At 46.4% G+C, this 104,144-nt stretch overlaps 1 protein-coding gene across 1 annotated transcript; it reads right to left on the bottom strand.

The window, feature by feature from the left end:
- Positions 1 to 3,656: 3,656 nt before the first annotated feature.
- Positions 3,657 to 51,559, bottom strand: PARP14 (poly(ADP-ribose) polymerase family member 14). Its single transcript, XM_062208865.1, has 17 exons — positions 51,325 to 51,559; positions 46,993 to 47,126; positions 44,600 to 44,633; positions 39,862 to 40,095; positions 37,340 to 37,576; positions 32,695 to 34,922; positions 27,966 to 28,202; positions 26,881 to 27,102; positions 24,500 to 24,578; positions 21,733 to 21,882; positions 21,345 to 21,407; positions 20,883 to 21,050; positions 16,027 to 16,233; positions 15,337 to 15,936; positions 14,025 to 14,158; positions 5,024 to 5,198; positions 3,657 to 4,711 (listed from the first exon to the last, which is right to left on the bottom strand). The coding sequence occupies exons 1-17, from the start codon at positions 51,509 to 51,511 to the stop codon at positions 4,425 to 4,427; spliced, it is 5,376 nt and encodes a 1,791-aa protein (XP_062064849.1). The 5' UTR covers positions 51,512 to 51,559; the 3' UTR covers positions 3,657 to 4,424.
- Positions 51,560 to 104,144: the final 52,585 nt, after the last annotated feature.

Below are 104,144 nucleotides of genomic sequence, written 5' to 3'. Positions count from 1 at the left end.
AAGAGTTATCAGAACACAGCGAGGCCATCTGTCTATGGTGGCTTTGGGATTACAGTGACAGAGTTGAGTGGTGACACTGCCTGGCCCAGAAAGCCGAAAATATTCACTCTCTGTCCCTGTACAAAAAAATTTGCCAACTCCTGGTTTATTAATCCATTGGTTGGACCAGGGATGGTCTCCCTTCTGGCAGAATTGTCACTGCCCAGAGCAATATGCTAATCAGGAGAAAAGTGTGGGGGTTTAATACAAGGCCTCCTTTTGGAAGGAGCTGGGACAACTCAGAACACCAGTCCTGGGAGTGAAGACTCCATGGCACTGACTCCTGAAACAGTGATTAAAAGCTTGATTTAGTGAAACTGGTCCCACTCTCAGTACATTTGCAAGATTGGAGAGTAACTATTATTATTACTGCGCAAGAATTTGGAAATTAGAAAAGCTCATTGACCTTTGAGTAACCATACATTAAAATGGATACACAACAGGGCCGGCGCCATGGCTCAACAGGCTAATCCTCCGCCTTGCGGCTCCGGCACACTGGGTTCTAGTCCTGGTTGGGGCGCCGGATTCTATCCCGGTTGCCCCTCTTCCAGGCCAGCTCTCTGCTATGGCCCGGGAAGGCAGTGGAGGATGGCCTAAGTGCTTGGGCCCTGCACCCGAATGGGAGACCAGGAGAAGCACCTGGCTTCTGGCTTCGGATCAGCGAGATGCACCGGCCACGGTGGCCATTGGAGGGTGAACCAATGGCAAAAAGGAAGACCTTTCTCTCTGTCTCTCTCTCTCACTATCCACTCTGCCTGTAAAAAAAAAAAAAAAAAAAAAAAAAAAAAAAAAAAATGGATACACAACAGGAAAGATACACAAGGTCTCTTTTTGAGATGAACTGACTGATGATGATTCCTGAGAACTGGGTCAGGCCAGGGCCGCCCAGACAGCCATCCTGCACTGATCACTACATATTTAACCTATTTATTTGGCTAATGTCTGTCTCTCCCAACCAGAGTGTAGCTCCCTGGGAGTAAGCACTTATTACTATGGTATTCACAGAGCCTTGATCATTGCTCAGCACATGATAGAGTTCATTAAATAGTAGCTAAGCAGGTGATTTAAAAAAAAAAAAAAAGAGAGAGAGACCTTGTTGGCAGTACTCCTTTAAGTACATTGAGGCAGAGGATGTCTGCTGCTCTTACTAGATTTACCTATTCCTGTGGAAGAAATAGACATATCTTTCCTCCAGGTATTTTATTTTTATGTTTGACATGCTAGGACCCGTTAATCATAAAATCATTTCAGTGGGAGAGATCAGTATGGGAAAGAATGGAATATGATACTTTCAAAGTAAATATCAAAATTATATATGGAAAATTTCAGTGAATTCCAGGTACAGGGATTATTTTGTGAAACTTTTCAGGAAAATATTTCAAAGTAAGTATACTTCACGAAACCTTCCTGTTGTATCTGTGTATACTGAGCCTGGTATAAAACTTACTTCTCTTCTTTGTTCTTGGAGTCAGAAATTTGAAAGCCATCCTGAGAGAAAGCATTTCATTCAATTAAAGGTAATAGTCTTTGACATGCAGAGACCTGGAAGACAGTTGACGTGGCATAAATGGATTTCTAAGTGTAATCGGTGATGGGAGATAATTTCCTGAGGTTACATAGAAAGAGATTTTGATATAGGAAGAGACTCTGGCTATTTGCAAAGGGGGACTGAGAGAGAACTGAGAATAAAAGGGAGAGGCTGTGAGCACCAGGGTAGCCAGGGCCCACGCCATCCTGTGCTTTACAGGTGAGCACGCCAGAGTACGTGCAGCCAACTGTTAAAGAGCTCTGTTGAGCTTCCAGAGACCAAAGGAGTTAGAGGATACAAGCTCAGCCTTGTGTACATCCATCTCTCAAAATCGGAGAAAAACAATTATAATCCACCTTTGATTGCTTTCATGTTTAAGTCAGCACAGTTGCAAAGTAATTTTTAATATCATTTATGTAGTATGAGGCCCACAAAGGCAAAGTGCCTGGGAGCCACAGAAGTCCCGTGGCTATGGCTGCCAGGGCTGTCAGGATCTTTTGAAATGCCAGCTGGAAGTGGAATTCCTGGGCGCCACACAGCGCTACACCATCCGACTCCTTCGGGGTGGGACCAAAACTTCAGTTTCAGCAAACACCCCTAGATGATGCAAATACAAAATGAGTTTAAGACCTGCCCAGGCTCAAAATGGGGTTGTTTGGGGACCAACACTGTCGCATAGCAGGTAAAGCTGCTGCCTGTGACACTGGCATCCCAGATGGACACCAGTTTGAGTCCCAGCTACTCTATTTCCTATCCATCTCTCTGCTATGGCCTGGGAAAGCAGAGGATGGCCCAAGTGCTTGGACCCCTGGGAGAAGCTCCTTATTCCTGCTTCAGCCTTGCACAGCCCGGATCATTGTGGCCATTTTGGGAGTGAACCAGCAGATGGGAGATCTCTCCATCTCTCTCTCTCTGTAAATCTACCTTCCAAATAAATAAAATAAATCTTTAAAAGGGTGGAGGGCCATATTTTAGTCAGGACTACTTCCTGGGGTCAGTTTGCCCTTCAGATTTGCTAAAGTATCCTTAGGCTGCACCCATCTGTAATTTTCAAACACCAGGAGTCTAAGAATCCCTTGATGCTATCGCACTTTGTTGTGCGTTGTTAGACTTTTTTTGTTTGCTGCTTTTCCAGCAGAGGCATGTGTTTATCATGAAGCTCCCTTGTTTTGCCCTTTAGGATAAAAATATTTACTACCAAGTGACATAGTTCAAGTATTTTATTTGAGAAACGGGAACTGAACATTTGACATGGTTCTTTAGATTATAACATATATGGACTTCATTGACATTATTCTTCAGTGCAACACACCATGTTCAGCCTTGCCCTGAGTTAAGTAAACCATTGGAGAACAAAAAATGAAGGAGAGGTGCCTTTGTTATTCATTTCTTACACTCACTGTCCGTGATACCAGCGGCTAGGAAACCACTCCTGAGCAATAAAGAGTGGTTGCCCACCCACTTGAAGAACAGTAGCAGCAAAAGGAACTTGGAGACCCCTGTGTCGTTGAAGCAGCAGCAGATACTAGCAGCTGCGACCCCTAGCATCGGAATGAGCCACCTGGGCTGGCTCTGCGTCAGTTTTCTTGGCCCAAAGCGCCTCAACTGAAGAAACTACAGTGCAAACCAAAGCCAGAAGGAAAAAAAAACTCTGGCAATATGGGGGCATCCACAGGCTGTCTGAATCCAGAGGCCACCTGCAGTAGTGTTCCCCACCTCACAGGGATCAAGATTCAGTGCCCACTGTGAGGATTCCTGCCAGGGTGACCTCAGGCAAGGAAGCTTCTGGCACCCTGAGCATGACCCCCCAACACTTTTAAGTGCAGATGGAATTCTTAGCCACAGGACAGCAGGGTGGGGATGGGGTGGGGGGGTTGTTTTGAACACTGTAGGTAGATGCACCTGTTATACTACTTGGTACAATCTAGGAGCTCAATAATGGTGTTTGCATCTGAAACTTACAAAACAATTGTCCTTTACCATCCAGGGGTGGGTTTAGCCAATGAGCAATATGACTGTTTAATTCTTTTGGTTTATTTATACTGGCAACTTTAGAATCATCAAAAAGCTAGACTGCCAAAATACACTATTTAATAACCTTAGAGTCCGTTTAATCTTAGCACAATCGGAGGTTTCACATTGAAGGTGTAATAGGCACTATTCTGTTGTCAGTGGGGCAAGCAGAGCAGTGAGTAGACACGTTCTAGAAGGCACTGAGAACCTGCACAACTCCATGGGGCAACACCAGCTAAATCCCAGCCCCTGCAGTCCCAGAGCCCTGGCCACAGAGCTCCCACACACATGTCATGGGCTAGCTGGTGAGGGAAGCTCTTCGATTTGAGCCAAGGTGACAATAAATCAAGGATATCAAAGAGATGATTCACACTTTGAATAGGAGTCTGGGCTGCTTCATTCTTATTTAAGCAAACATTTATGGAGCATCTGTTGTACATCAGAGACCTCAGCCCAAGGACCAAATGTCAACAAGGCATCCTGCATGCCCCAGCGATGCCCTGTGCTGCCCACAGCCCTGTGGTATCCTGATGCGATGCCAGCCCTCTCCTTCAGCACCTGGAATTGCATGGTTGCAGCCTTTGTAATTCTCTCCTTCCCCAAAACAGACACCTGTTCTTTTCCCACACATTTGATGTCCTCAGTTGATGGCCCAGACTTCTAACTAGATTATCCGATCTAAATTCTCGAAAAGAGAAGCTGAAGAAAGTCCGATCTCAGTGGCAAAGAATGAAGGGGGGCTCCTTTAGTCTTTGAAAACACTGTGAAGGGGGGGGGGGGGGGTGGAGCTAAAACTCGTTTTGTAACTGAGCGAATAATGGCCTTGAGGGTGAGTTCCAAGATGTCATCTAAACGTAATGAGGTACTCCGGATACGCCTGGTAGTCATAGAAGACCACAAACAGACTTGGGTTGTTTACGTTGTCTGTGACCGAATCGTACAGATCTGCCACATCATGAGGGTTCTTCGGAGGAGGCACAATGTAGGAGGAGTGCCCACGGGTGTAGATGCCGGTAAGTACTCGTACGTAATACATGTGCTTTCTCCCATTTCTGTCTGGTTTGGAGTATGTATCATTGGCAGAGTAACTGGCATCGACAGCAAAGTAAGTTCCCTTTCCATATGCTGCAGCTGTGAAGAGAAAAAAATTTTTTAAGAATTCTAGTAGAGTGTATAATCGGGCACACGGGTCCAACAGGTCAATATTTTAAAAATTCTGCGTATAAAATTTTTCTGTTTTTCATCTTTTAAAAAAAATCAGTGTTTCCATTCACAGGGCCACTCAGTCCCCTGTGGAGATGAAGTAGAGTGAGCCTGGCCCTGAACCTCGGGCTGCAGCAGGCCACCAACCACAGAGGATAACAGGGAGTGCACATTGTCTCACTAGCTCGGGGTCTCCCGGCTGACGCCTCCTGGGAACAGCCACACTCCTCACTTCCTTACCGTTCTTCCCAGCGTAACTGCGGTTAAAGCCATTCCCATTGACATGTGGCAAGGAGTCAGCATCTGTCCCATGGAAGAGGAGCTTCTCATTGTTTGTCTGGCCATTCTTGGAATCCATGGTTTTTTTCTTTACCTGGTAACTATTCCAGAGATGCGGATTCTGTATCCTCTCAATCTGCAAATTAATAAAAGTATTCTGCTAGTGCCAAGAGCACTTGCCAAAAATACAGCAAATGAAAGACAATCGCTATCTTTTCATAAATAGACATTACAGTAAACAGCAAATTAAGTGTCAGATGGCAGCTTTCTGCATTCAGAAATATTTTAGGTCCAATGTTTCAAAAAAGTAGACATGGGGATAAATGTTGGTTTAATTTTTAACATCTATCATGTTAAATTTTAAGTTATGAGAGGGGAGAAGCCATTGTGACCCATGGGCTGTACTTTGGAAATTTATATTCATTAAATAAAAGTTTAATGAAAAAAAATTTAACATCTATCATGTACCATATGAAAATAGGCAAAAGATCTTAAGTGTTCATTATATGAACTCTGCCAACCCAGCCTTATAACTCCTGTTTTTTGTGTGCTCTCTAATAACTGCTTCTGTTGGTGTCTTTGTCCCACTTGGTCCATTGCCTCTTGCCGTCTCAGTCCTTCTGGGACAGTGGTTGACCTAGCCATATTCTAACAGTGGGAGATTATTTAATGGAAAAGTAATGTCTGATCCAGTCGGAAGAGTGGGACCTGCATCCTGATGGAAAGCTGTCTCCATGCTTTGATCACATTCTTTGGGCTCTGGCCTCTGGGGCTGTGATGAAAAATGCTTGGATCCTGAATGGCAAATAAACTTGGAAACTCCCTTAATCAATGAGAGTGGCAGTTTCATAAGGCTGTCCTCAGAGGGAGGGTGAGTAAAAGTGGTGAGGGTCCCTCATAGAAAGACAAGTCTTTTAGGTGCCCTATTAGTTAACACAGGTCAGGGAGAACAGAGAATCTGTAGAAGTAAAATTGATACTTTGAGAAGCAACGACTTTGAACAGCCCTTGTCTTGACTGTTGAGGAACAGCTTTTTAATTTTTTCATGCTACTTGTTAAACTCTTTACTTAATATAGAGTTAATTATATGTGTATAAAGTTAATTGAAAATAGATCTTAGTAAAAATAAGAGGGAGAAGGAAGGGGGTAGGAGTGGGGAAAGAGGGTGGGCACGGTACGAAGAATCACCATGTTCCTAAAGTTGTAATTATGAAGTGTATGAAGTTTGTAACTGTAAAGCTGTATAGTTCTGCATACATTCTTATGGACTTACTTCTAAAGGTGCAGTTTAAAAACTTGCTATGGGATGCCAAATCCCCATAAGTGGGTGGTTATAAAAAAAAAAAAAAGCATTTTAAGTGTTAAAGTGATCATATAGATAGAATTAAGTGTTAATGCGATCATACAAATAGGATTAAGTGTTTGGTAATAATAATAGAATTAAAGATGAGTGAATGCTCATACATGGGCAGACTCAATAGAATGACAATTGCTTAAAGTAGCACTCTGACCTCAGAATCAGCTCTTAAGGCATTCTGTCTGGTTTAAAAGCCTGTGAGAGCATTTCAGTCATGGAAAGCCAAGACACTGTGGCAAAAAGTGTCCTTCATGAAGGACCTCAGTGGGTGAGATCCCAGTGGAAAGAACTGGTCATCAAAGAAGGAGGTACTTTTCTCTGAAGGGAGGAGAGAAATTCCACTTTGCTTATGGCCTGGTCTAAATACTGATGGAGTTTGTGGACTCAAAAGGCTTCCATAGCCATGGCATCTCATGTCAAGAGCCTTGGGTGATCACTGACATCATACATAAGAGTGTTAATTGTTAAATTAACAACAGGAGTCACTGTGCACTAACTTCCCATGCAGGACCTCTGTCCTCAATAAGTTGTATTATGAGAATTAATTGTAAAACTTGTTCTCAAAGGTACATTTCATTTTAGTGTATTAAGTGGAGGATATTCTTATGTCTCATAAGTTCTAGATAAGCCTAAGTGCCCAACTCCATTGCTTGTTTCCTTAGGTGATTCTTAATGATAAAACTTATTCTCAAAGAAAAAATATATTATTGCAAAAATTAAAAGAAAAATAAGAAAGGAAGTAAGAGGAAAGGTGAGAGGGAGGGAGGGAGGGAGGGAGGGAGGATGGGGTGGGAAGTGTCATCATGTTCTTACAACTGTATGTATGATGGCCGGCACCGCGGCTCAATAGGCTAATCCTCCGCCTTGCGGCGCTGGCACACCGGGTTCTAGTCCCGGTTGGGGTGCCAGATTCTGTCCCGGTTGCCCCTCTTCCAGGCCAGCTCTCTGCTGTGGCCCGGGAGTGCAGTGGAGGATGGCCCAAGTCCTTGGGCCCTGCACCCCACGGGAGACCAGGAGAAGCACCTGGCTCCTGCCTTCGGATCAGCGCGGTGCGCTGGCCGCTGTGCGCCGGCCGCGGTGGCCATTGGAGGGTGAACCAACGGCAAAGGAAGACCTTTCTCTCTGTCTCTCTCTCACTGTCCACTCTGCCTGTCAAAAAAAAAAAAAAAACTGTATGTATGAGATACATGAAATTTGTTCCATGTATATAAATAAAAAAGACATCTCCATATTGTCATCTATTTTATTGATCTAGTCATGATTTTAAAATTATTTTCCATCTTTATTCTTTACCTACAGCAAAGTTCCTAGTAGTCAGCCTGCCTATATTAATTTCATTTTCATGTACTTGAAATTTTGGAGTTTTTTTTTTACTCATCTTTAAAAGACTTTAACATTTTTTCTTAGAGTTCTGAAATTCTTTCAACTTTTTAGCCTTTCCATTAAATTTTGAAAGGTTGCTTCTTACCCTTTTATAATTTAATACACAAAGGAAAGAATTATTTCAAGTAATTTTTGATTACAGTAATTTGATTTTATATTCCTCATGGGATAAATTATGAATGAGTTTTTCAATTTTATATATATTCAATATTTATTTTATTTTCAAGTATAAAAGTAAAAAAACACTAAAATAAGTTTTAAAAATAAACTTTTAAATTCATTTTAAAACACTTCAACTCCAGGTATTCATTAGAAGACCCAGATGGAAAACAATCCCAGATGGAGAAATGGAAATACAAAGATTGCAAGAACAGTGAGAGAGAAGGGTAAATATAAATAAGGGCTGTATAAATAAAATATTTAATAGGGCTTTAAATATACATAGAATTAAAATATATTTTAAAAGCACAAAAAGCAGGAGAGAGAAAGCAGGGTTTAAAGTATTCAAAGGTCATTGCATTTCCTGGGATATGATAAATACACCAATTTACATTAGAGTTTAACAAGTTTGATGCACTGTATTATAATCTCCCATGTAACCAATAGAAGAGTTGTAATAAATGCATACCCAACAATCTAACAGGGTGCAAATGGAGTAACAGAAAAAGAAAAATAAATGGAAAACAAAGATTAATATGGTATATTTACACCTAAACAAGTACAGTAAACAGATCAAGTTCCCCATAAAAGGTAAAAGAAAAACAAAACTTGAGTGTCTGCTGCTATTGAGAGACACATCTTAAGTACATAATTATAAAAAGGTTAAAAGAAAAAGAATGAAAAATATGCAATGTGCTAACAATAAGCAAAGGTGGCATAGCTATTTTAATATGCCTAATAATTTTGTATCATAATTTTTTAAACAACTTTATGATAATATAAATAAGTTAAGGTACACTTATTGGGGACTTAAATTTCTGTTGTACAGGAAAAAAGACAAAATATTAAGTAAAATCTATAATATTAAATTTTAACTGAAAACGTGAAAATGAGCTCATGATTTTCCTGGTTCTCACCAGGAAAGAGTCAGGCGGCAACAGTGCTTTACTGGCAGTGAGCACGCTCAGTGCACAATTCTTGATTACTCACTATCATTTCCTTCTAAAAGAAATCAGGGCAGGAGCGGGTGTTTAGCCTAATGGTTATGACACCTGCAGCCCATATTGGGGTTCAATCCTCAGCTCTGGCTCCTGACTCCAGCTTCATGCTGATGTAAACTCTGGGAGGCAAGGGTCATGACTCAAGCAGTGGGTTCCTGCCAATCACGTAGAAGAGCCAGATTGAGTTCCTGGCTTCCACCTTTGGTTTGGGCCTAATCCCAGGTTGCAGGCATTTGGAAAGTGAACCAGCAGAGGGGAGCATTCTGTCTCTCTCTCTCTCTTTTTTTTTTTTTTTTTTTTTTTCATGCAGAGTGGACAGTGAGAGAGAGACAGAGAGAAAGGTCTTCCTTTTTGCCGTTGGTTCACCCTCCAATGGCCGCCGCGGTAGGCGCGCTGCAGCCGGCGCACCGCGCTGATCCGATGGCAGGAGCCAGGTGCTTCTCCTGGTCTCCCATGGGGTGCAGGGCCCAAGGACTTGGGCCATCCTCCACTGCACTCCCTGGCCACAGCAGAGAGCTGGCCTGGAAGAGGGGCAACCAGGACAGAATCCAGCGCCCCGACCGGGACTAGAACCCAGTGTGCCAGCGCTGCAAGGCGGAGGATTAGCCTAGTGAGCTGCGGCGCCGGCCTCTTTATCTCTTAAATAAATAAATAAATAAATAAATAAATAAATAAAAATCATGGGGAAAAAAAGGGATCAGGGCTTCTCAGAGAAATGTCTGACTCCAGACGTGGGCCATGGGAAGTACAAGGTAAACATAGAGATCTTTTCCAGAAAGTGAAGAAATGCTCAAAGATTAATAGTGTCATCAAAAGACATGGAAGCCAACTTCCCACCAGGCAACTGTGGGAAAAGTTGTGCACCTAGGAGAAGAATCACTGTAATTAATTATATCATGCTGACTCTTTTTATACAGGAGGAAAGAAAAATTATTCTTTTCAGATGATATAGAAGGATTGGAGGAATGACAGCACTAGTAGATCATCATTTTGCAACTAGCTGTGAAATAATGGAGTTGGGCAAAGGTCACATTGGATGATAAAGTCAATGGGTGGAAGATAATTGGGGAACAGGATCCTCACACAGTGACAAAGCATCATCCTAGATTACCTACTGATCTCAATCCAGAGCTGTGATGGTCACCACATTAACTAATGACCAAGCAGCATCATCAACAGTGGGACAGCGTTACCATATGGCATTCCTAATGTGTGATACATTACTCATGAAGTTTCTTGCAAGAAATATTTATGTGAACTTACCCAAATCTTTCAACTTAACTCCCCATTCACCAGAAATAGAGAGCACAGAGGTATAAATTAAACGGCACTATGAAGAATCAGGCAAATCAAGAATCTGTAAGAAAACAGGCTTGGAGTCCTTCAAAAGACATGAGAGACTCAGAAAATGGGACATTGGGCAAAATAACTGCCTTAAATTCTTTATCAACTTCAGTGTCGTGAAAATAATTGTTGAAATGCAGGAGTCCATTCTACAGTGGAAGAGCTGATGGATGGATAATGATCAAATACAGTATGAGGACTCACAGCACATGGGAGGGGTGGCTTTAAGAAAGACTTTTTTGGAGCAATTGGGAAAAGTTGAATACGGAATCTATATTGTGTATTATTGAATTAATGCTACTTTTTAAAAAATGAGATAGTATTGTAATTTAGGAGAATGTCTTTACTGTACAGCAGTATGTGTTAAAATATTGAGGAGTCAGTTTCAAATGCTTCAGCAAAGAAGAGGAAGAGAATTTAAGTATAGCAAAATTGCTGAATTTAAACAGAAGACTTCCGGTCACTAAAAATCTTAATCATAAGACATAGAAGTCATGGAGGATGACACACAACTTGTTTTCTCTTGTGTTTTCACATGATTAGGGACGTCCACAAAAGTCCCATAAAAGCTACTTACTTCTGCTTTTGTCTGGTTCATACCCTGGACGTCACAGAAGATTTTATTTGGAAAAAGGTCTCCACTGCAACACAGTGTTGAAATCATTTCCTTGGCCAAGGTCTGGAAACACATAGCAGGTCCCTCCGGGCCCCAAGCAAACACTACAGACCAGCTGGGACAGTCACTCCTGCCCAACCTGAACTTAGTGTCCCACCACACAACTGGGGGACCACTAGTAGGGGACTGTAATTGACAGTTGGAAGGAAACTTCCCATTGAGGAGCCGCACACTTGGATCATTGTCTCAGTGCCTGAGAATTCTTTTCAATCAATCCAGTACCGGTTTGGTTCAACCAGTGTACATTAGAGAGTTTTAAAAATTTTACGGGGACAGGTGTCGTGGCTCAATGCATTAAGTTACCACTTGCAATGCCGACATCCCCCATGGAAGTGCTGATTCGAGTCCCAGGATTTAGCTTCTGATCCAGCTCCTTACTAATGCACTTGGGAATCAGTGTGTCATGGCTTAAATACTTGAATTCCTGCCACCCACATAGGAGACCCAGATGGAGTTCCTGGCTCCTAGCTTTGGCCTGGCTCAAGACTGGTGTTGCAGCCACCAGGGAGTGAACCAGCAGATAGATCTCTTTCTGTCTCTCTCTCACTGTCACCCTACCTTGCAAATAAATGAATCAACCTTTAAAAAATATTTATCTAAGTAATTTGAACAGCAGAGAGAGACAGAGAGAGATCTCCCATCCATGGGTTCACTCCCCAAATACCTACCACAACCAGGTGTTTGTTACAAATATTAAAAAATCTTTATCACAAGACATAGAAGTCATGGAAGATGACACACAACTTTTCTTGTTGTGTTTTCACATGATTATGGACTTCCACAAAGGACCCATAAAAGCTACCTACTTCTAGGTACTTAGTACTTAAGCCATCACCTGCTGCATCTCAGATTGTCCATCAGCAGGAAGCTGGAATCAGGAGCAGAACCAAGATCAGGGAATATGGGGATCCCAGGAAGAGTCAACTGCTGTGCCAAATGCCCACCCCAGGGATAGTTTTTAAATGGTGTAAAATTTGATACTGAATTTATTATGAGGATGGTGATAAGGATATTCTCTAGTACTTGATTCACAAGAAAAATATCTCAGGAGTCAGTCTCAGTCCCTTCAAAAATTGCTTCTGATTTATGGACATTGTGAGCATTGTGGCCAGGTGTTCGCCCCTTGCTTTGGCAGCTAGGAAGCGCAGGGACAAATTTGTAGCTATATGGGACCTCGTGTTGTAGTGAACCAGCAACATGTCTACCATTATCCCTACCTTCCTTTTCTCTTTATTTTTCTTCAACATGTTCTCTTTATCTAGTTTTACCTAAAGATGTGTGTGTGTGTGCATGTGACACTTTAAACCTTTTTTGAAATATTACGTGCTTAGCCACACGAATACACAGAATGATAGCAACTCAAACAGAGAATAAGAGAAAATGTGCAAAGAAAGACAGCACAGGCCTTCCTGGCAGGCTCACTGCAGATGAAGGCCAGGTGCTCAGTCTGGCTTTCCTCAGGAAGTGCTGGAACCCAAACCAGAAATGGGGCAGGGGGGGAAAGAGAATCAGAGATGCTGAGTGAGGTGTCTGAGAGGTCGACTTAGCAGACGGACACTGAGACGGAGAATCTTCTAGGCCCCTGGAGCACGCTCTGGAACTGGAGTCAAAAACCCAGGTTGGTAATGTGGAAGCTATCAACACTGAAATAACAGCTGAAGCCAAGGAGAGCAAAACATCCCTGGTGAGACAGAGCCCTCGGTGTAAGTCTTGTGGGTAAAGCCAGAATCAGGGAGGAGCAGATACTAGCAATAAGGAAATCAGCTAAAGAAGGAGGGAAAACAATCTAAATATTACCTTCATTGCCAAGGAAGAAGAGCAATATTAATCATGGTTAAAAGTGGAAGAAAATATTCACAATTTTTATGTATCAAATTAAAAAAAAAAAGAAATACACCAAAGTCGCTGGGATGAATAAAGAAAGGGCCCGATGGCTGTATCAATGAAGTGAGCACTGTGGACCCACTGCACGCAGCAGGACAAAGAACAGAGCCCTGAGCCCAGGAGCTTCCACCTGTGGCTCTTTGTGGTGTTCCCTAGTTGACACTTAGCTCAAGGAGGTGAGCGGCATTGTGGCATAGTAGGCTAAGCCTCCGCCTGCAGTGCGGCATCCCATATAGGCGCCAGTTCGTATCCCGGCTGCTCCTCTTCTGATCCAGCTCCCTGCTAAAGTGCCTGGGAAAGCAGCAGAAGATGGTCCAAGTGCTTGGGCCCCTGCATGTGAAGAAGCTCTGACTCCCGGCTTTAGATCGGCCCAGCTCTGGCTGTTGTGGCCATTTGGAGAGTGAAAAAGAGGATGGAAGACCTTCCTGTCTGTTCCTCTCTGTGTGTAACTCTGCCACTCTACCTCTCAAATAAATAAATAAAATCTTCAGAAAGAAATAAAGAGAAAGAAAGAGAAAGAAAGAATAAACTCAACTGGGAAGCCTTCTCTGAATATTCATTAGCTTCCTAAAGTAAACTACGGTATGTCTTTAGTATTCTAACATCATGGTGCAATCTAACACTCAAGTGTAATAACTGACATAAGAGTTTTAATGTCTCAGTAATTATGGTGACGTGAATAGAATTCTGGAATCTAAAATCTAATTATCTTATAAACTAAAAATGTTTGTTTTTTATTTATTTGAAGGAGAGAAATAGAGAGAGATCTTCCATCCATTGGTTCACTCCTCAAATAGCCTCCACAACCGGGACTGGGCCAGGCCAAAGCCAGGAGCCAGGAACTGCATTCAGGTCTCCCACATGGGTGCAGGGGCCCAAGGACTTGGGGCCACCCTCTGCTGCCTTAGCAGGTGCATGAGCAGGGAGCTGAATCAGAAGAGGAGCAGCCGGGACTCAAGCCGGCGCTCTAATATGGGATGCTGGCATTGCAGGCAGCAACTTAGCTTGCTGCGCCACAACACTGGCCCTTAATTACCATGTAAGGTCTATTTCTGGATAGAAAGGAAAGTGATAGGAAATAATGAAAACGTCTCACTAGAGGACCACGGAGCCACTGACCGCCAGCATTCAGGGGCCGCGCTCCCGCAGCATGCTCACCTTCTCTATGGTGAAGTTGGGGCAGGTCTGACGGAAGCTACTTGCCACCGAGCTGTACTCCCGCTGATCGCGGCGCAGCTCCACCACAAGTAGGCTCTGGCTGTTCATGGGGCTCCAGTTCGCAGGGAGTTCCACTGCAAGGGAAACACGTGAGGATCCCCCAGACACCCCGGGGCTGCACAACCCTAAAGGTCACCTGTGTTCCTGTCTTACAGTCTCCTCACTCCAAGTGGCCAAGAAGTGCCTTGTCTTCCTAGAAGGGTGTGGCTCCCAGACTCCTGCCTCAGAACCCCCTGGAAAGCTTGTTTAAAGAAAATAAAACGTCACAGACCCATGGACCAGAATCTCCAAGGGGCGGAGCCTGTGTGTCCCTATCCTGAAGTTTTGGTCTTGCTAAAATCTAAGAAGTGCTGGTGTGGTGTCTCACCTGTCACAATGAAACACTAAACTGTTGCCCTCCGATGTTTGAAATAGCCATGGATTTCTGCCAGAACACCTCACGGCCACCATCACAAAGGCTGCCAGATCTCTCTTTTCATTACTCCTCCCAGCAGTGGGTGGGTGGGAGGTTTGCTATGGGGTGGGCAGTGGTGGTGGCTCTGTCTGCAGCCCTGCTAGGCAGAATCCCACAGGCACTTCAACACGTCCATGGGAGAATGGAATGAAAAGTCCACGTGCATTCTCCATGCTCTCCGCAGACCCCTCCCACAAGGGGTCTGCCAGCCTCACACGGATCTCACCCTGGAGACTAACGTGCACTGGAAGCCACCTGCGGCTTTGCAATGGGGGACTCATGGGGTGCACAGGTGCACAGGCTGGAGGGGCTCTCTCTGCCCGAGACAGGCATCCCCCTCCTTCCTGGTGGGCAGCCCCTGTCAGTGGACACCAAGGCAGCTTCTGCATGGTGCAGAGGGGACAAGTTCCTCCAGGCTCCCAGTCTGGTTCACTGGTCACACACAGCCAGGCCCACACTTGGACCAGGATGCCCCCTCTGTTTCTTCCCCTTGGCCCATTTGTTCTAGAAAACCTTGATCCACTTTTCTTTCAAGCATGTGGCTTTCCCTTCCCTGAGTGATGGAGCCATTACCTCCTCAGCAGCCCTGGCTTCCCTCCGGGAGGCCCCATGAACACAGGCAGGGTTGGGCATCAGGCTTGGGCACACCCGCCCCATGTTTCCCCAGTCCCACTGCGGGCTCCTCAGACTCGGAGACCATGTTTTCTAGTCTATTCCCTTTGGATTACTTGAATTCTATCTACCTGCAATGTTGATGAACTAGGGTTAAGCCCAAACCAGCGTGAGAGCTTAACTCACCTTCCACCTTGCTGACGCGCTGAATAGTTACTGTGTGTCCATTCTCACTCACAGCAGTGAGTGTGTCCAAGTCCACTGTGTAGTCCTGCTTATTAATTTTCACAACAACGTTTCTTTCCTGTTTTTTCTGTGCATCCTCCAGTTGCAGACTGGTTATTTTGTCGAAACAACAAAAAGTGTTTCGGTGACTATACTGCCATACTATGAATCTACTCAGGTAATCTGCCCGGTCACTCTGTTCTTTGGTGGATCTGACTCTCTTGAACATTTCCTCAATTTCATCTCTAGCCTGCATCACATCTCTGCTTATCCCCAACACCTTGATCACAGGTTTCTTACAGTCCAGGGAAATAGTAATATTTAACTTCTTCTGCAGCTCATTCAGTTCTTCATATTCCTTTTCATCAAAGTTTCGGATGCACTCGTCTTCACTGGTATAAGGGCACTGTTCCTTTTCAATCAAATCCTGTATCCAGGAAATAGCGCTTTTCACATTTTTAAAATTTTCACCACACACCTGAAAATTGGCTGATTCTATTTTCCTTTCCAAAACCAAATGTTTCTGGGGCTTGGAAGGTTGCTTTGAAAAGCCAAAGAGTCCTAAAAGGAGGAGGAAGAGTAGATGTTTACCCTGCACTAGTCCCATCGGAAATAGGAGGAGTAGGCATTGCATAAAAACGAACAACTCACCCGCAAGCCTAGACATCATAGTTGGTTGGGCAGCAGCCTGGGACCCTTCCCTCTTTCTCATGTTGTCGTAAAACACGTTCAGTATTGGGGGCAGAAGGATAACAACTTTCACTTTCTGCACGGACTGGGCAAGTCCTTTCTGAACAAAGCCTTCAATAGCACCGATGATGTCTTCAGCAACTTGATTTGGGTCTTGTTGGGCATTTCCTGGACAAGCAAATAATAAAAATGACTCGAGAGGGAAAAACGGACCCAACTGGAAAAGCTAAGTCATAAATTAAGGATGCAAATTCTCACAGAAGGAACGTCCTCTCTAGCCTCACCCCAGCTGTTTTATCCCCGTGAACCCTGCTTCCGGCAGCTGCTGTGCACCCTGAAGAACAGCGGGTGATGGCTGAAGGAGTTGGATCCCTGCCATGCAGGTGGGAGACCTTACTTGAGTTCCAGCTCCTGGCCCTGACTGCTGTGAGCATTTGGGAGAGTGAATCGGTGGATGGGGGTGGGGGGGTGGGGGAGGTTATCTCTGTCTCTGCCTTTCAAATATAATAAAATAAATTTAAAAAAAATAAAATACTTTTCCAACACTGTATCAGCAAGCACTTTTGAAGCCCTCGATGGCGCGGGGAGTTTTTGTTTTAGGCTGTCAGAAAGCCAACAGCCCAGCGATCAGCGAAGGACCCAGAAACCTAACTTCTGGCACCTGACAATGATGTTTGCTCCATTCATCTGATCTCCGTTCACCATGTTTCTGTAACACAGGCAGCTCCCCTCCTGAAGCACAGGTAACTTTGCTTCTTGGCTCACTGGCACCCTCAACAGATCTCAAAAGAGTAAAAGGTACTACCTGTTACAGATTGGATGTGGTTTGTCCTCCAAAGGTTTGTGTGCTGGAGGCTTAGTCCTTAATGTAACACTGCTGAAAGGTGGTAGAACCTTTAAGAGGTGGAGCCCAATATAAGGTAATTAAGTGATGGGGGCACCACTCTTAGGGGAGATTAATGCCTGCCTCGTGGGGTGAGTTGGGTCTTTAGGGTCTGGATTCCTTATGCTAGAGCAGGTAGTTACATAGCAAGGCTGTGCAAGCCCGCTTCCCCCTCTCCTTCTCTTTGCCTCCATTTTCCCCCCATTTTAGAGGCAGAGACACAGAGATAAAGACAGATAAAACAGAGGGAGACCCATCCACTGATGCCTCCAACGGCCAGCCTTAGGCCGACACTGCAGCAGGAACCAGGAACGCAATCCAGGTCTCCCACATAGGTGGCAGAAACCCAATCATTTGAGCCATAACCGTGCCTACCAGGGTCTGCTCTAGCAAGAAGAGGGAGCCAGGAGTTGGAGCCGGGTATCAAACCCAGGCACTCGTCTTTGGGATACAGGCATCTTCACCAGCATCTTAGCTGCTAGGCCAAATGCCCACTCTGTCTGCCACGAGATGACTCTGCCAGGGAGCCCAGGCCAGGTACCAGCACGATGCTCTTGGACCTCCAGACTGTGAGCTAAATAAACCTATTTTCTTTAAACATTACCCAGCAGCAAGTATTCATCAAGAGCAACACAAAATAGACTAAGACGCTAATACACATTCAAACAACATGCGCCTTCAACAGAACAACATTTTTCTTCTGGCTCCATCATCTCTTGATTTTACTCATGCATCCTTACACTCCCAGACATTTTTGGGGACCTGATGGAAACTAAGCCAAATCTATAAGACACCCAGCGCTACGTGTTGTCTCGACAATTCTTCACACACGGCTATTTGTGCGCCTCCAGGAAGTCCTTCCTCCCACATTCCATGAGATTTCAGCTGTCCAGCAAGGCTCAAGGGAGCCACTGAGCAGATCCTTTCCTGTCTACAGCATGCTCTGTCTCCTGTTTCTCAAGCCATGAAAGCCACTGCCTAGGTAAGATCACGAAAAGTCCCTTTGCAGCCATGGAAGGAGCCCATATGAATGGCAGCGGGCACAATGACACAGCAAGCAGTGTAAAAGTCCCTGACCAAGCTCACACGACAGACCGTGAGCCTGCCTGGACTGTCGCCGTTGATGGTGTCCACTATTACAGGGAATGACTCAGCCGGTAGACAACTGTGGGGTGCAGACAAACCCCATGTGAAATTAGCCATGAGGGTTTGTTCAGGTTTTAAAATTAGATCATCAAGGGAAGTGGGACATTCTCATTGGCAAAGCTGTGATTTTCCCATAGTATTTGGAAGAGCTTAAACAGAAACACTCAGGTATGTTCACTTACTCTTAATAAACATCTACCGTGTCCCTTCACTGTCTAGGTAGTCGGCGAGGCATTTACAGGACACACACACATGTGATCATGTGGAGACGAAAACGTGTTCAATAAGTGAACTACAGGGAACTGAGGGAATGGCTATGCCAGATAGAACTGTTCAGCCTGGAGGGTACAGGGAAACAGACCCCTAGCGTGGGGAGGGGTCTAGTTATGAGGCTATAATAACAAGTTATGGAAAAGACAAGAGATTAACTTGGGAGGAGAGGAGGCCAGAATGAAGAGTGGAGTGTGGAGACTGATTAGATATTTAGGAAGTAAAGCCAGGAGGACCTAGTAACCAGTTGGCTTAGCCTTGCTCCTGCCAGTCCCCTCTATGGCCACCTCCACACCTTCGCCATATCATGGGTCATGTTGTATTGTTCATTTATGTGCTTCTCTCTCCTGTTAGGTTAGGTGCTCATTGTGAACAGGATCCTCTTCTTTTCTTTGAAGATTTGTTTTATGTATTTGAAAAGCAGAGTCGCACAGAGAAGGCACAAGACAAAGGGGCAGAGAAAAAGAAAGCTTCAATCCACTGATTCACTCCCCCAAATGCCTGCAATGGCCCCAGGCTCGGCCAAGTTGAAACCAGGACCCTGGAACTCCACCTTGGTCTCCCATGTGGGTGCAGAGATCCTAGTACTCAAGCCATCACCCTCTGCATTTCCAGGTGCATTAGCAGGGAGCTGGATCAGAAATTAATAGCCAGGACTTGAACTGACACTCATATGAGATGCTAGCATCACAGGCAGTAACCCAACGCACCACAGTGCTGGCCCCTAGACCCTTTTCTTAGTCATTGTTCAATCTCCTACGACTAAGCCAAGTGCCTGTCACATGCAGTTACTCATTGGACATTTAATCAAACTAAATAATAAGCCAATGAACAGAGGAGTGGTAGAGTAGTGACAGGGTAGAGTCCAGGATTCCAATTGGAGAGTGGTGCTTCTCACTTGGTTGGGGATGTCAGAGGAAGGGCCAGTTTGGAGAACAAGGAGGACAATGAATGGGAGTTTGGAGTTTGCACTGAACTTGACTATGATTGGCCTGATGCTACATGATGACACTCACAATTCAACTCATAAATACTGCTAAGGAAGGAAGTTCCCCCATCTGCTAGTCTAACCACCAGCTCAGGTGGTGCTAAAGATGGGTAAAGAGGGCAAGCAACGAGAGCCTGCTAATCATGACTTAGCTGTGCACACAGCAATGCAACCAGCTCTGTGGAAGAAATAGCAGGTTTGCAGTAATTCACAAATATTCAAACATAAGTACATATCTACAAAACTAAAACTCTTTTCTGTTTCTTCTTTTGACTCCATCCAGGAACTCCCTTGGGAAGGTCTGTGCCACCCCTGGGTGTCTGCTTTCTTGGCCCAAATTAAGTTCAGGTGGGCCATAAAACAAGAGCTCAGAGGAAGAAATAAATGGAGACATAGACCGGGGAGTCATTGGTGGGTGTCCATAAAAGATTAGATAGATAGACAATAGATGATAGGTAGATATAGACAGATGACATGCTGCCTAATCAGCTAGAAATGCCTGATAACATAAGAAGGATGAAAATACACTGGGATCATAACTTACACTTGTTGAGAGAGAAAATAAGTAAAGTTGACGTAGAATTACACCTAGGCACACTATAAGGAACAGCAGAGAACTACAGACAGATATGGGTCAGAATATGAGACAAAGCCTAGAAAGTGACAGGAATGGTCAAGCTTATTAAGGTTAAGCTTTTGGGAAGCCTAGAATGCCCATCGAAGACTCTCAGACTTAGATTCCTGAGCAATCAAATCACGGACCCAGTGCTGAGTGTTCTCTCATTGGGACCGGTCAGCTCCATCCCACTTGCAGCCTGAGAGGGGATGCTTCCCCTGAGCAGCTTTCTAACGGGGGATGGGCAGAAATTCTCCATTCCCATGACTCTGATTCCCGGGGAAAGAACTCAAACAGCATCGCCTAACTAATGACAAATCCTAAGCAGCCTCTTAGAAATGAAGGGTCACATGACCAGTACGAAGTCTGAAGACAATCAGAAATGTTTTGAAGAGCTGAGTTTCTGACCCACTGGGTAAAGCGGTTTCCACATCGAGATGCCCTAAGGCCAATGGCCACAGCCGCCTGTTACTGTTGACTTGAAGCTGGAAATGCTCACCTGGGCATCAGCAAGGAGAAGGCGGAAGTTGATGCGCTGATGCTCCCCACGAGGAGGAGACAGAGTAGAAAGGTTAGGGACTGTATAATAGAGGGCACGCAGCAAAGTAAAAAGAGAGGAACTGACGAAAGAAAGGGAGGCATGGCTTTCCCTCCATCCCTTCTTTTCTCTGCTCCTACCCTACTCTCCCTTCTTCCACCCCTCTAATACCCAAATACCCGCTTCCATTTCCTTCATTTTCTCTCTAGTTTACTTAAATCATCCACAGGGCTTGCTCATTCCCTCAGGGGCTGCTTGGGATGAGGAAGCTGTCCATGCCTAGGTGAACTGCCGCAGCCCTTAGTAGCACTCAGCACCGCATCTAAGGCACAGTAGATGCCCTGGGTTTTAGCCTGGGCCGCCAGAAGCTACAAACCTGTCCCAATGGCTGGGAGGCAAATGGACGAATAATTCCTTTTTTCACATTCTTGCAAAACGCAGAAAACGGATTGCTTGACATTTTTTCCACCAATGACATGAATAATAATCTTGCACCTCAGGAGCCCACCTTGAGTAACTATATAATCACTCTGTGTTTGTTGAGCTGGAAAATGCAGACAAAAAAAATGCAAAGTTAGATGTCGAACCCACTCTTTGTTTAGACACAAAGTGAAAAAGAAACACTATTCTTTGATGGAATTTTATGGCTTAACTTCTCTTTTCCACTGTGAGATTACGTTTCACTTCTAATTCTCTGTAATTGGAATTCTTTAGCAAAATCTATGATGTTAAGACGAATGAGCTGTCTCCCCAGCCCAGCCTTCCTCAGTCTCAACACAGCCTTTCACACTTAGTTTTTTGCTTACAATTTAGAACCAAAAGGTAGCGTCGTGATTACCTTGGAGAGAACATTCCATTTCCACATTTTTCCCTGCACAGTTTAAAATTGCTTTGGAGACCCCTACAGGAGAAAATCAAGATGGTGAATGAAAATGAATAAAAATCAGCAAGATGCATTTGGATCAGAAAGTTCATCTCATTATCTCAATGTGTTTCCTATCATGAAAGAAATCCTATAACTTGGGTACTGCTGATAACAAAGAAGAAAATTTCATAAAATAACTGTTTGCCGGTTATAAGAAACTCTATCAAGATAATAATTTTAAATGATTAATCAATATTAAACAAGCCAAAGTTATTAAAAAAAAATTAGGCCATAGAAACTCTCCTTCACAGGCTGTACCGTGTTAATTATTGAACTAGTCAGAATTAGCCAAGTGGAGTACCTGCTTTGAGATTAAATGTATTTGATGTTGAATTTACAATCACATCTGCTGCTTCTTTGGTGATATCCCCAGAGGCCACTTGGAAAATAATGGGGCCAATCTTCATCTCATATACTCCTAAATCAGGGCTAGACACAGTCCCATACGCACCTGCAAAGAAAAGTCCATCATCAAGCCAGCAGCAGCAAGAACGCCTCGGGTGTCATGCTGCTCACGTATGCGCCTTGCCAATTTCTTTCCTCTCTCTCTGTCACCTCTAACCTTCAACCTGGCCCTGACCCCGAGCTCCACTGAGAAAAAGGATTAGACAATTTACTACATATCTAACATAGCCTCTGTGCTGGCCAAAGTGGAATTAGCCCACTAGAGCCCATTTCTCCATGATTATAACTAAACACTTGGAATGGAGCCGGCGCTGTGATACAGCTGGTTAAGCTGCCACCTGCAGTGCCAGCACCCCATGTGGGCACTGGTTTCTGACCTGGTTGCTCACTTCTGATCCAGCTCGTTGCTAGTGTGCCTGGGAAAGCAGTGCAAGATGGCCCAAGCTCTTGGGCCCTTGCTAGCCACATGGGAGACTCAGAAGAAGCTACTGACTCCTGTCTTCAGCCTGGCCCAGGCCCAGCTGTTGTGCCCATTTGGGGAGTGAATCAGTGAATGGAAGAGTCAGTCTCTCCCTCTCTCTCTCTCTCTCTCTCTCTCTCTCTCTCTGCCTTTCAATTAAATGAGTCTTAAAAAATAAAAATATGGGACAAACTCAAGAAGCCATGACCTGAGAACTGAAAAGTAAGCAACTAGAGAAGGAAATGAAAATTGAAGAAGCAACCTGTATGGAGGCAATTCCCCACTCTGCTGGATGAGGGGCGGCGCAGCCAGGACCTGAACCCGCATTCTCACACGGGATGCTGGTGTCACAAGCAGCAGCCTAATGCACTGTGCCACAATGCTCGCTCCTCCTCATGTTTTTTCAAGCCATGCCATTGCCCCAAGTGACCCCCCTCCCTTACAGAAGCCACATTGACACCACAGATGAACTAAACCTCTAAGAGATGCTCTGTGTTTCTTTTCTTTTGACAGGCAGAGTGGACAGTGAGAGAGAGAGAGAGAAAGAGAAAGGTCTTCCTTTTCCTGTTGGTTCAACCCCCAAATGGCCACCACGGCCAGCACGCTGCCCAAGCACTTGGGCCATCCTCCACTGCCCTCCCGGGCCACAGCAGAGAGCTGGCCTGGAAGAGGAGCAATCAGGACAGAATCCGACGCCCTGACTGGGACTAGAACCTGGGGTGCTGGCGCTGCAGGCGGAGGATTAGCCAAGTGAGCCGCAGCGCCAGCCAAGAGTTGGTCTGTGTTTCTGACCAGACGAATCAGGCCCGTGTAGACAGAAAGGTCCGTGTGTGCTTGCAGGGACCATGCCTGTTATTTGGCCTTCCTGGTGATGTGAAACTTTCAGGCACCACAACAGACAACCTGAACTCTGGGAGAACACTTTCTGGCCAGAGGACCTGGAAAATGGGCTCTGGAAGCCATAGGTGGGAGGAGGACAGTCCTAGGGAGACGACAGCTGGAGAGGGGCACTCCTAATTCTGTGCATGAGCTGCAACAGGCCCTGAGCTCATGGGGGGCAGCCCCAAGGCAGCAGCATAGCAAAGACTGAGAACTGAACGGATGTTGGAACCACTGCCCACACAGGGGAGACAGAACTTAGCAAAGAACTTTGCCAACTGGCTGCCTGCTACAAGCAAAGAAAACAAGCACCATTTTCCACAGGATTTTAACAGGACCCTGGGCTCACAGCGCATTTTTCAAAATGTCCAGCCATATTCCAAATTTGCTTGTCATTAAAAAAAAAAAAACACACAGAGAAATGTGACCATCTCAAAGATAGAAACGATCCAGATGTTGGGCACTTGCCAAAAAGCTTGGAAGTACCTATCATAACTATGCTCCATGAGGTACAAGTAAACACAGTTGAATGAATGGGAAGATGTGGAATGAATGGGAAAATAGAAACTCTCTGCATAGCAGTAAGAATGACCAAAAAAAAAAAAAAAAAAAGGATGTTCTAGAATTTGGAAATGCAATGTCTAAAATACAAAATTCTCTGGGCGGATGGGCTCAGTAGCATAATGGACACAGGAAAGAATCACTGAACGTGAAGACAGAGCATTGAAATGATCCTATCTCAGAACAGAGAGGACAAAGCTTGAGGATGGAGGGAGAGCAGCTGCCGGGGGAGCTGTGGGACACCATCCAGAGCTCACTCACGGTAGTGAGCTACGAGAAGCAGCCAAGAAAGAGACCAGGGCAAAAAAGGAAAAAAATAAAGGGAAGAAAAAGAATTGAAAAATCTCACATTTGGTAGAAGCATACATTTTGAAATTCCAGAAGCCCCAGTGAACCCCAAACAGGATAAACTCCCATACAGCAGCAACAGATTTGACATAGGAGAAGCATCTGGTTGGCAGTGTCTCTCTAAGCATATCTATTTTGGAAAGTACAAGTCTATCATCCTTAGAAATATCAGTCATGTCACTACTTTAACAACCTATTGTATGCCTTATATAACTTGGCCTGCCTTCTATTCTGCTCCAGATCATATACCCATGGCCAGACTTTTGTATGCACAGGTGTAGGCCACACAATTGAGAATCTTACTCCTCTTTTTTTTTTTTTTTAAAGGAAAAACCGTCACTACCATCTTTAACCCGTCACTGAATGGTTACTTAGCAACTAAAAATCATTTCTCGACTTAAAAGTCTTACAGAACCTTGTTTATCTTCAGACTTGGGAAAACTGTCACTGATGGGATTTCCATTAGCTCTTCGGCTAAATTCATCTGAAAATGCCTAGAAAGAGGAACACGGTTTTAATCATTACACTCCTCAGCAAATAGATGACTTTGGATCATCAAGCTTTTTTATTCTACATACATACACACATTTAGGAGAAAACAGGTCTCAAGCAGTATTCTTCAATAGATTTTAAAATTATAAAAACAATACATGTAATTTTGTGTCTATAAATATGTCCTATTAAGATTAGCAAGACAAAGATAGAAACACAAGCATATTTATTACAGTGCTATTCATAACAGAGAAAGAAAAATCAAACAGGTTTTAAAAATCCAAGAGACTGGTGTATGGATCTGAGTGTTAGTGAGCCTCTGAATTTCATTTTTCTGCTGGGTAGTCTCACTCTAAAATCATCACTTTCTTCCTCCTTGTAAGCAAGCAACAGAGAAGTTTGCTGGGAAAAATCATCCTGGCTAAAGACTGATACAACGATAGACAAGGGGCGGGGGGCAGTCTCAGACGCAACAAGCCGCCAGGAGCCAGGCAGGCAAGGTGGGCTGAGAAAGAGAGCACCTGCCACTCAGCCACCGCCAACAGTTTCAAGTAGGAAGCAACATCCAATGAGCCAGGACTTGAGTTTTCAGGTCACAGTGGACATCTGGAGTTTGATGTGAAATTTCTAATGTTCTAATGTTAGTAGTTAATTTGGATTTTTTTTCCAAATAAAGCACACCTAAAGTCACAGTGTTTTTGCAACCTTTGTTACAGGCTCTACCTACAAATATCTCATGAAGTTTTGCTGATCGTTGTGAACAAGTATCAAGGTTTGAATGCCTTTAAAAGTCTTAAGAGAGAAACATGACAGCCATGTCTGGAGAATCAACAGTATTTCAAATGGCATGGTGCCTGCAAAGACTAATCCTTTTTTGCAGAATACCTGTAGAGTACGCTGTCTTTAGGAAAGAGAATGAAGGCTGGGGTGGCACAGAAGTAGTGAGATGGAAGGTTCAGGTCTCCGTCACAAGTCTCATGCCCCTTATCCATTCAGCCATTCATTCAAAAGATGCTGCAAATTACATGCCTCTAGCTATGTTTACTCTTTGTGTACAGATCTTAGCTCCCAAAGTAATTATGAAAGTGTGTGCTACATACCCCGCTCCATGATCCACATCACCTCGCATGGTGCAAGTCGTAGGGAAATAAGGAAAACATCTTTCACTGAGTAGAAGTAACAGTACCATACAGGCCAAGTAAATGCATATACTTTACTCAGGTGGCTTGACTGATTAAAACTTAGATTAGATTTGCTTGCTCCCAAAGAACTAATTTGTCCAGATCCAGAAAAAGACAAATTGTAACCTAAAAATTCAGATGGCCCAATGAGCTGTGGACATCTCTTAGGTGCCCAGCCCAGATCTGTTAAATTCTTGCAATATCATTGAATTTTTCAAATATTTATTGTCATAAACTCTACAAGATTGTAAAGACTCGGAGGGCAGGATAATGGTTTATAACCCTCTGGTTGTCCCACAATGCCAAGTGCAGGGGCTCACCCACGGCTGACATTCCAGTCAACAGGAGCTGGTTGATGGCTCTATGACAGAAGATGGGGCTGTTATTTCTGGACCCAACTCTCCTACATGCACGGAGAAGTGCTGAGTCATTCTTACCACCTTTCACTTGTATGCCACCCTGACATTTTCCTACAGATAGGGCCACACTGTGCCTGTTTATTATGATAAAATTTCTAGCTCCATATGGAAAGGAATCCTATAGTTTGAAAGAAGCTTAAGGGACATGTCATCTGCTTTGTATGTGATTCCAATACAATGCTGTAAAAACATGTATGAAATAATTGGGAATATGAACATTGACACAATAACTGACAAAACAAAGAACTATTGTTAACTTATTTTAGGTGTGATAGAGTATTCTGGCTATGTTAATTTTTTAAAAGAATCCTCATTGTTTTAAAATAAATACTGAATTGTTTATGGAAAAAATGATATGTCTGGGACTTGCTTCAAAGCAATAGGAGAGGAAGGGAAATGAATGCAGGTGAGGACTAAATCACTGGCCTTAGATGGAGAACTGTTGAAGCCGAGCGAGGCACCCAGGGTGTTCATTATGCGATTGTGTCTACTTCTGTGCCCTTATGTTTGAAATGTTCCTACAGAAGCTATCTGTCTTCTTCTGTCTATAACATTTCTTGAAATTTGTCAGCTGTCCTAATCTACACTATTCCCTGCTTTCCTGCCTGGGAAACACAGGAAAGACACGTTCTTGCAGATGGACAAGACATTCGAGAGCACTGGTTCTCAGTTCTCAGAGTAGGCAGAAATGAATGAGGCTGCACCTGGATATTTTCATGATCCTTTGGGTGCAGCAGGAAGTGAACCTCTTGTAAAGTCTTCAGTTGATTGTTGGCACTAAATTTGAGCACTTCTGAGATGATTAATTCGGCAAATACCATTTTAGGGAACCCCAAGGTTCCTGTTCCTATTGCAGGAAATGCAATTGTTTTGAGTGACAAGCCCTCAGTGATCGTCAAACAGTTTCTGATTATGTTTTCCATGATCTGAAAAGCACAAAAGCACATTCTTAAGCATCTTGCCCAGAAATGGGAATCAGAACAGAAAGAACAAGCATTTAGCAACTTTGGTCTAACCTCTGCCCCTCCGTTTTGCTTTCTTTTTAAAAAAAATATTTATTTACTTATTCAAAAGTCAAAGTTACAGAGAGAGAAGGGCAGGGAGAGACAGAAAGACAGTGAGAGAGAGAAAGAGAGATCTTCTATTCACAGGTTCACTCCCCAGATGGCTGTAAAAGCCAGGCCTGGGCCAGGTGGAAGCCAGGAACTTTTTCCAGGTCTCCCATGTGGGCACAGGGACCCAAGCACGTGGGCCATCTTCCACGGCTTTCCTAAGCTGGATTGGAAAAGTGGAGCAGCCAAGACATGAACTGGTGCCCACATGGTATGCCAGTGTCACAAGAGGCAGCTTAATCTGCTGTGTTACCACACCGGCCCCTCTTTTTGCTTTCAGCAGACATTAAGGACCATCAGAGGAAGACAGAAGAATACGAGAGTGTGGTAGAATGAGAAGGCCGTGCAACACGGAAGAAGACAAGCACTGGTCTCGTCCTCCATTCTCTTCCACTCACCACACCCTTGCCTCGCTCTCCTCACTAAGGAGAAAGCCTCACAATCCCCAGCCCTTCCCTGGCCTCCCCGAAATTACTGGGCTCTACCATCAATTTGTGTTGTTAATCAGTCCTCAGGTGAAGTCAGCTACAGGTGAAAGAAATGGCCAGAGTGATGGAGCCTGGCAAAAATGTGACATCGTTACAGAATAGAAACAGGCAGGGCCCGACCTACATTATCCCAAAAGGAGAGTCCAAAGGGCTCCCCAGTTTCCTGGAGAATTTCCCAACAGCCCCTACCTGGCGTGAAGATGTGTCACCATCTCTCCAGTTGGGAGCTACCACGTGCAGCACATGGGAGCAGTGCAGATTGTAACCCCTGGTTTGAAGAACTGTGCCCACACTGGCAGCTAACCCTTGTCCAGTCGTGTCCAGTTCCAGCTGGAGCTGTGGCCCTGCCTTTTCCAAGAGGGCCCGAGAAAGGGGCCCTCTATTAAGGGAAAGATCCGAGGGAATGGAGTTGACGACAACGTCGGTCTGAAAGACAAAGCCAAAGACGCATTTCACATTCTAACAAACAAAAAAACCACTCATGAACCATTACTACATTTGAAGCCACTGGGTTTGGCACAAGAGGGGACAAGGAAGATTAAGTTGTTAGAAACTGAACTACCACCCAAGACACGCTGCTGTCAGACACCAAGTTAAGTAACAGGCCAGGGCAAATGAAAGCTGCCACAAAGACACACGAATGCCGTGCGATCAAAGAAGGCATCCAGAGGTCAGCCCTGCGGGGGCGGTGAGGACACCATGGACCGTGTACGTCTGAGAACTGGGAACAGGTGCAGCAGGCGGAGGAATCGGGACGCAGGACACACGCAGGCGCATGACGAGCTGTGAGTAGGTCCGTGTGGCCCGGCCAAGAGGGTCTACAGTACAATGACGCAAGCCAGCTAAGACGTGGGGCACAGGGGACAGGCTGTTGGGGTCTGGCCTCCAGTGCCAAACCACCTGGACTTCCTCCCAAACAGCGGGAGCCGGGCAGTCTTTCACCGGAGCGAATGTGAGCAGATTAACCAGGTTAGATGGGAGAGGACAAGAGAGGAGAGGAGAGGGGATGCTCTAAAGGGACATTTCTCACAAGTGCCCTGCAGGCAGTGCTGAGGTGAGGAGAGCCGCGCGGCAGCTCCCGTGGTGGCGAAAGGCACAGGAGGAGTGTCTCCACACTGAGCGGCAAAGTGGCAAGAGCGACAGACCTTGTGTGCTGATTCCTGACTCTGGGTCACAAGAGGATTGGGTTTATTAATGTGGGAAACAAAATTATGCGCGATGTTCTGAACTAGTGCAGCGGTTAAGAGCCCAGACAAGTTCTAAGACTGGCTCATCCACTGCTCGGCAAATGACCTGACCCCTCCAAAGCCTGTTCTGTCAGCTGAGGTGAGAAGAAGAATCCTAGAATCGATTCGTGGCACTGAATGAGAAGATGCACATCATAACATGCAATCAACATTAACTATGATTCTTGTAATTATTACTTAAGCGTACTGGAAGTAGACATCTGTTTTGAATCTTCCAAGTATTTTAATTTAAAACAAAAAAGTATTTTAATCAAAGTAACACCTTAAACAAAAAAGGAAGATATCCCACAGAATAGAAGAAAATATTTGCAAATCACATTTCTGATAAGGGATCTGTATGCAAAATATATAAGGAACATCTAAAACTCAATAATAAAAAAGACACATAATTCAAATTAACAGTAGGCAAAGTGTGTGTGCCACTTTTGCTACAAATACAGTGTTTTGTCGAACTTTGTTTTAAATCTTTGTCAAACAAATTGTTAAGAATGATGTACCACTATTGGGGCTGGTGTTGTGGCATAGCAGGTAAAGCCACCCCCTACAACACTGGCATCCTATATGGGTGCTGGTTTGTGTCCCGGCTGTTCCACTTCCAATCCAGCTCCCAGCTAACGGCCTGGGAAAGCAGTGGATGATGGCCCAAGTGCTCGGGCCCCTGCCACAAATGCGGGAGACCCAGAAGAAACCCCTGGCACCTGGCTTCCACCTGGCCAGCCCTGGCCATTGCAGACACTTGGAGAGTGAACCAACAGATGGAAGGTCTCTCTCTTTCTCTCACTGTAACTTTCAAATAAATAAATAAATCTTTTTAAAAATGATATACTACTATAGTTTTAATGATCTGTGACTATTTTAAAAATTTACTATATATGAGTGAAATTGACATCTCTTCATTTGATTATTGTTTTTAGCCCTTGCCTATATTCCTGCTGAACTATGGTCTTTTTACTGTTTGTTGAATTCTTTAGCAGAGGATTAAGCCTTGACTATCACGTAAAATTAAAAATGTGCAAAAGTTCTAAAGGGACATTTCTCCAAAGAAGACATACAAATGGCCAAAAGCACATGAAAAGATGCTCAATATCATTAGTCACCAGAGATTCAACTCAAAAATCCCAGGGAGGTACCACTTCACACTCATTAGGGTGGCTGTTATCAAAAAGATAGTAGCAGGGTCGTGGCTCAACAGGCTAATCCTCCGCCTTGCGGCACTGGCACACCGGGTTCTAGTCCTGGTCGGGGTGCCGGATTCTGTCCCGGTTGCCCCTCTTCCAGGCCAGCTCTCTGCTATGGTCCGGGAGTGCAGTGGAGGATGGCCCAAGTGCTTGGGCCCTGCACCCCATGGGAGACCAGGAGAAGCACCTGGCTCCTGGCTTTGGATCAGCGTGGTGTGCCGGCCGCAGTGGCCATTGGAGGCTGAACCAACGGCAAAGGAAGACCTTTCTCTCTGTCTCTCTCTCTCTCACTATCCACTCTGCCTGTCAAAAATAAAAAACAAATAAATAAACAAAAAAATTTTAAAAAGATAGTAGCAAATACTGGCAAGGATGTGGAGAAACTGGACCTCTCAATGTTGCTGGACAGGAACATAAAACAGTACAGCCGTTTTGGGAACCAGTCTAGCATTTCCTCAAACGGCCAAACACAGAGTTACCTTTGGGACTCAGCCATTCCACTGCTAGAGAACTGAAAACATATGTTCATACAGAAAGTTCTTTACAAATGCTCGTAGCAGCAAAATTCCTCTATGGTCAGAGTGAAAGCACACCCACCAAACGTTCATCCACAGAGAAATGGATGAACAGAATGTGGTAAACCCGTACGACGGATTATTGCTCAGCCATGCAAAGGATTGAAGTTCTGATACATGCTACAGCCTGGATGAACCTAGAGAACAGCCTGAGACGTGCAGGAAGCCAGTCAGAAGGCTGTAAATTGTACGAGCCTGCTTACATGACATTTCCAGTGCAGGTGGAATCTGCAGAAACGGAAAGTAGATTAGTGACTAGGGCGTGGGGTGACTGCTAGTGGGCCCTGGGCTTCTTTTTGGAGTAACAAAAATGTTCCAGAAGTAGATGGTGGTGCTGGCTGCACACCTCTGTGAATTGGACATTATAGTGGGTGTGGCATATGAATCCATCTCAATTAAGCTGCTTAGGGCCGGTGCTGTGGCTCAGTTGGTTAATCCTCCGCCTGCGGTGCCGGCATCCCATATGGGCGCCGGGTTCTAGTCCCGGCTGCTCCTCTTCCAGTCCAGCTCTCTGCTGTGGCCCGGGAGGGCAGAGGAGGATGGCTCAAGTGCTTGGGCCCCTGCACCTGCATAGGAGACGAGGAGGAAGCACATGGTTCCTGGCTACGGATCAGCGCAGCGCCGGCCGTAGCAGCCATTTGGGGAGTGAACCAACGGAAGGAAGACCTTTCTCTCTGTCTCTCTCTCTCACTGTCTGTAACTCTACCTGTCAAAATAAATAAATAAATAAAGCTGCTTAAACATAACGGAGAATGATCATGACTATTAAACAATTTTCACCTTTCTCACGATAGTTGTGCTGTAGGAATTGCTAAAACAGGGAATAAATTCAAGTTAAAACAGTCTCAGCTGCGTCACCTTTTACCATATGTCCTTGCACACTGGAGCGATCCTCAGGGATACTTTTCCCTGGGAAACCATTCAAAGCAAAACATTCGGCAGCTTTACAAAATCTAATTCCTCTCATTTAATACAATGTAAATCACATCCAACTGTGCTTTCTTTGAAGAGAATGAGGACAAGTGACACCCTGAGCTGGGGATTTAGGACTTTGGCCTTTCGAACAAAGCATTCAGGCTGGATGCAAATGTTGGTGGAATCGTGATGCTCCTCCTTCAGGTATACTGCACTAATAAGTCTTTCTTTTAAAACTGCGCAGTGAAAAAGAACCCAGCAGCGGTGAGGTGAGAGGGGCGGGGAGGGCGTCACCCCACTCTGTGCCCCAGGCTCCTTCCCCTCCAAGGCCCGCAGCAGAAGGCTGGGGCGAACACTCACCGGAACACACAACTGTTGTCATGTCAGTTGCAATTCAGAAACATGGGGTCTTCTTGTTGATTGGTAAGTACGCACGGTTGCTGCCTTGCCCCTCCCACAACGCTCCCAGCACTTACCACCTCCCTCAACCTCTGCCCCAGGACTCCCAAGGAGGCATCCAGACCCCGCTACAGATGGCTGATGTTCTGATTAGTTTGAGCCTTACTGGAAAGGGTGTGAACTCTCTTTTAGAAATGCATTCACCGCCACCGCCCCTGCTGCCCCGCCCCCACCTGTGAGATCCACTTCTCCTCTCCAACACCCACATTTCCTTACTGGGGTTGGGTGCTGCTGGTCCCTCAGCCTCTGGCCCCCAAGGTCTCCAACCTCGGATCTGCCAAAATTTGCCAGGTGTAAGGGCACTAAGAAAGGACGGAGAGCAGGCTACAAGATGCTGTCAGGAGGGGCATTGTGGACACCTGCAGTTCTTACAGTCAGTCCCTGCCTAGGAGGAAACGACTTGGTAAGTAGCCCAGTCATCGAAGGAAACCTGTTGGAAGGCAGGGAGGGAGGCCGTGGGCTTCCCCCCTTGGCCCTTGTCTTCCTTTGGCTGTCAGTGTGGTGTCCCAGCACCCCGTGGTGCTCTGGAAGCAGGGACACTCACCGTGGCACTCTGCACATCTCCTCTCACCATCAGGAGCCTCAGGCCCCCCGGGCCCACCAGCGCGGCCTGTTTCTTTGATGTTTTCTCAGGCTGGACTAGGGAAGGTAGACTGGGCAGGGAAGCCCGGCCCGGGTGCGGATCTGTCAGCAGAGCTCTGACAGCTGCCGCAAAGGCCTGCGCGGTCTTCTCAGAGACATCCACCAGGTAAATCTCCTTCAAGGTGCCTCCGGCCCATTTCGATTGGAAGTCGTCCTTGATGGCGGAAACGATGGTCTCTGTGCACTGTTTTATGGGAAAGCCAAAGACTCCGGAGCTAATAGCTGGGAGAGCTATGGATTGGTACTTATGTCTTTCGGCTAAGAGCAGACTTTCTTTCACGGCTCTCTTTAACAAGTGCACACACCTCGAGTCCTCTCCTGCCTCCCACCGGGGCCCAACTGCATGGATGACGTGGTGGTAGGGCAGCTTCCCTGCCTTGGAGATGGTGGCGCTGCCAGGTGACAATTTGCCCAGTTTCTTTACTATCTGGTCACAGTCTGCTTGGAGCTCAGGGCCAGCTGCTTTAGAGAGAGCGGCAGCAAAGCCACCAAAATGCTGGAGGTCCTCGTTTGCTGCGTTCACCACCACGTCCACAGGAAACCGCGACAGGTCGCCCTGCTGCACGATCAGGGTGATTCCAGAGGCCAGGTCTGTCCGGCAGTAGCACTTGCTGCCTCCGTCCTTGGCTTCATCCTCTTGCAATTCAATGAAACAACTAAACAAGCGTCTGATCTCACTTTTGTAATACCGTGACTTGTCCTGGAAGAACTGTCTGGCCCCTGGCTTATCGATACGGATGCTTTCAACACAGATGGCATCCCGGACCTGCTGACAAGCGGTCACCCCCTCCAGCACTTCGCCTTTCGGGCCAACTAGCAAAATGCCATTTTTCTTGTCCTGGGGTTTGAAAATGACTTGTGTGTTTGCCTTCTTAAATTTGGCCCATAATTGCTTCTTTTCTGCCTTTATATAGTCAATAACCAAGGAATGCTTTATTTCGACCAGTCTCTCTATTTTCATGTGTTTTTCCAGGAAGTCCGAAAGCAAGCTGTAGACGTCATTTACTTCTTTCACACAGCCTGTAATGATGACCCTGGCTGGGGTTTCCATCATGAACTCCTTGATGATGACGGTTTTGGAGGAGGAGTTATGTTTCTTGTGCAACTTGCTAGTGAGCCCTTGCCACTGTTTGTCTTTGAGGACTTCCTGGTTCTCAACGTCAAGGCGCTTGTAAGTCAAGGCGCTGAGCATTTGCTTCTCAGCTTCCAACTGGGCTTCAGAAGAATAGCTGGTTAAGAGAACAGTTGTCCCCTCGAGCTTATAAATGGTAAGAATGTTCTGGGCTACAAAGAAAGACTCAGAGAATTCTTTAGAGTCCACCTGTTGCAAAAACCACAAGATCTCAGAAGGAACTTGAATGTTTCTATGAACCATGGAGTAAACTTTTTCCTGGATTTCACACTTGGCTTTATACACGTCTTCGCGGAGTCCTGTAAAGCTCAAGCGCTGGTTGACAAGGCTGTAATGCGTGCTTAGCTCTGAGCAGCCCGACTGGACACGCTCCAGCTCACCGTTCTGACACAGGAGAAAATAATCTCCTGGAGAAACGGCCAGCGTCTCCTCCACGCTTTGTTCTTCCCTTTTAATTTTCTGAATGGTAGTTTCTATTAATCCCTTGATTTGTGGCTCAATGTTTTGGACATCCTCCGATTTCCCTGCTAAAGTAACAGTCTGTGTCACTGGATCAAACTCAATCAAAATCTTACCATCTTCCAAGTCACTGCTGATGGCGTCCCACACTCGCGGCTCCACATTAAACGCGGTAACTTTGTATTTCATCCTGATGGCAGAGAGTTCTACGGAAGCGTCTCTCTGCCAGTTCTTGATCCTCCATCTCCCTTGCTGGACCAAGGTGGCCGCAGGCCGGATGACGACTTTACCATCGAGTTGGGACCATGTGAGCTCACAGTGGCAATGTCTCATCTTGTCATTGATCTCCTCCATCAGGTGTATGTTTTTCTGAAAGAACTTCCATAAGGGAAGGTCCAGTGACTCTCCGAACGACGCCGGAATCTTGATCAGAGGCTTCTCCTTTCCGTATAGGGCTGTGCCCAGAGAGGGATAGTATGGGAACACAGACAGTGGCATTTTGTTGAAGGCAAGTTGCTTGGTCATGATGGTATCTAACACTGAAAAGAGAAAAATAAAGATAAAAATAAAGTAGTACCAATAGGATATGTTTCAAATGAAAACAAAACGTTTCTATTCTAGAGAAAAAAAAATCCTCATCTTTGTAGAACTTTGGAATCATGATATATTATTAATAAACAGCACAACTTTCAAAACGCACAACATAAATTGATATATACGAAGGTATTTTTAAAAGTTCATGGCGGGGGACGGGCGCTGTGGGGTAGTGGGTAAAGCCGCCACCTGAAGCTCTTGCATCCCCATGGTTCGAGTCCTGGCTGCTCCACTTCCGATCCGGCTCTCTGCTATGGCCTGGGAAACCAGTGGAAGATGGCCCAACTGTTTGGGCCCCTGCCACCCGCATGGGAGACTCAGAAGAAGTTCCTGGCTTCCAGGCTATTGAGGCCATGAACCAGTGGATGAAATATTCTCTCCTGTCTCTCTTTCTGTCTCTCTCTCTCTATGTAACTGTGTCTTTCAAATAAATAAATAAATTTTATTTTACAAAAAGTTCATGGACGGGGCTGGCGTTATGGCGCAGTGGGTTAATGACCTGGCCTGAAGTGCCGGCATCCCATATGGGCGCTGGTTCAAGACCTGGCTGCTCCACTTCCAATCCAGCTCTCTGCTATGGCCTGGGAAAGCAGTAGAGGATGGCCTCAGTCCTTGGTCCTCTGCACCCACGTGGGAGACCGGGAGGAAGCTCCTGGTCACCAGCATAAGAAGAAATAGATAGGAATTTGGTCATAATCATGGGAACCATGTTTGCTCCAGTGCAAACAATATTTTGTTGTTTTAAATCTTTGTCAGACACATTGTTACAAATGATATACTACTCTAGCTTTAATGATCTGTGATTACTTTGAAACTTACTGTAGATGAGTGAAGTTGACATCTCTCCATTTGATTACTGTTCATAGGGCTTCCCCATATTCCTGCTGAGCTGTGTTCACTCTTTATTTAGTGAACTTTTGATTTAGTGGGACATCAAGCCCTTGATTACATTGTAAACTTTTTTTTTTTTTTGACAGGCAGAGTGGACAGTGAGAGAGAGACAGAGAGAAAGGTCTTCCTTTTGCCGTTGGTTCACCCCTCAATGGCCACCGCAGCCGGCGCACCGCGCTGTTCCGATGGCAGGAGCCAGGTGCTTCTCCTGGTCTCCCATGGGGTGCAGAGCCCAAGCACTTGGGCCATCCTCCACTGCACTCCCTGGCCACAGCAGAGAGCTGGGGCTGGAAGAGGGGCAACCGGGACAGGATCGGTGCCCCGACTGGGACTAGAACCCGGTGTGCCGGCGCCGCAAGGCGGAGGATTAGCCTAGTGAGCCGCGGCGCCGGCCTACATTGTAAACTTTTTAAAAAAAATGGAAAAAAATAAATATTTTGTGCTTAGAGTGAAGTTCATCCAAGCATCGTGATATCTGCTCCTTCTTGTACAGTTCTGCAATTTCAGGTTCTACAAGTAGCTTAGAGTCCATCAATACCTCTAAGAGGAGAAACGTAAGAATAGCATCTATAGTTTGTGTCGATGCTGTTGCAAGTGCTTTAGATATATTTAATTCATTCATTAATTTAATTCATTCATTATTTTAATTTAATTCATATATTTAATTCATTAATTCATGTAGTTATGTGTCAGATGCTATTCTAAGTGCTTCACATACATTTAACTCAATCAATTGCCGCAACAACCCCTTAAGGTAAAGATACTGGTATCATCCTTATTTACAAATGACAGAATGGAAGCTAGAAAAGGTTAGATAACCTGAACTGGATTCTACAGTACATCCCGGATGTTCCTTCTTTGGCTAAGTCTGGCCCCTCTAATTCCTACTGCTCAGCCTTGACTTCTGAACAGGACAGAACCTCCAGGCTGCCTTTGCACACGTCTCGTAGAACCAGCCGTCCATGTCTACAAATCCCTCACAAGTGTTTCCCTATGTTAGCCAAACCCAGAACCAGAGGGCATCCATGACCACATGAGTCCAAACCCTTTACTTTCTGAATGATAGCACTGATGGTGGGAGGGGAAGGAGTGACGCTTTACAGGGGCTGTACGTGTTTCTGAGTGTTTCTTTACCCACCCTTGCTGAAATTGATGTGAGAAGGTCTACCAAGTGTGCGGTTAAAACACAGAGCATCTCTGTCTTAACACAGTGTTTAAAAGATCCCAGGAAAGATGTATCTTTCAGTCTGTTTGAGGTAGAGGCTTATGAGAGAATCTTACATCTTTCAAATCCTCGACATTGCTTTTCCAAAGTTTGAACTGCTGGCCTCATTAAGCATAATATCTCAGGATTATTAATTCGATTTCCAACAAATATATGAATAAAAAATGGAATGCATTGGAACTTGGCCGATAACTTAAGATCTGCTAAAATGGCCTCTCTGATGCCAGAGATGGTGGTAGATATTACCTTTTCTGTCAAAAAATTTAATCAGAGCTGAACTCTCTTCAGGAAAGCATTCGACACTGGCCACTCTCCCTCCTCCATTCGAAGGGCTCTCAAAGAAAAGTCTTAAATTGTGTTCATCGGCACCAGGTGGCAGGTTTTCAACTCTGATTGTTGTTGTCACTTCCAGAAGTCTCGGAGAAAGCTGAAGTTGTTTATCTGAAAGGTACCTGCAGCAATTGTCAACAAACTCCCTGGTATCTAAACACAGACAAAACAAAAGCAAACAAAAAACGGAATGTTATGATGATCCTGTGCAATCGAAGAAGCCGTCTGGTAACGGAGACGCAGGGGAAAGCTGAGCGCTCCGTTCTGTAGACATCGACACGAACAACTCTGAACAGCGACGGGCGCAGGAAGGCCTGACCTGGATTTCCGCCACGAGGGGCACCTGGCTCCGGTCCCTGCCCCGGCCGACCCTGCCGGGGTCGACCCTCCTCTGCAATACACACCTCCTCATTTCCCCCCTTCTCGGGCCTTTCAGTGGCTCCCAGTAACTACAGGCATGAATTCCCTCTCCTTACCCAGGCTTACAATGATTTGACTCCAAACTAACTTCCAAGCATCATTTTTGACTATTCCTTGCCATTCATTTTCTTTTCCATATTAAAATACAAAACCACCTAGTCTTTCAAAAACGTCTTTCCCTTTGCCTTTGTACATACAATGTCCCAAGCTGGGAACACCCTGCTCCAACTGTAAATCTGGGTCTTAGTCATCCTTCAGGACTCAGCCAGCTCTTGCAAACTAGCCCATCATGTCCATGGTGGACCTATGGTGTACCAGGCACTGTGCCGGGGTCTGGGGACCCAATAAATACAAGTCCTTGCCAGGTCATCCACAGAAGGCGGACATCTTGAAAGAAAATAGGTTGCCTCTGTGAGGTCACACAGGGTTGGAAGAATACTGGGAATCCCACGAGGCTTCCCAGAATAAGAGGTCTCTGATCTGGTTCTGCAGGATGAAGAGGAGTTCATCAGATGGCTAAGGGCAAGAGCCATACCAGGCAGAGGAACCGCAGTGGCATGAGACAGCAGAGTGTATCTCGGACATGGCCCACTGGTACTGTAGGAGTGCAGGCTTCACAGAAGCAAAGCTAAAACACCTTGTCTGGGTCTCTTTCCTCTCAGTGCCCGCGGCCTGCTCACAGCTAAGACAGGCAGCTTCTCCTCCTGCGCCTGCATCATTCACTTGCATGTGGACTTCCTCCCTGCCCCAGACTGTGAGTCCCTCGGGAGCAGGACCCGTGATTTATTGCTCTTTGTACCCAAAGCACCTGAACCAATGCCTGGCACATAGCAGGTGCTCAAGACTTTAGATCAGTAAGCAAACGCAAGTCCATGTGGTGTCTCCTACGTACGAAATACGAGAAGTGCTGTCTTTATTGACTTCTTATTATTGTCTCAGGTACTATGTTAAGAGCTTTTCAAATATAACCTCCCTTAATATTTATAGAAATTGTGTTAGGTAGGTATTATCATCACCCACTTTATTGATGAGGGAAGTGAGGCACAGACAGGAGAGTAACTCGGCCAACATTGGATCACTGGTTGAATGGTAGAGCTTGAAATCTGACTTCACCCAAGACCTGGCTCTGAATGAACCACTCCACAGCCATGGCCAAGGGACAGGGAGGGTCTGAAATGGCAGAACTGCCTTGCTGTACACAGAAATGGCTCTCCCAGGTCTCAGAGGTTGGCCACAGGCTGCTGGTAATGCCCTTGGAGAAGACTCATTTTCTGTGTCACAGGCACTTACTCATCCCTGCCTGTGTGAATGACCATGAAAGTACTAAGGAAATGTATAGCACAGTGGTTAAATGACTAGGCTTTACAGCTAAACTGCCTAAATTCACACCCTGCTCTTCTCTTATTAACACCATTGTGTCTCTGTCTTGCCACCTGTAACATGGGGGTTAAAGTAAGGGTGGTAAAGGAACAAATCAATTAGGTCATGTAAAGAGCTTAGCATACTACTTGACCCCTAGTGGGTACTATGTAAGTGGTGGTTAGTATTTACTTTCCAAGGTGAGTGTGATAATACAGATTAACATTTACTTTTCCCAGGGAGATGCATATGCAAAAATGCTGAGTTCAGATTGCTAATTTGGGTGTTTTTCTCCCTCTTCTTCCCTTCCCTTCTTCTCCTTCTCCTTCTCCTTCTCCTCCTCCTCCTCCTCCTCCTCCTCCTCCTCCTCCTCCTCCTCCTCCTCCTCCTTCTTCTTCTTCTCTCTCTCTCTCTCACACACACACACACAGAATTTATGCAATCAAATCGAATCGATATTAAGCATACTAGAAATTGGTTTCAACAGAAAATTGCTTCTCTTTCAAAATAACAAAGAATCTATGTATTGATCTGGAGTCCCTTCTTACTAGCTACTAGAAAGAGTCAAACTTTCAGAGCTGTTCCATTAAGTGGGCATCCAAAAAATCTCAAGCTGTTGTGCAAAGAAGACTGGCAAATTAAGTGTCACTCAATCTTACCTATGTGTTTGAGAAAGGTAACTACGGCGACATCAAAATCTCGTATTATTTCCATCTGGAAGTCATTACTGGACAGGCCACTTACATTCTCCACTAATAAGGTTAACATCACCTCAGAAACATTTGCCTGGAGATTTTCAAATGCCACCGAAGAGGAAACATTTTCACATTCTTTGGGGACTTTTTCTGATCTTTCATCAGGAGAGAGTTTTGCATCCAGCCCTTTTGAAACACCTGATTTTAGGGAGACAAAAAGATACACAGGTTGTTTTATTTATCTACCATGGTCTTGGCAAAATAAGCTATTATGAAACATGCCGTATTTCTCTCCCAATCTCCTGACTAACTTAAATAAAAACAAATATTTAATAGCCTTTTTGCTTTGTCTAACGAAACATAAAATGGAGCACTTAACTGACTTTGATTACTATTACTATAAGTTCAATTTTATTACCTCTTTCTCTGCCTTGTCTCAGGAATCTGCCTTACCCTTCATAGGACTTGACAAACACAAGGGTACTTCAAAAAGCATGTGGGAAAACTGAATGAAGAGGTAAGGTGTTTTTAATGGAAAGAAACTTGAAATGAATGCATAGTTTTTTTCATAATGCACATTTTTCACAAAGCCTTTGAAGACCTCTTGTATTTCTGTCCAAGCACTGTATCCTAATTCTCAAAAGCCAAGCGTTTGTTAGCTCACCCTTGTATTGCTGGCAGGTGGTATAGGGTTGAGGCTCAGTAATTGTTTGCCGAGTTGGAGGGTCACTGGAGGAGAGTAAGACGTGATGACACCCAAACGCAGGCGACATCTAACCTGTCATGTCCCCAGAGTATACCGAAGGGGAGAAAGGCCACTTGCAGTGCTTGCTTACGGAATACACAGGAAGGCAAATGGCCCAGAGAGCTGCATGAGCAACTTCAGGTGTTCAAACAAAAATGGAATTGAAAGGTGAGTTTGTTTTGGTGCAATAAAACTTGAAATCCATGAAGAGTTTTTTCATTACATGCATTTTCATGATGTTTTTGAAGGCCCCGCATATGCATGAATTTCCAAATGTTCTACACCAAAAGAATCTTTAAATTCCATTCTCTAGGAGCTTTCTGAATCATCCTCATGTATCTGCATCAAGCTCCTGAACGGCAATCACCCGAGCCGGTCTATTGTTGACGGATGTGATCACCTGCGTGCGCACGGTCAGCCTCACTCCGAGCTTAGTCACTGAAGCATGCTTTGTGTGACATAATTTTTAGAAATTCTGTGAACAGTTATTCAGTGGGAGCCCTTACTGTATTCAATACACTGGATGCTTGGAGATGCGTGCAAACAAAAACATTGGATAAGAAACTTAAATATTTTCTTAAAAAAAAAAACAGCAAAACACCACTTATTTATTTGAGGGGCAGAAGTTTGGGGGGAGAGAGAAAGGTGGGGGGGAGGGGTCCTGTGCACCTATTCACGCCCCTCATGCTCACAATGACCAGATTGGGCCTGGCTAAAGATGGGAGCCAGGGACTCAGTCCAGGTGTCCCACATGAGTGAACAGAACCCGGTAACTTCATCCATCACTGCTGCCTGCCAGGGTCTGCATTAACAGGTGGCTGGGTGGCGGCGTTAGAGCTGGGTATTAGATCCAGGCGCTGTGATGTGGGACACAAGCATCTTAACCACTAGGCTAAATGCCTGCCTAGGAGAGGCATGCAAGAAAACTGAGAAAGAGAAGTGACATTTGTAAATGTTACTGTGGCAGAGGAACATGCTTTGTGCTCACCAAATCTATTTTATTTTCTTCCTAGACAGAATTTCCCCAAAATTCCTACATCTTAATTCATATAGTAGAATTCATGTGGCTTATGAAATATGGGTAAAAGGAATGAATTCCACATCCAGGATTGGCCAATATAAATTTTCCACTTGAAAGTTATCATTTGATTGTGTTTGCTTCCAAGCTGGGGTTGGCGGGGGTTTGTTTGACATAGCAGTTAGATTACCCTGTTTCGTGCTGGATAGAGCACCATGCACACTCACTCAGGACAAATACAAATTATTTTCAGGGCATATATATTGACATCAATTAGAATTAAATAAGATAAGTATGATCAATCTAAATGAGCACTGGGCTAAGGGTGAGGCTGTATGTGTTCAACCTTTGACAGCTTCCACTTAGCCATGTGGCCTCGGGCATGTCTCTTAATTATAAAAATGGCATACTGGGGGTAGGGGTTTAGCCTACTGATGAGATGTCCACACCCTGCATCAGTGCTGTGTTCAATTCCAGACTCTAGCTTCCAGTCCCACCTTCCCACCAAAGCAGACCCTAGAAGGCAGCAGTGATGGCTCAAGTAATTGGGTTCCTGCCACCCACATGTGACATTTGGATTGAGTTCCTGGCTCCTGGCCCCAGACTCTGGCCTCAGCCATGTCCTGACTGTTGGGATATTTAGGGAATGAACTAGAGGGTGGAATAGCTCTCTGTCTCTGTCTCTGTCTCTCACTCTTTTTCAATACCTCTCCAACAACAGCTACAACAACAAAGGGTATTAGACTAAGAGAACTGAAAGATGATATTCTTCCTAGAAATGCAAAGGTTTTATTTACTTATTTGAGAGGTAGAGCTACAGACAAAGAGAGGGAGAGACAGAGAGAAAGTCTTCTATCTGCTGGTTCACTCCCCAAATGGCCGCAATGACCATGGCTGGGCCAATCTGATGCCAGGAGCCAGGAGCTTCTTCTGGGTCTCTCATATGGGTGCAGGGGCCATCTTCTACTGCTTTCCCTTTCCCAAGCCACAGCACAGAGCTCCATCAGAAGAGGAGCTGCCAGATGCCCATAAGGGATGCCAGCACTGCAGGTGGAGGCTCAGCCTACTACACCACAGCACCAATCCCAGCAATGTAGTTTTATATCCACATGTCTACGAGCAGCTTCAACACAATGAACTATTGTTTGGTTAATTGACAGTAAAAAGCATCCACACTGAAACTAGGAGTCTGAGACAGAGAGAAAGGGGCCCGGCTGACAAGGAAAGGCTCCAGGAAGAGGAGGAAGCTGACCAGGAGCTGAAGGGTGCTCACGGTCAGGCGGGGGGAAAGGGAGGCCCCCGGAGAGCTGTGTGGAAATGGAGATGTGGTGGGTGTGGCCCAAAGACAGTACATTTGCACTGAAACCTAAGAACCAAGGTCAGAAAAGTAGACTAGATCCAGACTGGTTTGAACTTCAGCTTGCAGTTGATGCTAGGGTGAAGGATAGATGAGGAAGACTACAGCATTGGCAGGTCTCTGAGACCAATAGTTGTGAACGCTTAAAGAGGAGAGATAGGGCCAGCGCCACGGCTCACTTGGCCAATCTCCTGCCTGTGGCGCCGGCACCCCAGATTCTAGTCCTGGTTGGGGTGCCGGATTCTGTCCCGGTTGCTCCTCTTCCAGTCCAACTCTCTACTGTGGCCCGGGAGGGCAGTGGCAGATGGCCCAAGTCATTGGGCCCTGCACCCCCATGGGAGACCAGGAGGAAGCACCTGGCTCCTGGCTTCAGATCGGCGCAGCGCCGGCCGTAGTGGCCATTTGGGGAGTGAACCAATGGAAGGAAGACCTTTCTCTCTGTCTCTCTCTCTCACTGTCTAACTCTGCCTGTCAAAAAAAGATGAAACCATCTCTGGTCTAAAATGAAGCTTGAGAGTACAGTACTTAAAGCATTTTCCCAGAAAAAGATAAGGGTTTAGGGGATCACAATATCAAACATGGAGAGTGGGATGAGCCAATTCCAGACCTGAGGAATGGAATGTAGGCATCACTCTAAGAGGACAAAAACATCCTAATCTCATATGAATCTTGAGCCTCTTAAGAAAACCATGCTCATTGGATGCTATAGTTTAGTGCATCCATGTCAGGTAAAAAAATCCACATGTCCCTATCAAGGAAGCTCTCACTCATGTGCCAATCTCTTTGTGCCAAAGAAAGTTTCAGAAAGCCACGTGTTCTTAAGACAATTTCAGTGTTACCCGTTTGGGAATTCCTTTTCCCAAAGATTTGGGTCTATGTGTCACTTTATGTCTCTCCGGGCTCACCCAGCACAGTTCATCATTCCCTTCCCTTTCTACCATGCTAAACTATGAAAACAAGGGGCTTTGTTATGCCGAGTGGCCCAGCCAGCCCATACCAGGGACCTAGATAAGCAGCAGAGTGTGCAACAGCTGCTTGGTTACTGACCATTTCCTGCGGCAGTTGGGATCAGAAGATCCACCCCCTTCTGGGGTACCGCATCCATATCCTCCAGCAGCGCTCAAAGCTTTTGTTTCCATTTGCCTGTTGCGGCTCTGGTGGACAGCGCTCTGCACACCAGTGCTCACACAGCGGTGCTAACCAGCTCAGGTGCACCTGACACCCATGGGCATGTCATGCTCTTGCTTCTCAATGGCCAGTTGGGCACCAGTGGGATCTGACGGTCAGTCATCACCACTTCCCAGGCACTTGTGTACCACCCCCTCAATAGCAAGGTGTCTCCCAGTCCCCAGGTAAAGCTGTTACCATCCTGACTTGAGTTTTAAGTCCTCAGGGGTTTCCCCAAGTGTCCACTCTTTGCACAGCTAACTCAGAGGCTGCAGATGGTGGAGCATATGGAAGCTCTAAGCTGAGCAGACCCTAGGCAGTACAAGTCAGGCAGATAGCAATGACTGTCGAATGCCTTCTCTAATAAAGCAAAATGACCCGATGAATGTCAAGGTCATCTCAACTGTCACTTTACCTGGTTCTTTGGCAGCATCTTTGGGATTGGATACCTGAAACCCAAACAATAAAGTAGCATTAATATATTACAAGTAGTTTCTTTACATTAAGAAAATATCCCTGGGACAAGCTTTGAGACGTAGAGTAAATAGGAACCATCATGGCACAGCTCCAGCAACAGTACTCTTAAATACACCTGGGACACATGCAGCGGTATATCCACCTGCTAGTCACGAAAATCACCAGTGAACATGAGGTGAAATAAGAGACCCCAACTCACCAAATGTTTAGGTGAGGGAGACAGACCCAAATTAGATCAACAACTTAGCTCATTCCTTTGTCCTCACTTGACATTTATTCCATGTTTGCTACAAAACCAGCACTGTGCCACGTGCTTTACAGAGGTCGTTTCATTTAATTCTCACAATACTGTGACAACCCAACAAGGTAAATACTATCACTATCCCATTTTACCATTGAGGATACACTCAGTAATTGTGGTACAGATTGCTGTCCCCTCAAACTGATGTAAAAAATACAACAAATATACAAAGTTCCAGCTTATGAAAAAGCCAGGACAAGCAGATCCAAAATGTTATACTATAAACCACCAGCATTGGAACCTCCTAACCTCGACTGTTGCAAAAGTGTTTAAAATAAAACAAAATGTGGCTTCTCCTTCGTTATTCCACATAACCCTATCACTGCCCTTGCTCCCCCCACATAAGCAAGCTGCTTTTATCACTCCAGTTTGATCTATACTTCTTGTCTCATCCCACTAACTTCAAAAAGCTCATGGAAAATGGAATTAAAAGATAAAAATAAAATATAAACTTCATTTCTCCTCTGAAGCTCCATCAAGTTTGTGATACTTTTGTGAGTGATGAAACCAGCCATTCAGTCCATCCTTAAAGAACTGAGATCCTGGAAAATTAACATCCCAGTGCTGTCTTTACATTTTTAACTACAGAAAAATGCGTGCCCTTTAAAGAGTTTTTAAGATTAAGAAACAAACAAACAAAAAGTCCAGACTAGCCAAATCAGGACTATAAGGCGAGTGCCTAAGGATTCTCATTGGAACTCTCCCACAGTTGCCCAGGTTTGATGAGAGGAATGGGTAGGAGCATTGCTGTGGTGCAGGACTCTCTGGTGAAGCTTTCCAGGAGTTTTCAGCTAAAGTTTTGCTTCACTTTCTCTCTCCTAATAAGCCGGTGTTGGGGCCGGCGCTGTGGCGCAACGGGTTAACGCCCTGGTCTGAAGCGCCAGCATCCCATATGGGCACCAGCTCAAGACCTGGCTGCTCCTCTTCCGATCCAGCTCTCTGCTATGGCCTGGGAGAGCAGTAAGATGCCCAAGTCCTTGGGCCCCTGCACTCGCATGGGAGACCCAGAAGAAGCTCCTGGCTCCTGGCTTCAGATCGGCGTAGCTCCAGCCATTGCGGCCATCTGGGGAGTGAACCAGCAGATGGAAGACCTCTTTCTCTGCCTCTCCTTCTCTGTGTAACTCTGACTTTCAAATAAGTAAATATATCTTTAAAAAAGTAAGCCGGTGTTACTGTGTTTTCGATCCCCAGAAAGCCAACTAGCAAAGCACTGTTGCCATGTCCGTTGCCTCTTCCCTGGTACACGTCCGCGATGGCTGGACCACGTCTGCCTCCCGGCAGCCATTGCTCTGATTGTGCTTTATCTGCAGGATCACGTTGGCAATGCTGATGCTATGCTTCATCTCCTGGTGTGAGTTTGGAAGAAATGCTTCAGGATCGTGATCCCACTTGTCGAAGGCTTCCGCTGGGAGCTCTGCTGCTGACCTGGGCGCAGCAGGGTTGGCACCACCATGCAGAAAGTTTGCTCCACTTTAATTTTCCAGCCAGAATTAGGAAAACTGAACCAGTTGGGCTATCTGTGGTGTGGGCTTTGTTTCTGCTGTGACTGATGGCTCCTGTGCAGTTAGGCATAAACAAGGTTAATTTTTTTTTCCTTGCAGGTTGATGTGGATGGTCTGTCTCTGTGGCTTCATCTTCAACATCATCTAGTCCCTTCTTAAAATGAGTTATTCATTTGTAAACTGCTGATTTCTTCAGGGTGGTGTCCCCCTAAGCTTTTCACTATTCTTCCACTCAAGCTGCACCATAAATTTGTTTATTTTAGCAGAATTCATTCATAGGGACTCTTCCAAATTGACGTCTTCCTGCTATTAGTGCCTCAAACTAGACCCTACTCAGACATGTTATAACACGTTTGTACAAGTGTATTTTGGTGCAAAAAATACTGAAACCCATGCATGATTTCATGGACACAATGTCCATGACCTTTCTGAAGGCCTCTTTATCCTTCCTGGGGCAAAGAGGTCAGGGTGTGCTTCTCACAGGGAGAACACCCTGTGCCCATTTTATCACTCCTCCAGTGTTCTTACCTTTGTCGGGGTATTCTGTTTGAACACACCATGGGCTTTATCCGAGGCCTCAGGCAAGCAGACAGTTAATTTGAATGGTTGTTGTCCTGCCCATCCCAACTCATGATTCTGTCTCTCCAGAACCCTCTGCCGAACTGAAATGTCAAAAAAAAAAAAAAAGTCAAATTATAAGCAATCCTCACTTAAAAAATTAGCCCGTGGTTACTTATATGTTTTATCATCATCAGTCAATGGCTTGGTCAGTTCCTCAAGACAGGATATGTGTAGGGAAAAGAAGAAAAGTTCAGCAAGCAGGCACAGTTCTGGATGCCATTTTTAAGTGAATTATTTTAATATTGAGTATGAACCTTACTCATAAAGCCACAGTCTTCTTGTCTATTAATGAGGCTAATGCAGATTATCTCAAATGAGTTTCACACATGTTAAACTGAACGAATGTTACAAAAAAAAAAAAACTTATTATGGTACCTGACACTAGGTAGGCTCTCAAGAAAGTTGGCAAGAGTTTTGAAAAAGTTCACTTTATTTGAAAGACAGAGAGACAGACAGATATCTTCCGTCTACTGGTTCACTTCCCAAATGCTCATACCATCTGAGGCTCTGCCAGACTGAAACTAGGAGCCTGGGATTCCATCTGGGTCTCCCTGATAGGTGGCAGGGGCCTAAGCACTTGAGGCATCACCTGTGGCTTCCCAGCGTGTACATTGGCAAGAAGCTGGGTCGGTAACAAAGGAGCAGGGAGCCAGGCACCGGATAGGAGATGCACCTGCACCCCAAGTGGTATCTTAAGTGCTGTGCCACATGCACAGCTGCCCAAAGCTGAACAGAGCGAATGGAAGCATCCCTTGTGGAGAGCCAGTGCGGACTGTGTGCCAGGGCATGGTGAAAGCCATGGTATAGGAAGGTGACTCAGGTGACCAGAAGCAGAATGTCCAGGAGCCCAGTTAGAAAGCTGTTTCAGTCAATCATCCTGTGGTGACAAGGGCCTCACATCTGAGAGTAAAGGGGGTAGAAAAGATAAGAGAGATTTTACCAAAAACAGAGAGAGAGAGAGGAAAGGAGGGAAAGAGGGAGGGAGGGAGGGAGGGAGGGAGGGAGGGAGGGAGAGAGGGAGGGAGGAAGAACAAGCAAACTATTACATCTGGCAGCTGGGCTGTAGTAAAAAAAAAAAAAAATGAGCAATGGGCCTAAGAATTCAAAGACTTGGATTCAAATTCCATCCCCACCATAAACTGGTTCACTATGAGGACATACTTTAAAAAAAATATATTTATTTATTTATTTATTTGAAAGGCAGAGTTACAGGGAGAGAGGGAAAGAGAGAGAGGGAGAGCGATCTTCCATTGATTCACTCCCCAGTTGGCCACAATGGCCAGAGCTGGGCCAGGCTGAAGCCAGGAGCTAGGAGCTTCATCTGGATCTCCCACAGGGGTAATAGGAACCCAAACTCTTGGACCATCTTCGGTTGCTTTCCCTAGGCACACTAGCAGGGAGCTGAATCAGATGTAGAGCAGCCGGGACTTGAACTGGCTCCCATATGGGGTGCCAGCACTGCAGGCAATGGCTTTTCCTGCTACACTACAACAATGACCCAAAGGACATACTTTTCTTGAGCCTCACTTTGCTCACTTAAAGTGGGGTCCTGGAATGCACTTTGTGACACTCCCAAAGAAGTATGCAAATGTAAGTTAATGCCGATAAGCAGGTGCAGGAAGAGAGGGCAAAGGATGCAGAGCAGGGAACGAGTTTAAAGGAGGAGGCATGGTTGCGTGGGCAGTTGGTGCAAGGAAATCAGGGAGAAAGGAACCTTGGAGAGCGCCTGCTGTTCACGGGCGTGGCTCTGCTCCGATGCTGGGTTGCCATTCTGGCTTCTGATCTGGTTGCCCAGAGGAAGTCAAGGACCCAGGTCAGAACCTTGAGAAGAGGGGCACGACAGCTTCCCCATCTCCCTCACCCAGGAAGAAGACAGGGGAAGGGGGGCCTCCGGGGATGCCCACTCAGGGGCAGCCTTCGAAGGGAGAGCAGACCCGGCTTTCCTCTCCAGGAAGCAGGCAGACGCTGGGCACGGGCTCCTGAGAAGCTGCAGTGAGCTAGAGTGAGATGGGAGACTGCGTGCGGTGTTGATGCCAACAGCGAGCTGTTTTACAAGGCCAGCCGTGTAGTCGCAGGTTTCCCTGCTGTGTGCCTTTTAGTACTCCCCCGCGTTCAGACAGCCTCACAGGTCAGGTGTAGCGTGCACGGGCCCACAATCTCAGGACCGCGGGAGGAGGTGACATCAGAGTGTGACCCCCAGCCAAGCCCAAGGTGAATCTGGGAGGAAACAGCACTCTGATGTGCACCCCCCCCCGCCCCACCCACAGCAACCTCAACCCCACCTAGGTTGAATGCGTTTCAGGACAAGAGGACTGTCCTTCCTCCAAGGCGGCTGCCAGTGAGCGGGAGCCGGGAGTCGAGGTGCGACCTGTTTGGAAAATGCACACAGTTGAAACAGAGTTTCAACTGTTTTGAGATCCAGAGAACTATGTAAAAGTGAGATGCTGCTTCCCGTTAGCCCCAGCACTAATTCCGCAGAGAAGTGCTAGGGGGCTGGCGATTAGCGGAGTATAAAGATAATCTCTTGCGTCACAACAGCTGTCAGCACCTGTCCGGACCTCTTCCCGGCGTGGGCAGTGCGGGTGTCAGCTGGAGAAGGAGCGCGGAAGGCCCAGGCCTGCCAGCGAGGGTCACTGTGAGTGGACGGGTTTCCGAAACCCTGCCACTGAGCAGGCGCTGCCCTCAAGCAGGAAATCGAAACTGCCGCTCGGGGTTTTCCACCCGCTCCGAACTTTGACAACAGCATGTTGCCGGCGTTGAGCGTCTGCACGGGTGGCTGAGACGTCCTCCTCCTCGCTGGGGCCGCCCTGGGGCTGGAGGAGGAGGAGGGGGCAGCCCCGCGGGCTGGGAGTTGTGCAGGAGGAAGGCGCAGCCGCCCCTGGAAATCCTGCCTGCTTGGGCGGAACGGGACCACTTCAGCATCACCAACTGCGTGTTGTGCTATTGGTGTTCTGGGGCTATTGCTGTTTTCTGGAATCAGCTCCCTTTCTGTTCACTCGGGGTAGTCAACAGAGAGACAGACTCTCAGTAGCGCACCGATGGCCCCCACCCCACAATCACGCGGCCCGAATCCCTGGAGCGGAGCCCTGAAGGGGTCCCGGTGAACCGGCGCCGGGGGGACTGCGGTGGGAGCTGTCCGTGCCCCTGATGGGAGAGCAGCTCCTGAGAGCAACGAGGGTTCCCAGGGTTCCTGAGGGCCAAGTCCACGGAGATACCGACAGTAGGGATCAAAGTGGGAAAACTCCTAGGGCAAAAGCGAAACCCAGAGGAGGAACGCCTGACCCTCCCCAGCACTTGGCAATGGTGAAATTGACCCTTGGAGCCCGCAGAGCGCCGAGGGCTCGCAGTCCAGCAGGTGCCCTGCTGCGCCCTTCCTCCCTCGCCTCGATGCCTTCAACCTTATCCGGACGCCCTACTCTTGCTTCCTTTCCCCCTCTGGGTGGGTCTCGGCTCTGATGGCGTAGCCTCCTGGGGCGCCTGCGTCCCCTCTGGCACAAATGCTTCCCCGAAGCCGGCCACACGGCTGACCCACCACCGCCGTCCCTAAGCTCGTCCCGGGGAAGACGAAGCGCTCCCCGCAGCAGCTGGTCACCAGCTCCCCATTACAAACCTAGCGGGTGCCCGGAGCAAGCAGGTAATTAATTGGTGGGCCCTTGGCCTCGGTTCCCAATAGGGACAGTGGTGGGATGGAGCCACTGCACCGGCCCGTGACAAGGGCGCTTTCCCCCAGAGCTCCAAACTCCCCACCCACGGTCACCCTGCGGCCACTCGGAGGGCCGCCTTGGGACCGAGGGCAGGGGCGTCCCGTGTGACAGGCGACGCTGTAACAGGGGAGTCCTTGCTGTTTCAAGGCCACACAGTGTGACTTCAGCTAGCGCCTCTGCCCCTCGCCCAGGCGAGCTCAGGATTCTCCACGACCCAGGAGGAACCCCCGAGACTCCTCGCGTTTCTTAACGCCTTCCCTTCCCCCACCCCAAGAGAGAACAACAGGAAAAGCCAGACAAATCCCAGGGGGACGGCGGCTCCCGTGGCGCGGCTTCGCCCCCACCTCCACGCTGCGCTGGGAAGCGCCTGGAAGCGCAGCGCGCGGAGGAACAGCAGAGCCCCCAATGCGCCTCCCCATCCCCCTGCCACGACCTCCCCCTACGGCTGCGGCCGGAGCCAGGCGGATCCTTTCCACGGTCCCCTGGAGGAAGAACCGGAGCGCGCCTCACGCCCGGGGGTCCCAGGCGCCCTCACCATCGTCCGGGAAGAAGAGTACCCGGAATCGCAGCGGGCTCCCTGGCTCCTGGTAGACCTCGCACTCGCCGCCGCCCGATCTCTTCGGGCTCTGGAAGTACATCTGCAGCTTGATGCTCAAGTTCTTCGGGGGGTCCGGGCCCCAAGACCCCTCGACCAGCAGCGGGAAGCCGCGGGGCGCAGCCATCCTCGGCCCCGCTTGTGCGCCCGATTGCCGCGCCCGCCGCGAATCCAGGACCTTAACTTGGTCTGTTTCGCTTTCGTTTCCTAGAAAGGCCCTCCCGGCGTTCAGTTTCGGCCTCCAGCTACCAACAGCTGCCCCAGGATTGGACCAGTTACACCCTGATTCCTCACGGAGAAAAGGCGGATCAGTCACTCGCGGCTGGCTGTCGCCCCTCGGGCCTCCGGACCCTGCCACCTGCGCGCAGCCGGTCCCCACCCACCCAAGCTGAGCTGAAATCAGTAGATTTGGGTCGCCAGACCTTGGGCATGCATCAGATGGTTTCATTGGGACCAAAGCCGTCCTTGTCCAGGACAATGAAACGGCCCAGGGCCCTGTTAGAACCTTTGCTGGCCTTTCAGGTTGTCTCTGGCCCTTGACTATCAGATTTTTCTCTTGCTGTCCCTCTTTCGCATTCTGTCCCGCGATCTGTTAATACTACGGTGGCTAAACAGCACACTGGCAGTTTAATGTGGAATATTTACTAGACACTGGGCCCCAGGCAGCCCTGGGTATTGCACAGAAGAGGAAGTGATGGGAAGGTATACACAGGTACTCCTGGAAGGAGTGAGGTGGGGCTCCTAGCCCAGCAGAGAGTTTATGGGGAGCCAACATGCAAACAGGTTAAGAGGCCTGAGTGGATGCCCTCGGTGGGCCCAGAGGGGCTGGGGGATGTCCCGTGATGAGCTTCCTGGGAGCTCGAGGGAAGGCAGAGAGGCCTGCCATGTGGCTGTTGCAATTCTCCAGGTAAGAAATGGGATGTTGAGGCTAGGGTCTGGACAGGAAGGTGGGCTTCTGAATTGGAAGCAGGACTTGCTGAGGAAGAAGGAGCCGCCCAAGGTGATCGGTGGCTGTCCCTGGATGGCCCATGCACATGGCAGAGGGAGGCTGGCATCTACAGCGTGGGAGGACCAAGGGGCAGCTGACAGCTGGGAGAGGCCAATAGTGAGCGCATCTGTGACCCATAATGAAAGAGTGTTTCAAATCTGAGGGAGGCATGATCAGGTCACAGAAGTGTCTATTGGACTGCTGGGGACTTGCAAGCCCTGTGCTCTGAGGTCTAGGGACGGGTCATGGCGGTGGCCTGAGAACTGAAAGGAAGACAAGGAAGTGGAGGCATCAAGCATAGACAGCTGGAGGCACCCAGCAGCTTATGGGGCAACAGCATCGGGGAGTTGTGGTTCTTGTTTCCTGGCTTTTAAAATACTGTTAAGGTGGAGAAGTCTTGGGCGTATTTAAATGGTGGTGGAAACAAGGGAAGGTTGACGATACTGGTTGTGGGAGAAGATGGGAAGGCTTCCTGAGGGCATTAGCCTTAGGAGCGGGACACGTTCCCCCATGAAGCAGGGAGGCTGAGAGTGTGCTCAGGAGCAGGTGCTCCTGAATGGTCTCACCTGGTGCGTTCTCTTTTTCTAAAGAGGTGGTGAGGTTTCTAGATCATACCAAAGTTAGGGCTGCTTTCCCCTGCGGGGATGGACCTGGCATAGTGTCTCTCAATCACCTGCAGTGGAGTTTCAGGACAAGAGGTTTCTGGGTTTTTATTCTCAACTATTATAATGCTAAGTGGTATTCCGAGAGTTTCTTGTGCATGCCGCGCTCTACCTGTAGATGGCGCTCATCCTCTGATCACAACCTCCCCGGAGGCCCGCAGAGGAAAGCGGCAGCGCACAGCAGGGCTGGTCCTAGACCGGGATCGACCAGTAGTGAACAGCAGTGACTAGGGGGTTCTCCGTGTCACCCCACACCACAACGAAAGCCAGTACCTCCTCTTCCCTCCTGGGCAAACAGTTGTTCTTTTTCTTCGCATCATCAATGTATAAGGAAATTAAAGCGGAAACCCTGTATTTACGGTAGAAGTGTTAGGGGACCGTTTCTGGATTCCTTTCACGGACTTACTGATCAGTGATGTGCCTTGCCCGTCAAAGTCTCCTTATTATCCCTTGGTGGACTTGGAAGGAGCTATCAGGAGATCAGGATGGCAGGACTTGAAAGCCAAAGAAAGAACATTCTAGAAGGAACAAATTGTGGAACCCCATTAGCCGTGGTAGTACTTTATCTTCTCTCCGAAGTTGTGCGCACCCTGTCCACTTGAACCCTGCCCCTCCCACGGCTCCCTTCCCCTCACTAACTTTCCTCCCTGCTCTGGGTGTCTGCCTCCGGAAACTCACTTGCCCAGAAGCAAATATCCTGGATTCCTGTCCGAGCTGCTTGGTTCCTGCTCCACCCCCCAGGCACCGTCAATTTCTGTGTAACAACCCAAGTCTGCGTTGGGGCTGCCTTCCCTTTCCTCACTTCCTCTTCTTGTCAGTCTCCCCTTTCAGCTTCCCTACAAACCAGCCCAGGCTAGCTCTTCTCCCACTGAAGCATGCATTGGGGAAGGGGCTGCTTTGCTGTCTGGCCTGAATCAGGGGGTCGTGAGCTCCTCCTGCACACCCCTCTGCCTCACTTTGTTGCTGAGTGTCCTGGTCCCCCCAAAATTGGGTGTAAGCACAGGCCAAGGAAGAAGCAAGTTCAGTCCTCAGAGCGCATCCCCAGTGGGCACGACCCGGCCTGCAGCCTTCCTCCGCATGCCTGGGGTCCCGTCAGAAGCGCCCTCTTCTTCAGACCTCTGCAGAGTGGGCCTCTAATACCTGCTCAGTCTGCCAGGATGTAGTTCAAAATGGCGCGTTTTCTCCCAGTTGGGGTTATTTAGGGTCACGGGCACAATCGTTGGGTGGGAGGTGGGGGGCGGCTTCTACAGGGGAGTCCTGAGTGGACTTGATCTTTCCAAGTGTGCGTAAGGTGAAGGGGAGAGCAGAAAAAGATGCGTCCTGGCCGTCCAGTTAGACCATCATTGCATCAGACACATACGCTCACGGCTCAAGACAGGCAATCACTCTCAGAGAGTACAATCTCGACCATGGTCACAAAAAGAAAAACATACAGTGTTTGATCTCCTAGAGACATGCACCTAAATATTGAACAACCAGCACTCTTGGAATAAAATACACAGCCCACCACCTGGTTCCCCTAGTTCTGTAAATAAAGTTTCAGTGGAGGTGGTGTAGTAGGTAAAGCAGCAGCCTGCAGTACCGGAATTGCATGTTGGTGCCAGTTCAAGTCCCGGCTGCTCCACTTCCTATCCAGCTTTCTGCTGTGGCCCCGGAAAGCAGTGGAAGATGGCCCAAGTCCTGGGCCCCTGCACCTATGTGGGAGACCCGGAAGAAGCTCCTGGCTTTGGATCAGCGCAGCTCCGGCTGTTGTGGTCAACTAGGGAGGGAACCAGAGGGTGGAAAACCTCTCTCTCTCTCTCTGCCTCTCCCCTCTCTTTTGTGTAACTCTGACTTGCAAATAAATAAATCTTAAAAAAAAAAAAAAAGGCACTCTGATATGGGACATGGGCATCTCAAGCAGTATCTTAACCTCACTGCCAAATACCCTCACCTGGATGCAGATTCTGACTCAATATATCTGGGATAGGGCTTGAAATTCTGCCTTTCTTACTAGCACTCAACTGAGGTCCATTGGCGATACTTCTGAGCTGTAAAAAATAAAAATTAAAAATTAAAAAAAAGGTTTCAGTGGAACACAGCCACACACATTCATTCACATACCCACCTTGGTTGCTTGCACACTACAATGGCAGGGGTGAGTGGTTACACAGAGACTGGATGGCCCCTGAAGCCTAAAATATGTATTATTCAGCTCCTTTTTTGTAAGATTTATTTATTTATTTTGAAAGTCAGAGTTAAACAGAGAGAGAAGAAGAGGCAAAGAGAGAGGTCTTCCATCCATTGGTTCATTCTCCAAGTGCCCACAATGGCTGGCGTTGTGCTGATCCGAAGCCATGAGCCAGTAACCTCTTCCAGGTCTCCCACATGGGTCAGTGACCCAAGGACTTGGGCCATCTTCTACTGCTTTCCCAGGCCATAGCAGAGAGCTGGATTGGAAGTGGAGCGGCCAAGACTCGAACTGGTGCCCATATGGGATGCCGGCACTGCAGGTGGTGGCTCTACTTGCTACGCCACAGCACCCGCTCCAATTATTCAGCTCTTTACAGAACAAGTTTGCCAACTTCTGGCTGAGAGTATAATTCCCACAAATAAAGACATTCTCCTGCTTAACATCCACAGCCATCAAAATAAGGTCATTCATGTTAATGTCATAACTCACAGACTTCATTCAGGTTTCACTTGTCCCAAGAGCAGCGCCACAGTTAGAACCATGACATCTGGCTAGTTACCATGCCTCTTCAGTCCTCTTCAAGGTGTGATCAGCTCATTGTGGTTTGCCTCAGGGACTTTTCCTATGTCCACACTGAAAGTCTCACATCAGGCAAATTGCTCAGTCCCAGGGGATCCAAGGCAGTTGGTTGCCCTCCTCCTTCAAGCTGGAACAGTTCTTCAGCCATTCCTTCTCTTCCTTCCTTCCTTCCTTTCTTTTTGACAGGCAGAGTTAGACAGTGAGAGAGAGACAGAGAGAGAGGTCTTCCTTCCATTGGTTCACCCCCCAAATGGCCGCTATGGCTGGTGTGCTGTGCTGATCCGAAGCCAGGAGCCAGGTGCTTCTCCTGGTCTCCCATGCGGGTGTAGGGCCCAAGCACTTGGGCCATCCTCCACTGCCCTTCTGGGTGCCGGCCTCTATTTCTGTTTTTTCAACTGCGACTTCCTACTACTTGATATTTCCCTGCATTGAAAACATGTTTTGTGTTACTTCATTGAAAATATAAGGGTACTTCAAACAGCTTTTGAAAAAATGGAATTAACAGCTAAGTTTAGGGGTGGGTGTTGTGGCTCAGTGAATTGGGCAGCCCCGTCCATACTGGAGTGCTGGTTCCAGGCCCAGATTTTTTGCTTCCAATCCAGCTTCCTGCTAATGCATCCTGGGATGCAGCAGTAATGGTTCAAGTGGTTGGGCACCTGTCACCCCTGTGGGAGATCCAGGTGGAGTCCTAGGTGCCTGGCTTTGGCCTGGCCCAATCCTGGCTGCTGTGGGCAGTTGGAAGATGAACCAGTGAGTAGAAGATCTTTCTCTCTCTCTCTTTCTCTCTCTCTCTCTCTCTCTCTCTCTCCCTCTGTGTGTGGGTGTTGCTCTGCTTTTCAAATAGACAAAAATAAACAAATATTTAAAAATTAAGTTTATTTCGTGCAAAATTTTTTTTGAAATTCATGCAGTTTTTTAAAATATTTATTTTATTTATTTGAAAGACAGAGTTACAGAGAGAGGTAGAGACAGAGAGAGTGGTCTTCCATCCGCTGGTTTACTCCCTAGATGGCCGCAACGGCCGGAGCTGGGCCGATCTGAAGCCAGGAGCTTTTTCTGGATCTCCCACATGGGTGCAGGGGCCCAAGGACTTGGGCCATCTTCTACTGCTTTCCCAGGCCATAGCAGAGAGCTGGGTCAGAAGTGGAGCAGCAGGGACTAGAACCGGTGCACATATGGGATGCCAGTGCTTCAGGCCAGGGCTTTAACCTGCTGTGCCACAGCGCCGGCCCTGAAATTCATGTAGTTTTTTCAGAATACACATTTTCCATGAACCTTTTGAAGACCCCTCATGGCTACAATAGCTGTTTTAAAAGCTTTGTTCCAGCATCTGCCCAGTTTTAGGATTGGACTTGACCGATTACCATTTCTCTTGAGAATGTGTTACACTGTATTTTTCTTCATATCAGATAATTTGTTTTTTTCATATATCAGATAATTTGGGGTTGTATTCACATCATATTGTAGTCATTGATGAATAAAACAGATACGATCTCTACCTTTATAAGACTTACAGTTCAGTGAGGAGATGCTAACAGCCATTTATTGCATGATACTTTTTTTTATAAATTTCAAAAAATATTGTCTCATGAAATAACATATGTTATAAAACCTGGTTGTATTTTGGGTTGAAGGGTACAGGGAGGGAGTGATGAGATGTCTCTTTCTTTCTGTGTCTCCTTAGCAAACAAAATAGAAGCAGGGGAGTGTTGTCGTGGGACGTTTGCACCTCTTGCCCTGCCTGGGATCAAGTCCTTCCTTTGCTTCTGACCCAACTTTCTACAAATGCGCCTGGGAGGCAGCAGATGATGGCTCAGGTATTTGAGTTCCTGCAACCCAAGTGGGAGACCTGGATGGAGCTCTTGGCTCTTGGCTTCATCCTGGTCTAACCCAGCTGTGCAAAAACGAACCAGTGGATGGAAGATCTCTTTCTCTCACTCATTCTCTCTCTCTCTATTTCTCTTTCTCTGTCACTCTACCTCTCAAATAAAATAAATAAATAAATAAATAAGCACAACTTCAAAAAAAAAAAAAAAAAAGAGGGGTTAGCACTGTGGCGTAGCAAGTAAAGCCACTGCCTACGTTGCCAGCATCCTATATGGGCGCCAATTTGTGTCTTGGCTGCTCCATTTCCAATCCAGCTGTTTGCCAATGTGCCTTGGAAGGTAATGGAGGATGGCCTAAGTCCTTGGGCCCCTGCACCAACGTGGGGGGCCTGGAAGAAGCCCCTGGCTCCTGGCTTTGGCCTGGCCCAGCCCTGGCCATTGTGGCCATCTGGGGAGTGAACCTGCAGATTTAAAGTCTTTTTTTCTGTCTTTCCCTCTCTCTCTGTAACTGTGCCTTTCAAATAAATGAATGCATCTTTTAAAAAGAAAAGAAATTCTTGTTACAGGCTCTTGGTCTGAGATTGTGTTACTTCTATGGAAATGGCTAAAAGTGAATATTAATCACTAATCGATCCTCGGTCTTTATACTAACCACAAGCTGCATTCGCTTGATTGTGGAGTTCACCTGGCTTGTCTTGCTTTAGAGAAGGAGAAGTGTAACTGAGCACTACGGTCTGTATGTGTAGACTGTAAGGTGTGAAAACATGAATTAGCGACATAGCCATAACGATGTGTTGCAGGTCCCCAAGAGCACTCCCAGCTCAGAAATTCTCCATGGCTCCGCATAGACTCACACCCACGGCCCTGATGTATCCCGGGGACCCAGCACAGCATAAAATCCACCAAGAGCAAGGCGCACAGGGTGGAAGAAGTCCGGAAGAAGTCCGGAAGGGCCTCTCCCAGCGCATCCACACAGGACTCTGGAAGCACCGAATCATGGCCACACGCCTGGAGCCCTCCTCCCAGGCCCATTCCTGACTCAGTGCCTGAGGGTTGTATCCCAGGGATGAGCACGTGTGTCCCCTCTGCCAACATTTCAGACTCCTCAAAGGAGAGCAGGTGTAGGGCACAAATCACGTCGTTCGTACAGACAGCGTCAGCATCATGCTAGCCACCTTCTTGTCAGTTTGGGAATTGAGGATAAACTTCTGAAATCTAAGTTCAAGTGCCAGTCAAGAGCCAGCCTTGCAAATCAGACTTTCCAGGGATGACTGGCTCGTGTCTGCTATGTTAACTCCTTTTTCTGCCCAGGCATATTCTGATCAAATCGGTTGGATCACATGCCATCCTTCAAAGTTGTAATTTGAAATATATGGTGGTCACCTGGAATCACAAGCCTTCTGTAACAAAACAAGACACAGGGTGCAAGAAAAAATGTTGTTTTTGTTTGTTTGTTTTGACAGGCAGAGTGGACAATGAGAGAGAGGTCTTCCTTTTGCCGCTGGTTCACCCTCCAATGGCCGCCGCGGTTGGCGCGCTGCAGCCGGCGCACCGCGTTGATCCGATGGCAGGAGCCAGGTGCTTCTCCTGGTCTCCCATGGGGTGCAGGGCCCAAGCACTTGGGCCATCCTCCACTGCACTCCCTGGCCACAGCAGAGAGCTGGCCTGGAAGAGGGGCAACCGGGACAGGATCGGTGCCCTGACCGGGACTAGAACCCGGTGTGCCGGCGCCGCAAGACGGAGGATTAGCCTATTGAGCCGCGGCGCCGGCCAAGAAAAAATGGTTTTTAGTCATGCAAAGGCCAAATCTGTTTGTCACATCCTGTGTCCTTCTCTGGTTTTACTTTAAAAAAACGTCTTTCCAAGTCCAGTGAGTAGTGAGAGATGTGGTCAAATCCAAACTTGGTCAAAATAGGGTCATAGAAATGTACCTGAGGGACCGGCACTGTGGTGCAGTGGATTAAGCCTCTGCCCCCAGCGACACCGGTTTGAGACCGGACTGCTCCACTTCTGATCCAGCTCCCTACTAATGTGCCTGGGAAAGCAGTGGAAAATGGCCCAAGTGCTTGGGCCCCTACACCCATGTCGGAGACCCAGATGAAGCTCCTGGCTCCTGGCTTCTGCCTGGCTCAGTGCTAGCAATTGCAGACATCTAGAGAGTGAACCAGCGGATGGAAGATCTCTCTCTCTCTCTCTCTCTCTCTCTCTCTCTCTCCACTTCCTCCCTCCCTCTCTCTGCAGCTCTACCTTTCAGAAAAATAAAAAATCTTTTTGAAAGAAAGAAATGTAAATGTAATTGATGGAACTAAAACACAGTCCCAGGCTTGGGCTAACTAAAGCTTTGCCCAGAGTTCAGCCACAGAGCAGGGAAACCTCAGAACTGCTCAGGGGTTTATATGAATTTTGTATACTTTATATATTTTCTTGCATCTCTTTTTCTAATGGCTCAGTCAGTTCCCCTTGACACTCACCACCCTCTTTGGAATCCTGAGGTTTGCCCTCCAGCGTCACCTAGGACACACAAAGGCTAAGCCATACTTGATCTTTGTGGAGGTATCAGCAGTGTGCAATGTGCAATGATCCTAGTGATTCACCCCACAGTGTGCCCACCAGGCGGGATGTGGCGATGGAGCCGCTACCGGAGCCGCTACCAAAGCCGACTGTCAACAGCCTTCAGCGCTCCGCCCCTTCGGGGAGTGCCTCAGCTGCAGAGTCCCTTGGCCAAGGTCATGGCCTCCTGGGTCAGCCCCCATCCAGTGACCGACTCAGTGGGGGGAGCAAGCACTCAGCTTTTCCAGCTCCACACGGTCCAGCTCCACCCGGCCCCTGAGCCTGCGAGCGCCTCTCGCGGCGGACAGAGGCTGTGGACCGCCCCGCCGGGTTCTACTTCCTTAGCTTCCTTTTCGTAGGTGTTGATTCCAAAGACAGTCTGATCCCTGGAGAGGCCAGCACGCAGCGCACGTGCGCCTGACAGCGTAAAGTGTCTGATTCCACGGAACCAGGGCGGGTGAGTGACGGAACAAGCGCTGTCTGCTCAACCTGGGTGTCCATCACAGCCAAACTCCAGCACCTTCGTCAAGAGATTCTTGGAGCAGGATCCTTCCTCCTTGTGGCCCCCGGTTTTGTGTACTGGGCTATCGTAACTATTAGCCTTTCGTTCAAAAAACCTTTGCTCTGTGGAGGAGAGCTGGAAAATCTGTTTTGCTTCCATAAGTCACTCATATACCTGAAATTTTTAAAGATGTATTTATTTATCCGAAAGGCAGGCTTACAGAGAAGGAGAGGCAGAGGCAGAGGGAGAGGGAGAGAGAGGTCTTCCATCCATTGGTTCACTCCCCAAATGGCTGCAACAGCCAGAGTGGGACTGATCCGAAGCCAGGAGCCAGGAGCTTCTTCTAGGTCTCCCACATGGGTGCAGGGGCCCAAGCACTTGGGTCATCTTCCACTGCTTTCCCATGCACATTAGCAGGGAGCTGGATCAGAAGTTAAGCAGCTGGGACTCCAACTGGTGCCCACATGGGATGCTGGCGCAATAGGCAGTGGCTTGACCTGCCTACACCACAGTGTTGGCCCCATCAACTACTTATTATTACCTCTTAAGGTTCTGAGGGTTGACTGAGCTCAGTGAGGCAGTTCTCCTTCAAGGCCTCTCTTGGGTGTGTAGTCAGGTCACAGCCGAGGCTGGAGGCAAGCCCAGGGTTACTTGATCCGTACACATCTGAGGACAAGCCCAGGGCCACTCCCATAGCTGGGGGCAGAACAACAGAGCTTTCATCAACATGAGCGTGTGGGTTTACCATGGTGCCTTCAGCACAGTGGCTGCAGGTAGCTGGACTTTCAATTTGCTGACTCAGCTCCTAAGGCACAGAGGAAGACGGAGTAGAACCGGAGATAAAGAGAGCAACCAAAACCGTGAGAAGCTACGCAGTGTCACTTCCCAAGCATTCTATTCGCTAAGATCAATTACTGGGTCCGGCGCATAGTCAAGAGAAGCATTAGACTTCGCTTGCTGAACGGGAGAGGGTTTAAGAATTTTCAGAGCTGTTTTATGACCGTACCTACACGAACCTCTTTCCGTTTGCTTCTTGGCAGGAATTGCATCCTGGTCAGGTGACAGGTTTCCAAAACACAGCAGCTAATTAACAGGCAGCTTGTTTGGAGGGCTTATGGTTTGCCCATCGTTAGTCTAAGTCTCCCAGGTCTCCATCCTGCTTATTCCTCACTTCATACACAAATAAAACATCTCGGATCCCTGTCCAATGCACAGTGAGAAGGCCCAGAACCCTCGGCCATGTACTGTGCTCAGAAGGTTTCATTTTTCCAGGGCACTCCCAGGCTGCAGTCCTCTGCTCCGCGCCTGTACCTGTGCTCTTCCTGTCTCCGCCCTGCTCCTGTGCTAGGAACATGAGCCCTTTTCTTTCCCCCAAATCGTCATGGCCAAAGGTTTGCACTAACTGCATTTCAATGTGGGAGTCAACCCCTGGGTTGAAGTTCAAAGGTCAGTTTTTCCAGGAATTCATCAGCCAAATCCTGCCCAAGCCATTTCTCCAGCCACTGTTTTCTTGGAGTTCTCCCTGCCCTCTAGACCAGAAATAGAATTTGGGGGCCACCAAACTGAAGCTGTCCTGAGAATTGCTTTGAAAAATTTGAACTAATCACTGAATTTTTTTATTAAGATTTTATTTACTTATTTGAGAGGCAGAGTTACAGGCAGGGAGAGCGAAAGACAGAGAGAGAGGGATCCTCCATGTGCTCATTCACTCCCTAAATGGCCACAATGGCTGGAGCTGGATTGATCCAAAGCCAGGAGCCAGGAGCTTCTTCCAGGTCTACCACATGAGTGCAAGGGCCCAAGCACTTGTGCCATCTTCCACTGCTTTCTCAGACCATAAGCAGCGAGCTGAATTGGAAGTGGAGCAGCTGGGACATGACCTGGTGCCCATATGGGATGCCGGCACTGTAGGCAGAAGCTTAGCCTACTACGCCACAGCACTGGCCCCATCACTGAAGTTTTAAAAGCATGAGCTTTGGAGCCAGTATTGTAGTGCAGCCAGGTAAGCCGCCGTCTGAGACCCCTGCAACCCATGTTGGAGCTCAAGTCTCAGATGCTCCACTTCTGATCCAGCTCTCTGCTAACGTGCTTGGGAGAGCAGTGGAAGATGCTCTGAGTTCCTGCCACCTGTGTAGAAGACCCCAGTGGAGTTTCAGGCTCCTTGAGTAAACCAATAGATGGAGCCTCTCTGTCTCTCCCTGACTTGCTGTAGTTGCCTTTCAAATAAAAAAGTAAATCTTTTTTAAACAAAGCATGAGTTTTCATGTTAAACCTCAGCCTTCTAACTTTTCTTGGAAAAGCTCAGTTTGCTAACACCTGGTTCACCTGCTCACATGTCAGCACCAACTGGAGCCAGGACAGTGGCCTCCTGGCCCCATTCTCTAAAATTCCCACTTGGCTCACTTCACTCATTTGCATCAATCTCAGCGCCTCGAGGCACTGGGTTTGCAACTCCTTGCCCCAAGATCCCAAGATCTCAATCACCCCCTTGCCCTGTTCCCAGGCCCCTACCACTTCTCTGGAGGCAGCGAACTCAGAAGTCCTCTCGCATTGTTGTACTGAATGATTCTACGTTCTCAAGGCATCTTACTCAATGCAACCAATCACTAACCTAGCTCAGAAGCAGTAGCCTTTTTCTGTATAGAAAAAAGGTAGAAAATATTTTAAGTTTCATAGGCCATGTGATCTCCGGTGCCATTGGTCAACCCTGCCATCAGCTGACGGCAAGCAGCTGTTGGGGAAATGTTATTAAAAACCAAATATCCTGCTGACCCAGAAAAACCTGTTCCTAAGCTAGAGGAGTAACAAAATTGTTCTGTTATTGAGTAAGCTTTAAACCGGAGTGCAATGTTTATCACAGGCAGTCCACAGGAGGAAGCTCACCTGTCTACGTAGGCAGGCAGATGACCTGTATTATCCTCCTGTGCTTCAGAGGAACAACAACCAGTCCTCAAGTTGGGAGCACTTGACGGCCACACGGGGTTCATCTCCACCACCTGGGGATTGGGGTGGCCGTCTGTGTCAGCTGGCCGCCTTTATCTGCAGGGAAAATCCGAGTTCTCATAACTCTGTGTCAGGTGGGTAGCCAAGGTCTTGGAGCCAGATATCAGGAGATGTCAGGCTCTTGCCCTCCCACAGAAACTGGGAGTCAGCGGTGCCATGTTCCTTACGATCACATTTCAAAGAGGGAGTTCCCATCCTTGAGAAAACATTCCTGGGTTGTGAAAACTGGCCAGAGGTTTAGTGAAGCATTATTTCCCTGAATTTAGATACAGACAGACTGAGATCTCCCATCTGTTGGTTCACTCCCCAAATTCCTGCAGCCTCTGAGGCTGGGCCAGGTTGAAACCAGGAGCCTGGAACTCAGTCCAGCTCCCTACATGGGTGGCAGAGACCGAGATACATGAACTGTCACCTGCTGCCTCCCAGGGTGTGCATGAGCAGGAAGTTGGAATCAAAAGCAGAGCCGGCACCCAATCAGGTTTTTGGGCAACCCAAGCAGCCATCATAATCCCTGCACCAAACACCCACTCCCTCTTTAAAGGTTTTAAAAAGACTTCTATCTACCTACAAAGGACAGAGAAAGATTCAGCAATTAACAACTTTTTGAAAGTAAAATAGGCAGGAAAGTTTCTTCTTTAGCACCTGAGAGAATTAAATTTATAATTTTTGGTTTGTATTGGCCCAGGGGCAGCTGTAGAATATATACAAACAGTGAGTCATGCTGTGCTTCAATGAAACTCTATTATGGGCACAGAAACTTGAATTTAATTTACTTTTTACATGACATGAAACATTATTCTTTTTATTTGCCCTCTTCCCCAACCATTAAAAACTGTAAAAACCATGTTTAGCTTGTGAATGATACAAAACTGGTAGTGGGCTGGATCTGGCAACCCCTGACCCAGATTATGACCAAATGGTGGGAACACCCTGTAGGTGCTTTCCTAGAAAACAATAAACTGGGGCTAGTGCTGTGGCGTAGTGAGTAAAGCTGCCGCCTGTAGTGCCAGCATCCCATGTGGGCGCCTGTTCGAGACCTGGCTGCTCTACTTCCGATCTCTGCTATGGGTTGGGAAAAAAGTAAAAGATAGTCCAAGTGTTTGGGCCCTTGCATCTGTGTGGGAGACCTGGAATAGAGAGAAGTCTTTTATCAGCTGGTTCACTCCCCAAATGGCTGCAATGGCTGAAGTTGGACCCATACAAAGCCTGGAGCCAGGAGCTTCCTCTGGGTCTCCCATGCAGGTACAGGGATCCAAGCACTTGGATCACCCTCAACTGCCTCCCCAAGCCATCAACAGGGAGCTGGATTGGAAGTGGAGCAGCAGGTACTCAAACCAGCACCCATATGAGATGCCAACACCACAGGCAGAGGCTTAGCCTATTACGCCACAGCACCAGTTCCCATGGTTATCTTCTACATATCTGTATTGTTAGGATCTTAGCTTTCTTCTAGTGGTTTCTTTTATCATAAAATAAACATTATATATGTTTACTTCTGTTGATATTTAACATTGTTTCTTTAGGATAAATTCTATCAGTTGGTCAGGAGTCAGGCACATTTATGACTCTTAATAAAGTCTCATTTTACTCTTTGGAAAGACTGCATCAGTTGATTTGTTATCATTAATGTGTGAGTCTGTCTGCTTTCCTGAGGCCTTGAAAGCTTTAGCTCTCATAACTTTTATAAAATTGTTCTAATTCTTAGATACAAGCTGAAAATTCACAGTAGGTTTAACTTACAGTTATTTTACCAGAAAGTTGTCTGAATATTTTAAAAGTCACGATTTACTGATGGAGTTTCTTTTTTTCCCAAAGAAACCTTTTATTTAATAGGTACAAATTTCGTAAGTACAAGTTTAGGAATATAGTGATTCTTCCCACCATATCCGCCCTCCCATCCCCACTCCCACCCCACCTCCTCCTCCGTCTCTCATTCCCAGTCCCATTCAACATTAAGATTCATTTTCAGTTGACTTTATACACAGAAAATAACTCTATACTAAGTAAAGATTTCAACAATTTGCACACACACACAAATTGTTTGAGAACAATTTTACAGTTGATTCTCATAAAACAACTCATTGAAGACAGAAATCCAGCATAGGAAGTAAGTGTATGGTGACTCTCGTTGTTAATTTAACAATTAACACTCTTATGTATGATGCCAGTGATCACCCGAGGCTCTCGACATGAGCTGCCATGGCTATGGAAGCCTTTTGAATCCACATCTCGGTCACTATTTAGACAAGGCCATAAACAAAGTGGAAGTTCTCTATGAAGTGGATTCATCCTGAGAGGAGGAGCGTGGTGGGGGCAAGAGGTGCAGAGTCACCACACAGACCCCGGGAGCCAGGTGAAAGCAGGCCAGAGGCGAGTAGCCTGCAGACTTGTTTATTTCAGTTGGTACAGCAGCTTATATAGCCAAGGCAGCCAATCCAGTCAAGGGGCAGTTTATGCCTTAACCAACCACAGCCTGCTGCCAGGTAGTTTCCAAAGCCATCCAGTCACAGCCTGTTGCCAGGAAGGCTCCGTTGCCATGTGGTTTCCGAAGCCATTCAATCACAGCTTGTTGCCAGTGGCCATCTTGGCAAGGCCTTCTCATTCCACCACAGTTCTCCCTTCAGAGAAGAGTACATCCTTTGATGGCCACTTCTTTCCACTGGAGTCTCTCCCACAGAGATCCTTCATGTAGGACATTTTTTTTTGTTACAGTGTCTTGGCTTCCCATGCCTGAAATTCTCTCATGGGCTTTTCAGCCAGACCAGAATACCTTAAAGGCTGATTCTGATGTCAGAATGCTATTTAGAGTGATTGTCATTCTATGAGTCTGCTGTGTGAACTGCTTCCTATGTTGGAGCATTCTCTGATGGAGATTCTTCTGGTATGAACTGTCTTCTAATTATCTGTATATGAGGCAATAGATATTTTTTATCCATCCATATGTGCTCTGTATACTTTTTAGTTATTGAACATTTTTATTTATGTGTCAACATTTTCTCAACTCTTCCCCCTGAATTTTTAAATCTCCACTTTAGTGGTATTTGTTCCATCAAAGCTAATTATCTAAGTAATGAACTTATCTGTCTTTTTTCATTTATGATTCATCAATAGTCAAAAAGTGATTTCCCCTATTGCCAATCTTTCATGTTCCTATCTGTAAATATTTTTTTCCTAATTTTCAAAGTATTTAACTCTTAATCCACCTGGAATGTTGTTATAGAGCATTGTGGAACTTGTGGGTCTTCCTTGTAAAAGGTGAAAAATGTATATGATCTGAAGAGAAACCAGGGTATTTGTGGAGCTTTTTAAATCTTCTTATTGATATTCCTACACACTTAAGGTCCCGAATTGGTGACCAGGACATGTTAACGTCTGCTGGGACACATTCTTCTTGTGAGCTCTTTTGAACCTGGAATGGTCTTTGATGTTCTTGCTCATTTATTTTTCTATGTAAGATAAAAATTATATTAATTTTAGGAAGCATCTTATTTCTAGGTGGTGGCTGGTCACCTGAATCCAGTAACCACCTGTGCTGAGTCTAGGCTCCATCTACCTTGGTTTCAGTCCTGTCTCTTGATATTCAGCAAAAATCCTGGTGTATCTTTCATGGCCCTGCTGAGTCCAGAATGCTAGACTGTCTCACAATATTTCTCAAGGCTATGTTCTCTTTTCAGAGGTTCTCTGCTTTCATTTCTGCAGGCCCAGAATTTAACAGATGTTCTACGGGAGAACTTTCAAAGCTCCTGCAATGGCTTTGCTTGGGCTCTGTCTCCTAGCAGTGGAGCTGCCTTCGTGCAAGGCCTGGGTTTTCAGCCTCAGGCCCCCGGGAAGAATCAGCAAATGACGCATGAGTTCAGTGGCCATGAAAGTGAGTTAACCCTTCTCAAGGTTCTCTTCCTCTCTTTCTCTGGTCTCAGCCTTCCAGTTCTGTGGATTCAGCAGAGTGCCTCTGTCTTAAAATACAGTACTTCCCTTTTATCCATGGTTTCAGTCTCTGTGGTTTCAGTTACCCACAGTTAACTGCTGTCCAAAAATATTAAACGGAAAATAAACAACTCATAAATGTTAAATCATTCTTTTTAAAGGGTTTATTTATTTATTTGAAAGGCAGAGTTACAGAGAGGGAGAGACAGAAAGAAAGATCTTCCACCCATTGGTTCACTCCCCAAATGGCCACAAGGGCATCCGAAGCCAAGAGCCTGGAACTCCATCCTGGTCTCCCGCATTGGTGGCAGGGACCCAAGTACTTGGGACATCTTTCTCTGCTTTCCAAAGCACATCAGCAGGGAGCTGGGTCAGAAGTGGAGCAGCCAGGACTCTTAACTGGTCCTCCGACATGGCATGTGGTTTTGCAGGTGGGAGATCAACCCACTCTGCCACAATGCCAGCCCCATAAGTTTTAAATCATGAGCCATTTTGCACAACACAATAAAATTCCATCCTGTCCTGCTCTGTCATGCCCCAAATAGGCAACATTGCTTTTCCAGTGTATCCACGGTGTATGTGCCACCCACCCTTCAGTCTCTTCGTAGCTGTCTGGATTGCCGTATCGAATATCTCATGATTCCATTGCTTGTCTTCAAAACCTTGTTTTACTTAACAACAGCCTCAAAGTACAAGGGTAGTGACAGTGGCAATTCAGATGTGCTGGTGAGAAGCCATAAAGCATCATCTTCACTGGCTCACAGGAAGAAAGGGAGTACAATACAAGGCCAACCTGGATAACAACACAATCAACGATCAGGGAGAGAGGCTGTCTGGAGAACAGTGGTACCTACCTGGGGGGTAGCAGAGCATTGCCATGGAAGCTATGGGTATACTCCACAAGGCTGCACCAAGGGGACGCTTTCCTTCCTTCTTTCCTTCTTTCTTTCCTTCCTTCCTTCCTTCCTTCCTTCCTTCTTCCTTCCTTCCCTCCCTCCCTCCCTCTCTCCTTTCTTTCTTTCTTTCTTTCTTTCTTTCTTTCTTTCTTTCTTTCTTTCTTTCTTTCTTTCTTTCTTTCTTTCTTTCTTTCTCTTTCTTTCTTTCTTTCTTTCCTTCCTTCCTTCTTTTCTTTCTTTCTTTCTTTCTTTCTTTCTTTCTTTCTTTCTTTCTTTCTTTCTTTCTTTCTTCTTTAAGATTTTGTTTATTTATTTGAGAGGTAGAGTTACAGACAGAGAGGGAGAGACGAGAGAATGGTCCTCCATTTGCTGGTTCACTACCCACATGGCAAAAATGGCCGGAGCTAGGCTGATTTGAAGCCAGGAGCCAGGACTTCCTCCAGGTCTCCCACATGGGTGCAGGGGCCCAAGCACTTGGACCATCCTTTACTGCTTTCCAGGCCATCAGCAGGGAGCAAGCTCAGAAGTAGAGCAGCCAGGACACAAAGCGATGTCCTCTGGCATTGCAGGAGGAGGCTTAGCCTACTATGCCACAGTGTTAGCCCTTGGGGAAGCTTTTAAAGTCAAAAATAAGGAGGATTACAATGGATATTTGGAAACAACACTCTTTGCCCATAATGGTTAGCAACCAGGGTGATGATATCCCGAGACTGACTAGGCAATTGCTGGGCAGACATCCCTGTAGAAGGACTTTCTGTATAAGGTTGTGGTAGCCTTTGTGCGATGTTCTGAATGAGTTTTTGTGATAGTTTCTATCAGACAATTATACATAAGAACCCCTTCTTCATAACCTTCTGGCTTTATTTTATTTATTTATATATGTATGTATGTATGTTAGGATTTAAACAGGTGACTCTATTTTAATTCTGACAATTTTCACATTTCTTTCACAATAGTTACATGTTTTAAGGGGCTGGCATTGTGGCCTAAGGGGTTAAGGTGCTGCCTGCAGTGCCAGCATCCATATGGGTACCAGTTCGAGTTCCAGCTGCTCCATTTCCAATCCAACTCCCTGCTAATGTGCCTGGGAAAGCAGTGGAGTATGGCCCAAGTGCTTGGGCCCCTGCACCCAAGTGGGAGACCCAGAAGAAGCTTCTGGCTCCTGGCTTCAGCCTGGGCCAGCCCCAGCCATCGCAACTATTTGGGGAATGAATCAACAGATGAAAGATCTCTCTCTGTCTGTCTCTCTCTCCCTTTCTCTCTTTCTCTCTCCCTCTCTCTCTGTAACTCTGCCTTTCAAATAAATAAACAAAGATGTTTTGAGAGAGACTACATTCACATAACTTGTATTACAGTATATTATAATGTTTCTGCTTTGATCCCCATCACCACAGATTGTTGTTAAGCTGTATCAGAGGCAGGTATATATAGGGACAAACGGAGTGCACGTGGATTTGGTACTACTCAGGATTTCCGTATCTGGGGGTCTTGGAGCATACCCCTCCCGGCTAATGGGGCACAGCCGCAGACGCTGTGCCTACGTAGTTCCAGTATTGTGGTTGTTGTAGGCAGGAGTGCTGATCGGCCACTGACTAACCCATCTGGCTTGGCAACCGAGGTTCATTTCACCTTAAACATTGTCACTTCATCTTCTTAGATTTTAAAGCCAAGAAATCCCATTTCCCCTCAGACCAGTTAAGTACAACACACAATTCCCTCTACTTCTTCTCCAGAGCCTGCGCAATTTTACTTAATTGAATAATGTATTTGTTTAATGTCTTTCTCCCATGCTAGATTATATGCTCCTGGAGGCAGGAACTTTAATTATATTGTTTGTTTCTATATCCCCAGGGCCTAATGTAATGTCAGATATACTCTGGCTGGGGCCAGCACCATGGCATAGCAGGTAAAGCCTTGGCCTGCAGTGCTAGCGTCCTATATAGGTGGCTGCTCCACTTCTGATCCAGATCTCTGCTATGGCCTGGGAAAGCAGTAGAAGATGGCCCAAGTCTTTGGTCCCCTGCACCTGTGTGGGAGACCTGGAAGAAACTCCTGACTCCTGGCTTCGGATTGGCACAGCCCCGGCTGCAGCCATTTGGCCCAAGTGAACCAGCAGATGGAAGACCTCTCTCTCTGTGTGTGTCTCTACCTCTCTCTGTTACTCTGTCTCTCAAAAAAAAAAAAAAAAAAAAAAGAAAAGAAAAGAAAAGAAAAAAAAAGTACTTGCATTTTGTTTCTTTACTTTGTTCAATTTTTAGATTTTTTGATCTATTCTCTCTTAAAATTTATGCAAACTCTAAAGAGAAAGTCAATTGTTTACATGTGACAAGACTGCCCTTCCCCCAACAATTGCAGTCCTAGGGGACAAACTCAGGACCTTGAATGGGTGATTGGTTATGGTGATGTTTAAATTAAAAATAAATTGAGGGAGAGATAGAGAGAGAAAGTGAGGAAGAGAGAAGGAGAGAGCTCCCCTCCACTCATTCACTCTTCAAATGCCTGCAATGACCAGGGCTGGGTCAGGTTGAAGCTGGGAGCTGGACACTCAATCCAGGGCTCCCACTTGGGTGACAGGAACCCAACTACTGGAGCCATCACCTGCCACCTCCCAGGGTCTGCATTGGCAGAATCCAGAACTGTGTCAGAACTTGAACCCTCACATTAATTTTATGTGTTGACTTGGCTGGGCCATGTTTCCCAGATATTTGGTCGACCTTATTCTGCATGTTTCTGTGGGTCGTGATTTCTGACAAGAGGAACATTTAAATCAGTGGACTTAAAGTGACGCACAATCCCTCTCAATCCTTTGACTTCCGTCCATCATTCGCCGGCCTGGCGAGAACGAAGACTGCTGAACCCCCGCACAAAGGGGTGCTGCCGGTAGACTCCCGGACCGCCTCTGCACTCAGTCTGCAGCTCTTCTGAGCTCGCTGGCCCTGCGCAGCGCAGGAGATTTTGGATTTGACAAGTGCATTCGCCTATATTCTTTACAAATAAATCACTTTCTTCTAGTGTGCTTCAAAACATCTGTGGAAAATGGAGTTAAAATACAAGTTTATTTTGGTGCAAAAAGTATAAAATTTATTCGGGGCAGGCATGGGGGTGTTCTTACTATAGAGGGAGGCAAAGAAACCAAAGCCGCTCCCTCACTCCCAGGGACCTGAGCCACCTTCCATACGTGTGTGACGAGGTGGGCGGAGGCGACTCTGGGGATCACTGTCAGAACCGGGACAGGGACAGGGACGGCTGGCCTGGACACCTTGCCTGCCTTAGCAGGGAACAGAGAATCCTCCAGGATCAAAGGTCTGGGTTGGATCCAAGTTGGGCATGAATTGGCTCACAGTTTCTAACTTCACAGTGTGCTTCTTGTTCTCTTTCACTTTTATTCGTGTGTTTTTCGTCATGCTTTGTCTGGGTCTGGGTCTGTGTCAATTCACCCTTCCTCCAGCAATCTGAGGATTCCTGTTGTCACACATCCTCATCAAAGCTTGGCATTGTCAGGCATGCAAATTTTCCCAAGCAGATAGATGTACAATAACATCCCAATACTGTTTTAGTTATGTTGAGCATTTAAGAAAATCTGTTTGGCCAGCGCCGTGGCTCAATAGGCTAATTCTCTGCCTGAGGCGCCGGCACCCCGGGTTCTAGTCCCGGTTGGGGTGCTGGATTCTGTCCCAGTTGCTCCTCTTCCAGTCCAGCTCTCTGCTGTGGCCCAGGAGGGCAGTGGAGGATGGCCCAGGTCCTTGGGCCCTGCACCTGCATGGGACACCAGGAGAAGCACCTGGCTCCTGGCTTCGGATCAGCGTGGTGTGCCGGCCGCAGTGGCCACTGTGGGGTGAACCAACGGCAAAGGAAGACCTTTCTCTCTGTCTCTCTCTCTCACTGTCCACTCTGCCTGTCAAAAAAAAAAAAAAAAAAAAAAAGAAGAAGAAGAAGAAAAAGAAAACCTGTTTATTGGCCATTTCGGTTTCTTTTTCTGTGAATTGCCTTTTCTTGGCCTTATCTATATTGTTGTGGGGATTCTTGCTATTTTTTTTATTCATAAAAGTTATTTAATGTTGCCTGGGTATTAATCCTCTGCTGGTTATTTGCATTGTAAATACCTTCTTCTAACACACTTTATTTATGATTTTAAAAATTATTATACAGAAGTTGTAAAAGTTTTTTTAGTAGTGTTATTTTTAAAAAATAAGAAATAGGATGGGCATTGTGGTAGAGCAGGTTAAGCGGCCACTTGGGATGCCTGGATCCCACATCAGAGAGCCTGTTGGAGCCCTGCCACTTTGCTTTTGATCCAGCTTCCTGCTAATGTGCCTGGGAGACACCAGATGGTGGCTCAGGCGGTTGGACCCATGCAGCCCACATAGAGATATGGGTGGAGTTCTGGCTCCCTGGCTTCAGCCTTGCCCAGCGCTGGCAGTTGTAGGCATTAGGGGAGTGAATAAGTGGGTGGAAAATCTCTCTCGCTCTCTCTCTCCCTGTCTCTCCTCTCTCTGTATCACTCTGCCTTTCAAAAAATAAATAGCTCTTTTTTTTTTTTGACAGGCAGAGTGGACAGTGAGAGAGAGAGAGACAGAGAGAAAGGTCTTCCTTTGCCGTTGGTTCACTCCCCAGTGGCCACTGCGGCTGGCGCACTGCGCTGATCCGAAGCCAGGAGCCAGGTGCTTCTCCTGGTCTCCCATGCAGGTGCAGGGCCCAAGGACCTGGGCCATCCTTCACTGCCTTCCCGGGCCACAGCAGAGAGCTGGCCTGGAAGAGGAGCAACCGGGACAGAATCCGGCACCCCGACTGGGACTAGAACCCTGTGTGCCGGTGCCACAGGCGGAGGATTAACCTATTGAGCCATGGCACTGGCCCCAAAATAGCTCTTTAAAAATGAGTGCATAGGTACATGCTCACTCGGACTTACCTCCAATGGTGGAACTAGAAATGTGCCAGGGGATTTCAAATCAATCTTACCAAGGAGGCAGGTACCAACGCCAGCGCACTTGGTAAAATGATAAGTATAAATACACAACCGATCAAAAAGATAGGGTATGTGTCGAAGAGATTTCACAAATAAGACCAGTGTAAGCAAATAATGAAGGATAGAATTAAAAGGGAGAGTATGATCCTGCGGGGGAAGCAGGACACACAGCAGACTCATAGAATGGCAAACGCCCAAAACAGCACTCCTGCCTCAGAATCAACCTTTGGGACATGCGGATCTGGCTAAAAGGTCCATGAGAGTCTCACAGGCATGGAAAGCCATGACACGGTGGCAAAAAACAATCTAAATGAAAGATCCTGGTGAACAAGACCCCAGCAGAAGGAACAGGCCATCAAGGAGAGAGGCGCCTTTCTCTGAAGGGAGGAAGGAACCTCCACTGTGACACGGCCTTGACTAAACAAGTTCAGAGTCGGTGAACTCAAGGGGCTTCCATAGCCTAGACAGCTCATAGCAAGAGTCTCGGGTGATTGCTGACGTCATAAACAAGAATGCCAATTGTTAAATCAACAACAGGAGTCACTGGGTACATGCTCCCCACGTAGGATCTCTGTCCTTAATGTGGTTTACTATGAAACTTAAAAACACTACCGGCGCCGTGGCTCAACAGGCTAATCCTCCGCCTTGCGGCGCCGGCACACCGCGTTCTAGTCCCGGTCGGGGCACCGATCCTGTCCCGGTTGCCCCTCTTCCAGGCCAGCTCTCTGCTGTGGCCAGGGAGTGCAGTGGGGGATGGCCCAGGTCCTTGGGCCCTGCACCCCATGGGAGACCAGGATAGGCCCCTGGCTCCTGCCATCGGAACAGCGCGGTGCACCGGCCGGAGCGCGCCTACCGCAGCGGCCATTGGAGGGTGAACCAACGGCAAAAGGAAGACCTTTCTCTCTGTCTCTCTCTCACTGTCCACTCTGCCTGTCAAAAAAAAAAAAAAAAACACTACTAGTAGAACAATACCTTATACCTTGTGCGGTTGTGTGAATGCAGCCTGTTGAAATCCTTGCTTAGTATATACTAAGTTGATCTTCAGTATATGAAGGTAATTGAAAATGAAACTCGATAAAGGGCGGGATGGGAGAGGGAGAGGGGAGGGCCACGGGAGGGAGGGAGGTTGGGGAGGGGGAAGCCACAATAATACAAAAGTTGCACTTTGTAAATTCACATTTATGAAATAAAAAAATAATAACTATAAAGAAAAAAATGAGTGCATAGGTAATACACTCCCAAGATTCAAAAGTATGAAACTCTGCCGTGAAGACTCTCCCTCCTACTCCGTCTAGCCAGCTAAGTTTCCTTTTCTTGCAAAACTGCTATGACGCAACAAATATCTTGTGTACACACCCTTCCTCATTTTTATCAGCATGGCGCATTCCTGGCAGTGGAATTGCTGGGTCAAGGATATACATACACTTGAACCTTGGCCAGTTATTGCCAAATTGCCCTCCATAAAGACGGTGTCAATTAATTTACCTGGTTCTCCCCCCCCCCCCCACTATCTGAATCCCACGTCCCTGCACTTCTCCATCACAGTGTGTTATAGAAGTCAGCCAGTCTAGTACATTTTTTTAAAAAATATTTTCTTCATATAGCTTTGTAAAGAAAATGGACTTCATTTTAGAAAAATTTTCCAAAGCCGTGATGTGTGCACATGATATGAAATCTAAAGGGAGCAAAGAAACTCTTTCTCCAGCACACAGTTCTCCCTCCCAGAGGGAAGTTAGCTTCTCCCTAATGGCAGGGTGGGTCCCTGCCATTCACACGGGGGGCTCAGGCTGAGTCCTGGCCTCCTGGCTTCTGCCTGGCCCAACCCTACCTGTGAGCTAGTGGGTGCCTCTGTCTTGTCCTCTGTTACTCTGCCTTCCAAATAAAGTGAAAATATTTTTGTAATGTTGCAGGAATGTTGAGAAATAATGTTAAGAAATAAGGAACACAGGTCTTCTAAAATTAAATAATTCACACCCTGAATTGAATTCCAAGATCGCCTTCCTACATTCTCAGACAGCTGTGGTGAAGACCAAGGCTTGAACCTGTCATCATTTAATCAGCTAAGCCTGGGAAGCGTGTTCATTATAAGAAGCTGTACTGGTACCTAGCAGAAATGTAGTTTGATCATATTAGCTATAATGATTTCACCAGCTGTGTGACCATGAACCTACCACACTGCAAACAAATTCACAAACCTTGTGTTCACTTCACACACCTCGCTGAGTGTACTATGTGCCGTTCTCTCCTATGGCGGCAGACAACAACAGGTTCCTCTGGTAGATCAGAGTAGAGTACGCACTCTCATTCCTCCCCAAGTGAGGGACAGGCCAGAAAAGGGAAAGAAGGACCAGGAAGGAGAACAATGCTAAGAGAAGTAACAGGGGAAGCTGTGAGAGATGAGAAAACCTTCTGGGAATGCCGGCCACTGGTCCAGAACTGTGCTTTGTGGCTTCTGGTCTCAGATTGGGCGGGGACTATTTGCCTGAACTCTGGAGATCCACAGAGAAAGGGACCCACTTCTGTAATTGCCAAAGTTTGGGGACTTCTGATTTTGATGAGTTTGGAGCAGTGGGTTCTCAGCATAGACGTAGAGAGCCTTCTAATCCCTTGGACAGAGAAGACCAAGCCAACTTGGGTGGAGATGGACTTAGAAGGTGGAAAGACATGATTTAGCTTTAGACGGATGGAAAGCAGAACTTCGTTTTGGAATGCTTGTCCCCCAGAGCTTGGTGCACTGGACACTTGACGCCTTGTGTGGCATAGCTGAGGGGGTGGGACCTCTAGGAGGTGAGGCCTAGTGTAGGACATTTGCACCTTCTGGCCACAAGAACCACAAGCCGAATAAACCTCTTTACTTTATAAGTTACCTGGTTTCAGGCCTTTTGTTATAGCAGCACAAAAATGCCAAAGACAACTATGGTCATTGATTGGTTGACATTTTGTTCCCCAAGAGAGCACCCCAATTTAACCACAGTGCATTATAGTTAAGACTTCCGTGAGGCGCTACTGATGTAGGAGTACGGCAGAATAAATGACGGGGTCCTTAAGAAACAGCATTGGAGGAGACAGCAAGACAGCAGCCAGGCTGTCCGCCAGGGCCCAGCTCCCGTAAGTGGCAGGAGCCCTTCCGTGTTGCAGGCTGGCTCACTGGGATGCTGCATGGGGTTGGGAGCAAATTGACCTTGCTCTGGCCTCTAAGACTTCATTTCCCTAAGGAAGTTTGGGGAGTGGTGTCTTGTTAAGAGTAGTTTATGATCTTTGCGTCTCATTATTTTTTCTTTTTTAAAATTTATTTTATTTATGGAATTGGCATTGTAGTGCAGTGGGTTAAGCTGCTGCCAGTGATGTCAGCAACCCATATGGGTTCCAGTTCAATTCCTTGCTGCTCCATTTTATTTAAAAAATTGTATTAATGTATTTGAAAGAGTTGCACAGAACACAAAGAGAGAGATCCCCCATCTGCTGGTTTACTCCCAAATGGCCGCAATGGCAGGGGCTAGGCAAGGCCGAAGCCAGGAGTCAGGAGCTTCATCCGGATCTCCCATGTGGGTGCAGGGGTTCAAGCACCTGGGCCATCCTCCACTGTTTTCCCAGGTGCATTAGCAGGCTGCTGGATTGGAAGTGGAGCAGCTGGGTCTTTTTTTAAAAAATATTTATTTTATTTATTTGAAAGACAGAGTTACAGAGAGAGGTAGAGATGGAGAGAGAGGTCTTCCATCTGTTGGTTCACTCCCAAGATGGCCGCGAAGGCTGGAGTGCGCCGATCCAAAGCCAGGAGCCAAGAGTTTCTTCCCAGTCTCCCAGGTGGGTGCAGGGGCCCAAGCACTTGGGCCATCTTCTACTGCTTTCCCAAGCCATAGCAGAGGGCTGGATAGGAAGAGGAGCAGCCGGGACTAGAACCGGTGCCCATATGGGATGCCAGTGCTTCAGGCCAGGGCTTTAACCCGCTGCATCACAGCACCGCCCCTGGGTCTTGAATCCATAAGGGATGCCGGCACTAAGCCACAATTCTGGCCCTGCTGTTCCACTTCTGCTCCAGCTCCTTGCTGCTGTGCCTGGGAAAGCCATGGAAGACGGTTCAAGTGCTTGAGCCTTTGCCACCCACGTGGGAAACCCAGATGGAATTCAAGGTCCTGACCTCAGCCTGTACTTGAACCCAGGGACTCTGACATGGGTGTCCCAAGTGGTATCCTAATTGCTGTGCTAAATGCCTGTCTCACAGGTGTTTCTTAAGGAGGCAAAATCCCTGGCTGGGCCAGATACATCCTGGCAGCCCCTGCACTTACTCCTGCAGCTTCAGCCAGCACAGTTTGCTGTCTTACCGTGATCAGACAAAAGCAATGTCTTCTGGCCTGTAAGGCGATACTTCTTTTTCTTCTTCTTTTCTAATAGAAAAGAATAATGTGCTTTTTATTCTCCTATAGATGTGATGTCTGTGGATAGTCGTGGCTGACACTGATGTGTTTTCTTCTCAGCTTCCACCCATCAATTTTCTCAAAAAGAGGAGATGCGCTGGACCATTGAAAAAAGACGGCTTTCAGCATTTCCGTCCCTCAAAGGGAAACTCTTATCTAAATAAACGAGCCACAGCCACAGACTCTGCAGACTGTTCTTAACAGTAGATGACCGCATCCTATCTTAGATAGTAGAGAAAATATTTGTAACATCTGAACACCACGCAAATTTACTTTGCCCTCAGAAGGTTCCCAGCATCCTTCAGGGTGAGGCTCAGTGAGCCCTGCCTTGATGAAGATGCCCTGGCTCCTGGCCAGCAGCTTGGGTGTGAATAGTTGACACTAGAACTATATCGTGGCCGATGCCGCGGCTCAATAGGCTAATCCTCCACCTGTGGCGCCAGCACACCGGGTTCTAGTCCTGGTTGGGGCGCCGGATTCTGTCCCGGTTACTCCTCTTCCAGGCCAGCTCTCTGCTGTGGCCCGGGAAGGCAGTGGAGGATGGCCCAAGTGCTTGGGCCCTGCACCTGCATGGGAGACAAGGAGAAGCACCTGGCTCCTGGCTTCGGCACAGTGCGCTGGCCGCAACAGCCATTGGGGGTGAACCAACGGAAAAAGGAAGACCTTTCTCTCTCTCTCTCTCTCTCTCTCTCTCTCACTGTCCACTCTGCCTGTCCAAAAAAAAAAAAAAACCTATATCGTAGGTCATGCCCATCATTCTGATGAGCCAAATTACTTGCTCCCTTACCATTCTTCTTCTTTCTTAAAGATTGATTTATGGGGCTGGCACTGTGGTGTAGTAGGGTAAGCCTCTGTCTGAGGATGGCAACCATGTGGGCACTGGTTCCAGTCCCAGCTGCTCCACTTCTGATCCAGCTCTCTGCTATGGCCTGGGAAAGCAGCAGAGCATGGCTCAAGTCCTTGGGCCCCTGCACCCATGTGGGAGACCTGGAAGAAGCTCCTGGATCCTGGCTTCAAATTGGCCCAGCTCCGGCCATTGCAGCCATTTGGGGAGTGAACCAGTGGATGGAAGACTTCTCTCTCTCTCTCTGGCTCTACCTCACTTTATAACTCTGTATTTTAAATAAATAAAATAAATCTTTAAAGATAAAATAAAATAAGCTACATGAAGGAGGAACAGAAGATATAGGAGGAGAAGGTGGAGAAGATAAGGAAAAGAAGAAACGGCAAATGAGCAGAAAATTCAGAAAGCAATAGCTTTATGCCTTTAGAAAAAGGCCAGGTGGGGGCCCGGCGCTGTGGAGTAGCAGATGAGGCTGCTGCTTGCATTACTGGCGTCCCGTTTGGGTACAAGTTTGAGTCCTGGCTGCTCCACTTCCAGATCTGCTCCCTGCTGGTGGCCTGGGAGGGGCAGCAGACGATGGCCTGTGCACTTGGACACTTACCGCCTACGTGGGAGACCTGGATGAAGCTCCTGGCCCAGGCCCAGCTTTTGTGAATATTTAAGGACTGAACCAGCATATGGAAGCGCTCTTTCTCCCTCTCTCTCTGCCTTTCAAATAAAAGTAAATAAATAAAACTTTAAAAAAGAAAACAACTTTAATGTTTTGTAATGATGGGATGAAATGTTCTCATGAGATTTCTACAGCGGTGTTGGTTATGTTATCTGCAGCTATGATTGGATTTTCCTGGCATTTCCTGGGCAGGGGGATGTTTTTAAGTAACAAAAAGGAGCTTCAGCTGGTGTTGGTAGTGTGATGACATCTGGAAAGTGAAATCTGAGTGCTGAGAAACAGCCAAGCTCCTAACAGCCAGCCGAGAAATGACCTGGTACGCACAGCAAGCTCTCCAACTGTAAGCAAACAATTTCTTTCTTTTTGTTTGTTTTTTAAGATTTATTTATTTATTTGAAAGGCAGAATTACGAGAGGGAAAGGCAGAAGCAGAGAGAGAGAGAGAGGTCTTCCACCCTCTAGTTCACTCCCCAAATGGCCACAGCAGCCAGGGCTGGGCCAGGCTGAAGCCAGGAGCCAGGTGCTTCATCCGGGTCTCCTACATGAGTGCAGGGGCCCAAGCATTTGGGCCATCTTCTGCTGTTTTTCTAGGATCAAAAGTGGAGCAGCCAGGACTTGAACCAGCACCCACATGGGATACTAGCACTGAAGGTTGCAGCTATACCCACTTTACCAGCTATACCATGGCACCAACCCCAAATGCAAACAGTTTCATAAACTATCATCAACATAATTGGCCTGCAACCATGATGAATTAAAGATAACAAGACCACTCCGTAATCCTGTCTGATCACAGGCAAAAAGTGAACACTGTCCAAACCGCAAGAATCATCAGACATCATTGTTCTGATGGATGTGAGTGAGTGACAGCTGCTGCTTCACCAGTCATGGCTCCAGCCACTCTTCCTTCTTCTCTCTGTCTCGGAAAGACACCCAATCATATAGTCGAACCTGTGTCCTAAAGGCATCAGATCCAGAGAGCAGCCTCACTTCCTAGAAACTGCCACAAAGTGAGCCAGCCCAGCCCCCACGCATCGACAAGTCCCTTCTAACACCTCACACCGAGATACCTCCAAGTAGCTCCCCGCTGTGCATCCTCACAGAAGGGCACTGGTGGTGCAGACAGAAGAATCTGTGACCCGGATGCAGAAGACCTGCGTGTGTGTCCTGCTTCTGCCACTTGCTGGCATCTGGTCCCTCTTGTGGTCGTTTGCTAGGACTGCCGTGACAAACAGCATCTCTCTCACAGTTCTGGAGGCAGGAAGTTCAAGGTTAAGGTGTTAGCAAGATTGTTTCTTCTGAGGCCTCTCCCCTTGACTTGACTATCTTCTCTCTGTGTCTTCACACCATCTTCCCTTTGTAGCTGCTGCCATCCTAACCTCTTCTTACAAGAACACAAGTCGTTAGAGGCCATCCTCATGTCCTCATTTTAATTTTCTTTAAAGATTCATTTCTTTATTTGAAAGGCAGAATTAGAGAGAGAAAGAGAGAGAGAGAGACAGAGAGAGACAGAGAGAGAAAGAGATCTTTTACTTGTTGGTTCACTCCCCAAATGGCTGCAATGGCTAGAGCTGAGCCAATCTGAATCCGGGATCCAGGATTCTCTTCTGCTTCTCCCACGTGGGTGCAGGAGCCCAAGCACTTGAGCCATCCTCTGCTTGCTTTCCCACGCACATTAACTGGGAGCTGGATTGGAAGTGAAGCAGCCAGAACTCAAACCGTGCCCATACAGGATGACAACATCAAAGGCTGTGGCTTAACCCACTATGCCACAGCATTGGCCCCCCTCATTTTAACTTAATTACCTCTTTAAAAACCCTATCTCCCAATACAGTCACATCCTGAGATACTGAGATTAGGACTTCTGTTGAGGGGACATAACTCAGCCTATAACTCTTCCCGACTCCAATTATTCTACTACAAATTGGAGTTATAAGAGAAGATGATAGGAGCCAGTGCCGTGGTGTAGTGGGTAAAGCCGTCTGCACTGCCAGCGTCCCATATGGGCACCGGTCTGAGACCCGGTTGCTCCACTTCCAATCCAGCTCTCTGCTATGGCCTGAGAAAGCAGTGGAAGATGGACCAAGTGCTTGGGCCCCTGCACCCATGTGGGAGACCTGGAAGAAGCTACTGGCTTCTGGCTTCAGATCAGCGCAGCTCCGGCCATTGCGGCCATCAGGGGAGTGAACCAGTGGATGGAAGACCTCTCTCTCTTTCTGCCTCTGCCTCTCTGTAACTCTGCCTTCCAAATAAGTATATAAACCAAAGAGAGAGAGAGAGAGAGAGAGAGAGAGAGAGAGAGAGAAGATGATAGGACATAGAGATGGGAATGTGGCAGCTCAGGATACAGTCATAAAGAGCACAATGGTAGAAAGCCATGCATTTTTTTTTAAAGTAATAGTTAAAAATATGCAGGCTCAGGGCCCAGGCTATCTGGATTTGAACTTGACTGTTGCTTCTAGCTAATATGAATGAAACCGAGTTTTGTAAGGCCTGAAACATATATCTTAGAAAAACTAAATATACAAAATTACATATAAAAGTAATTATTGGGGCAGGTGCTGTGGCATAGTGGGTAAAGCTGCCGTCTGCAGTGCTGGCATCCCACATGGGCGCCAGTTTGAGTCCCAGCTACTTCACTTCTGATCCAGCTCTCTGCTATGGCCTGGGAAAACATAGAAGATGGTCCAAGTCCTTGAGCTCCTGCACCCGCATGGGAGACCCAGAGGAAGCTCCTGGCTCCTGGCTTCGGGTCAGCTTAGCTCTGGCCTTTATAGCCAATTGGGGAATGAACCAGTGGGTGGAAGACTTTCTCTCTCTCTCTCGCTTTCTCTCCCTGCCTCTCCTCTCTCTGTGTAACTCTGACCTTCAAATAAATAGATAAATCTTTTTAAAGAAGTAATTATTTAGAATCAGAAAAAGAAACCAGCACAAGGTATACACTTTGAAGTGCTACAAATTGTATTCCCAAGGCAACTTTCCCTACTCAACTCCCCAAAATGCTCTCAGCCTCTCTGATATCATGGGAGAAGTCAGAGTGGAAAGAAACATTGGCCTCACCCCACGGTGGTTAAAATATCCAACTTCTGAATTATATGCTCATATGAAGACACATTATTAGGATTCTTCTCAGGGCCTGTAACAAAGCTTGGATGAGTGAGGCCCTGTCATGTAAGCTTCAATGTCTTCACAAACCATGTGCTTTTGCTAATAGCATCCCTGTTGTAAGTAGGGTGACCAACCCTTCCAATGTGCCTGGGACAGAGAGATGGCCCAGAATACAGAACGTGCAGTGTGAAAAGCAGCAAAGTCCTGGGCAAACCTCAATAGGCTGATCACCCTACATAAGGTTACCGAGGAGAGCAGACGCACATCTGGCCGTGATCACCCTACATAAGGTTACCGAGGAGAGCAGACGCACATCTGGCCGTGATCACCCTACATAAGGTTACCGAGGAGAGCAGACGCACATCTGGCCGTGATCACCCTACATAAGGTTACCGAGGAGAGCAGACGCACATCTGGCCGTGATCACCCTACATAAGGTTACCGAGGAGAGCAGACGCACATCTGGCCGTGATCACCCTACATAAGGTTACCGAGGAGAGCAGACGCACATCTGGCCGTAGAACACTTAGAACACGGAGTAAGCACTCAATAAATCCCAGCAACTGCTGGTCCCGTAGGGGTGAATGAACCTGCACTGGGTCAGCAGGAGCATCTTCAACTAAGAGGGGCACACTTGCATGTGACACGCTAGAGATGATGAGGAAAATGTTCCTAGAAATTGTGAGCAGGATGAGCTTGGATTTGTTGCCAGGGGACAGGGACTGCATCTCACTCGTGTTTTTATCCCCAGTGCTTTATGCTTGTATTTAAGGAAGGGGCACAGGAGGAGCCAGCTGGAAGACAGAGCAGTGAACCAGATGAGGAAAGGGGTTTGGAAGCTAAAAGGAAGGCAGAAAGTCAACAGCCTCCTGGGACAAGACTTATAGGTCTTGTAGGGATAACGGGCCAAAGCAGCTGGGAGCAGCCGGGCATTGCCAAAGGAGGAAGGTAAGACACGGGAGGATGCAGGAGGGGGCTGTGCTGGCCGGGGAGGCTGGAGTCTGTACTCTGACAAGGCGAAGTTTGTGGTACAGAGAACTCTCCCGCAGGAGATCTGGGAGAGGGTGAGACATGCTGACCTGCGGGTCAGTGCAGAAGGGGTCATTGTCGCAAGGTGAGCAAATGACCCCACCAAGGGAGCAACAAAACAAAATGAAGAGTGGGAAAAGCATGAAAGTAACAAGAAAGCAGGGGAGGTACTGAGAGAGTATAAGGAAAAAAGATGGATGACAGGGGCTTGGGTCTCATAACTGGTTGCCCCCAAGACTGAACCCTTACAATGTGAAGGCAGGACCCAGCCTCTCATCTGTCTCCCTTAGCCCAAAAGACCCATGCCTGTCTTTTACCAAAAGGAATTCACTGACCAGAGGGAGTGATACAGCTGGCCCAACAAGGTTCTAACCACCAGAATCAAGAAGTCATTTGCTGTGGCATAGCGGGTAAAGCCACCACCTATGGTGCTGGCATCCCATATGAGCGCCGGTTCAAGTCCCAGCTGCTTCACTCCCAATCCAGCTCTCTGCTATGGCCTGGGAAAGCAGTAGAAGATGGCCCAAGTCCTTGGGTCCCTGCACCCACATGGGAGACCCGGGGGAAGCTCCTGGCTTCAAATCAGTGCAGCTCCAGCCGTTGTGGCCAATTGGAGAGTGAACCTGCAGATGGAAGACCTCTCTCTCTGTCTCTATGCTTCTCCTCTCTCTGCATAACTCTGAAATTCAAATAAGTAAATCTTAAAAAAAAAAAAAGAAGTCATTTGCTTCTCCAATAGAGAAAACCCTGTTGGCCAGTGTTGTTCGGAGGGATTTGTGTAGGGGAATTCCAGGTCCAGGCAGGGAAGTTTTAGATGTGGAGCAGAAGGTAACGACCACCTGCATGTAGCCCCCTCCCTCCCCCAGACCAAGAGGAGTCCACCTGGCCATATCATAAAATTCCCTAAAGAGGAAGACGTGCACAACTTAGGACCCCGCCAGCTGAAAGCCTCTGCACCAGCATTGGAGAGCAAGGTGAGACCAGACTGCAGCAGCCTAAGCCACTGGAGAAAAAGCTGCAGGAAGAGCCTAGAGGGAATCTGGCTTAGAGCCCCATGAGGGACAGTGTAACCACCAAGCTAGAGGAGAAAAAACAAAGGGAGGCATGTTTTCTCTCTCCCCAATCATCCTACAAAGGTGTCCTATAACAAGCTGACCGAGAGTAGGCGCCATTTTGGACATATGTAACAACTGTACCAGCTCGTGTCCGCACCCAGCAACCAGCCATATGGAGACTCCTGAGTCTGGTGGGGAGAATAGACAGGGGCTGCGTGCTCGTGACTGTGGGAGGTTTTGTGTGCCAGGACTGTGGAAACACTGAGGTTGCATGGGAGGACTCAGAGTGTGATGCCAACATTGGGCAGTCACTGTGGGAGGCTCCACCTGGCGAGGGACATTGCTGGCAAATCTGAGCTTATACTGAGGACTGCACAGATCCTTTGTGTGGTCCTTGTGGCAGAGCAGACTAATAACATTCTCACTGGGGCTAGCGCCAAGGCACTGGTCTCCTTTGAGAAGAGGAGCTCAGCTGAGTCTATGCCAAAAGACAAGAAGAAACTTCCCCTCTGATTAAAAAAAAAAAAAAAAAAAAGATTCGCCACAACAAACCTGGGTGTGTCACCTCAGACATGGCCTTCACCCTGGAACTCTGAACAGAGCACCATGGTCACTCCCACCACACGCCCCTGGTTATTCCCTGAAAAGTCCAAAGATAAAAACCACCACAGCAAAACATCAAAGAAACCAACGAGTATCCCACAAATGCTGAATAACAACACACCAATCCAAGAAACAAGAACAAGGAAGACAATATGACATCCCCATAAGAACACAACGCCTCAGTTCTAGATTGTGAAGACGATGAGATTGACGAACTGCCAAATGGAATTCAAAAAAGTGATCATAGGATTACTTAAAAGTAATCAGAAGTAAATACATGAACTAATGAAAACCATACATGACATGAAAGAAAATTTTTCCCATGAAATTCAGATCTTAAAGAGAATTTAAAATGAAATCTTGGAAATGAAGAACTCAATGGAACAAATAAAAAACGCAGTGGAAAGCCTTAACAACAGAATCGGTGAAGCAGAAGAAAGAATATCCGACTTAGAAGACAAAGCACAGGAAATTCTACAGTCAGACCAAACACAAGAAGAAGAAATTAGAAAACTAAAAAACACTGTTGGGAATCTACAGGATACTATCAAATGACCCAACATACGTGCTCTAGGAGTTCCTGAAGGTGTGGAAAGAGAGAAAGGATTAGAAGGCCTTTTTAGTGAAATAATAACAGAAAAATTCCCCAATTTGGAGAAAAAAAGGGACATCCAAGTACAGGAAACACATAGGACTCCTAATAGACATGACCAGAAAAGGTCTTCACCATGATACATTGTAATCAAACTCTCTATAGTAAAACATAAAGAAAGATTCTAAAATGTGCACAAGAGAAATGCCAGATTACTTTCAATGGATCTCCAGTTAGACTCACAGCAGACTTCTCATCGGAAACCCTACAGGCTAAGAGAGAATGGTGAGATATAGTCCAAATCCTAAGAGAAAAAAACTGTCAACCCAGAATACTATACCCTGCAAAGCTCTCATTTATGAACGAAGGTGAAATAAAGACCTTCCATGACAGGAACTGAAAGAATTTTTCACCACACATTCAGCCCTGTAGAAGATGCTTAAGGATGTGTTGCACACAGAAACAAAGAAACAGGGTCATCACTACGAAAGAAGGAAAAGGAAGGAAAGCGCCCAGTAAAAGTACTCAGTTCCAGTTTCAGTGGCTAAGAATTTCAATGGCTATCCCTCACTCTGGTGCTTGGTTCCTGGCTCTGCGTTTTGCAATAAACACCCACTTTGTTCCACTGTCCCGACATCAGCGATCTGCTTTCTGTACGTCAGCAAGCAGACTCAGATTTGGGGGTTCTATAGCAACACCTCCAACTTGTTTAAGGGCTGTTCCACAGCACCCCTGCCTGATTTACACCTCTGTTGCTGCCTTTGGATAGGTTCAGCGTTGACTTCATAAAGAGTGAGGCCATGTCCAAGGGCGTCTGGATCCCTCAGAGGCAGAGTGCAGAGAAGCTGCAAACCTGCACCAGTGGCTGGCAGGAAAGCAGGTGTGGTCCCCTCCCTTCACGTTCTAGCTGGCTGCAGGCCATCTTCCTGACACTGTTCTCCCTGGGAACAGAAATTATTATTTTGTACATTAATGTCTGCCTGTGTAATTATAAAATCTCCATGAGGCTGTGCAGCTGAACAAAGGGAAGCAAAACAAGCACACAGCACATTGGTCGCTGGAAGCAACACTTTGATTACCGAGAAATGAAAACAGCTGACACCAGGGCAAACCGGAAGCCCAGCCTCGCCCCACCCTGCTGGTCTCATTCACCAGGACTGCGACAGACTGGTTTTCTTTACAGTCAATTCCTCGACTCGACAAACACATTGTTGCATGTTGTGGTGCCATTCAAAGGCGCTCTGTCTGCCTTAATCCACTTGATCCTCACAATAAGCCTATGAGGTAGGTACTGTTTTCTCCTTTTCACGGTTACAATTTTTATGTATTTGTCTTTCATTTTATTTGAAAGGCAGAGAGAGTGCTTCCATCTGCTAGTTCACTTCTCTCCCTCCCCGCCCCGCCCCCACAAAGAGCCAGGCTGTTTGCAGACATCTGGGGAGTGATCCAGCATTCAGAAGATCTCTCATGTTCAGATAAAATCAAAATAAATTTTAATAAAAGTTTTAAATGGAGAGAACACATATATATGGACATATAGTATACTTTTTCACAATGACAAAGCAACTAACCTTTATTTAATACTTTCTGTGTGCCAGGTTCTGTGCTAACCATTTTCCAGCCACAAGCACACAAATCTTCATTCCTTATGTTTTGGCCTAAGGATTCAAGACAGTCCCAGAGATAAAGATAGGCTGACTCCTGACGGAGCAAAATCCCAGAAAGCAATTCTCCCAGGCCATCTTCCTTGCTCTTCGTAAATCTGAACTTTACCCTGTCTCCTAGCCTGTTAAACTGCTGGGTTTTCTTTCGAAGGGCAATTAAAAAATAATACTCTGTGGCGGTAGGGGTATCTGCATTTCCCCTCTGAGATAGCAGAACGTTTGATTGGGTGAATCTGTCCATTGGTACAAGTCGGTTCAGTGTGACAAGAGTAGTGAGAGGATGGGGAGCGCACCAAGGCCACTGTCATGTACGGCTGACAACACCTCTGGGGGATCCTTTTATTACTATAGAAACTGCTGGGAGAAGACTTCCTCTAACACGTTGGCGTATCATTGCCACCGCCCACTCAGAAAGCCCGGCCTAACCCCTCCACACTGACACAGCAGCAACAGGGCACCTGTCTAAGGGGCTGGGGCATAGGCTAAGTGAAGTAACATAGCAAAGGCAATCAGCAAAGTGGATGTGCCATACATATCTTAGTTATTTATTATTATTTCTTAGAAATCTTGGCCTCATTGTCAACGACTCGGTTCACATGAATACAATCGGCTCTTTATGTGCCCAAACTATGAGGCATGCTCTGTCGTCTCCTCCACCATGGGTTGGTTCTTACGCACGACCTTTGCCTCTTTCCCTTGGACTTCAGTTACCACTGAGACTTGCTCAACACAGGGAGAGATTGCCTCCACCCAACACTTTACCTGGCCCTGAGACTCTCCAGCTAGGAGAATCCCATCCTTGTTGGGATTTCTGCTCGACCGTGTGAATTCACAAACACAGTTCCTGACCACAATCACATTTTGTAGAAATAGTAATTCAATTCATTGATCATCACAGATCAAATAGCAGCAATAATCCCCAGCAGATTTCTTCTTACTTAAAAGAGTTGTGATTCAACCTAAGAATTTTCTCAAAAAAAAAAAAAAATACTAGGGCTGATTTAGTTTATCTTACAAATGTAACTAACACTGTACCTGGGCAAGTTGATGGCGGGCCCTGATGGAGGATGGTTTTGGTTTTGCAAGGAAGCCTTTCTAGCTAACAACTAACTTGGGGAAAGGCCCGTGCAAACAGAAGGATCGGCTTTTCCATTTGCGTGTCACAAGGACTCACTGTGACATCTGGCTCTGCAGGGAGTCACACGCTTCCTTTGTGACCACTGTCAGTTATCCCTCATCTCCTGCACCCCAGAGTTCTAGCACACCTGACAGGCTGAGGATGGCGTAGAACATTCACAGGTGAGTGGAGGGTGGGGGAAGGGCAGCAACGGTCCTTGGCATAATGGAGTGCTAGGTGCCTTCTGGGGTTACCTAACAACAAATGCATACATTTCATTTCCCAGTGTGCTCAAAGACTCCTGAATGAAGTCACTAAAATCCACATTGGAAAGCCTCATAAGCTGACATTTTGTTTAAAGATGAAAACATGCTTTTTGGTTGTGCCATGACACTGAGCAACGGGTGACAGAGAGGAGTTAGAAAATTCCTCTTGCATTGTCCACTTCAGATATTGTGAAAATTTTGCTCATAATAATTTCTCCTGGCCGATGCCGCGGCTCAATAGGCTAATCCTCCACCTGCGGCAACGGCTCACCGGGTTCTAGTCCCGGTCGGGGCGCCGGATTCTGTCCTGGTTGCCCCTCTTCCAGGCCAGCTCTCTGCTATGGCCTGGGAAGGCAGTGGAGGATGGCCCAAGTCCTTGGGCCCTGCACCCGCATGGGAGACCAGGAGAAGCACCTGGCTCCTGCCTTCGGATCAGCAAGATGAGCCGGCCGCAGCGGCCATTGGAGGGTGAACCAACGGCAAAAAGGAAGACCTTTCTCTCTATCTCTCTCTCTCACTGTCCACTCTGCCTGTCCAAAAGAAAAAAAAATTTTTTTTTATCCCATTCTATTCTTGAGCAAAAAATAATGTGAGCAAATTTTATCTTCACTAGAGGGAAAATCTAATTTAGGGAGTGTTAGTCTTTTAACTGTTATTAATTTTTCCTGCATCTGAGAACAGGTACCCTCACAAACTGTATCATGTAATACTTTGAATTATTTCTCAAAATCGCTGGGAAACTTCTCTGGGACAACCACCCTTCCATGCCAGATGGCTAAGAATAACTGAGAACTCAAAACAAAATGACCTCTGATGTCTTTTTTTAAGGGCTAGTGTTGCAATGCTGTTGGCCCTGGAAGTCAGGTAATAGTACAGTAAAAATGGCTACTGCACTGTGCTCAGCCGCAGGCCAAACACTTCACTTACACTCTCGCTTTTAATTCACACCATGTAACCTCCATGAATGCACCCTCCTTTTCCTTTTCACATTCTTATCACCAAAAGCTAACTCCTGATGTTGTCACTAATTAGAGTGTCTGCTCAGTTCTACAGATAAACAACACTTGCTGGAGAATTCCAGAAACTGGCCTTGAGAAAGTTGGCTAAAGTCACAGGCAGGGGAATCTGGCCCACCCTGGTTGTCAGGATGACCAGAGGATTAGATTTAGGACTTCAGGTGAAAGTACCCGCTGTGACTCCAACCAGCTGGCCCTTATCCTCTGATCCTCTTCCGACTCCCTCCCTTTGTCTTCCCTTCCTCCTCAGAAAAGTCTTCCTGCCAATTTGCCGAGTAGGAAGAGCACCTTTGGGACTAAGGAGTCCACTCTCCCCCCACACCTCCCCATGTGGCCCCTTAAATAAACCTGTTCCCTTACATCTGCTCTTGTCTCTGGTGAATGACTGTACAGTGTGGAGCAACCTATGCCTCATTTTGATCTGTATCAACAACACCTCTGAAAGGTATTATTGCCATGCTCATCTTATATGATAAGTCAGATTCTGAGAGGTTATGTCACCCAACTTCTAAATGGCAAAGTCAAGATTCAAACCTAAGTATACCATCCTTCTAATGCTAGGGGCAAATACTTAGAAAATGTACTAGGGTCTGGCATTGTTGCTCAGTATGTTGGGCTGCTGCCTGTGATGCCAGCATCCCATATGAGCACCAGTTAAAATCCCAGTTGCTCCACTTCCAATCCACCTACCTGATGATGCGGCCAAGAAGGCAATGGAAGATGGCCCAAGTGCTTGGGCTCCTGCCTCCCACGTGGGAGACCTGTATGAAGCTCCTGGCTCCTGGCTTCAGCCTGCCTAACCCTGGCTATTGTGGCCATCTGGCGAGTGAAACAGTGAATGAATGATCTCTTCTTCTCTTTCTCTCTGTAACTCTGCCTTTCAAACAAATAAATAAATTGTTTTTTTTTTTAATTCCAAGGTCTTTTTTTAAAAACAGAAAACATACTTTGCTTCTTAATTACTGAACATGTAGCTGATATTTCTAGTTGTAGACTCCCTGTGGACAGACTTGTGTAGACTCGTGTGTCCTATACAGACAACTAAATTCTTGAAGTTTCTCTTCTGTCACTTTTCCCTATAGATAAAATTTGGATTTAGCTTCCATATCATTTGGCCCTTTTGACAACAATAATTTTGCACACTTTGAGGGTTTACGTACTGTAGGTCCTATCTCTTGCTAAACTGCCCAGGAAGAAGTGAGTTCTTTGTGTTAGCTCACAGCTAAGCCATATGGCAATGCCCATCAGCAACCAGGGAAGAAGAACACACTGTTATTTATAGATTGACAAAGACATCTGATTGCCCTTGGCACACTTTCCAGAATGACCAGAGAGATATGTAACCAGACCTGACGGCCTTCATCCGGGCTATGAAGGATGAGCCAGAAAGTGAACATCTTACAGGTTTTCAGCCGGTCACTGCTACAAACTGGAACACTTCTGAAAGGGTTACTTCCATAAAAATGGCTTTCCTGTTCCCATCAAGGGGAATGTGGCTGATGGGGAAGATAGCTGTTCTACAGTTTTCCAGCATCTTGGTTATTTTCGCCAAGCTCCGAAATGTGCAGAGTACATTTACATAAGTTAGTGGTGAGCTGGTGGAAACAGAAAGAGCTGTGGCCCCGTGATCCTGCCCAGGACCTCTCTGCTGCTGTTGGCTTGTTCAGGCCTCAGGCAGTCGGAAAAGCAAAACGAGAGGAGGCGAGAGCACTTTGCTGAGAAAGTCAAGTTCATTCAGGAGGGAGGGTCTCACAGAAGGGAGATGGTCATGTAAACTAGGGCTCCTCAATGCAGCACCAAGTGATGTTTGTGGAGAGCTTTTAACAACGTGGGGAAATGTTTATATTAGATTGAAAAGAGTAGAATTCAGAAATGCTTGAAAAAGAATCTCAACCAAGAAATACACATAAAATTTAGTTGAAAGAAGCACAGTAAAATGCTACCCAAAGTTATCTCTAGGTGATTGGATTATGACTTATGTTCTTTTCTGTATTCTCTATAATGTATGGGCCATTCTACGTTTTTATATTCTGAAAAAAATTAAGCTACTAGGGGGTTACACTGGAAGTGGGAGAATTAAACTACCAAAAGAAAGGAACTGGGGTGGGTGTTGTGGTGCAAGAGGCTAAAGCCTTCGCCTGCAGCACTGACATCCCAAATGGGTGTTGGTTCAAGTCCCAGCTTTTCCTCTTCCCATCCAGCTCTCTGTTGTGAACTGGAAAAGCAGTGGAAGATAGCCCAAGTCCTTGGGCCCCTGCACTTGTGTGGGAGACCCTGAGGAAGCTCCTGGCTCCTGGCTTTGGATAGGCCCAGCTCTGGTTGTTGTGGCCATTTGGGGAGTGAACTGGTGGATGGAAGACCTCTCTCTCTCTCTCTCTCTCTAACTCTGCCTCTCAAATAAATAAATCAAAAGGCACTGGCTTCTGCATGACTTTCTTATACTGAAGGGTTATCACATTGTTCTTCAGACTCCCTGCCTGGAGAGCCCAATGGTTGTTACTATTTCCAATGGCTAAATTATTCTGGAATAACCTGTAGCTGTGATGGACTCTTCATAGAATGTAAATAAATATTTCAATAAACAGACAAGGCTCAAGCAATTCTAGGGTTTCTCACTCTGGGTCAGATAATTCTTCACTGAGGGGGATGGGGCATGCCTTAGAGAGTGTTTCACAGCATGCCTGGCCTCTACCTGGGGGATCCAGTAGCAGCCATAATAAGCCGAATGTCTCCTGCAGGGCAAAACTGAGGGCCAATCACAGATCCATGCCACAGCAGGAGGATGTGCTCACAGTTATCAAATGAGGTGACGAAAGGGCTTTCTCCATCTGCCAAGAATTCCTGCTCCGTTATCCCAGGCTGGAGCCCCACCATGGAGCACAGCTCTGCAGCCCAGATGGCAGCCACTTGGCCTGAATGTGCCATCCACTTCCTCCCCTGTGCCCTGCCTCTTTCTGGAGCATTGGATCGGCTTTCTGCAAAACAGCCAGTGGCGGGATCCTCCTCCAAGCTGAAGATCCAGAACAGCATTGATGATGACATTGGCCTTCAGAAAAATGAAAACAGCAACAATTTGTTAGAGATGGAACAGAACGTGATAGGTGCAGACGGAAGGGCTGGGGACGTCCTTTGAATGTGTGCCTTGGCAAATCACAGCTTCACTTATACCATATGTTCAAAGACGGCTGGTGAAACGTCATCTGACGTATATACTTCACGTTATAATGAACCATAAGGTAACTCTCCAGTAGGTCTGAGTTGATCTGTGCAGACTCAAGTTACAGGGTTCTGTTCTGTCCCGTTTTATCTGGGACCCTGGATAGAGAGAGCTGAACAGATTTTTTTAGCACAAGCAACTATGATAGGATTGCAAGTTCCCATGCAACATGGAGGCAAAGACTGCTGATGTGTTGCTAGTCTGTTAGGCAGCTGCAGGAAGCTTGCTGTTAAACAAGGGGCGAGGGGTCCTTTGCTGCCCATCCTTTCAGATTGAGAGAGAAAGAGAAAGAGCGAGATCTGTTTGAAGTGTCAGGAACTAAAAGCCACTGTTACTACTTTCATGCATTCCCAAAGAAAGAATGGGCCAGTCTGAAGAGGCTTCTGGTTAGCCCTGAGGGCTTGAACAGAGGAGAGCCATCGAGGCAAAGATAGGCAGTGTCCACCCGCCTGTCCATAGGCAATGGCTTCTCCAACGCCTGTGCTAAGCCATCCCTTTAGTGAGTTTGGGGTCACAGCCTGATACCTCTAGATGGTATTCTCATATATTCGATTCGCCCAACAATTCTTCCTCAGATTTCATGTTCACCAACAACTTTGATCTCTGCTGGTTTGACTGGGGTGCAGTAGAGGAGGGGAGAAGGCTCTGATCAAATAGAGTTTGAATATTCTGGTTCCTTGAGGAGCTCTTCCTCTCTGTAAATTAAAAGGTGACAATGTTTCTGGGCCACATGTGGTTGTATTTCTCATTCTAATAAGTGACACTTTTTAACGTTCTTTTGCATAAAAGCTTAGTTAGCATAAGCCAATCCCAGGATTTGAGAAGCCCCCTGCAGAGACAAAACAAAAACAAAACAAAAATGATGAAAACAAAGTTAAATTCAGCTCCTCTGCTTACTCCCACTTGAAGCCTTGCTCACTCTTCACTGCTCACTCTTCACTGCTTCTCACACAGCTGGGGATGCAATGTATTAACGTGAGAAAAGGAAGAGTTGTAATATTTAAATCAATTCAAGGTAATAGAAATTGTGTTAAATATACAGCTATTAATTGCTATGGAACATCAACAAAAGTAGGAGTGATTTTGTTTGGACTGGTTGGTGAAGATCTCATGAAGGGGCTAGAACTGGAGAGAGCCTCTAAGAAGGGAAACAATTGGGTCAGGAAGGAAGAGGGCAGAAAGAAATTTCAGGTGTATTTTAAGAAAACATGGAATTTAGAAAGATCAGAGAGTAGTCCCATTTAGCTAAAGCAGGGGTTCAATAGTGAGAGATGGAACTAGAGAGAGATTTGGGGCCAAACAGTGGAGGACATGGGAAATAATATTTTTGCAGGGTTTTATTCTATAAGCAGTAGGGAGGCACTAAAGATTTTTTCAGGGAAATGCCCAGAATAAAGCAGTGTTTTGGATTATGCATCAGAATAGCAATGTAGAGAGAAAACTGGAGGGTGACACAGACTTCAGATGAGGAGCCTGGGGCAGTAATGAAGGGTAGGGGGTGTGTGTGCAGATCAGGGTAGATCATGCTACTGACAGAGGAAGGGCATGTACATGTGACATTTTCAGTGGATAGTTGTTGGGGCTTGGAAATCAACTGACTAGAGAAAGGAATTCAGAGAAGAAAGAATTAAAGAGGATTCCAAACTTCACACAGCCGCATCCAGTAGTGAGGATGGGATCCTGACATGAGCAGATGTGAATTTTAGAACCAACTTAAAAGACTATGTCGGGGCCGGCAGTAGGTTAATCCTCTGGCTGTGGTGCCAGCATCCCATATGGATGCCGGTTCTAGTCCCGGCTGCTCCACTTCCAATCCAGCTCTCAGCTGTGGCCTGGGAAAGCAGTGGAAGATGGCCCAAGTCCTTGGGCCCCTGCACCCTCATGGGAGACTGGGAGGAGGCACCTCGTTCCTGGCTTCAGATCAGTGTAGCTCCAGCCATTGTGGCCATCTGGAGAGTGAACCAACGGAGGAAAGACCTTTTTCTCTGTCTCTCCCTCTCACTGTCTGTAACTCTACCTATCAAATAAAATAAATAAAATCTTAAAAATAAATAAATAAAAGGCTATGTCATGAAAGTTTCCAGTCCACATCTATTACATGATGGTGAGTAACCCCTGTCTCATTTAGATGGCAGCACTGAGTGGGGTGAGGGGTCAAGGGGCCAGAAACAAGTGGATGGGAACAACAGCTGTTGGTTTTGAGTTGTTAGTATGCACCAGGCAGGGGCTAAGTACTTTCTATGAATGATTTCATTGAAACCTCACAATGACCCTAATACGGCCACCACTCGTATTTATAGATAAGAACCCTGAAGCATAGGGGGATGTGGACCAAGGGCAATGACTATGCGTGATGGTAGGCGTTTGCATACTGCTAAGATTGGGCATTCAAATTGGTTTGTTTAACCACCACACTGTGCCTGCTTCTGGAGTGGGAAAGAAACTCACTGTCTTTTCACATTGTTCAGTTCTCGTCTGGTCTGATTCTACTCACTTAGCATTCTGGGAATGGTCAGTTGCAGAGCTCACCACTTCCAGGAGCCACGGTAACTCACTCTCTCTCTCTCTCTCTCTCACTGTAAATGAAGTAATTACATCTCCAGTCCAATGTATAAGTCTCTTGAGTTTGAACAGTGTGCGTTGGATTAACTCTGGGTAAAACGATGAGATTCAACCTCATCTGAAGACAAAGTCCTGAGACCTTGTGACAAAGGAGTCTGAGGACCCCTCTACTCCCAAAAACATGAAGCAAGCAGCTGGCTGCCTCCCCTGGACATCTTAGGAACTGCAGCAAAAGCAAAGACTATTTCCATACTGGCCTGTAATCTATAAGAATTTCCTGATGTCTCTATATGGTTCTCCTCCCATTGGTCTTGAATGAATGACATCTAAGAGTAAAAACCTCAAGGCCAAAATGGTGAGGCCATAGAATTCCTAAGAAGCATCCAAACCAGTGATTCTCAGCCATAGTTGCCTGATAGAACAACTTGGAATGGTTTCAAAAACTACTGTGACCTACACCACATCCTTGTCCAACTAAAATCTAGGAGTGGGCTGGTATTATTAGCTGCTGCTTGCAACATCAGCATCCCATCACAATATCAGAGCACAGTTCAAGTCTCAGTGGCCCTGCTTCCTATCCAGTTCCTTGCTAAGGTACCTGGGAAAGCAGCAGTTGATGGTCCAAGTTTTTGGGCCCTGCCACTGATGTAGGAGACCAGGACGGAGTTCCTGGCTCCTGGCTTCAGTCTGGCCCAAATCTGGCTGTTGTGCTCATTCAGGGAGTGAACCAGAGGATGCATGATCTGTATCTCTTTCTGCCTCTGTTTCTCTGTCTTTTAAATAAACAACGCAGTTACTTCCTCAAGTAAATGAATCTTAAAAAAGGAATCTAGGGGTGACCTAGGCATCATGGTTTTAAAAACTCCCCGGGTGATTCTAATCTGCAGCCAGGATCGTGTACCATGGATATCAACAACAGGAGAAATACAGGGTGTGTATCTGCTAATAGGCAATCCCAAGGAAAGGGGAGAGATTGGAGAGGAGGGGTAGCAGGAGCCAAACTGAGCATTGAGCACCTGTCCTCGTGACCTTTTTTTTTTTTTTTTTTTTTTTTAGATTTACTTATTTTGGAGCCAGTGCCATGGCTCGCTTGGTTAATCCTCCGCCTGCTGCACCGGCATCCCATATGGGTGCCGGGTTCTAGTCCCGGCTGCTCCTCTTCCGGTCCAGCTCTCTGCTGTGGCCCGGGAGGGCAGTGGAAGATGGCCCAAGTCCTTGGGCCCTGCACCCACATGGGAGACCAGGAGGAAGAACCTGGCTCCTGGCTTCGGATCGGCGCAGCTCCGGCCGTGGAGGCAATTTGGGGGTGAACCAACGGAATGAAGAGCTTTCTCTCTCTCTCTCTCTCACTGTCTAACTCTATCTGTCAAATTAAAAAAAAAGATTTATTTATTTGAAAGTCAGAGTTTTAGAGAAAGAGGAGGAGGCTTCCCAGATGGCTGCAAGGGCCAGGGCTGGGCCAGACTGAAGTCAGGAGTTTCTTCTGGGTCTCACCTGGATGGCAGGGACTTGAGCCATCTTCTGCCATCGTGATGCCTTTCCCAGCCCATTAGCAGAGGGCTGGATCAGAAGTGGAGCAGCCAGGACACTAACCAGCATCCATGGGGGATGCCAGTGTCACACACAGCAGCTTTACCCACTATGCCACAATGCCGGCCCCTGTCCTGGTGACCTTTACTCCTCCACATTTTACCTGTGTCCCTGGAATGCTTAGGAACAAAGGTGTGAGTCTGTGAAGGATGAGTTTGTAGTGTGGTTACCTATGTTCCCTCCTTTATTATTATTTTTTAAAGTTTTGTTTTATTTGTTTGAAAGACACAGTGATAGAGAAGGGGAGATACAGAGAGAATCTTCCATCTGCTGGTTCACTCCTCAAGTGGCCCACAGTGGCCAGGGCTGAGCCAGGACAAAGCCAGGACCTTCATCCGGATTTCCCGCATGGGTAGCAGGGGTCCAAAGACTTGGAATATTCCACTGCTTTTCCCAAGCCAAATGGATTGGATCCTGGCATTGCAGACAGCAGTTTTACCTACTAAGCCACAATGAAGACCCCAAGGCCACATGGTTTATAATCCTATATATATGAAAAGTTCAGAATATATAAATCTATAAAGACAGAAAGTATATTACTGACTACTGAGGTTTAGAGGGAAGAAATAACAGGGAGTGACTGCTAGTGCATATGGAGTTTCTTTCGAAGTGATGAAAATTTCTAAAAATAGATAGCAGTGAGCTCAGTGAATATCTAAAAACCACTGAGTTGAACACTTCCAGAGATTAGATTTTATGGAATATAAGTTATATCTGAGTAAAATTGCTATGAAAAAGAAAAAAAAAAGACTCAACAAACCAAATCCATAAAACTAATTCCTAGGGAAAATATTTAAAAGAAACCATATGCAATAAACATGAAAAGATGTCCAACACCTTACATCATTAAGGAGTTACAAATTCAAGCATCCATTCAATATCATTATAAATGTATTGGGATGGCAAAAACCAGACACTAAAAGCACCAAATGCTAGTCAGGCTGTGGAGCCACAGGAAAATGTGTCATTGCTGGGGAGGGTAAATTGGTACAACCACCTTGTAAGACAGTCATACTTGTCCTACATGAGCCAACAATTATGCTTCTAATATTTATTTACCCAAATTAGTTGAAAACTTATGTCCCCACAAATACCTGCACATGGATGCTTATAGTTTTCTGAAACAATGCAGGGGCCGGTATGATTAAACATTGTTGGAATTCATAGAATGCACAAAACCAAGAGAGAATGAACCCCAATGTAAACAGTGGGCTTTGGGTGTTAAAGATAGATCAGCCAGGAGAATCCATGATGGCAAACGTACACACTGGTGCGTGATGTTGAGGTGAAGGAGGTGGTGCACGTATGTGAGTAAGAGGGATAGGGAAACTCTCTGCACTTGCTGCCTGGTGAGCCTAAAACTGCCCTAAAAGTCATATATTTTTTAAAAAGTGTATTTGAATAATGCTTCAAAACTAAATAGCTCTAAACTAAGGACAGATAATGTGACAAGAAGCACAACAGCAAATCCAGAAATACACTTAATCTACTGAGAGTTTAACACATGAAGTATTGAGAGGAGTAGAGAGAATGGAGAGGCTACGGTTTGGACATGGCAGCCAAGGCTCATGTGTTGTAAGCTTGGTTCTTGATGTGGTGATGCTGGGAGGTAGAAGGGGGATAGGGTCAGTGCTGTGGCATACTGGGTAAAGCTGCCACCTGCAGTGCTGGCAGCTGGTCCCTGCTGCTCTACTTCCTATCTAGTTCTCTGCTATGGCCTGGGAAAATAGTACAAGATGGCCCAAGTCCTTGGGCCCCTGCTCTCGCGTGGGAGACCGGGAAGAAACTCCTGGCTCCAGGCTTCGGATCAGGTCCTCTCTGGCTATCTGGGGAGTGAACCAGCAGATGGAAAGCCTCTCTCTCCCTGCCTGTCTGCAACTCTGCCTTTCAAATAAAATAAATAATATTTTTTAAAAAAGGGAGACTTGTGGGAAGCCCTTGGATCACTGACCTTAAAACAATAGAGGTTTTAAGCTAGTTCTCATGGAACTCTGAGTTCTTACAAGAGTGAGCTCTTCAAAGAGCCAGCACAGCTCTTGAATTGCCTGCTGGTTTTCTGCCTGGTGATGTGATCTCTCCCTCTCACATACGCTCCTGCCTTTCTTTCTTTTTATTTATTTATTTGTTTTTCTGACAGGCAGAGTGGACAGTGAGAGAGAGAGAGAGAGAGAGAGAGAGAGAGAGACAGGATGAAAGGTCTTCCTTTTTGCCATTGGTTCACCCTCCAATGGCCGCTGCAGCCGGCGCATCGCGCTGATCTGAAGCCAGGAGCCAGGTGCTTCTCCTGGTCTCCCATGTGGGTGCAGGGCCCAAGCACTTGGGCCATTCTCCACTGCCTTCCCGGGCCATAGCAGAGAGCTGGCCTGGAAGGGGGGCCACCGGGATAGAATCCGGCGCCCCAACTGGGACTAAAACCCGGTGTGCCGGCGCCGCAAGGCGGAGGATTAGCCTGTTGAGCCACGGCACCGGCCAACGCTCCTGCCTTTCACCAGGAGGTTCTCATCAGAGCTGCTCTGACTCCTGCGCCAGGACCTTGAACCTCCAGAACTATGAGCTAAATAAATCACTTTTCTTTATAAAGTTAGCCTGCCTCAATTAGCTTGTTATAGGAACTAAGACAGGAGAGATGAATTTCTATTTAATAGATTCTGTTGGGAAATTTGGTTCTCATTTTGGAGAACATAAAGCATATTTCATAATCAACATTTAATTGTAATAAGATTAAGTCCTGATGGGTTGACATTTTCCACTATAAACAATCCAAAAGTAGCAGAATAAAAGTTCTGTATTTATTTAATTGGACTAAGGTGAAAAATTTCCAACTAATGAAATAGAAGATCTACAGATGGTAATTTAAATGGACTCACATAAAATTCCAAAACATGTGATCAATCAAAATAGATATCAAGGTTGTTGCACTAAAATATGAGTTACATAAAGGTTGATCAAATTCAGCATGGGTCAATATTAGAAATCTATGAATATGATCTATTAATCTAGTTCACCATGTTAATAATAAGAAAGAAACAATATGAATATCTCCATATAAACAAAAAGCCTTATACCAAATTTAACATTGATTCCTAGCAAAATCTCTTGAAAAAGAAAAGTAGAAATGAATGGATACTTCCTTAACATAATAAAATATATCCAAGTGTATCCCAGTCCCAAAGCCAGCATTTCCCTTGGGGAAACTGGGGCAGTTTCCGTTAAAGACAAAGGGAGCCTGGTGACCCCCTACAGTGAGATTTAACAGTGTTCTGAAGGTACCAACCAACGCAATCATATTTGACAAACACAGGAGCATAGAATAGAAGATTAAATAAAACTATCTTCATTTGAAGGGACAATGTATACCTGAAAACTCCTAATTAACTGATAAAAATCAAAAATTAAAAGAACTCAACTGGTATAGCAAAGGAAGTGAGCATGGAAGTTAAAAAAATTCAGGATCTTTGCTTAGAAAAATATGGAGTAGCAGAATGATGCCCAACCTAAGATGATTAAAAATCTGGTTAAAAATTTTAAAACAATTTTTTTTCAGCTACTTGATAACAGGTGCTGTAGGATCATGATTCCTGGCAGAGAGGGACAAATGATATGAGTTTAATCACTTCCTCCCAGGCTTTCCACACAAGAAGAGGTTCCAAACCACAGTGCAGGAAAAAAAAACCCCAGAGAGTGAGGTGAACATTTGATGTCGTGGCTAAAACTCCTCTTGGGACGCTCACATCCCATACTGGAGTGCGTTGGCTTGAGATCTGGTCTACTCTTAATTCCAGTTACCCGCTAATGCACACTTTGGGAGGCTTACATGATGGCTCAAGCAGTTGGATCTCTGCCTCCCTATGTAAGAGCTCTTGAGAGTTCATGGCTCCTGGTTTTGGCTTGGCCCAACTCCAGCTGTTGCAGAGATTTGGGGAGTGAATCAGGAGATGGGAGATCTCTATCTGTCTGTCTCTATCTATCAAATAAAATAAGATAAACAGATAATTCTTTTTTTTTTTTTTTTTTTTTTTTTTTACAAAAAGAACAGAACCCAAGAGAGACCTGGCAGCTTCACTGAGTTGAGAAGACAGATTTGCAATGCAAGGGAGCCGACCCCAGGAGAAATCACAAGTCTGACAAAAAGCTCCAGGAAGTATATAGCGGCTCTTCAACACCAAAGGAGTCAGGGATAGTACCTGTTCCTCACAGCCACAGAAGAAAAAGTCATCATTCTTATGAGATAAAATATTCAAAAGAGCTTTGCCTCCATGGTAGAAAAATTAGCCACAGGTAAAAGGCTGCTCTGCTAATGCTTAACAAAGCTTAAAAGCAAGCCTCAGAAGGATCAAGTTGTTTTCAAGTAACTTAACTGTGACCCAGATAAAATTTCAAGAATTTTTTTTTTAATGCAAGAATACTCAGGACTCACAGAGTGAAATTCATATAATGGCTGGCATCCAACCAAAAATTACCAGGCACGCACTGGAAAGGCAGTGGAAGATGGCCCAAGTGTTTGGGTCCCTGCCAGTCGTGTGGGAGACTAGGATGCAGTTCCTGGTTCCTGGCTTCAGCCTGGCCCAAAACTGGCTGTTGTGGTCATTTGGGGGAGTGAATCAGCAGATAGAAGGTCTCTCTCTCTCTCTCTCTCTCTCTGTATAGTTCTGCCTTTCAAATAAATAAACAAATCTTTAAAAAAGGCTAAGACATCACCAGACATGCAAAGCAGCAGCAATATATGATACATAATTCAGAGAACAAGAAATCAATTCAAACTGATTCAGAAATAACACAGACGATATAATTAGCGGACAAGGATACTAAAATAGTTGCTATACTGATATTGCATACTTTCAAAAAGAACAAAATGGAGTGTATTTAGCAGAGGCTTAATATCAAGAAGAACCAAATCATACCTCTAGAAAGGAAAACTGCGATGCTGGAGGTGAAAAATATGCTGAATGGGATTCAGAGCATAATTATATATGGCGGGAAGAAAAAATATCATGAATTTTTTAAAAGATTTGTTTTTATTTATTTTAAAGTCACAGTTACAGAGAAAGAGCAGGAGAGACAGACAGAGAGAGGAAGAGACAGAGAGAAAGGTCTTCTGTCAGCTGGTGCATTCCCGAACGGCTGCAATGACCGGAGCTGGGCCAATCCAAAGCCTGGAGCCAGGAGCTTCTTCCAAGGCCCCCTCATGGGTGCAGGACCCAAGGATGTGACCCATTTTCCCCTGCTTTCCCAAGCCATTAGCAGGGAGCTGGATCAGAAGAGAAGCAGCCAGGACTTGAACCAAAGCCCATTAGATACCAGCATCATAGGCAGCAGCTTTACCTGCTCTGCCACAATGTAAGTCCCAGTCATTGAATTTTAAGACAGCATTAGGGCCTGGCATTGTGATGGAGTGGGCAAAACTGCTGCCTGCACCACCGGCATTCCATATGGGCTCCAGTTTCAGTGGCAACTACTCCACTTCCCATGCAGTTCCCTGCTAATGGCCTAGAAAAGCAGCAGAAGATGGCTCAAGTATTTGGTCATGTGCCACACATGTGGGAGATCCAGATGAAGCTCCTGGTCCAACCTTGGCCATTGCAGCCATCTGAGGTGTGAACCAGAGGATGGAAGATCTCTCTCTCTATCTTTCTCTCTTTCCCTCTCTCTCTAACTCTGACTTTCAAATAAATAAATATTTTTTTAAGTGACAGATAATTTTTTTTTGAAAGTTGTAAGCCCATAGATCTAAGAAGCACAATCAACTCCTAAAACAATAACCACAAAGAAAACTACACCTAGGCACAAACTACCTAAAACCTGAGATGGGGCAGGCATTTGGCACATTTGCCTGCATCCTATATGAGTGTCTGGATACAAGTCTTGGTAATACTTCTGATTCCTTCTTCCTGCTAATGCTTACCCTGGGAGGCAGTGTGATGACTGAAGCAGGTGGGTCTCCTTCACCCATGTTGGTGTCCTGGATTGAATTCCTGGCCCTGGCTCTTGGTTTTGACCTGACCGGCTTGGGCTGTTGAGGGAGTTTGGGGAATGAACCAGCAGGTGGAATATCTTTCTTTCTTCCCATTACAGAGAGTGAGAGACATCCATCTATGAATGTATTTTTTAAAGATTTATCTATCACCTCTAATTTGATTTATTTGAGTTTTCTCTCCTTTTTTCTTTTTCAGTCTGGCTAGAGGTTTATGTATTTTGATTACCTTCACAAAAAAACAACTTTTTGTTTTGTTGATCTTTTGTATTTTTTAGTTTCAATTTCATTTATTTCTGCTCTGATCTTTATTATTTCTTGTCTCCTGCTGATTTGGGGCTTTGTTTGTTCTTATTTTTCTAAGTGTTCAAGATGCATCATTAGATCCTTACTTCGAGACATTTCTTTTTTTTTAATGTAAGTACTTAACACTATGAACTTCTCTCTTAATACGGCTTTTGCTGTATCTCACAGGATTTGATATGTCATGTTTTCAATTTCATTTATTTCAAGAAAGTGTTTTATTTCCTTTTTAATTTATTCAATGGCCCATTGATCATTCAGCAGCATGTTGTTTAATTTCCAAGTATTTATGAGTGTTCTATTGTTCTTCTTGCTGATTTCTACTTTTATTCTTTTATGGTCTGAGAAGATGCATGGTCTGATTTTGATCTTTTTAAATTTGCTGAGACTTGATTTGTGATGTGACCTATCCTAGAAAATGTTCCATGTACTGATGAGAATGAATTTTCTGTGGCTGTTGCATGAAATGTCCTATAAATGTGTTAGACATATTTGCTCAATAGTTTATTTCAACTCCAATGTATCTTTATTTTTTTTTGTCTGGATGATCTGTGGGGTGTTGAAGTCATCCACCATTATTTTATTATAATATCTCTCGCCCTTTATGTCTAATAGTATTTTCTGTATATATCTGGATGGTCTTATATTGGGTGCCTATATATTTATGATT

This window comes from Lepus europaeus, chromosome 2 (genome assembly GCF_033115175.1).
Source record: "Lepus europaeus isolate LE1 chromosome 2, mLepTim1.pri, whole genome shotgun sequence".
NCBI classification, from domain to species: domain Eukaryota; kingdom Metazoa; phylum Chordata; class Mammalia; order Lagomorpha; family Leporidae; genus Lepus; species Lepus europaeus.
This window is presented reverse-complemented; position numbering and strand designations above follow the sequence as displayed.

Excerpts from the sequence above, each read along its gene's own strand:
- PARP14 (XM_062208865.1), bottom strand. The coding sequence starts at position 51,511 with ATGGCTGCGCCCCGCGGCTTCCCGCTGCTGGTCGAGGGGTCTTGGGGC. Across the intron at positions 47,127-51,324 it reads ACTCTTCTTCCCGGACGATG|TTCGGCAGAGGGTTCTGGAG; the intron begins GTGAGGGCGCCT and ends TTGACATTTCAG. Across the intron at positions 34,923-37,339 it reads TAAATTTTTTGACAGAAAAG|TGTTAGATACCATCATGACC; the intron begins GTAATATCTACC and ends TTCTCTTTTCAG.